The following is a 120,325-nucleotide window of genomic DNA, read 5'->3' as shown; positions in this document are numbered from 1 at the left end:
GCACCCTAAACTCAGAGAGATATTTATTCTTAAAAAATTAACCACAATGGCAAATTCTAAAAGAGTCAAAAGAATTAGAATGGCATAATGATATATTAAAATAAATGGTAATTGCCAATAAAAAATCTTTTTTTTATTTTTTGGTTGGTTAACTACTCCAGAAATCTTTTCTTTTTGTTTCCTAGTAATAAACTCTAATGAAATAAAAGATTGAATAGTACACTAGGAGTCGTTGGTTTTGTGTGTTTCTTATATATTTCCTCTTTTCTTTCAATTAAAGGTTAAGAATTTGAGAGAATATACATTTTCTGGCATAATTAAAGTAGACATCAAGATGCTACATATGAGACCAACTTAGCCATCAAAAAAATTATATTTAATGAATTTATAAACTAAAAAGTAATGTTTTTATTATATTTTATATGTGTAGATGCAATTTTTCCAAATAGATAAGACAAATGGCCCTAGAGGCATTTCATTTTGATCAAAATACTCTTACTACAGGGCATTTTGATCAATCTTCCCTCAGTAAAAATACTTTTTAAAATTAAACTTTCTCACATTTCTAGCTTATTGTCAAATCCAATCCTAGAAATTTGTAGAACTATGACAATTTGTGATCTCTCCTGCATCTTAAAGATGCTCTGAAAGCCAATTTTATATTCATCCCCAACTAAATTGCTTCCAATTCTTGACCCCTTCTCATTAATTTGTCAAACATAACATAAGGTCTGTCTAGGAAGTAAAAAAAGAACCAACTTTGTCATGACCACAATGATTCATTTGAATCGAGTTGACTAGCCAATACAGAAGATACTAAAAGGTACATAAAATAATAAGATTTTCTTATGAGTATGAAGGTGAGACTAATGTACTAAAAATTTATTGCAACAAATTCAAGTATCATAGCAACTCGATGAACAGGCAAAAGAAGAGAAAAATTACAGGAGTGAAGTACAACATACAAACTCAGAGCTTAACACATATATATCGTATATTCAAGCTAATTACATAAACCATCCATGGAACTAGCAAATACAGAGCAAATGAATCATGACAAGATCCCGCGACACCAAAACTCAAGTCAGATCATCTTCTTTGTCTTCCTTCTCCTTTAGAGAATTCTTGGCTCTTAGTAGAAGGGTGGTTTTCCAAGAATCCTGCATGCAGTAAGTAAGCACAGTATCAGACGGCAATCCAGAAAAGGATAGGAATAGAACCAACTACGGAAGAAAACAGATTATGGTTTTATAATAGGTCTAGCGTAGAACATGTGATATCCAAACATAACAGGGATCAAAGGAGTAAATGGCAAAATTTAGATGAAAAGGAAGCGGTCTAATTACAAGTTTCTTCAAAAATCCTACATGCATTTCCTTACATGCAGAGTGATAGGTATTATCAAACAACAAATGGTGAGCTGTAGCTCTACAAGAACAAACAATAGAATACTCTACAAAAAAAAATACTAGAAATTTTTTCACAGTAGGACTATTAAAAACATGATATAAGAACTGTATAAGCAATGCAAATAGACAGTCTTAATGTGACAGGAAAATGAACTACAAGTGAGGATTGAAAATTTTCAAATGCTCGTGAATGCCTCAGTTAATTTAAATTTTAAAAAAAAAAAGAATCAAGGAAACAGCATTTCAGAGAAGACAGTTGAATCATTAATTCATTATGTCCTTTACTACATGTAGAGACCTTAGAAAGTACTAGTGGGGCTGTGTCAGCATGAAATGGATTGGTGCTAGTATATAACTCAGATAAGCACAGCACCCACTAGAGGAAAGTTTCAGGAGATCAGAAGAATCCAATACTCACTGAAATGTCTCTACAACATGCCTAAATCAACAACACAAAACTGTCATGCAACAGTTACCATCGGTGTAAATAACTAAATACCACCACATAAGCACCCACATTAGGCGAGGTGAACCACCTAGGAATGCAGTGAGCGAGGCAAACCACTGAGGACTGCCACAGCGTTCCTAGGCATCCATCTTACCATCTTCTAATGTTTTCCTATAGGTATTCTTAAACTTTGAACAATTGTAGATATTCCCAAGTTGACGGATTTTAGTGTTCTTTTATGTTCCTAACAAAAATACAATGTTTCATGCATTTATTTTAAATTACAATTAGGAATGAGTATAAGACTGTGTACACCTCTCTTCCCTAGAACCCTGTAAACGTAGAAGCCTCACACACTTTGATTCTCTTTTTTATGCTTGCTAAATAATTTAAGGATGATTGTCATTCGTGAGACTTTATTAATGCCAATCATCCTAGCAAATTATTTAGCAAGCATAAAAAGGATATCCCACTGGATGAGGTTTCTGCCTACATGGGGTCTAATGAGGGAGTAATGCAGTCTAACCCTCATTTCTAAAGATGTTGATTTCAGACTTGGAAACCATGACCTCTTAAATGCAAGGGACAACCCTTACCATCACACCGAGTGATACCTTCAAAATTATCTAGCAAGCACACAGAGGCATATGGCTAGGGACATGGCATTAATAGTAAAATCTATGAAAATTGTGAAGTACTTCCTTTTCCACAAACTAATTACATATGCCATCGAGTTTGCATGAATAAGGTCATGACAATTATAAATGGTAGTTGGGGTGCATGATTAGGTACACCTACATTTTCCAGAACAAGAAAGATGGCTTCATGTAATATCAACATCTAACAAGTTGCTCAATCACACGCATTGATGATTACAAATGCAATCAAACATAGTTGGTTCATATACTTCAGTTGGAATAATTCTTCCTAGATTCATATGTATTGCAGCTTGCTATATACTTCTCTCGGTCTCATAGAATATCAAATGCAAGATTAAACAAGACTATTCATAACCAAAAATATAAATGAAAAGAGAAACTTCTTGACATCCTATTTGACTTGAGATAGATGTACCAGGCGAGTCATGTTATCATATTCCTTGATGCAATCGGTGAATTTCGCAACATCTTCCTCGTCCATAGAAGCTGCCAAGTCCTGCAATATAGATAATAATCCTACTATATCAGTGATGTTTTGTGAAAGTGTTTCTTCGCTTCTTCTCTTTCTTGTTGTGCTGACAAGGATGTTAATATAATAACCCAGCTGTGGCACAAATTCTTATGGTATGCGAGGCCCAGTTTGTAAGCAACTTTACATTAGCAAAGTTACTAGTAGATGCTGGCACTTTAATGGTTCACAGAATGTTGTCACTGACGTACAATGGATAGTAAATAGAAGAAAATAAACAATCAAACAGTAAGTTTGAATCTTACAGCTAAAAGTTTGTACTCTCTTGTGCCTGAAAAGGTTGGGTCTAGTTCCTGATTTGCAAATCATATACAATCTCAGAATGTTTTTAAAACATATGAAAATGGCATTAATTATATTGACGAGAATAACAACTAAACCTGATATCGCTCCAATGAGTTTGTAATTGCAACAACATCTCCTTTGCATAGTTGGCATATACCAGCATTGAGGAGAATCCCTTTGACACTGTACTTAAGAAGACTGTTGTTAATTGAATGCCGTGCGATTGCTTCAAATATTTCAATGGCCTTTGGGTATCTGAAAAAATTCCCAGTTGTATTAATAATCTTAACGCAGATCATAGTACATGCAATTTTAAATAAATAGCACATAAAAATTAGTTCGACATACAATTACTGGTGAAAATCATAACTGAAAAGCCAATATTGACAAATCTCTCCACTGATTCTGCTACCTAGAAGGCTAAAACAGATTGTCCATTATTGCATTCACAAAAAGAACATAAATTACTCAACAAACAGTAAAGTCCTCTAATTTCATTCTGTAGCTTCTGCATAAACTTCGGGTGCTATACATTGAAAACCTCAGAGATCCAAAGGCTATACTCTAATCATTGATAAGGGCAACCAAGAAAACAACCAGAAAAGTGCAAACAAATGCAGTTCACCGCTCTAAATTGATAGAATACCCACCAACAAAGAAGAGAACAATAAAATGGAATGTTTAACTACTGAATAGGAGCAATTGAGAAATACCTGGAAGGATACATTTTCAATCTGAAACTACTAGAGCAAGCTATCCATTTATGTGGCCATAATAGAGTGTATTGCATATATAAATTTCCAAATTCCAACTAATTTCTTGGGACACTAGTAATACTACTAGCCCAGCATGTGCAAAGCACAAGAATCTCTAGGAGGATTAATTTCATTGCTATGCAATTTGGGACTACACTTGACAAATAATATTTCAGAAACTATCCACCAGTATAAAATATCAAGACAAAACTAGGAAACATGAAATATGTTGAAGTATAGAGAACAAAATAAGTCATATATGATGAAAGAGAATGGAGAAGAGGAAGGCCGGATCAGATAAGGCCCTAACCCCCCACCCCCACCACCTCCACCAAAAACCAATTATTCTTCTTCTTCTGACTCTCCTCTCTCCCTCTCTCTCCCCTCCCTCTACTTCCCCTCATTTGATGATTTAAAGCTTGTAAGCTCTATAAATGACTTAAACAACTGGTCACTCGTGCATTTTACATTTTTACTATATATTTTTCCTATCCCAAAGTTGTGGAGCCAAATTTCTGTAACACTTGGATCCTTAATATGATCTGGCAGAGTTCTAATTGGTTCCTTTTATTGGACTATAGCAGAAAAATCAATTGAACATAAATCCTAACAATGGAACAGCAAAGAACTTAAACTTACAGGAATTTCTCTCCACAACTGCACAGTGAATAGTACAATTCAGTAAGGCAAATACAGGATATTTTAGAAATCCATAAGGAAAAGCGTTTAACATTTAAATTGAAAAACATGAAACTCAATGTAGTAGCAAACTAACAACAAAACAAGCCTGATTCATTATCACTAATAATGAAAATCAGACTTTAACATTTAAATTGAAAAACATGAAACTCAATGTAGTAGCAAACTAACTACAAAACAAGCCTGATTCACTATCACTACTAACGAAAATCAGACAAAAATTAGCAATGCCATTAAACTTCTATCTCCATCTTCAGATTCAGTTAAGTAAATCTTACTGTTCCAGCTGACCAGCAAACTGTGCAACTTTCTGCTTGCACTGGTTTGCAGAAGTTGTCACTTCTTCACTTTGGAAAAGATCAGCAGCCCGTTCAAGGTAATCTATGGCCTTCTCTAAATCTTGTTCTTGCTCGTATAACTCACCAAGTTCCTGCAAATAAAATTATCAAATCTCAGTTAGTGGAACATCTAAAAAAGCATTATGCTTTTCTCTGTCAATGTAGAACAGATGAAAGCTCGTCTACTGGGCACAACCAGTCTACTGTCCAAACACATGCCTGCAATCTCTGTTTCAAAAGCTTAATATTTGTCAACACAGCTACATTTCTTAAGGTGGTTAGTTCTTTTATATAATCCATTTGGTTGAAATTTGGCTACAGTGAGAATTACATACAGAAAATAATAATGATGATGATGATAATAATAATAATAATAATAATAATACCTTGCAATATCTTGCAGCCATGTTTAATCTCCCAATTTCCAGGAAGAGATTAACAGCCTGGTTTAAGGCTTGTGCAGCATCTGCAGAAAAGGGATATACAAATCTTTTAGTTCAAAAACTCTTCTTGCATAGAAGCATATAAGCAAATGAACACATGAAAATATTAAGAGCATTATCTAAAAGCTAGAATTTAGAACATAAAATTCCTTCCTCTTTGAATAATATATGTAAATAAATACAGCTATATAATGTGCATATGTTCCCAAACCCCTTTTTTATTCCACAAACACATCTCAAGTTTCTCGTATGCACAACAGAGATCCAACTTTGTTTAGCCCTTTTTGGTTCCTAAGAGTCTCAAATAAATTTTGTTAGAAAATGTTTAATATGGTGTCAATGCTCAATTGGACATTCAGTAGGACTAGTTTTAATTTGGTCAGTTTAGGTTAGCCATTATTTGATCACGGTTTTGCATAGAATCGGGTGTTGTCCACATCGATTAAATCATCTCAATTCATCAGCCTTTTTAGATTAAAAAAAAAAGGCTACCAAATTAAGTCATAGCCACTGTCTTGTTAAATTGGATCATCTTACCACTATGTCTATATCTTCAACTCGGTGAGATCTAACCCTAGCATCCCCATGTTCAAGCGTGTTTTCAAGATATCTACCTTGCATTTTTCATACTTAAAGACATGGATTGAAATTTACCATGAGATGTCATCTTATATATTTTCAGTCTTTATTAATCTTTTACACCTCCTTTCTTGACATTCCTACATGATTCAAGTGACACAAATTAAACTGGACAAATTTGGTTGTTTCTCTTTGCATCTCCCTAAATGAAACTCAAACACCAATTAAAATTTAGTTACACAACAATATCATTACTTTCTCTACCTAATAATCTAACAATAACAAGGCTAACATAGCCTAGTTGCTGATCTATGTCGTGTTATTTGTAGGGGTCAAGACGGGTCGAATTAACTCTAACCTGACCCACTATCTACCCGATTTGGATCGGATTCGAATCAAAAATTTCTACCTGACCCGGATACGGATTCGGGTAAAAAAACTCAGATAGAGATCGGATATAATTTTTGGATACGGATACGGATACCAGATATCCATTTAACCACATTGTTTTAATAATTTATAGTTTTTAGTTTGCTTATTTAAATGGTGAATATTGATATTGTTACAAATAATGTGTCCTATAATGTATATAGAGATTGATTTTGCTAAATTTATATGTACTTGACATGTAAAATTATTTTTTTGAAACTCTTAATATTGTGTTAATTGTCTCTAAAAGAAATGTTATAATTTATTTAAAATTCAATCTACATCTGATTAAGATCCGATTATCTATTTGAAAATTATCCGATTCATATCCAAAAATTATTTATATTCGTTTAGTTAGGATATGATTTTAAATTTTACTATCCGTTTAGTAGCCGTATCCGAATCCATATCCAAACCCATAATATGAATCCGAATATAGTTTGAGCACTATCTGATCCGTTTTCAACCCCTATCTATTTGTGTTGATTTTTCAAAATTATATCCAGCAATGCATATCAAGGATTGTCATGCAGGTTAATTGGCCACAATTGATTACTTGACAACTTCATTCATCAATTGTTTGCTAATGAGTCTTTAGATGCACATCAGGTCCCTGCTACTCATCTAAGAAACACATAAATTAGAAAGCTGAAAGGACTTTCCTGTCGAATAGCATTCACATGTCACACCTATTACATGCATTGAAAAGTTGAAGTATGGCTCTCATCTTTAAATGCATAAGAAACACTAATTGAGGCTGAAACTTGAATATGCACATATACATTTTGAAGCTAGGGGATTCAACTATCTTTAATTGCCATAACGTGTCCTTAAAAATACTTAATAGATCCATATTGCTACCATTTAGGAAACTGGCGTGGGTACCATTATTCGTCACATTTACTCTCGTAGGCACAAAACAAGAGGGCTGCAACCGTAGCCCTCTAGCTTAACGAGGGTTTTGACTAGTCTTATAGGGCTGATATTATCTTTGCTTTGCCTATATAAAGATTTGTAATTCTCTTTTATTGATTAATGAATATTTTAAGAGTTTTCATATATTAAGTGTTTATTGGTAGATTCCAACATCAGTGGATTCCGATAATCTAGTTAGTGGATTCTCTAGGTTTGGTTACTTTTCCTACTTATTTTTCTCCAATCTACAATCGAAGAGTTCGTCCAGCATCAGAAACACATTGTTTAAAACCGTTTGTCATTATCTTCCTCACGTTGTTATTTCCCATCCTCTGCCCCATTCACTTATTACAGCACATCGCTATGTAGAGGTGCGGACAGTGTCAAACTATGCTACTCAACATGTCTTATGTCTCATGCCAGAATAATACATTGACATTAGAAGGTGACATCGTCACCTCCCAAATCTACCATTTTTAGCACAGTCTATATATCGTATAGAAATATTAGAATACAAATATAGTTTTGTTAGGTTAGAACTAAGAAGTCATAACCGCATTATCCATTTAAATATACTTGCAATCAAGTTAGTGTATTTTTTCCTAGTTCTGGACCACAAATTCTAATCAAAGCCTTAATTTCAAAAGACTGATATTTAGCTTGTTGAACATATACAATGTCAAAACTCTTCTCATTCCAAGGTTGTTATTTTCCTTACACATAGCTTAAAGCAATCCTTACTAAGAATTTAACTAACTAACTCGATTAGTTTTACAATCTTTTCATACACCATTTGAGAGCATTTGTTAATTAATACTATCCATGCAGCACTCATCAATACCATCATTATAAAGATTAGTGAGTTAAATCTAATAAGAAGAAAGTGATTGAATAATCGAACCCACAATAAAAGACTAACAGAATAATAATCAGTGATGGCCATGCTAACTAGCACAAGGCGTGACAGTAGCGTACCAGTACCGGACATGAGGGGTGCTGCACGGCACCCTCCTACCGGCGATCAGCTCGTCGTCAAGCTTCCGTCACCGCCATCATCGACAAAGTTCTCCGACAGCGAACGACGAGCGACAACAAGGTCGAAGAGTGAAGCGCTACTAATCTCCCTCCTCTTTTTCTCTCTCTCTCTCTCTTTCTTACGGCACGGCCATTCATTAATAATAATAATAATAAAATCATTATAAATTGGACTTTTGTTCTTTCTTTTATTTTGACAAAAGAGCTCCAAGTTGAGGATAATTCAGACTCCAAATATGGATAGATGAACCCAAAAAGTTAATCGGATAAAACAATCGCTAAGAAATCTAGACTTTGGCAATCTCTTGTCATAACTACTATGCAGGACAAAGAATATTTATGGGCAAAGAAAGAAAACTTAATTGGCTCTATCAATGAATAAATTAGAGATATGCTTGAGTACACACTACCACATGGTATCACAAAAATTGCTTAGTTAAATAAAATACAAGAATACACAAAAAAAAACATTATCTGTCGAGACATACATACATGATACATATAATTATTATGAATTCTTAACCTATGCACCCTTGTTTTTCAAGATTTAAAAAATCAGCATACTTGTCAGTATCCTTGTCCATGCTATGTACTTTAAAATGCTAGGACAGTGTTCGATTGTATCTCAGAGCAGCACCCCATGAGTTTGGACACCATTTATGGCAGCTAAATAACATAGCGGGTTAGGGAGATTATAAAAAAATCCAGAGATCACAACAGCCACAATTGTAGCCATCATAACCTTTCTTAGAATGCCTTTATCCATAACCGTGCTCCATATGCAGCAATGCATGCCCGTACAATTGAGAGATAAATCTATCTATCCAGAGGGGAAGAAAAATACAAACTAATATGACAAAACTAGTGAAGGATCATAGATAAGCACCATAGTTATGAAAAAAAGGTGAAATAGAATTTCCCTTATAGTACAGTTCTAACTTAAAATGATGACTTGAATATTTTGATGCTTATAAGGCAAAGAACCAGTACCTTTAATTGAGATTTTCTTATAGCAATTTGCAGCATCAACATAAGCTGTGGCCGCTTCATGCTTGCTTTCCAACTGTTAAGTAGGAAATAAAAGCTGCTTTGTAGGTTTCCTTATCATGATACATGAGCAATCCAAGAAAAGGAATAGAAGAAGTGACCTTTAAATGGCAGTTAGCAAGTTTGATGTATACTGATCCAGCCCTGTCCCCTGCAACACAAACATACTAGACAGGTAAGCTAAAAAGAATGGTAGTTCAAACTTGTTGGTCAGTCAACATGATGGCTGAAACTTAACTATTGATTAACTAGAGAAACTATCAAGAGTACATAAGTGACTCAGACATATTACTATATTAGCCACTGCAGAACTACTTAGATGACTTCCAAGGAGTCGTCTGGACATAGTTATAAACTTATAGTCAGATAAGTATATAAGCAGGGGCTTTGTCCTAAATAGATTAAAGCAGAACATTAATTCAGAAAAGATATCAGCATCATACTACTAGTACAGCCAGAAAACATCAAATCAAGAAGGATCTTTAAAGTTCATCATGTCAAACTGAAAAAAAGTCAATGTCAGTTTCCAACAGACTGACTGTATGAAAAAACTATAACACAATGGCAGCACTACTTCAGAAAAAAGGTAAAATTGCCTGAGCAGCCATTCCATCATGCCAATAACATAAGCTTTTGGTCACAAAGTAAATTGTGGAAAATACTGCTTGACATGAAAAAATAGCTAAACTTTCTGCCCCTTTGTTCAACGGGGGAAAGAATAAGGGAAAAGAATGGGCTTTTTTTCGGAAGGGGGGGGGGGGCATGCGATTTAGAAGTCTATTAAGAAGTTGGCCATCTTAAATTTGAAGAGGGAATATTGACAGGGTAGAGAAAGATAAAGAGGAAAAAAAATGAGAGGGCAAACAGGGTGATGGAACTAGCATCAATAAAGGATCTTATGTTCAAAGTAGTCACCATATTATTTTCAATCTCTCCATACTCAACCATCCATAATCCACAAACCACAAACTAAGACTCATGGTTCTAATTCACTTAACATAGAAATCAAAACAAACCAAAACATGACTTGCATATCAAAATAAATCTCATCACTTGATAAAACTCAAGCTTTCATATTTGTATGATTCAAAACCATCTAGGTTCTTGGAACACTAAAACTAACTACTGAGCCAGAACTAGAACCAGTGATACACAAATGTATGACGGCATATCTTATACTCTGATTTCCTTCAAGTATCAAAGGGGAAGAGAACAAGTGAGGAATTGAGGATACTGATCTCCGAGTTATCTTGTGGTTTTGAAACAAGGGGTAGCGAAAAGATGAACATTAAGATAAGTAGCTTTATCCAGAAAGACAAGTAAAGTTTTCCATGTAGTAGTTTTGCCAGGAATTTACTTTTCAAAACATTAAAGTGGAAACCAGGTTTCTAAGTTCCAATTTTGGTTTTTAGTTGGCTTCAGTTCATACGCTAGAGAAGAAAGGAATTTTGGGCCAAAATACATCAGTTTCAACCATGGCAGAAACCACTATTTAACGGGGAAGCTTTGTCCAAAAACATTCCCTTTCCTGTAAGTATGATGTTGTTATGATTTCAAATTTTTAATTGTGCTATATTTATCTTTGCTTTATGGAATGTGAGTCAATATAGATATATGTAAGACAGAAACAAACTAAATTGTGCTGAATTTTCATTCATTTCCTGAAAACATTGATATGTGACATCAGCTATTTGAGATACTTTCTTGGTTGTTCACTTATGAGCGTAACATTAAGAAAATGAAACATATTAAACATATTATTCACACATTATATGCATGTTTTATGATTGAAATATTGATTTATTAAGCAAGTGCAACATAAGACATATTTATGTGCAGCAGCAGGACAACAATAAATGTCATTTCCCTGCCGTATCATATCCTATTTCCTTAGGGTATATTGTGTCAGATTGTAGGGGTATCTGTCTCATGCAATACTCCTGTCCCTTGCTTGTCTTCTCAAACAGGTAATAATGCTTCTAATTGACCATTGCATCAAAGAAACTTTTCAATCTAGATGCTGTAAAATTTTTCCTTGAACTCGGTGAATTCAGTGTGAATATCTCCTCCATTTAAAATATCAACTATGGGGAGGAGGGTGTGTCTCAATTAAATAAAATTTCCCTGCAAATATATTATAGTTATGTCATTATATGACAATGTCAAAGTCATAAAATGTATAAGCTGACCAACTAGAGGGTCTACAAAGAGAACAAGAACAAAGAAACTTTTAAAAACCTTTTATTGGATGCATATTAAAAAATAGACACGGAAAAGCTTAAAAAAAGAAAATTCTAAACCAGAAATCAGAAACTACCTGGCAACCTGCTAAGACAGTGGAAATAGTCTCAGCAAAAAATATTCATAAATTACTTCAAGGTATATATTAGATCACTCTACAATGTATTAAGTTGCAATGTATATGTGATGCAAAATTAACTATAATAAGTTAGAAGAATTGATAATTTGATTTCCGGATTACGAGCCCTGCTCAAACAAAACATATTAAGACACTCTTTTCAGAACTGGAGGTACTCTTTTAAACTCAAAATGAGGAAAGGAGTAATTTTAAAGAGCACGTGACAGTATAAAGCAAGTTAATCGTTAATTTGGCTCACCGGATGCCATCAATTTGCAGGATAGAAGCAGAAAGATTAAAAAAAAAAACCTACACCTTTGTGCAATCTTAATAGACCAATTAACACCATTCAAGAAAGGAACAACCATGATCTACCACTTGACAATGGAACGCATCAGGAGTCTAATCAATATACATCATGCGATCGGCGATGACTCTGATTATAGCAGCAGTCAGAATAAATGATCCCTAGTGTTATCAACGGGATCCAAACATGACGATTCTCAAGATCACAAACAAGTAAATCAAAACGCAACAAAGTTCATACCCTAAACCACCGATTGGGGATCAGAAACAGCTCGAGAATAACGCGATCAAATGGAACAAGACGAAGGGAATTAGCATGGGAAATCCATACAGTTTTTTGCGAGCTTGAAGCAATTGCCAGCCTTGTCGAAGAGATCTGCGGCGTCCTCGTACTTGGATCCGAAGATTCCCCATCCGGCGAGCTTCTTCTCCGCCTTCTTCTCGAACTCGTCGCCTCTCGCATCTTGACCCGCCATTCTCAACCCCTACGGTAGCCTTCGCCGCTCAGGTTTCTTCTCGCCTCTCGTTTCCTCCTCCTTTCTCTTCTCGTTTGATAGGAAGAGAATATTAGAAAAGGGGAAGGAAGGTATATGCGCTTCGATGATACAGCGACGGAAATTGGAACTTTCCACGAGAAGATACTTTCCAGCCGTTGGATTTGTTTTAATCATAATCAAGGCCGTCGAATTGAGACTATATGAAAGCATGAAAGGGTATATATGTCAATATCACTACAAAAAAAAGTAGTAGTAATAACAAGGGTAAATTACAAACTTTTATGCCTATAATAATAATAATAATAATAATAATAATAATAATAATAATAATAATAATAATAATAATAATAATAAATTATTAGATGAAACTTTTCTGCAGTAATAAATATTAAAATGTCATAATTTTTCTTCTCCTTCCATTAAATTTATTCACACTATTATATTCTTTAAATTTAAAATAAGATATAATTTCATCCTCTTTTATTTCTTTTTCTATTTATAAGATCAATGTACATATCTTTAAATATATGATCATGGAAGAAAATTTTTAATCATTTTAATAATATGGGTAGAAGATTCATGTGTACTCAAACAATATGATTATTAATACTACATGAGTATTATGATAATTTGTAACTTGTTTTTTGTTAGGTTGGATTAAAAAACTAATGATATAAATAAAAATAACAATGATAAATAGTAAATAAATATGATAGTGAAAATAATAGTATAGTGGTAGTAAAAAAATAAAAAAAATTACTAATTAGAAACATAAATAGATGAATATAATAAAGGTAAAAATAAAATAAATGAATATATAATGTTAGTGATGTGGTAATAATCCTTCTTACAATAGTAAGTAATTTATGTTGATTTAAGTGATATTGATACTTTCTGAGTTTCATTTTGGTCGTTTAATCATTTTTCTATCTATTATTATTATATATACATATTAGTCCAGAAGATTAAATTATATATTCTTTTCTTCTATTAAAGAATTCTCTCCCTCGGATACGACTGTCATAGATATTATTATGCCTTAAATATAAGAGATATAATTTAATAGTAGACAATTTAAATTTCATTCTTTAGTTAGATAGGAGATAGACTTCAATTTGAATTTGATTATCTGTTTCTATCGATTATTAAATTTTATTAAAAAAAACTTAAACTAATAAAAGATACATGTAAATAATTAAAAAATATTAAAGAGATAGAATTTAATTAAACATTCATCAACTTAATTTATAAAAAAATATCAATACCCTTATTCTAATATATATACATTACTCTAAGCTAATGATATATGTCTTTTAATTGCCAAAATATAACATGGGTAATATATTTTAAAAATAAATAAGTACCTATTATACAGATAATATATTTTATTTTATTTTATTGATATTTCTATTATACCTTTGAGGATCTTAATCGTTAGATCCATTAAGCCGATTGATAAATATTTACCCTACGGTATGGAAAAAGCACTCTTATCTATATAGATTTGACCTTTTAAAATAATATTTACCCTACGATGTATGATTTTCGATAATTAATTTCAATCTTTAGTGATCATCGAAGTTGATTCTTCCATCTTACTGACTCTCGAGACGAAACCTTTCAAAATGTAGTGAGTTCATAATCTCAAGAGAACATTTCAGCATCTTTCGTGGTGAGCTCTCCTAAAGCCGTGATCTTATTTCTTCAAAACTTCAAATTGAAAGCCCAAATAATACCAAATATATAACCTAGGATTTACTCTCAAGTCCTTATATGCCTCCTCTAAGAATATCATTAAAAGTTTGTAACTTAGTACATTCCATGCATTTGAATGTCACTTAGTGTGTTCGAACTCGGTTAAGTGAAAACTCCTTCCAAATCATTTGTATGTTTAAGTAGTTTGAATCATCTTCTAACACATGACAATAAAAAATATATGTCATATGAGTTCTAACTCTGTGGTAGATATGATTATTAGGCTTGACCCGCCCAAACCCGGTCCAAACCCATCCGGTTTTAATTGGCCTAAGTCAACCCGAACCTAATTTAGGTCCGGCCCAACCCGAGCCCGAGATAATAGTGAGTGGCATGGGCTAAACATTTACCCACCTGGCCAGGTCCGAGAGCTCGAATCCACTACTCTCATCTATGGCCAAACCATAATGCATGCATACACCTATAAATTTTTTAGTCCCATATTGAATATTTAGTAAACTATATATCAATATATAAGTATGTTCCCATGGAAGATATCAATAACTAAAATATCTTCCTATAAGCCTATTAAACTTAGCCTAATAAGATATTATATTTTTTTATATTTAACATACGTTAGACCCAATATACCTAATCCAAGACTAATATCTAATGGGCTAGTGAGCGGTAACGGGCTAAAATATTCTAGCCCGGCCCAAGTGACTAATGAGTTGGGCTGTGAATAAATATCTAAATCTGATTGGCCAAAAAAGCCCGGCCCAGCTTGTCTAATGATCGCGTCTACCTTGCGGATTGTAGTTCTAATCATTGCACTAAATTTTATATATGTTTTCTTCTTGCAAATCTATAAAGTTAAAATCCTTCATTTCAAAATTATTTTTTTATTTTAATATTTTTCATTAAATATCTCTTAACTTTGTTCTAAAGTTCATACATAAAATTTAGACATATTACAAAAATAAAATTATATTTATAATATAATTTACCAATTATAAGAATACAAGAAGAACCTTACCATTCTTACAGGGCATACTTAATTAGATTGCAAGACAAGCATATGTATGACACGAGAACTGTAATGCTCAATTCCTTTCTTTAGAAGATTCAAGTAAAATTAACTTTCTATGAAGGAGCTTAAATTTCTAGACAGGTAATTGAAACAAAATGAATGAGCTTTCACCAATTTATAACAACAATCTGGCAATTAGATATAAATGAAACAAAGCCCTTGAATTATTAACATATACATTTTATTTATTTTATGATTCATGAGTCCTGAGGTTTTTGTAACTCAACCCCTACTCTTTTTTTTATAATTCTTATTAAACACCCTCCGTTAATTTAAACCGTACTAGTAAAAAATATTTCGTTATAATATATAAAATAATTTATAAATATCTAAATTACTCGTGTCTTTTTCAGATGAGAGATATAGAGGAGGAAAAATAGTGGTGAGAGTATTTTAGTAATTTGGTCGATATCAGTTAGTCAGGATATTAAATGAGAATTATAGAGAAAAATGATGCATTGGGTTATAAAATTCCATGGAAAAAATTAAGAAATCTACAAAACTTTTTAGTAAGCTTTGGATAATGGGAGAAACTAAGGAGAATATTTTGGTAATTATATGATCATCAAAAGTCAGCTAGTGATCTAAGTGCCTGCACAAGTTCTTCTCCTGCCATGGATTAACTTAACTACAAGTTGACATCACAATGTTCACATAAGCAGAAACACAAAGGTTTTTGTTACTCTGTTAATGCCACAGCCAGCTTATTGGAGAGCATACAATCTATGAAATAGATTGAAGAATATCTTCTGAAACAACAGTAGTAGCTTCTACTATATGGGCTCTTCAACTACCAAAAGAGTAAAAGAAGAGCTTGAACTTAAAACGAGATGTTTCTATGCCCTCTGTGTATTATTGCCTATTAATTAACTATCCTCTTCTCCATCTCCACAGCAGCAGTCCTGTAACCTGGAGGGCTTTTGATCCTCTCCATCCTTCTCTGCAGCCTCTTAAGCTCGCCCTTCACCCCTCAGCACATTGCTTCTGAGTCTCCTAATTCAATAAGATAGAAATTGAATCTAATGAACAGGAAGAAGCAACCAACAAAGAGGAAATTCTAAGTAGTAGATAATGACTCTGTTTTCCATTTTCCATACAAGAATTGAACACCAACAAGCTTCCAAGAACTAGGACATCAAAGTCTTATTAATTCAAAAGAAAGTAAAAGTCTAAATTTTAACTAAAAAAATCTAAGAAATAAACTACAAAAAAATCTATTATTTTGAAGAAAAAAAGAAGACACTATTGATCATGTGAATTAATTCATTAATTTGTGGTTGAAAGCAACAGAATTAGAATTAGAATTAGAATTCGGGTGTTTAATAAACGTGGAAATTAACGTTAAATGATACTTGCAGCCAGAGAGCCCACGCGACTCACGATTTGCACAATAACCCACGTGGATAAAGATCACCGTCCAATCCACGTGTCAGGAGAGCAACAGAAGGCCTAAAAATTAAATCATTTAACTAAAAGTAATTACCTTTTCCCATTCAAAATTAAATTAATAAAAAAAATTAAATAAAAAAGGATCATGAGATTGGAGCAATCACAATCAGAGCTACGCGAATCTCAAAAGAATTTAGAACATTAAATTACACGCGTCGGTGGATTTATAAATTGAGCAATGATTTGATACCAACCAATTAGTTATAAAAATAATTTTTATCTATTAATAAAATAAAGGGTATATAAGACATTTCATATATGTCACTAGATTAAGTTTTTCTTATTACTTATCCTTATAATTGTTTCTTTAATAATATGAGTGCCATTTTTTTATCTTCTAATACGGATAGAATTTTTGAAAAAAATTTGGATACGGATATATTTTTCGGATTTGGATACGGATATTGGATATCTATTGTAAATGATTTATAGTTTTTAGTTTGCTTATTTAAATAGTAAATATTAATATTGTTACTAATAATACGTTATATATTATTTATAGAGATTAATTTCTCTAATTTCATATATTTGACGTACAAAAAAATTATTTGTTGTAAAACTCATAATAATTTTATATTAATTATATATAAATAAAATATTATAATTATTTTAAATTCAATTAATATCCGTTTAAGATACGACTCTTATTTAGGATATGGTTTTAAATTTTGTTATCCGTCCAATATCCGTATCCGGACTAAAAATATGGATCCAGATATGGGTTGAGCACTATCCGATCAGTTTTTACCCTTATTTTAAAAGAAAAAAAGAGTTGAGAATAAAATAATTATTTAACGTTTTTTTCAGGTTAGAGGGTCAATATCATGCGAAAATAATGATAGGGGTTTCACTAAAAAATTATCTTTGTTTTAATGTTTCTCACGTGTACAAAGATGAAAATAGTCTTTCATCACATTTACTAAATACACGTTATTATATAAAAACAAAAAGTGTGGCCCGTAAATATTTTATAGTTTACATTCTATATTTTTACTATTTATAAATTGAGTCTTATAATTTACAGAAAATTACAAAAATATATCTCTGGGTTATATACAGAAAATATCCTGCTATTATATCTGTTAGCTAAACTTAACCAAATCTCTGGGTTAAATTAACAATACTAAGAAGATTACAAAAATGCTCTCACCCAAGTTATTCTTATTCAGCCTATACTAACCCAACCTAACCCAAATAAACTAAATCCAACATATACTAAAGGCATTTTTAGTTATTTAGAAATAAAATATCTCTAATTAATAAAATATTATGATGGTGTTAATTTACATCCGACACATGTATTTTCTGCACATATTCGCTAAAATTTGCAAACACTAGAAAAGTAGAGTATAAATCCTAATTTCGTTAAGAGGCTAGGAGTGTAAACAAGATGAGCCTGAGCAAGGCGGCTCTAACTCAAGCTCGGCTCGATATTAATTTTGAGTCTTAGAATTGGGCTCAGGCTCGGCTCAGTTCAACTCGAGTCGAGCCTGAGCCGGGCCAGACCGAGCCCAAGCCAAGCTCGAGCATGAAATCAGCCTATTATCAAACCTCATTCAAGCTAAGCCAGATCGAGATGGACCGAGCCAAATCAAGCCCAAGCCGAGCTACAACTTATTTAAGCTGAAATAATTTGAAATTGAATAACAAATTTTAATTTGTAAATAAAACAAAAGCCAACCAAATTGACTGTAAAATTTAAAACTATTCAATGATTAGTAATTACACCAATTTCAAAATTTTAACTAGTAAATATAACAAAAGCCAATCAAATGAACTTAAGTTAAATTATACAAAACTTTACTAAAGCTTACACCCATCGCAGAACTTTAACATATTACCATTTTTATCGAAATGGATGAGATTAAGGTCTCTTAATAAAGTCAGATTGAATCTTAATAGCAAATCAAGCCAAGAAATAGCGTGGGCCCTCCAATCTCCTCTCTATTCCGCTCCTTATCCTCTTCACCCTCGTAACCATTCATCTCTCTCTCATGGCGTCTTCGAAGACTCTCTTCATGCCAAATAAAATTGTTCCTCAACAGGGAAAGGAGAGAAGCCGACGATCCTAATCTTAGAGAAGTTCGGCAACATAGGAATGGCTATGCTGCACGAGTTTGCGTCGATGGATGGCACCTACAGTCTCTCCCCTATCGAGCTCTACTCCAAGATCGCCCTTTGCGATGCCCTAATCGTGAGGAGCGGGACGAAGGTAACGAGGGAGGTGTTCGAGGCCGCGAAGGGGAGGCTTAAAGTGGTGGGGAGAGCAGGGGTGGGGATTGACAACATGGATCTCTAGGTGGTAACAGAGTTTGGATGCCTTATCGTGAACGCACAGCGATGGCGGAGCACGGGATCGCACTTCTTGCTGCCATGGTGAGGAATGTTGCCCAGACAGATGTGTCCATGAAGGAAAGTGAGGACACGTTCTATTTTTCCACGAAGGAAGGCGGATGCATTTACAAAGGAGGACGAGGCGGCATCGGAGGAGGAGGAAGCGGGGATGTGGGATTTGGGAATTAGGGTTTTCGCACTCCTTTTATATTGAGTCTATCGAGCTGAGCCAGCCGGCTCCAGCTTAGGCTCAACTCTCGATATTAGTTTCGAGTCAGTTTCGACGACTCGGACTCGGCTCATCTCTAATCGAGCCGAGCCGAACTCGAGCTGCAGCCGAGCCAAGCTCGAGCCGCTCATTTATTTTGGCACCCCTAGATACAATTTATATATATTGGAAATTAAAGGTGTGAATTAGAAAAAAAAAAAAGCTAAGGGTATTAAATGCAAGCAGAATTATCCGGCCGCTTGCGTATGCATCAATATTTAATTATTCACATATGAACTACCCAGTGCTACATGAATTACTTTTGGACTTGGTCATCCTAGTCAAGCTTAGAATAAATCACAAAAGTAGTCGTAATCTTAGATTATTTGTTACTCTATTTGCAACCACCCCCCTTAGCCTCCCATCAATTGAGTGATAGTTATATTAGGAATTGCCGACCAAAACTTATCTCTTATTATGAAGCCTTAATTACATTTAGGAACTATCAGTATCTTTTCACTTATTTATGTTCTATTTTTTTTTATAATAAAATTACTATTAATATTATTTGATTAATTAATGAGAGAAATATTAAGAATAAATTAGTAACTGTGTTAATCTAATTATTATTTTGATGCAAAGAGTTATTCTTCGGAATAAGACAACAAGAAATAAAATAAAAAGTATTCCGGAGAGTTTGCTAAGTCAAAAGGTCTTTCCTTTCTTCCCTCTTCTTCTTCTTCTTCCAGATACCAACTCTTTGTCGCTTCCTCTTTGGAGCTTCTTGTTTTCTTTTTTGTCTCCATTGACTTCAACTCCAATTCCGACGACTTCCACCGTGCGGTGGCCGACAACCCGCCTCCTTCGTCTCCTCCATCCCCCCCAATCTCTTTCCATTTCCACGCGTACGTAGCTAGATAACCACTTCTTATCATTTAGCCCGGCATGAGGACAACTCCCTCACGTTTCTTGGACCCTCTTCTCCCTTGTATAAAACTAGCTGCCCTTCTATCTCGCCGGGAGTCCCGAGCCTAGCTTCCACCCCCTCGTGCAATATTAAGTATCGTTTGCCTCGTCATGGAATCATCGTCGGGGATGGATCGATCCTCCTCGTCCCTCAATCTCGATCTCAAGATCGGCGTGAGCTCGCTGTTACCGGCGAAGCTTTCCGTAAGTACTCTCAGCTCACTCATATGTTTTGATTCCTAAGTACTCGATCAGTACGCAGAGTTAGCTAGTATATATATATATAGATGTATATGTATTTATATATGATTTAGGTTGGCGTTCTTGAAGCGGAGCTCAACCGAGCGAGCGAAGAGAACAGGAGACTGCATGAAATGCTCGCCACCATGATCGCGAACTACACCAACCTCCAAGGCCAGGTACATAGTTTGACGGCCGCCTTGTCGTCGGACGGCAGCTCGGTTTCACCGACGAAGAAGTGGAAGAAGATAGAGAGCCTCGCCGCCGCCGGTGAAGGTGATACTAATGGGTGCTCAAACAAGCAAGCAAGAAGGAAAGAGAAAGATTACAAACCAAAGGCTTTAAAAATCTGTGTCAAAAGTGATCCATCTGATCCAAACCTTGTGAGTTTTCTAGACTTTGCATCTTGTGATGCAACCTTTTCTTATCAAATCTTTTAACTTAGTGGAATTAATTGTGTGTGTGTTTGTGTGTTTGTGGGGTTTTAGGTGGTCAGAGATGGTTATCAATGGAGAAAATATGGTCAAAAAGTGACTAGAAATAATCCATGTCCCAGAGCTTACTTTAGATGCTCCTTTGCTCCTGCATGCCCTGTAAAGAAGAAGGTAAAAATAGAGATCTAGCACAAAATGATCTTAAAAAAGAACTCTTTATTTGTTTCTTTCTATTTCTATTACCTCTCCAAGTTTTTAAAGTTTGAGATCTAGAGAAGGAGAGAATCATTTTTTAAGAGATTTTACATAATTATAACTAGAAACTTTTCAAATTTAAAAACCAGAATTAATTTCTACTATATTTCTCAAGATGTTGTAGTTGCTACCAAAATTATTTGGTTTTTTTTTAAAAAAAATTGGGATTCAGTCAGCTAAATCTAAACTTATATTAAGAAAATAAAACCATTTTTTCTTTGTATTGTTTAACATGGCTCTAGAACTATCTAATGTTACCCAAGAGATTAATATCATAGTACAAGAAAAGAAAATATATCTTTTGCAAGAAAAGATTAATGATATATATTTTGCACAATAAACTTTAAGAAAAGAAAATCTTTTGGTTATTTACATACATTAGTTAACTATAACACCACCAATTAGAAATATTCTTTCAAATTATATAATAGTTTAAATATTTTTAATTATCTTCGATGATAATTATGTAATTTTACTTTTAAAACTATGTATGAGTAATCATTACAAACAATAATAACAACAACAACAATAACAGTCGAAACTTATTGAAAACTAAAGATGAAAATTATTGGTTAAAGTTAAGACTATTGAGATTTCTAATTTTAATATTTATTTTGAACCACAATATGATAAAGTATTTATTAACTACATCAACTTTTCCTATTTTATCTGAAGATTGGACAGTGTCATAGTGTAATCTAACTAGGTGATCATATCTTCTTCACATAGGTGCAAAGAAATGCTGAAGATAATACAATTTTAGTAGCAACATATGAAGGAGAGCACAACCATGGCCATTCTCAGCAAGAAGGAACCAATGGATCCAGCCCTAGGAGCTCAATCTCTCAAGGCTCTTTGGCTAAGAATAACAACATTACACTCGATCTCGTGCCATTAGAATCACAACAAGAAGACTTGCAAAGGAGTTTGACGGAGCAAATGGCTTTGTCATTAGCTAAAAATCCAGGGTTCAAAGCCGCCATAGCTACAGCCATCTCAGGTCAAAATCATCAGTGAAAGATGTATACAATTTTATCCTTATTTCTATATATATATATATATATATATATAATATATATATAAACTAGTTTGACCTCCGACGCATTGTGATTAAGAGTTAGCTAAAACTTTTAACATAATTGTCTGCATAAAATCAATTTTGCATAAAACAAGAATTGTTAGTTTGAATTATTCTTATACTAAAATAGAGATCTAAATCCAATAAATTTTTGGTAAGTACTGTTCTATTTCAAGCGAAACTTTAAATCAAATAATCAAGGAAGTATATGGAAGAGAAAATATAATTGCATCACACTTTTTAGGGAACAGAGGGTTTACTCATTTCCAACAAATAGAGGCATAGAGAACCAAGTAAACATCACCCAGACATTGTATACAACTGTTCAAAGGCTATAAGCCCAGCAGCACATGCTGACTGAGAGAATCTATCTTGAGGAAGATGCCATGCTAAGTTAGTAGGTTTCTGACACACCCACATCTCTCTCTCTCTCCCTCTCTCCTCTTCTTCAACTTTGCACTGTCCTTTTCCTTTGAATCCCATGATTACTACCACAGTTTCCCTTGGATCCATCCTTCTACCTTCCTATCCTTTCCCACCCTTCTTTGACAAGTCCCTCATCTTTGTTGTTGGAGTAGTACTCTTTGGAATCTTCTTGTTCCTCTTCTTCTATCACCATTTCCTCTTGCCCACTCCACTCATTCACCTTGCACTGTTGGTAGTACTTAAGTGCTACAATCAGCATGAACACTGCAAAATATGATGAGTTTTGATGAGGGAATTCTAAGTAGATTAGTGGTGATGTCATTAGAGTTACGCTGAATTACTGGCCCATATACGAGCGATGGGTGAGGAGATGTTCCAAACGAGGGTGAAGACAGCGATGGCGACCGCTTTCTTGTGGGTGCATGAGTCCCACCCATCTCTAAATCTCTCTAACCAAAACTTACCTATTATAAAATGAAGCATCATAGATGTATTAACTCACCAATTGCACTAAAAGTTTAAATTGATACATAAAAGTTTTATCTTTTGAATAACAAATAGGTCTAATAATATTCAAACTCGAGATCTTCTTCTTTGATATTAAGTTATCTCATCAATTACTCTAATAGAATAAGCTGATCGAAAATGATAGCTTTATCTTTCTTCCTTTTTTTTCACTCCTAGCTGCTTCAATTCATGGAGATTTCTAAAACCACCCAAGAACTAATTTAGAGAAAAAGCAAGAGATTTAATTTACCATATCTGGCCAGCCAAGTAGAATGGGAAGAGCAGGCTTTTGGTATGGTGAACACTCCAAAGAACACTGCAGCAGCCACAAGTACATTAGAGCAGTCACTTAAGTATGTTATCTTCCCCTTTCTTTTTAACTGTATGGTAAATTGGAAAGTAGTGACATTTTGTGCTCTATTATTCTACTACCAACCTAGTTTGGCCAGTGTCCACAGTGTGATGGAGCTACCACTCTTGGCCATGGCAAATAAAAACAATGCCAACTGCAAGACCCACATGTCCCTCTCTTAGTAAAAAAAAGTCTCCAAGTTTGGTAATTGGTAATCATAGTGGAAATAAAATTTAAGCCATGGCTAAGAATTATAATTACCTTCATGGTAGTTGCAGGGTCCCCTGAGAAGAGGGATCTGAGCTTTAATAGTATCTCATTTATGTAAGGAAAGAGAAGCCTTAGAAACCAGATAGCTAATTCCTCTCCCACTTCCCAGTCATCAAATTCTATATCTGATCCTCTGTTTAGTTGAAGTAATTTTATGAGGTAAAATAAGGAAACTTTTGATCCTTATCTACTATGATTTCATGAAGAAGTTGGAGGATTACTTGTGAAGAATGGACCGGTAAGTGAAAATTAATGCCAGATACACAAGGCCCAGATAGGATGTTGCTGAAACTAAGCTGCAGAGTGAGAATTTAAAAGAATATTAGTAATACTCTTGAGAAAAGAATTATAATATGAATTTGATTCTTGACCTGAAGTTGAGATCTTTGGCATAGGAAGAGGAGATCATTAAGAATGTGCCGGCGCCGAAGAAGAATACCGATTTCGATATGTCTCTCCACATTACCAAATCCACTGAGAAATTCAGCAGAGGACTCCCATTATCAAAGAAGTGGAAGCTAAAACTACTGAATTATCTGAACAATTGAAATTCAGTTTGAAGACAAACCAATGCTCTGCAATCTGTTGCTTTGGTTCCAAGATAAGCCACACTCTTCTTCATCCAATTCAACTGGTGATAAGATGAAACAAGGCAATACTAAATGACAATTGTGATTATTAGAAGGCTAAATTCAAAAGGAGAAAGAACTAACCTTGAGGTGGCCTTATTGGTTTTAGATTTCTTGCCTTGTGATCTAAGGCTTGCACTGGCTTCTTTTCTACTTGAAATCAAGATTTGGTGGAATTAGTATTCAAGAAATAACATAGCTAGAGGAAGAACAAAAGGGAAGCACCAGTTTTGAGCTTACCTATAGTTGGTTCTGGATTCATTGCCACTTGATTTATCTCTACTTCTGACAACATGGGTATCTCATAATCCTGCTCAATTCTCTTCTCCTCTTCTACATTCTTTTCTTCTTCTACTACTAGATCACTTTCCTCATCATCTAAACTCTTCTCTGCCTCCTCTATCTCAACCTCAACCTCTTCCTTTCCCCTATCACCATTGGCAATACTTTCTTCGACTTTTGCAAAATTCTCAACCGGCGTTCTCCGCGAGTTTGCCAATCCTTCTTTAGCCTTCTTCATCTGAATTGGGCTTTTCACGATCAAATCATTAACCGCCGCCGTCTCTGGCATTCTTCCACTCCTCCTACTCTGCCTCTTCTCACCATTAAAGGGCTTAATTCCTCCCTTTACTTCATCCATCTTTGTCTTAGTATCTCTCATTGATCTTCCCACCATCTTGTTTCTAATTGAAGTGCTCTTCCTTGTGCTGCTCTGCATCTCTCACAACTCTCTGCTCTCCAACCTCCCCTGTTTCTTTCTTTAGCTGCTGTTTGAAGGAATGCAGCAATGAGTGGAAGGAGGAGTGAGTTTGAAGTCTCCTTTTTTTTTTCTCTTTCCAATCTCTACTACTCTCTAACCATCTCTCTGCTTTTAGTTCAAAGTTGATGAGAGAAGAGGTGGTGGGGTTGGTAGATTTGAAGGACCAAGAGGGGATTATTTTTTATGGATTAAAAGTCCTTGCTTTATAATTGGTTCATGACCATCTCCAATCCGTAGTGCATGTTATTATATTGGATTCATGCAATTCCACAGTGATTGAATGATACATATTATTGGTTTTACTTAACAGCTTAATCTTTTAAGTAAAGAGTACGGATTCAAACCTATTATCTATTCTGATGTTGTTTATAGGTATCTCTTATTGAGTTGGAATTCAGTGTAGGCCGACTTCTTACTGGTCAATCAGGCACTTCTACTCTCTCTCGTTTTATTTTTGTGTGAGATAAAAACCATCAAAATTGCATGATCAATACGTTAATGTGTATATAATAACACATTTAGAATGAGTCGCACGAATCAACCTACAAAAAAACCGTGTTCTCATATTTCAAACCGCGTATTAAAAGCATGATATATATTATTATTGCTTCCCTAACAACTTTATCTAAAGCTCCAGTTATAAGAAGGAAGCAAAGGAAATCTGATAAACTGGACACAAATACATGGGAATCTAATTCATGCACACAATTAGGCTCCACGAAACTCCTACATTCAGGGCAGCAGAGGATCTTCCCAGAGCTTCTTTTAGGTAAAGAGGGAGGTCTCGTCCTTCCCTTTTTCTTTTCTTTTCACTTTATAGATTTTAGATCTTTTGCGGTGGAATTTTGATGAACCACGTGAGACTACTACGAACTGAGAGGATAGATCTCTCTGAGTTCAAGAGATTGGGCACATACACCATTGATGAAAGATTAAATTTTAAGGCTAATAATTACACTTAGTACTGCTAAATTATTATTATCTGCGTAGATCTCCTAAACTATATAAAAGAAAAATCCACATTAACCTCTAAATTCAGAGGTCAATCATCCATGCGAATAGAAAATAATGATAGTTGAAGAAGACTAAGTGTAATTTGATCCTTAAGATCAAAGTGCACTTTTTTCAAGAACACATGTAATAATATAAATATTGAGTCGTTTCTTGTTGGAGAGTAGGTAACCTGGAGGAAAGTAATGGCAAAGGCTTGGGATTTTTCTCAAGTTAGGCAGAGATTTCCCAACTGATTCTTTTGTTGGGTAGTCAAGTGTGGTGGTTTATAATAATAGATATCAGGTTAAATTTATATGAATACTTTTGGGGTTCAAAGTTATATAGTCTTCTTTTGGGCTTTTTGCATGTATATCCCTCTAAAGTTCCTTATTTGCTGAGTACCCCTTCAAATGAAGGCCTTGATTCCCATCTGAAGACTCCCTATCTCTCCTCCAGATCTCTCAAAAATTTCTCCTAACTGAAGGATTTAATTGGAGATTCACTTAATTGGGTATATGGTCTTTTATTTATTTTATTTTAATTTTCCTTGAAAAGAGAAGAGCCTAATTCCAATACCAGTATTCAGAATGATTGATAGATGAGAGTAGCTCAACCTAACCCAGGCCACTTCACTGATTTGAAAAAGAGAAAATAATTCTAAACAATTGACAAGCAGATATCACTAGAATAAAATAAGAAATTATTCTATTTGTCAAATGGGTTCACTTGTATGTCCCCAGTCCACATGAGATGATTAATTGACAATCTCTGGTATTCAGGAGTTACAAAATTCACACATCTTTTTGTGAAAAAGGAAGCAGTTTTGAGAGTTTATGATATCAAAATCTTAAATACATTTCATAAGTACATATACAATTTCTAAGTATCCATTTTAAATTAAATAATTCAAGATAGAAAAATAAGTAGCTTCTGAGAGACTTTCTCTTGCATACTATTCCATTCCATACTAGTCCTAGAAAACATTGATTAAGAGTTAATTAGCAATAAATAGCAAGTTTAGTATATAATGATAAGTGTCTATTTTATAATATTAGGACACTTGTTCACTAATAAACATTGATAAAATGGTCACTATTAGTTGTACAAAAGATTTATGTACTACATCCTGTCCATTTCTTTTAACTGATGCTTTATAGCCTACTCTTGATATTGCATAAAATAACACAACCACACATCTAGTATAAATACATTGGCATGAAAATACCTACATCCTCAAGTCGTCATGATATACATCTTTGGGTATATGAATACATCGTCGACAGCTTAATTGCTAGGAAGTAGAATGTGCAAATGCATGTGTGACAAAACAAACAAGATGAGAAATTCAACTGTGGTTGCACCAAGCTCAAGAATACTGTTAGTTCTATATAATGTCTATGATGCTTCTTTTTCACTTGTACAGAATAGAAACTTTTTTGATAATCAGTCAATGTGAGGATGCAGATACAAGTAAATGTACAGAAAGCAAGAGAAGTATACAGGACAGAGAAATAAAAGGACTGCTTTCCACAACCCCAGTAGCTTTATCTACCGAGAATAACGATACCTGAGATGAAGATTTAAAGGACACGAAATGTGGATTGAATCTGTTTAGCCCAAGGAAATAGAGACAAACAGAATAGAAGAGATGACTACCGGTAATAACGACTTCACTATAGTTAAGATTACTTATTTTACATTTTCTTTTGCAAAAGGGTAGAAATAATTACATAGAAACTAAAAAATTTAACAAATACAAATGAACTAATTAGATGAATGAATACCTCTTCTGAATGTCTACAATTTCAAGGATTCTTGGTTAGCGATCTGTACAAGTTGTCTCAAGACTTTCCTAACTGTCCAATTTTTGTTGGAAACAAAGCTGCATCAGGAAATAAACATAAAACTGAATACATTAAAATCAAGAGAGAGAGAGAGAGAAAGATCATTTCAAAAGAGTAACATGGTTACCCACCTCTCCACTCGGAGGATAGCTTCAGCAGTATTGATGATTTCCTCAGTGTTATACATCTGGGATTATTATGATCAGGCATGACATTTTCTTTCTATTTTGATTAGCTCTTTGTTAATGGGAAAAATCTCAATTTTGTATTGTTGATACCTTGCAAAGAAAGCAGCATTCGCTTCTCCTTGCTGGAGGAACCATTCATGTTGTTGGTCAGTATTTACCTGGTAAAATATTTGACTATTTGTTGGCATTCTTAACTGGTGAACATCTGATGCTCTCTGGTTCTTTCACTGAGTTGTTGAGCTTCATTTTCTCATTTTCTGCTTCCTTTTGAGCTCTCTTCTTCTCTAGTTCTAGCTGTTTGCAGTTCTCCTCGTGAGAACGTATAAACATTCTCACAAAGTTTACAAGTGTTGAGACCACTGCACAAGATAACTAACTGATCAATGGCAACTATGACAAATGGAAAAATTACAGAGAGCTGTCTAAGTATAAACAAAGTTTGAAGATGTCCATAGTGCACAAGATCACAGAAAAAAGAAGTAAGAAGCCATTCACAATGCCCACGACCTATTCACCTACAATAAGAAAGTGTCTTTCATGTAAAATATCGAGCTAGCAGAAACTCTTGGAAACTAAAATAATCAGGATAGGTAGGTTTTACATCAAGCAACTCTTAGCTCATGTACAATGTCAAAGCTAAAAGAAACAAAACGAAATAATAAAAATGATTATACACATGAAAGATAAGAAGAGAACTCATAATCCAAGCCCATTGCCTTCGCATTAAGAGAATCAACAACTAACTATATATAAAAGTGACCATGAGAACAGAATAAGGTTCTTGTCAAAGGAACGAAAACCATGATAAAGCAAAAGAATGAACCTTGATATTCCCACTCAGCGGAAGAAAGTAAATAACTTGGATAAGTAAAGAAGGCATAGTATGAAAAGATGAAAGAAGTCAAAGAACCAAAAATGTATATATTTAAAGATCATCCAAGCAGGAAAGTAGAAAAATTGCACATGAAACAAGCATCACAGTATGAGATAATCAAAGTATGGAATGTTCATGGTTGAAAAGTGGAAGAGAAAGAAGATTATGATCAATCTCCAAACAAAGTGACTATCAGTCTTTCACTTATGATTATGATCATTCACCATTTTGCATATCACTGCAGAATGTAACCTAGGGAAAATGCTGAGAAGAAACCAATCCTCTTTCAAATGAAAGAAGACAAAAGGTAAATGTAAATGTATGATGGCACTCCAAACTAGGAATCGATTCCATTGAGTTAAAAAGATCATGCTAAGTTACTCCAATGAGTTAAAAAGATCATGCTAAGTTCAGTTTGGATGAAACTCTTGTATTGGATCAACCATACCTTATTATGTTTATAACTTTGAATTGTCCTCGATTAATCAGAACACAATAAATTAACAGGTAATTGTTCAAGGCTTATATATGGATATGAAATATTCAAGTTTGAAACAATACCAGCTGAGAATTAATGAACCATAAATCGAATTAAAAAAGGTCGCCTTTAAGTTTTAACATAGCAACAAAACTTTGCAAAAAAATGTCCGAAACAAACTCAGTGCATTAATACAATTATCACCTTGTTCAAATGGACAACGTGCAGGGTCTTCTCCAAAATAAAGAGCTAATGCATCTGCATTCCTTCCCTGTTGATTAAAATGATAGTTCTATCAAGAGCTTGATCATAAAGCAGGGAAAGTTCTTTTCAGATACAAGAAGGATTCATAAGTTAGCATAATTACATACCACATTAGAATAAAGTAAAGTTAAAGCCCTAACATCAGCCTCTGCAACATTAAGGAACTCCTTCAAGGTCTGATAAAGCAGGTATCAGTAAGTACATAAATATACACTATATACAAGACAAAAAATGTACAGAAAGAACATGTAGGACCTTACTTCAAACATATCAACTTTTGCGGCCAAGTATGTGCAATAAAATAAGTACAAAATCATACTCTGTACTTTATAGAAATGTCCTCTCCTAAAGAATACTTGTTAAAACCTATTGCAATATAGTTAGTGGTTATATATGACCTCTAGTTTGACTATACGTACTTTTTTTCAGAAAAGTCTGACTATATGTACTTCTATGTCAGTGATTATTGTTTTCAAGAAAATCTGTTATCCAGCTAGACAGCGACATCTGTTCATCAAGCAGTGGAAACTAATAAATCCACAGAGCAGCTAAAAAGACTCAAAAGGCAAATGCCATTCCAGACAAACAATAACAGTATGAAGACGTATATTAAATAGGCTTGCAGCTCAATTGATATGATATTTGATCTATTTTATCTCAAGGATTTATATCCAACATCAAATAGTCTTACAAGAGAATGCATATAACATGTTCATAGTACATACCCTACTAAGATCATATATAACTAAGATTGTTGATGTACGTTCAAGATTACTTGGAAACAAATAGAAGACTACGTTAACTTTAAATTCAATTCTTCTAATAAATACAACTTCTTTTCTTTCCATTATCACTTGCCCAAAGTAACACTAGATGGCAACATCCTAAAAATCAACAAGGAACAGCACTGCTCACATGACTATAGGAGAACTTAGCTTATAAATATGATGCATGTCATGGACGAACAAATAAATTTCATATCTGGATTTGTTATTGTAACAACTTGGGTCACTATCCTATTCAAGCCATTCAACACTATGATTAATGGTAAGTTATGGTTTGAAAATTTTTACGGCTATGAAAAAGGGAATATAGAAACCCCAAAGAAACTGAAGATTAGGGATGTGAAGAAGTAAGATGTTAGTGAGCAGCTTTTCTTGACTTAAATTCATTGCTATATTACTCAATTGAGTGGTCCAACAATGAGCCAAGTGTTGGCTAAGAAAATTGAATAGACAAAACAAACTAGATTACTCTTACATGTCTCCAGCCAGTTATTACAAAAGTGAAGATAGACAATAACCAAATGAAATAAGAAAATATTGGAAGGCACAAAAGTTGGATTTGTTAAAAAGTTGGATTGAGCATTTAAGCTAGGCAAATACTACAGATTACCAACAGTCCCTTGGTAGTGGCGGTAATATAGAGATATATCCGCATGCATATATACATACACATATATGTATGGTGGTTTCAACAAGGTAAGTTCTATGAAAGCCAACTCATCCAAGCACGATAATGTTATGCTATAAAAGTAAAAAAGAAACTAACAAAATAAAAGCTATAAGGTACACGGATAAAGAAATAAGACCATGCATCATTACCTTACGGAATGGTTCTGATACAAGACCATCATTTTCAGATGCTGTTAATTCTTGTTCAACTTTCTCGAGACCTTTGTTTATTGCTTGCATTTCTTCGGCCAATGACTTCAATTGTATCTGTATGGAAATTGCTTCTTTATGAAGCATGCTTCTAGCAGAAACACCTTAAATCCCAAAGACAAGTCGAGAAAATTGTACCTTAGAAGCTAGTTCTAAGCTAACTAAATCCTTGGAGAAGTCAAGAAGTTCTGGAAGCTTATCTGACAGAACCTGCAGTAATTAAGACATTATAACAGAAGGTGAGCAAACAAGCAATGATTTACACTATTTAAAATCGACTAATGCCCGCTTCAGAGTAATTGTAGCATCTTGCATCAGAAAGTCTCAGACAAACCGTGTCTGAAGTTCTAAAAATCTTATCAATGCACAAAAAATATCTCAAAATCCCGGTTTGAGACATACTGACCAATATATAATTCTCAAGTGCTTATTTAGGGACCAAGGATCTGATTGCCACAATTAGGGACCCTAATATAGTTCTCACAGCCTATTTGCAATTTTGGAGTGCCTTATGAGGCTCTTTCCACAATAAATCTGCCCTTATAATCTTCCCTAGTCGACTGCCCACTGCATATGCCACATCTTTCTTTCCAATAGAACATTTCTGCCAACTCACCAATCTCCCTTTCTCGGGTATGACTCCCTCCCAGTCTCCCATGTTATGATATGCACTAAGACGCAGGACTTTATAGCAAACAAAAGGTAGGTGCAAAAGTTCATCAGTAGTAAATATAAGAGAGTAGCAATTCGGAGACTTCATAAATAAGATTAGAGGATGCATCATGCTTATACTAGCTGCAATTAAGGCCAGACTTATGGCTGGGCTATCTTAATAACAAACTACTATGATAAAAAGAAGATTGTTTACAATTAGAGAGCAAGGTACCTTGCATAAATAATGCATTAGAGTCATCTTATTGTTGCGTGCACGAGTATCACTGAGTTTGAGAAGGCTATCCAACCTAAATCCAACAGCAGAGCCTGCAAAGACACCAATAACAATGAAGAGAGTTAAAACACTTTTAATTAGAATTCCAGATTATAGGAATTGATTGCAATTCTTTGAGTTCAACAACATCTAAACACTCCTATATAGTGAAACAAATGGATCAAAAAATGAAGGGTCAATCTTTCAATCAATGCAGCAATGGTAGCAAAACTAAAGAACTGGGCATTATCATGCAGCAGCTCTGCACCTAAATAGCCAGCTAAGGTGACTAGTTGAGTGCTTTTTCTAGATAAACCCCCATATAAGCAGGTGCATATCCAGGGAGCTGTTAGTACAAGCAACCTTCTCAAACCTCTGTTCAGCAAGAACCACAAACAGTGTTCATTTTGCGATAGCTTTGCTAAATTTTCCTCAGAATGGACCTACAAATTGTATTATTTATTAAGTAATATACAGGCACAAGTAGTCACTAATAAGTGGAAAGTATGTTAAAGAAAGGACCGGCTTTTAAAGCATGAGGACTTATATGACAACTGAATAGACAGCATAATACAAAAATACAAAAGAACATACTACAATAGCTAAAATACAGAAAATAATGAAATAGTCATATTGGAAAAAAGTTCAATAATAAAATAAATATATTAGAAGAAAGAAAATTGATAACCTTCAGTATAAACTTACTAAAACAATAAAATAAAGTACAAAGAGGATAAACAAGCAAAAAACAAACCAAAATGCAAAACAAAGTAGAAAACTGAATCTAAGGCATAAATGAGAATCTGGCAGTGATTTCTAGTGAGATGTTAGCCTTGTTTGGTTGACAGCCGGTCATTAAAATCATAAATCATTTTGGAGCCTTTTTCACCTTTGAGTGTGGAACCAACCCAAAATGTAAGAAGAATGCTTGAAATGATTGTATTATGCCATTATCAGCTATGTTTTAAGTATTTCGCAGGCATGATGGTCTTTGAAAGGTAGAAAGTGTCATAGTGAGATCTACATACAAACAAGATCGACAATAGAATATTCCTTGCACCCTACCTCTCTCAGTCCAAATATTTTAAATAGAAAGTAGCTATAGGAGAACTGTGTGATTAAGTTCAAAATACAAATGAATGGTCAGAGATTTTATATATTCATGTTAAATAGTTACACGGTTTGGTCATATCTGAAGTTAAGCTAGGTCAAGATTAAGAATTAGCAAGCACGAAAACTGAAAGTTCGATAGTTTAGGCAAGGTCAGATTAAAAACTCAAAAAGAACAAAATGGCTTGCTTTACGGAATGGATTAGTCTTTGATCTAAACTTAAGTAATGTAACTAAAGCTGGTCTGGCCCTGTCCTAACCAAGTTGAGTCCACTTTAGGCCATGATGGAAGCAACATAAATCAAGCCCTAGGCTGCTTTTTGAAAGAAAAGTATAAGGGTAAGAGTGATTAAAAGAGAGGAAATGGGATAGATATAGTGGTCAGATTGATTGAAAATAACAATCATGGTGAAATAAGTCAAGTTAAGGAAATATTTATGCAAGTCATATATCAAACTCCCTCTTTTTACTAAGAAGTAAGAACACAAATCAAAATTATTTTTTCTCTTAACAATAAAAACGCAGCTTCTCAAAGTGAAAATTGTATAATAAATGGAAATTATCTCCTCAAGAGAGTACTTTCTTATGTTGACTAACAATCAGAATATAATTATACTTTAAGGAGATAAAGTTGTAATGTTAGCTCTCTTTAGATTGATTTTGGAAGAAGTTACATTCCTCTTATGAGGCTCAGGGTATATCATAGACATCCTCTGCTCATCATGACCTTCATTGTCTCAACAGTTCTGCAACACAAATGAGGACAACTCTTCATAATGATATGACCAAATGATACACGAGGTCTTTGACCTGAAGTTAACCTTTTGTATACTGGTTCACATCAAGGAAAGTATAGACATATCTGCTTCATCCTTATACTAACCTGAAGAGAACTTCCACTAATTCTATAGTAGGAAATTAGGCCTGGTTGACTTGAATGCAAATAAGTTTCCACCATCTCCAGAATCCAAAGGAAATTAACAATTTCCTCCACATGCAGGCTAAGGTTGAATCTTTGGGAATATTGTCATCTCTCGCCACTATAAAGTTAGGTGATTTCACTTGTATCTCAAGGAAGCAGGTGTAAGTATTATACTTATCAAGTTTCATCATTATGGTGGTTTCATCTATATCTCAAGGAAACAAGTATTATAGTGCTTTGAATCCTTTGATCATTAAAAAAAAACTAGGTTTGATACCATACTGAGATTGAAGATAAGATATGGTCACATCATTAATGAGTAATTTAAGTTCATTCCTTTTAACATTTTAGACTAGCATATATTGTCAGTTTAGTGAAATGGCTCACAATATCAATCAGAGACTACTCTATGTTGAAATATCACAATTATAACATGACTCACCCCTGGCGGTGCCCTGGTTTAATGCATTCCCCAAAGAAAGAATTGTCTGCATGATTCTTTTCAATTTGATAGAACTCCTGATCTGCTAGCATTAAAGCAAAAGGCATATGATACAAGATCTGAAAATAACACCAAGTCCAGTTCTTAGAAGCTGAAACCGACCTCTTCTGCAGCAGAATTAACAATGTTAAGGTTGCCTCTGAGGTCAGAAACCTGGAAAACATGAAAGAAAAAAATATTACTGGAACAAGAAAACAATATGTAGAACTGCACAACTATAAATCAGAAGAGAGAAAATGATGAGTAATCAAACCTGAGAGCCAAACTGAATTTTAAAGGAGAATACTCTTAGCTTGGACTCCACTCGCGGTACTTTCATGAGCTCCAAAAAGTACTAGTGATGGAGAGGAGAAAAATTAGATATCAGTGCAAATAACGTAATCTGTGTCCTCGACAGAAAGTAAGCACTCATCGGAGCAAGAGATTAAGAAGTGTTAGAATCTAAAATATTAGAAGGTAAAACCATCATTCTCTATTAACTTAAGCTTTTAGAGTAGTTGATAAATTAGTATCGCATTAGAGAAGGACATTCTAAGTTCTAATCCTACTAGACCTATTTGCACCTTCTAATCTAAGTGCCTCCAACCAAACATGAAGGGGAATCTTGAGATATAAATAATTAAAACCACCATTCTTTATTAACTTAAGTTTTTAGAGTAGTTCATGAATTAACAAGAAGACTTGACATGACTTCAGCACTAGGTCAAATATTGGAAGAGGGTATAAGGAGATAATTTAATTGAAATATGCCTTTAACAGGAAATTGGAGAAACTCATCAAATTGGACTCCAATTGTACATGATTCAAATAAATCTACTTCTAAGTAAATGCCCTTTATTAAATTACCATAATTTTGTTATCTAATTTGAATTAAACATATTCGCAATAGTTAACTTTAGGATTTGTTATACTAATATTTAGGATTAAAAGACATCCATATAGCCATTAAGAGCTGTTTTTAATTCTTAAATGGACTGAATATCCATGTTAGGGTGTGCCAGTGTAGTAGTAAAAGGCCAGGGTGTGACCACACTCAGCATGCCTCGTGGCACAAGCAAGACAATCCCTGCCTAGAGAGAAACAATCTTCCCTTCCTTGAGATCACATTAAAGGCAAAGTAAAACTGAAAATACTTACTGACCTGCTCACATTTTCCTAGGCTTTCTTTCTCTCCGTTATAGCCCTGAAACTCACAGTGAGTAATTAATGGGATGAAAAAGGTAGTATAATGATTATAGTGTACTGTAGAACAAAAGAAATTGAAAATGGTGTAGCATTTGTGCAATCTAGCATCTGAGATAATTAATTACCTTAAGTAGCTCCATTTCCTCCTTTGTTGGAGTAAACTTTATAAGATTATCAACCTGATCTGCGTCCAAAACAGAATCATCTAGGGCAAGCACTGCACTCTGTAAAATAAAACAAGAGTAACCCTTGTTTAAATGACAGAAATAGGATAACAGAAAAAAAGTAAAAGTTTTATAACCTATCAACAATATGGATTGGCTCCCAAGATACCAGACTGAAATTCATACTTTTAGGTGGTCACAAAACTGCCTAATGCTTTTATAATATATGTGTATCCCATTTGAAATCAGTTGCAACTTATAAGAACCTATTTTCCTCCATTCATCTTTATTTATTCTAGGGGTCTCTATAAAATCAAGTGCTTTTACATATACTTTACAGCTTCCGCCCATGTCAGCTTTAGTCTTCCCATCCCTCTCAAGGAGCCCTACCTCTTTGACACGTTTATATGATCTCTGTTGGATATGCCCAAACTTCCAAACAATCACTAATGTCTACTTCAGAGTGATTGATCTTGGATTGCATCAGCCTAATTATAACCAGTAAGTAGATTACTCTACCAACCAACCAGTTTTCTGGCTTTTATCTTAAGCCCCTGTATATTCTGAATTTTAGAAATTTGGCACCAATACATAAGGGCAGATGATAGGTTAACAGCCATTCCCATTTGTGTTTAGACTTTATCATATCAGTGTTGTGCTCTAGTGGACCCCATATTGTTGCAAAAAGGCTTTAATGGTCATTCATAAACAAAAGTGTACTAGATTCTTACCAAAAGATCTGGTAGTGGCATCTTAACTTTCGTGAGCATAATTGCACAATTATTAGCCCGCCTAAGATCAATCTGCAAGTAATCATGTAAAGAGATGGAGGAAATATAAAGCAAAATAAAGTAATCTCAAAACAGAAGGTATAAATACATCACTATGTCAAACAATTAAAAGAAATGCAATTCTTGTTCATGAACAAAATCAATTGCTCCCGCTAACTCACCAATTGCTCTAAAAGCGAAAATTGTTAGAAAATAGTGACTGTTATTTTATATACTAACAATCCCCTCACTTTTAGGCTTGAGATATAAAAAAGTGGATTTGACTTAAATGAGTGGAGGTTTTATATTATTAGGCAAAGATGAGTCTAGTAGGGTCCGAACTTAGGACGAGTGATAGTCATGTAGCGTGATACCAGCATGTGGCACAAGGGGTACTGCATAGCACCCCTCCTCTCACCTCTTATGGATTGTTGTGAAGCCGTTGTTGTGCCCTGGCAAGCTTTGCAATAGCCATCACCTTTGCCGATCTTTTTATTTTTGACTCGTTTGGGTTGTCCTCCTCCGTTCATCCTAGGGCACCGTCGTGAGAGTAGGGAGGAGGTAGAGCTCGATAGCAGTGACGGCGAATGCGAATCTTAATGATAGTGACACGAGGGCAACACGGTATAATCTCCCTCTCCTCTCTCTTCTTATTCAGCTCTTTTTCTCGCGACACGATCAGTAAGTGTCACTACACATGGTATGCCTTGGCCTGTAAAGCATGTGCCAAAGGCACAACTATCCTTGCTCAGAACCTATGCTCTAATACAATGTTAACTCACTGTCTCTAAAAACTTAAGTTGTTAAAAAACGGTGATCTTTCTATTTTATATTCTAACAAATTCACAAACTACTTATTCAGAGTATCACTAAGGCTTCATTAGGAATGCAAACTACCTAACCATGCCACCTTCGAATTGTTAATAGTTCATCAAAATAAGATATGGAGATTTGAGAGCAATAAATTAGAAAAGAACAAAAGTTGAAATTCTCTATTTCGAAACTTTCAGTTTTCAAAACGAAATAGCTCATTAAGTAGAACTAATATGAGGAGAAACAACTTGAGATAGTAGCTTGTTCCACAAAAGCAATGGGATATTTGTACCAGGACAGGGTTATCTTGAGATGAGAAATTTTTATGGCATTTCCACATAAAATATTAGTCTGAATTGAACACTCAAGAAGAAATCGATTGAACAAACGGCCATGGAATATCAAGAAATATATCAGATCTAATCTTCAAATAATTTTGAGATGTGTAAGGGCAATATAGCAAATTTAAGAAATTAAAAAAATGAAAAGAAAATTCTAAAAAGAAGCAAAGAGAAGGAGAGAGGCCACCCAGCTAACCAAAATCAGATACTGTCTTTACAGATGAATAAATGTGCCATTTAATAGTCACAGCTAGCTCAAATTTCCACCCAAGTAGGGCAGTTTATTAGGATATACAAAATAACTAATTCATTTATTACCTAAAGTGTCCAGCCATATATTTGGCTAAGAATTGGCAAATTTTGTCAACAAATTTCAAAAAAACACTTATGTTTCAGAATACAATGGTTTGCCATTTCCACAGATATAGATACTATTTTCCCCCTTCCTCTCTAGTATGATAACCCCCATTTGTTTTTGAATACCTCAAGGAATAGGGGCCTCCAGTCTAATTTCAGACATGGTCCACCTTCTTCTCATACAGTAACAATCCTAATCCAGTAAAAGAAATATACTCAACCATCAAAAAGATTGAATTTGAAGTTTTGGATCAATCCTATTGAGAAACAGATTGCATTATTTTAATGCTCAGCCCTGCCCCATCCTTTTGACAATTATAGAATGATTCTAAATTTCTAATAGAATAAGACCAAAGAACTTATTCTACCCAAAGTTCAGAAAATGATTTACCAGATGAATTTTATCAGATTTTGGCCCAGAAGAACGAGTGCTTGAATTTTCAGCTGCAGACCGAACATCTGAAGTAGGCACAGCCGCTGAGAAAAGACTCTCAAGTTCAGACATGTCAAATTCTGGAGCCCTAATTTAGAAAGAATTGCAACAAATATGAGCTCATATGTCCATAAATGTATAAAGCCATGAATATAGTAAGTGAATGGATATTCAAATACTTTGTTGCTTCATCAGATTTTTGTGCTTCTGCCCACAGACTTCCCTGCATTGCTCTTGTTACTTTAACCCAATGTAATGGCTTCAAATTGGTTCTTTTGGATGACGACTGGGTACTCTGCATGCTCCTAGAACCTGTATGTGATGGCATGCCCCGAACCCTCCCACTCAATGAAGGAGCATTTATCCCACTAGGAGGTGGTGGCGGTATGACCTCACGACCAGTTCCTTTACTTCCTAATGAGCTTAGGGAACCACCTGATCCCTTTGAGAAACCTGGAGCAACAGGGGGAGGAGGTATCGATGGTGCAGACAGTAGTTTGCTAGTAGGAACAATAGAGCATTTTGATGAAGGATGAGGTGGTGGGGGTGGAGGAGGAGCTGAAGGTGTAAGTGCAGATGGAGGAGGCACACGTTGTGGAGGAGGAGGTGGAGGAGGAACAGTAATTGCATTAGGTGCATTCTTCAAAGGCCGGGAAGAAGGACGAGAATTTGATGAGACAACCAAAGGGGGAGGAGGGGGAGGAGGGGGAAGAGGGGGAGTGGGAGGAGTGGGTACTGCAATGTTGGTGTTGCTTAAGGATCGCTGATGTGTAGGTGGAATACAAGTAATTGGATCTAAATTAGGAGAGATTAATGATGTGCCTAAGCATGGGGGAGGAGAGGGAGAAGGGCATGAAGATTTATTGTTAATGAGTGAAGAAGTTCTATCATGTGAAAGTGAAGGCGTGGAAGTATCTGATATCGAATCTGAAAGTTTTTGTGCAGGTAATGGTGGGCCTTTAAGCTTTGACTTTGATGAACTCATAGGTTGTTGCTGCTGTTGTTGGTATTGGGGCGGCGGCGGCGGCAGTGGTGGTGGTGGCGGCGGGGGAGGAGCTGATGGTGGTGGTGGCGGCGGGGGAGGAGCTGATGGTGGTGGTGGTGGTGGTGGTGGCGGGGGAGGAGCTGATGGTGGTGGTGGTGGGGATGGAGCTGACGGTGGCAGTGGTGGCGGTGGCGGCGGAGGTGGTGGTGGTGGTGGTGGTGGTGATTTAAAAGTATTGGCAGAAGAAATAACAGAGGCAGTAGAATTTATGTTAGTAACACACGAATGGGATTCAATAAAGCTTGTTGAAGGGGATAACTGTTGTGATGGAGACCGTGGTGACAATGATGACTTTGAAGGAATCTTGGTTGCAAAATGTTCAGAGCCCACGCTAGTTGATAGGGACGGAGCAGTAGGAGAAATTATTGTTGAACTGGATAATTCAGAGCTCCCAAATGCAGCATGATCCTGCAGCAGAGCTGTAATTCCAACAGCTGAAGGCGCACTATGATATCTTGAAACAGGCACTGGAGTGCCTAGAAGAGAATTAGAAGATAGAACTGGACTTGACCGAGATGAGGGGATACGTTGTGATATCACATTCTGCTGAGACAGATGTTGCAGTGAAGCCTGCTGGTCATGCAGCTGATTTTGAATTTTTGGGACCGAATCCGGAGAATGCTTTGGGAAGGGAGCAAACTTCTGCCTCTGGATCAAGGGTATTGAGTTCCTCATCTCTACAGCTGATCCATCTGATTGGACTTTCTCCTGGTGAACGTCAGGGCTTGATTTGCCTGGCATAACATGAACTTCTCCTTTTTGTGGAGAAACCACATCAGGCTTTTCTTGGAGAGTGTGTGATGATGTGATTTGTTGAAGAATATTGAGAGCAACATCCCCCTTTGCATCGAGCCATTCTACGCCACTGAAGATTTCTTGTACCTTAGCAAATGCATCAATTGGAAGGCCTTCTTTCTCACTGACATTTCCCAGCTCCATAGTGATAAGTGGATTTACTGCATCCATTTCTGAAAGAATAACCTTCATGCAAGAAAAGTCTACTTACAATTAAACATTTTGAGGAGTTAAAGCAAATGACAGAAGAAAAAAATACACACCTCAGCTCTAAAATCTTTTGGAAAACAATCTTTGGAATCCCACAGAATATCAATATCATCACGATTGAGCATCAAAATGTTAGATCTAATGAAAGCTGTATTGAACATGACCCTGAACATCATCTCTTCACGGTCTAAATCCTCGTCCAAGCTGATGCACTCAAGTACAATATCTCCTTGGATGTGGCAGTGAATATCAATCTTAACCAATTCACAGTCTGCCTGCTTCCAGCAAAAGAAAATAAGTAACAAGTTATGACCATATCTTGCAGAGGAGGTAGATAGAGATTTCCACAACAATATGAGAATGTTATAATTGAAAGATGTCCAACACAAGTAAGAGTTAAGATATATTAGTCATTTAACTTCACCCACTTCCATCAATGAAATACAGCAAATTTTTAAGGGAGGAATATCTGAATTGTTATCATTAATCTAGAGCCTAACTACGTATTAACAGGTTCCAGTTCTTTAACTGTCGTATTCATTTTGATCTTCAGAACTAAGCATGCAGAAGCAAAAGTTTTGTTTTAAAGACATGTAAGATATAACCAACTTATACAGCATGCAATTGAATACATACATTTAAGAAGCACATTGAAAATCACCTGTTTGTAAAGCCGAACTAATTTGCTCTTCTTTGGTGTTGAGAAGAGAACTTTAGGAGTCCGATCAGAAGCAATAAAAGGATCCTGCCCATAAATCCGAAATATCGGCCTACATCCACCTTCCCCATTAAAGTTTGGGATAATCCTAAGTATTACACAGTCCAGCGTAAGTGCCCGGTCAAGCGGAGGCCACTCCGAGCCGACATTTCTCCTAGAGATATAGTGTAAGTATCTCAGCTGAGAAGGCAAAGGATTCAGTGGGGAGAGCAACTGAAGCAGCTCCCTGGGGGCTTGCTTGTAAATCATGTCCAGAGTCTTCTGCTCACCTGTATACTGCTTTCGATAAATAAGAAGAGCTGCTAACATGAAAGCCAGAACAGGCCAGCCACCTCGCTCACAGTGCATTAACAAGAGATTCTGCTGACCCAAAGAAAGCCAACTCTCACTTGACCTCAGGAAATGGTGAATCATTTCCATCGTCAGCAATGGACACCCTTCATAATTTCGAGGGTAGTCCATCACAGTCATGTCGTACTCTGATAGAATGTTGGCTATCTGGCTTTGGTTCTCTCCCGCCCGAAAGTTGAAGACCATGAAGGAGGCATCAGGGAACTGATCTCTAAGCTGGGCCACAATACCTCCCATATAAACTTTGTATTCATTTTCTTCAAGGACATCAGTTGTGAAGCAGCAATCAAACACTGTAAGCAGTTGAAAGAATTAATGCTCGTGAACATTTTTCAATAGAAGCAACTGGTTGAGATCAAATAATTCGTGTCAAATTTATGATTAGAAGAATTCAAGGAATGGGTTTTAGAGGCAATTGTATATACTAAAGAAGACACAGATCATCTGGCTCGTGAACGACCATTACTTACCCAGATTTCCTGTAGATTTACAGTCGCAATATATTCGAGATACTGTATAGCTATCAAGAAACATCGGCAAAAGATTCAGTAGCTAACAGCATTATATCAACAATAGAACGTTCCCATCAATTCGTGAGTGAGGCAATACAACAAACAACAAAAATGCAATCTTTACCACGAAAAATTACTCCAAATACAGACAAACTACCACAGAAAGCCGTCACAATCATCTTTACCAAGAACTAGAAAAAGAAAATGGGTACATCTGACACGTACCGTAAACTCTCTCAGAAATCTCCAAAAGCCCATCCGGCGGCTTGCGGTAAAAGAACTTCCTAAACAGCGCCATCTCCTAGATCCACTCAAATCAAACCAAAACCCAATGCCAACAACTACTCAATCTAAATAGGGGAAGACCCCCCAAAAGGGCAATGACGAAGGAGAGAGCTCAAGCAAGCTCCCCTCCCCCAAAAAGCTCAGAGATAAGGGAAGATGGCAAGGGCAAAAGGGGAAAAAGACATGGAAAATTCTCAGAGCGGGGAGTGTGGATCCGGGAACGGGCATAATAGATTATGCTGCGGCTTTACGGAATCGTCGAACCCTTTTCTCTTTGTTTCCTCCACTCTTTTTGGATTAAAAATTGGATCTTTTGGTGTTATTAATTGGCGAAGAAACGATTAAAAAAAACGGATTAAAGAAATGGGAATGAGGAGGAGAGGGGAAGAGAGAGAGAGAGATAGAGAGAGGAGAGATTTGGGAATCTGCGACTCGTCTCACAATCGCTTTCGCTCCCTTTTTATTCTCTTCTTCGTGAGAAGATGACGTGTTGAGCTTTCGATGGTTTCCTTTTGTTTTCTTTCTCTTTCCCCGAGTTCGTTCCCTCGGATTCTGATATATGTACCCGGCGGTTTTCTTACCCTGTACACAGGGGCATTTTGGTCCAGAGTCAAATCAAATGGGGAAATTAGTTAAATATCTCGAAGACTAAAATAAAATTTTATTATAGTAACTTAACATTTTTGCATGTATACCCTTAAATATTTTATTATTATGTATTAACTCTCAAAATATATATTATCTGAGACTTATTAAATTTATATTTTTTTAATAATAACTAGAATAAAGATAGTTTCATCTCTTTATGTCTAGATTGTTTAAATTTCAATTCAAAAGAATATCTATACAAAATAATAAGGTTTTAAAGGATATACTTATAAAAATCTAGTGTATATATATCAAATTTAGAGGGGGATATATGTAAATATAATATTTTTGAAGGGTATTGATGAAAAAATTATTATTATAAAATAATTTTAATAATAGTCCTTGTATTCCCATGTATCTATCCTATTGCTGCAAATGTGTGATGGTCTCCTTCAATAGATTATAATTTTTATGTATTCTTTTTCATTTTATAATGAGAATACTATATGAGCTACCCTTTTTATAAGGGAAGTCATTATATTACCACAAAAAATGGGAGCAAAATATCTTTTGAAAAGCCATGCTCTTGACCTAATAAGTTAGCTAGCCAATTCGCTGATAGATTTGCTTATCTGAAAGAGTAAAAAGTAGAGATTAAATTTTTTTTTGAAGAAAGTAAGTCGAGGGTGTCCACCGTCGAGGATGAGGAGATATGTGATGTGTAATGTTGATAGGGTCTCCTTGTTGGACTCTAAAACTATCATTTCTAGATTGTGTTTCGAGACTTTGAGAAGGTATGAATACCCACAGGCTTAGTGTGCGGGAGATTATCTACATAAATATTGGTAGCCTCGACGAGTCTACCAATATGTGTTCAAACAAAGTAACTTACCCTAGCTTTGAAGTCTTGTGGAGAGAAAGATCAATCAAAATTTAATTTAGCCTCGTTTAACAAGGGTGTCTTCCATTCAGCATGCAACCTAGCTAGTTTAAGGTTCTTGCACACTGAATAATCAGTATTCGGCATAAGGTTAAGGTTGTGCAATCTAACATTAATAAAGAGTCTGATTCCGAACAATTTTCCAAAAGAACATTTTAATTTTGAGAGAAAATGACAACCTCTGAGATATAGGCCACCTTAACTAGGTAAAGCTAACGAGAGACGTAGAATTTGTAAAAAATTTAGATATATATAAGAGACAGTAAACTTACCCATAGGGCAAGGCCCCTAGAAACAACGTATCCTTAGATGAAAAATGGGAAAGAGGTAAAGAGCCAACTAGGTTACTAAGAACGTCCCGGAAACACCTAACAGTCATATACATATCCAAGCTAATCATTAATGAGGCTAGTAACATGACTGCGGGTAATTGTCCTAATGAACGCACTATATATCTTAGATTATGCGCATATAAAACTCTAATAAAAGATCAATCAAATATCAACCTTAATGTTCACTGTTTAATTGAACTCATAACTTCTATCATTCTAAGTCGACTAACCAAAAATTTCATAGAAAACAGAATTGAAGCTGCAACTTAAAATACAGCTAAAGCACATTACAACCTAACCAAGTTCATGGACCCTCCTCACCTACTTAGCTTCAGAAATAAGAAAGAACAAAACTAACAAAGATAGAAAAAAGGAAGAAGAAGTAATAATGTGATAAGTCTAATCTAAGATATTGTTGAACATCACATGAAATTGGATGAAATAAAAGTAAAGAAAACTTAGAAAAATAAAAACCCTACAAGGTTCATTTTTTAATTCTGCAAACCATATATTTTATTTTTTATACCTTGAAAATATATTGACATTAGTTTTATTTAGCGAGTCTTATGGTATAGATGCAAAATAACATTAATAATCTTGAATATAGTTTTAAGATTAGAGTAAATAAAAAAGGACCAAAAAAAATTAAGATCAAATAAAGGGTATTTTAGTTTTCTATTTTCCAAACTAGTACAATATTTTTTATTTTGTCAACTGTTGTTATATTTTGTTAATGTGTTTTTGAGGTATCAAAGTGGCTTGACAAAGTGGCATGCTTCTTAAGGAGAGAGGTTAAGCTAATTATTAGACTTTGATTACTTAATCATATCCATTAGGTACTAGTTAATTATATCTGGTTGTTAGTGCTCTTCTTAGTCATCATTCATTCTTCTCTCTGTTTGTTACATTAGACATTTAATAATAGTCTTAAAAATATGAGAGGTAGTTTGGAAGCAACTAAAGTGGGAACAACCATTCCTAATAATTAGGTTGGTCAAATAAGTTAATTCTACTGTTGAATGACTCCAATCATGATGTACTTGATGTCATTATCTTTCTAAGAATTTTTTTATTAACATTTAAGCAGAAATTAAAATCCTAACCTTCATAGTTGGTAAGATAAGACCGAAGCATTTGATGCTAGTGGTTGGACAATGATTCTTTATTAAGAGAAAATAAATTAAAAAAATCAACACGAAATAAAAAAAATTTAAACTAATTAAGAATAAGATTCAACTTTTGTTCTCCAAATATAAATAAATTAAAATGTAAATGAATCTTAATCCAATTTCTAAATACTATTTATTTGGATAACCTAAATATCTATAGAAATTAATTAAGGATTATACTTAGACGCTATAAACTATTGCTTTTTTCATATACCTTTTTTTTTATGACACATAGATTCTTTAAATTATTGAAAATATATGAAACACGATTCAATTAGATTTTTATTATTGTTTCTATCCATAAGTTGATATGTATAAATAATATTAGCACTTATATGACATATTTATTTTTAAATTTTTTTTAAAAATATAATTTAAAATATAATTTTATTAAAAAAAAAACTTAAGAGAACATATATGGAAAAAGATGATAATTCAGGGTGATTTAAATATAATTATCTCAAATATTTATATGACTCACTGGTCACCATTTATTATACTATATTTTGTATCATTGATTATATTCTGGGATTTCCAAGGGTAACGACGATAGAAATCCAAGTTTCCTAATAAAGTTTCTTTTCTTATTTTAATATTCTTAATTTTAAATTTTTATTTTAAAATAGATAATTTTTTTTATCCTGAGAACTATTTTTTTAGTACACTAGAACTCCTTAAACTATCAAGAATATTTTACTTGACCCTTTCGTTAGGATTTTATTAGCTATTTTCGTCCATAAGTTACCGTATAACAGTCATGAACACGATAACTTAAGAGAGGTTTTATAATAACAAAAATACCCTTTAATCTTCAACCCTTAGACAACTTAACAAAAAGCCAAAGCTCATTGAATGCATACTAGGACAACCCTGCCCACCAATCTTTATTTTTCTTCTCTTTTCTTAGTCTTTCAACTAGAATCCAAGTCTAAGTTTGAGCCGATAGTCTTTGAGTTCAATCAATCCGTGCACCAGCTCACGACATACAACACCCGAGATAAAGCCATTACCACGCCGACCACCTCCCAGTTGAAGACAAATATGAAGATGGCTAATAATATGGCGTGAATTATGAGCGCCACAAAGGCAATCTAAGCAATAACCATAACCTTGCTTTGTGCCTATAGAAACTTCTAAGTAGGGAATTTGATAGCTAATGCAAATATTAGAGGAATCATGCAGGTGGTGAATTTGTTACTTCGATGATGTTGGCTCCTTCTTGGCCTAAAAGCCTCAAGACAAGAGTGGCAAATACAAGAGTGGATTGAGAAGGAATCTAGTGGTCGAGCTTCCTTCAATCCACCAATCTCAAACCTTTTTTGCCGCTGTTGCACCCTATGTTAGAGCATAATGAAGTGGTTGAGTTGACGTAGGAGAATGAGCATATCTTGTTGCATGGCATGTGGGCCCATGGCAAGGGTAGCACCACCCCTGAGGGTACCTCGGAGGCAATTGTGCACCAGGGTATGTTGTCCCAACTCCACACTACCATCCCGTCCCAAGTAGATGCCTTTATTCTATCTAGGGTTGTCGAAGTGGCGATCATGGGAAGGAAGGAAAAGTGAGCATGCATAAGCCAAGGGAATGCGACGTCTGGAATGGGGTAGAGCACGATGATCACATTCGACACGTGCAGCGAGGAAGTGGGCTGCACCACCGTCAACAACAACTCGGTCTCCTCGTCTCTCGGGTATGATGTGGACGGCGACAACTTCACCTAAAATGGAGAACACGAGCCATAACCGGCAACCCCACAAGAGAGGAGGAGATGTTGGAAAGATAGAGAGGAGAGAATATGCTAGTATTTTGGGAGAAATGGGATTAGAGCAAGAGAACAAAGAAGGAATTAAAAAAATAGAAAAAGATAAAAATATTAGCTAACCCATTTAACTTTCCCGCTAATATAAGTGAAGTGGCAATTTAGTTAATTCACTAATTTCGTCAACGATGTTAAGGAGCTTAGGTATTTTTGATAGTTTAAAATGTCATAATATACCAAAAGAAATTCAGGGGGTTACCGTGAAAAAACAAGAATGAAAAGTTTATGTGCTTATTTTTATTCTCTCTTTAAAAAAAGAAAGTTAAAAAAAATCAAAATTATTTTTAGTAGATAAGAAAACCACTTTTTAATTAGATAGAAAAGTTCTTGAAAGTGAAGCAACCAAATACCATCTTAATTTAGACTTATTTTAACTTATTTTTTTTTGAGAGGATTTGCTCAAATTGTTGAACTCATGGCGGGAAGGCTAGCTTGTTTATTTTTATTGTATAATTTTTATTTAATCTTAGAGCTCGTAATCAATGAAAAAAACGAAAAAGAAAAGAAACAATTAAATTTAATTCCCACCTCGACTGTCCTCCCATCGCTTTCTCCTATGGGCCTACCCTCTCGCAAATCCCGCTCACAAGCAACGAATCCACGGCACCTTTCCGCCAAAACACCAAGCCTCAAATCAAGCAACAATGGTGGTGTCTTCGATGCGAAGGGCGGGTACTCCTGAGGAGGAGGAGGAGGAAGAGAAGAAGAAGAAGCGAGTAATGGACTACCTCCACGAGAAGGACGACGAGGAAGACGAAATGGGTACTAGCCAGAAGAAAAGCGGGCCCCTTTTTCTCTCTATGCCTATCTCGTCGTCGTCGTCGTCCTCCTCCTCCTCCTCCTCACCCGATTCCTCTTCTTGCCGTTCTCGTGGAAATCTGATGTCGAGATGGTTTTGTTCTACCCGGAAGTCGACGCGGCTTCCGACGCTTCGTGGTGAGAAGAAGGGGAAGGGGATGGAGGAGATGAAGGAAGAAGAGGCGCGTTCGCCCGTTTTGGAGATGGGAAAGAGTGGGGAGGTGGGATCGGGATATCACTTGTGTTTTTCAGGTATGTCGGGATCTTGGGATTTGATTTTTACTTGATTTCGGTTTCTGGGTCTGCTCTCACTTGTGTTCTGATACTGTAATTAATAGAAAATGCGAGTTTTTTTCCCTCAAAAAAGTGATCCTTTGGAGTATGGTGGTGGATTTTTTTCCCAAACAGTTGCAGTCTATCTGTTTGATCTCTTCAATGTTGTTAAATTTTGGTATTGGTGCTGATACTCTTGATTAGTTTACTGGATCTTTCACATTGATTTCTGCATCCATTTCTTTATGATTTCTTTTATCTACTCAGTTAATGTAGTAGCAGTTTTCTACTTAATTTGTTTAACTTGACGCTTTTCTGGCATGTCATTTGGATTATAATAGCATGTTAACTTGATATGTCTTTCTTTTCTGCTCTAAAGCATGTGGTTTTTTGTGGTCCATATGCTATGGGTAGACAGGATTCCTCTACTGCTTCATATTATATTTTGCTCACTATGTTACTATCACTGCCAAGCCTCAGTTTTTTATGCTGTTGATGGTCAATGAGATGCTGTGAGATCGTTTCTTTATGTTGTTCAGAAGATTGTTTTGTATACTTGGTTAATTTGGTAACCTTTTTATACTTATTATTTTTATTTTTTTTAATCTCGTGATATAGCAAATCGTGTAGACAAAGGAACTCTGTGATGCCAATTATTGCTGCATATTTCTTTTACTGTGAAGTATTTATATTTTGCTGTCCACATTCTATAGGGTTGAGCGGATTCCTCTACTGTTGGATATCATGTACTGTTCACAATGTTACAATAACGTTCATAATCTACTATATGTGCATGACCAATTAGATTCCACGGTATTGTTCCACATGAGCATTTGTCGAATGAAATGAAATCTTGGAGTTTCTTTTTATACATACATGTGCTATGCATCAGATAAAATGTCTCTGCTAATATATATTATGTGTTGCTCATGAAGCCTATAGAATTGCTTCTGAAGGCTTAATGTAACTATATATTCTCATTTTCCTGTCTTTGCATAATCTTACTCCTCTATTTTTGTATTTTTTTTATTGAAATTAGTATTAAGAATTTATAAGATTTGTTCTTTTACAAAATGATAAGATTTTAATAAACTGGTTGGTTGATTCTCTGGTGCATTGTGCATCTTGTGATTGCATTTTCTTGTGGGACATTTCCTTATTCTTCTCACCCTGAAACATATCATCGTCAGCAAACATATGATATTGATACTCTTCAATCCTATTCTCTTTAATTGGTGGCACAAAACTGAAGAACTCTTCATTTAGTATACAATATGAGTAATGCTTCTGGTTAATGCTACCTTCTTGTATGTTGATAACGTGAATATTTTTCAATTTTGAACTTTTTTGTGTTTTCTTATTGGCAGTCAGTTATAACCTAATCTGGTGGGGTAAGCTGAATAGAATTTTAGGTTTGCCAAAGTATAACTTATTCAGTTTGTTTCTGCATATACAGCCATTTGATATTAGACATGCATTTACTTGAAGATTCATTTAAGCGCTCAAATTTTTATAATTCTTTCAGGAAAGAAGCCTGAAACTGCATCATTCAACTTTGGTATGGGACTAGGCTTGGTTTTCGTCCTAGCTAAGACTGCTACTGAGTTCAACAAGATGACAGAGTTGCGAACTCAAATGGAAATGCTGCTTAAAGAGTTTAAGGATGAATATGGAAAGAGAGATGCATTAGACTGTTTCTCAAAGTCAAGTGTCAATTGCATCTCTGCTTCATCAGATTGCTCTTTGAATGTAAATAAAAGCAAGGCTGTTACTTTGCAAAGTCATATAGCTTCACTACACCAGGAAGGAGCAAAATGTGTTGTAGAATCTGATAACTGTGAGAGATTATCTGAATATGAGAATTGCTTGAGGATGAATGAATTGGAAGCAGAGCTTGAAGTTGAACTTGAACGTCTACAACACAACTTGGATGGAGAAGATTTATATGCACAGCTAGGGCAACAAACGATGGAGGTATTAGTCTCTCAAAGTGCCCCTTTTTATGCATCAAACTGATTGAACTAAGGAAGTTATATTACCTTTCACTTTTCTATATTATATTACTTGATAATGGTAGGACACTAGAATCTTTTTTCAAATTTTGCAACAAATCTACTCTTTATTCCCTTGATTTAAGCATCTAGTTTCCTTCTAGGTTAGAATTTATTAAGTAACGATCACATATGGTATACATGGGGATAGGAGATGATGATCCCATGGATCAGGGAGGGAAATTATAACATTGTGCAAGTGATATCTCAGTGAGGTTACTTCTAGGATTTCCTTCTTTTGCTCTTATTTATCATTGCTATTTATTTTTTGATCTTTGACATTGGTTTAGTCATTCTTCGCAAGAAAGTTCTTCAAGGATTTAGCTCATTGGATTGTTTAAATTCTTCACTTATAAGTGTGGTTCATCTTATCTGCATGACTTTTGCAGTTTTGCATTATTTTGGTATGATAATGGAACATGTTTCACAATGTATACGTGTTAGTATGGTCACTATGGTTCATATGCATTTTAATTTTGTGAATGGCTTAAAGACACTTACTTAAAAACATTTAATCAAGTACGCTAAAAGTAACTAATACAAAACAAAGAAAAGGAGTAATTTAATAAATGTTAGACGTCCATACATATCATATGTCTGTTTTGATACAGTTAGACTTGTTGACTTGAAAATGACAAAAGATATACTCCAGAGGAAGCGATCAAATACAATATTTGAAGATACGAAATGAGGAATCAGTTATTCATCAATTGAACAACAGATGTATCCTTTAGATTGTGAATCATCAAAATGAAGTAAAAAATATCTAACCCTTGTACTAGATGTACTTATTCATACATTTTCCTGGCGATGACATCACTTTGCTCTTTCAGTGACCAACTTTGTCCATCTATCCAAGTGAATGCCCATGATCAGGCAATGCTGAAATACTGTGGCATTATAAGTAAATATGAGAGATGCCTGGTACTTATGGAGGCAAACCAAAGGATCTCATACTCAAAATGTATCCACATGTGGGCACATGCAGAAATATTTCAGAGGATTAAACCGAATTAATTCTTTAGGTTCATGAGTGTAACCCAGGGAACTTAAAAAAATGTTTGGCAATGATAACAAAGACTTCATCTTCTGTTAGATAAGTTTGACAGTAAGGTGGGCTTCTTTTTTGTGGAAGCAAGCTGCAAAATCATCTTTGTCCACAGTAAAGATGGATCACTACACAAAATATAATTGTGCAAGATTTAGCCAGAGAAGTGAAGAGATTTCCATGTAAAGTCATCAAACTGTTATAGAGGTTGAAGCTGCTAGTAGATATTCTTGTTTGTATATATTTATCGACTATCTTTGTAAGTGAAAAATTGTGAAGAAAAGTAAAGATAAATAAGTTACGCTTGCAGATTCTTTGCCACATATTAAAGCTTGCATTGAACTTCTTTCTCCAATATTTTCTCAAATAGTTGAAACTTCAAGCACCCCCTTTTCTTGACTGCTTCCTTATCTCCTTGAAAATAAAGTTAGGGAGTGAATACAGTATTTTGGAAAGCTTCAGTAGGAGCTTTGGAGAAGTTGATGCTGAAAAAAAAGACAACAACCAGTCTTCTGGAGTTTCTGCACAAGAGCTCGAGAGGAGGCTGCATGAACTTTTACATAGAAGACAACAGGAGCGGATAGCAGAGTTGGAGGCTGCACTTGATTGTGCAGAAAAAAAGCTCATTGAGAAAGAAATCGAGGTATGTTGTTGGAAGGACACCGCAACACGAGGAGGAAAATTTCAGGTAAGCATATGAAAATTGATTGTTTTGTGCTCACTGTTCTATGTAAATGGATTACTGGAATGCCTTTACGTTGTTGTAACCTATAGGGCATTCTTAATTTTCAGGTAAAGTCATATCAAGAAAACATAGCATCCTAACTGAATGGCTGGTGTTAAAATAGGAAAAAAAGATGAAGCGAGATCTGAGTTTCTTTGGAGTTGCAATAATCATGATCCATGCTGTCTTGGTAGTGTCCTTAAAGATATTGTTCTTAGGTGAAGTTATGAGTAGGAGAGATAGCATTTCAGGATGCTTTGATGGTAGACTGGAAGAAGATAGATGAGAGGAAATGAGGAATCATGCCCGGATTGCATGAAAGGTGATTTAGCAGCCAACCTTTGGAATTTTGCCGCAAAGTGATACGAAGAATTTGAACATGGTTTGACTTTATACATAGTAACTGTCATAAATTCATTCAGATAATTTTCCAATCTCTGTTCAACATTTGTTTATGCCCATATGCTTATTTCTTCTATCCTGCCTTCCTTTTAGGTGAGCACTGAGCAGTGACTATTGAGCTCCATCCTTGCAAGTTTTGTAACATATGTTTGAGACAAATATTGCCTTTGATTCTCTTGATCTATCTAAAGAATTGGATTTTTACAGTATCACCTTCAATAATGCATGGCAAATAGACTTTTTTATCTTGTAATTTTTTTTTTCTGTCTTTCTTGTCAAATAAAAGTAATCTTATTTTGGTATAAGTTATACTTATTTCAATACTAATTTATTAATACTTATCTTTTCTCATTCTTTCCTATTAAATATTTTTATATTTATCTGTGACTATTTTACTCTTAAAAGTGTCATTTTAATTACTCTCTTCTTTCTCTTATCTCTCCTTATGTATAATTACTACACATTATATTAGTTTATAAAGAAACATTATAATAGTTTATATCAGTATAATATGGGTATAAATTTTGTTCACAAATAAATTCCCTCAAGCTTTTGCAATAATGGACTTTTATTTACATATTATGTGCATTCCATTTTAAAAAAAATGTACATCAATTATATAAAATATATACACATAGTTTTATATGCTAAATAAAAAAAATTAAATATAATTAAATTACAAAAGCTCGGGCATAAAATCTCATTGCGTCATTGTGCTAAGTTCAAGCTTTTGCAAAATAAGGCCACTTATCTGCAAACTGCAAAGGACAAAGCAGTCCTAGTTTGTAAAAACAAATAATATTGGTAGTAAATCGCGAAAAGTCCTCGACTCAACTAAAGGTCTGTTTAGTAATTTCCGCCACCTCAAAAACCCTAGATAGCTCGTCTAGTAGATACAAAACTCGTGCCGCCGCCGGGTTCCCTCTTCTCCTAGTCGTTTCTGCTCGATCTTCCTCCAGGATGTCGAAACGAGGTACTTCTTTGGTCTCTGTACCTCTTGATTGAATCTATTAGGGGTTTCTTCCACCTCTCGTGATTAATTTGAGATGTTTTGGTCGAAATCGTATGTTTTTCAGGTCGCGGTGGATCCGCGGGGAACAAGTTTCGGATGTCCCTTGGTCTCCCCGTGGCGGCCACGGTCAACTGCGCCGACAACACTGGGGCGAAGAATCTCTACATCATCTCGGTGAAGGGGATCAAAGGAAGGCTCAACCGGCTCCCGTCGGCTTGCGTGGGCGACATGGTGATGGCTACCGTCAAGAAAGGGAAGCCCGATCTGAGGAAGAAGGTCATGCCCGCCGTCATCGTAAGGCAGCGAAAGCCATGGAGGAGAAAGGATGGAGTCTACATGTATTTTGAAGGTAATTTTATCAAAATTTATGGTCTTGGAATTTTTTCTCTGATATTTTTGGAGAAGTGCGTCGTTTAAAATTCTGATTTTTTTGGTGTTTATGGACAGTTTTGTTTGTTTGCTTACTAAATGACGCAACTTTGGGCGGTTCTAATCTTCATTGAGTTTGTTAATTGATGTCGATGAATTTTTATGATAATTTTGAAAACCTGATTTGTCTCCTTCTAGCTCAGCTTGCTTATTTTCAATCCTATATGATCTTCATGTAGCCTAGCATTGGCTAGCCGAGCCGTTGTTGTTAATTAACACCATGAATTTTTTGCAGCTCTAGTAGTTGGTTGTTTTGGATAATGACCTAATAGTCGCATGGTATATTGACATTATATGTTTCATATATAAGACCTCTTTTGAATTTCTCTTCTTTTTGAATCTATGCTATGGATACTTCCAGAGTGCAATATGTCAAATATACAGCTTCCACAGACGGCAAGTCATTTACAGATAATTGTTTTCTACTAATGCAAATGATATGTGGTTCTTCCTCCTTGATTAATTTAGAAATCGTGTATGTGAGGAGAAAATTAATTTATGGCTTAGGAAAGAAATTAAGTTTTTTCCATGCGACAACTGAGGCTATGGATCAAAAAGAAACTTTACCAATGTTGTAGGGTATGATATATTACTGATAGACAAATGTTTTGATTGGATTATACATGGTAGGACTATCAATAATTTTGACATTGCAAATTCTGTAGAATTATAGAATTGAACTATATTGTGGCCTGTTTTATTATAATTGGTTTACAACCTTTCCAGTTAAGTTCTCTCTTTGATGTTAGATTATTATTCTATTTTGTTCCAAGTGTATTACTTTCTAGTGTGGTGATATTCACAAGCTGGATTTGGATTTTAGATTTTGTTTAATATGTGCTTAATTTGATTCTCATATTACATAAATGTTATCATAGTTTTGGAAACCTGTTGTTTTGAAGAGTTCATCTTTAGTTGCATATTTATGCAGACCGGGTAGCCTATATTGGATAGTTGCATATAAATGTTTCAAATGGTAATCTAGCCTTGTTTTGGCTTTGCAGCAGCAAAGCCTACATTACTCATTCAGTTCTAACCACTATTCTTGATAGCAGCAGTCACAACTATGATATGCATCCGGTGGATTTTGATTTTCACTTAATTAAATTCTTATTTTGCATTTATACCAATTGAATTAATGTTAATTGTATCTTCAAAATTATGTTCAGTTTCTTGTGGATCCTGTATCCATCCTTGGTACCATTTCTTTCAGAATTATTAAACATAAACATGCACTTCTCAAACTAAGTTATTTATTTGGTCAATTTACATATGAAGTAGAACAATAATTCTATGGTTACGAATCATCATTTCTGTGCATACTGGTATCTTCTATCCAGAGTTATGATCGACTAAGGGAAAGTGGATGCTGCAGAATAATTTTTTGATCAGATTTTATGTTCTCTATTGTTATATATTCTGAACCTGAAAGCTTTCTAATCATTAAATTCTCATTGCCTGTTGTGCAGATAATGCTGGAGTTATTGTGAACCCTAAGGGAGAAATGAAAGGTACAAAAAGATGAATTGTCTCAAATTCTCATGTTGCAACCTCAAAAAATATACCTGCATATTTTATTCCACAGAAATGTTCATTAATCTCTGATACATATTATTATGACCTGAGAATAAATTTCTCTCTTTCAAAATTCTCTTTTGCTTTCTCTTGTTGCAGGTTCTGCTATTACAGGACCAATTGGAAAGGAATGTGCCGATCTGTGGCCGAGGATTGCTAGCGCAGCAAACGCCATCGTGTAGCATTTAGATGCATAAAAGTTAAACTGAACACTTTGTAGTTGCATTGGTTTCTAGTCCAAGAATTGTTTAGGTTTCATTTGGTTTACTACTAGAGATGTTAAAGAACTTTCAGCCTGTCTTCCATCAAAGCTTCTGACTTCATAGTTTACTCTTAATGATTTGCTTACTGTTACTTCAAAGTTAATGTTTTAAAACTTTTGCAGCACTACATGCTTGCTGATCATGTCTTTTCACCCAAAGGTTATTTACATATCAAAGCTAGATGGAGAAATCTGGTTTCAATCATTTACATTTTTTTTGTTGATAATTCAAGAGTCAATGCCCATAATTAAGTTGATAGGAATGGGCTATAATGATCTAACTTGCACAATGGTTCTTATTTTTAAGGGCTAATTATACTTAGTCCTTGTGAACTATCATCATTATTTGTATATATTCTTTGAATATTTTTTTTAATCACATAGGCCCCTTCAAAGAGGTTTATGTGGATATTAAAAATAGGGATAGTTTATGGGAGCTAGGTGTAGTTATATTAATTTTTAATTCAGAGATCTATTGCAATGATAGTTTTATTTTCATTTAGTAATTTTATATGACCTACTGTTAAAAATCATTATTATTATTTTAATATTTCTACGGAGTAAACATAATTAGATTAATTAATCCACTAACTCAATATTTTTAAACTGCGATTTATGTATGGTACGGAGTTGGAAAGCAAACCCGACCCGTTTACGAACTCTCCAGTCTCCACTGCTATAAAACCATGGCGATCCTTCATTGCTTCCTCTCAAATCTCATTAGTTTAAGTATGAGGCTTTTCGGCGAAGTGAGCAAAAAAGCTCGCACTGCGGAGGAATGGGTGTTCTTTGAAAGGGTTTGCCTCCTCTGCTCTTCTTCTCTCTCGACCATAAAGCCGATGATTACTTTTTACCAAGTTCGGAAACCCTAAACCCTTTCTCTTCTTCTTCTTCTTCTTCTTCTCTTCTTTCCTCTCTCTCTCTCTCTCTCTCTCTCTCTCTCTCTCTCTCTCTCTCTCTCTATATATATATATGTATGGTGGCGATGATGATGATGTGGTGATTTCTTGGGTCGGAATGTTTCTCTTCTCTCTTCTAGTCTTCTTCGGATCTCTTAGGGTTTTGATGGCATGGCGGCTTGGATGGCCTCATGGCAACCGCCGCAGTCTTTTGACCTTAGGACGGATATGATGTGGATGAGAAGAGTTGGGAGAATCTCTTTAATATGATCGATCAAAGGCGAATCTGAGCCCCCCTATCTTCCGATGATTTCTTTCGATTTGTTTTTGATGTGTTTAATTCGTGAAAAAAAAAATCTCTTTTGAAGAGATTCGAAGTTTCTTCTTCTCTATCGCTTTTTGAAGGTTCCCTATGTTCTGGCATTTGATTGCCTGCAGTTTGGATGGTCTTTGAGGCAACCACTGCAGCGATATCTAGGGAGGGTTGGCCCTTTGTCCGGGCCATATGTAGCCTTTGGGTTCATGAATGATGAAAAAAAGAAGTTGCATTATATTTGCCTTCGAGAAGCTTTTGTTTTGCTTCATTGATGGCTTCTGTCTTCCTGTTCGAGGATTGCACGTTATTATGGAAATTTAGCCTTTCTACGATGTTCGAAGAATGTTTGCTAAGCGTTTGTAAGGCAATTTCGATCAACCTACCTATCTATTTATCTATCTATCTATCTATGTATCTATCTAAGGCAATGATGATGGATAAAGCCGTCACCTTGCCGTTGAGCTATTGGGCAAGAAATTTATCTTTTCGTATTCTGCTGAAATCCCATATTATAGGTTTTGATGGACTGGCAATTTGGATGGCTTAACGTTTCTGATATGGGCCGGATAGTGGCAAAACAATATTGGTACCCAAACTAGCCCTCTCAAATATATTTACACCTCTAATAAACTTTAAAGACTTGGCGAGTTTTACCCCAGCAAGAAAATCTTAGCCGGATAATGAAAATTTTAGTCTATCTGGTTCAATGGATTTGCTAACTTGGTAAAACTCACCATGGGAGACTTAATAGTCAAAACCTCTTGTTTTCACCCCTACTTTGAGGCATCCATTACAGCCATCTTACCTTTGGAGGGAGGCTTATTTGAATGATATAGGAGAGAGAAATATCTTTTTATGACGGTTGATGGCCAATATCCGAGCCTCTTTGATCTCTGTGCTCTTATTTTTTCTTAAACATGTTTCTTTAGGAGCTTCCTTTAGACTGTCTTGTATTTTCTTGAGATTCTTATGTAATTATGATTGGGTCTGGATTTGTTACTAAGATTTTAGTAGTTGGATTTCTTCCTTTGATCTTTAGTGATAACTAATAGGAAAATGTTGTCAGATGATTTGAGCAGAATCTAATTACATAATATGGTTGCAAATCATTGTGCTTCATAGTATTGAAACTACTATTTAGACATAGTACATTGATTCAATTTGATTGTTTGCAGCTTAGTCTGAATTTAAGAGTGATTAAATTATTTAGTATTGTTGCCTATATCCTTCAAAGTTAAAATACACTCGCAGTTGTTGATTATGCTATTATAACTTGATCCATTCAAGGTATGTGGGCATATTGAAATTATTTATGTGAATTATGAGTATAGAGATGGCTGATGCATGGTTAAATTCTCTTTCTTCTACTGCTAATAACTATTATGAACTAATGAAGATTTCTATTTACTTTTTCATTGGCTTGGCTGAGCCCATTAGTTTGAGCATTTGAGGTCTGGGTATACTTTTGGTGCTGTGTCTATTCAAATAATTCCTCGTTACTGATTATATCCGATGTTATAGTAAGAATAAATGGTTGTTTACCATATCATTTACTTTGTTTAGTTGTGTCTGGGGGACAAATTGTTTTGCCATGCTTATTATTGTTCTTTTTTCTGGAATGGTTCTTCTGCTAGAGCTCAGATTTAAAGTTGGACAGATCAGTGTCGTCAAGAATTCGTGTCCTGATGTGAACGACCATCAATTACTGCAATGATAATATTTGCTGAGGGGTAGCAAGATGATTTATAAAGTTAGCTGTGTTCATAGTTTTTATTGTTTCATGTTTAAAAGGATCTCATTCATGGAAGTAACACATCAGAGACATGGCCAATGATGTAGTGAAGATAATCCGGTGATTTCATTGGTCGGAATGCTTCTCTTCTCTCTTCTAGTCCTCTTTGGATCTCTTGTGGTTTTGATGGTATGGCAGCTCAGATAGCCTCAAGGCAACCGCCAGCCATCTGACCTTAGGACTGATCCGATTTGGATGAGAAGAGTTGGGAGAATATCTCTAATATGATAGATCAGAGGCAAATCTGAGCCCTGTTTTCCAAAAGTTTCTTCTATTTTTTTGTTGATGTATTTAAATTTTTAAATTAAATTCTTTTTGGAAGAGATTCAAAGTTTTTTTGTTGGACTATTTATGAGCTTAAAGTTTAGATACGGGCTGGACAAAGGCAACTTTTTTTAAATGTAGAGTCACTTACGCTTGGTTATGAAAAATGTACCTATTAATTTTATTGGAGTTGGATCGAATATTCGAAGTTTCATTTTCTCCATGGCTTTTGAAGTTTTCTTATGTTTTGGCATTTGATTGCCATCAAGGTTTGAATGGCATACTCTTCGAAGCATAGCCTTTTGGTTGTAGCAAATCCCTCGTGCAGTTTGGATGGTCTTGAGGCAAGCCCACAGAGGGTTGGCCCTTTATAGCATTTGGGCTCTTGAATGTTAAAAAAATAGGATATGATATAGATTTGTTATATATATCTTTAATGTGCCTTTGAGATACTTATATCTTCCTGTCTGAGGATTTTATGTTATTAAGCAAATTTAGCCTTTTCTATCATATTTATAGAATGTTTGCAAGAAAACTTCCATTTATCTAATGCAATGATGATGGATGAGGCCATTGAGCTATCAAACAAAGAAATTTCTCTTTTATTATTCTTCTCAGATCTCATATTATAAGTTATGATGGAAAGACAATTTGGATGGCCTGAACGGTTCTGATATGAAACTTCTTTGGACGGCTTACTGATGTGGTAAATCGTACAAGCTTTAATATTCTAGTTTTAAAGTGTAGCAAACGGAAAGAAAAGGTTTGGGGAGAGCTAGTTTGGTCAAAAACTCTTGCTTTTACTGCTGAGGCAACCATTGCAGCCATCTTACCTTGGAATTAAAGCTGGTTCGAATGAGATAAGAGGAGAATAGGGAGAAATACGGCTGAAGGCCAATATCTGAGCTTCCTTGCCCTCGCTGCCCTTTTATTTATCTTTATATGTTTCTTGAGGAGCTTCCTTTATAGCTTTTGTGTCTTGTAACTTTAGTTATTCTTTTTATGTGATGTTTGTTTCTGGGATGTTAATTTTTGGATTTATTCCTTAGATGATTATTCTTATTTTATAAAAGAAATTGTTGCCAGTTGGTTTGAGCAGAATCTAAATTACATGATTAGACACAGTGGAATGGTTGTATGCCGCTTCGTCTGAACTCTGAATTGAAGAGAGAAATTAATTAGCATCGTTTTTCTAATAATTACAGATTGTAAGGGTCTTGTGTTTCATTTTATCTTAGAACACACTGGCAGAGTAAGAGGGATGGCTGATGCGCGGTTAAATTCTCTTTCATCTACTGCTACTAACGAAGATTTCTGTTTCCTTATTCATTGGCTTGGTTGCTGTATCTTACTCTAAGTCATTCCTTTCTGCTGATTATATCTGACGTTATAGTAAGAATAAATGAATGTCTACTTGCATTTCATTGCTGTTGCTTAGTTGTGTCCGGGGAACAAATTGTTTTGCCACACTTATTATTGTTATTTTTCACAAGTCAGACATGGTAGATACTGTGGTGATGATTTCATATTGGTAGCCGCGTGGTTTGATTTGGGACTCGACAAATTAAAGAGGTGTGTCAGGGCAAGGGAGTGGCAGCAGTAGAATTCTATCACATCAATCCCCTCTCAATTGTCTCTTTTCTTGAGGAGGTTCTGACAAAGTAGTCCTTTTCTAATTTTTGTTTTGCTAAATTAAATTATTTCTTAAATTTATTATCACGGGTACTGTATTTTTAAAATGTAGATTAATTTAGCGTTTTTTATTAGAATTTTTGGTAAAAAAAATAAATAAAACGGGGTTTAGTATGGCCAAAAACTTTCTGTTGGTGGCTTCTTCTGGCGTTCCCGTTCGTATATTTAATGCTTGGATCCCTGTGGATTGTCTGAGGAATATTTATTAAAAGCAACTGCGTCGATGATGGAAGTGAGGAACAAGCATTTCCGGCCGCCACCTCCTACTCGTCTGACCTCCTCCGTCGGCCTCTTCTCCTCCTTCGGCAAGCCGCCGCCGCCGCCTCCGGTCAGGCTCGGGCTTGGGCTGATTCGGCTCGATTTGAGCTGAGCCGAGCCGAGCCTAAATATCAAACTAGGCTCGAAATTAATGTCGAGCCGAGCCTGAGCTAGAACCGGCTCGCTCAGGCTCGGCTCCATTACACCCGAAGGCTGTGAAGTGGGGAAGTAAGGAAAAGCTACAATTGTTTTACTACGGTTATTCTTATCTTTCCTCGCTCTATATATGTATGAATGGTGGCGATGATGATCACGATGATGATGATGATGATGATGATCTGGTGATTTCTTGGGTCGAAATATTTCTCCATTCTCATCTCTTTTAGTCTTCCTCGGATCTCTTTCCTGGGATTTTGATGGCTTGGCGGCTTGGATGGCCTCAAGGCAACGGTCGCAGCCATTTAATCTTAGGACGGATACGATGTGGATGAGAAGAGTTGGGAGAATCTCTATAATATGATTGATCAAATTCTTCCATTTTGTCTTTCATGTGATTAATTCGTGAAGAAAAAAAAATTTCTTTTTTTGAAGAGATTCGAAATTTCTTTTCTCTCTCTTTCTCTTTTTGATGCTCCCAATGTTTTGGCACTTCCATTATATTTATTATTTCTAAGTATTTTTTTATGATCTCCTGCAAGTTTTGAACGGCCATTAGCTCTCTGCTCTTCAAAGTATATCTTTTGGTTGTAGCAAACACCCCTCCTGCAGTTTGGATGGTCTTAAGGCAACCATTGCAGTGATACATTATATATATATATAATGTGCCATAGAGAAGCTTTTGTTTTGCTTCATTAATGGCTTCTGTCTTCCTGTTTGAGGATTGTATGTTATTAGGGAATTTCCATCCAAGGCAATGATGATGGATAAGGCCGTCACTCACCTTGCCATTGAGCTATCTGGCAAGAAATTTATCTTGTTTTCCTGTTCTTCTGAGATGCCATATCATAGGTTATGATGGAGAGGCAATTTGGATGGCCTTAACGTTTCTGATATGGATCCAATAGTGGCAAAATGATTTTGGTGTCCACGGATACAGATGAATATTGGCATCCAAACTAGCCCTCTCAAATTTATTTGTATACGTCTAATAAACTTTAAATACTAGGCTAGTTTTACCCCATCAAGAAAATCTTAACCTGATACTGAAAAATTAAGTTTATCTGGTTCAATGGTTTTTGACAATATATTTCAAGTCTCCCACCATTAGTGAATTTTACCTTTGGAGGGAAGCTTATTTGAATGATATAGGGAGAGAGAGAAATCCCTACTGCAGTTTGGATGGTCTTGAGGCAACCACTGTAGTGATACCTAGAGAGGGTTGACCTTTGTCCTCCCATATCTAGCCTTTGGGCTCTTAAATGATAAAAAGTATAGGTACACTATATTTACCTTTAATGTGCTTTTGAGAAGCTTTTGTTTTGATTCATTGATGGCTTTTGTCTTCCTGTTGAGGATTTTATGTTATTAAGCAAATATAGCCGCTTCTACCATATTTGTAGATGTTTGTAAGAAAACTTCCATTTATCTACCAACATACCTATTTATCTAAGGCAATGATGATGGATGAGGCCATTGAGATATCAAAAAAGAAAATTTTCTTTTTCTATTCTTCTCAGATCACATATTATAGGTTATGATGGAAAGGCAATTTGGATGGCCCTAATGGTTCCGATATGGATCTAGTAGTGGCAATATCATATTTGTATCTGCTTTTCTTTCTTGGATATGAATACAGATATGGATAGTAGATTGATGGACTAAATTTTCTTTTTCATATGCCCTACAGTGGTTTGACATTTGGAAAATAGATCGATAAATTTTTTTATGTTATCTAAGTTTATAGCATGATATTTGAATATAGAATTGAGTCGGATATTATTGGATAGTTTTTGTCTAATAATTTTTACGTGTAATTCACTTTGAAACATAAATATGGAATACATATATTTTGCTATCAGTAAAATTGTTGATCAGTATAAATTAGTGACATATATATGGTGATTTGAAAACAGTTTATAAACTATCAAATCTTACGGATAAATTTTTAGCTTTCCGATTCAATGATTTTAGGAAGACTTATATTTAGAAGTTGCCATTTCGGTTAGCGGTTTTACTGATTCGGTAAAACACAAGCTTTATATTTAAGTTTTAAAGTGTAGCAGACTTGGGAAAAAAAGTCTGGGGAGGGCTAGTTTGGTCAAAAACTCTCGTTTTCAAACTCCTGAGGCAACAACCATTGCAGCCATCTTACCTTGGGTGTGAAGCTGATTTGAATGAGATAAGAGGAGAATAGGGAGAAATACGGCTGAAGGCCAATATCTGAGCTTCCTTGCTCTCTCTGTCCTTTTATTTTTCTTTAATATATTTCTTGAGGAGCTTCCTTTATAGCTTCGTGGCTTGTACTTTTAGTTATTCTTTCATATGTAATTTTGTTTCTAGGATGTTAGTTTTTGGATTTCTTCCTTTGATCTTTAATCTTAACTAGTAATAAAATGTTGTCAGTTGATTTGAGCAGTATCTAAATTACATGATTTGGTAGCCAATTGTGGTCTTCTATTGTATTGAGATTACTAGTTAGACATAGTGGAATGGTTGTATGCAGCTCAGTCTGAATTGAACAGAAGTTAGATTTAGTTTTGTTCTCTAATCATTACAGTTTGTAAGGGTATTTTGTTTCTTTTTATCTTAGAACACAATAGCAGATTTATGCCAATATAATTTGAAGTTCCATTCAAGGTATGTTGTATTGAAATTATCTGTGGGAACTATGAGAAAGATATGCTGATGTTATTTCTCTTTCTTTTACTGAGAAAATTTCTATTTCCTTCATTGGCTTGGTGATGTTTCTTATTCAAATCGTTCCTTTTTGCTGATTATATCTGACGTTATAGTAAGAATAAATGAATGGTTACTGCATATCATTTCCAACGCTTAGTTGTGTCTGGGGAACAAATTGTTTTGCCATGCTTATTATTATTCTCTTCTCTTTTCTAGTCCTCTTTGGATATCTTGCATATGGTTTTGATGGCATGGCGACTTAGATGGCCTCCAGGCAACAGCTGCAGCCATTTGACCTTAGGTTGGATCTGATTTGGATGAGAAAGTGTTGGGAGAATCTCTCTAATATGATCGATTAAAGGTAAATCTGAGCGCCCTTCTGATTATTTCTTCTGTTTTTTCTTTGATGTGTTTAGTTCGTGAAAAAAAATTCACTTTTGAAGAGATTCAAAGTATCTTCTTCTCTGTCACTTTTGAAGCTTCCATATGTTTTGGCATTTGATCGCCTGCAAGTTTTAATGACCCTTAGTTCTATACTTGTCATAGTATATTTCTTTTTGTTGTAGCAAATCCTTACTGCAGTTTGGATGGTCTTGAGGCAACCACTGCAATGATACATTATATATTTATCTTTGATGTGCCTTTTGAGAAGCTTTTGTTTTGCTTCAGTCTTCTGTCTTCCTGTTTGAGGATTTTATGTTATTAAGCAAATTTAGCCTTTTCTACCATATTTGTAAGAAAATTTCCATCTACTATCTATCTAAGGCAATGATGATGGATAAGGCCATTGAGCTAGCAAGCAAGAAATTTCTCCTTTTCTATTATTCCCAGTTCACATGTTATAGGTTATGATGGAAAAGGCAATTTGGATGGCCTCAACAGTTCTGGTATGGAAATATTGGCAAAATCATATCTGTAGCCACTTCTTTCTCTGATGTGAGTACAGATATGGATGGTAGAGGGATGGTTGGATTTTTCTATTTCTTTTTTATATAGCTTACAATGGTGACTTGTTGGATATATCCACATTTGACTTGTAAGCTTCAAATATAATGTCTTCTAAGAATATAGAGTGATATTTGAATACAAAATTAGGTTGGATATTATTAGATAGTTCTTGACTATCTTAATCTGCTGCTAATATTTTTTACTTGTCTAATTCATTTTGAAATTTAAATATGAAACTAAGTTTGTTTTGTCATATCAGTAAAATCATTGATCGATGATAATTTTCAAATATAACATAGGTACTTCGACTTTTAAGAAAATAATTTATGTTTAGAAATTATCATCTCAGTTAGCGGTTTTTATTAGTGTAGCAAAATATATTTAGTCTCATATTTAAGCTTTAAAGTGTAACAGACTCATGAAAACAAGTTTGAGGAGGGCTAGTTTGGTCAAAAACTCCTATTTTCATCTACTTTGAGGCAACTATTGCAGCCATCTTACCATTGGAGGGGAGCTGATTTGAATGAAATAAGAGGAGAATTAGAGAGAAATTTCTTTCTACTACGATAGAAGGCCAATATCTGAGCCTCCTTGCTCCTTCTATTCTTTTATTTTTCTTTAATATGTTTATTGAGGAGCTTCCTTTATGGCTTTGTGTCTTGTAGTTTTAGGAATTCTTTATGTTTGGGTCTGGATTTGTTTCTAGGATGTTAGTTTTTGGATTTCTTCGCTTGGTCTCTAATCTTAATTAATAAGAAATTGTTGTCATTTGATTTGAGCAGTATCTAAATATCATGATTTGGTAGCCAATTGTAGTCTTCCATTGTATTGAGATTACTATCAGACAGCGGAATGGCTGTATGCAGCTTAGTCTGAATTGAGGAGAGAAATTATTATTTAGTTTTGTTCTCTAATCATTAAAATTGTAAAGGTGTTTGATGTTTCATTTTATCTTGGAACACACTAGCAGATGTTGAATATGCTATTATAACTTGAAGATCCATTCAAGGTATGTTGTATTTAATATTTTTATGTGAACTATTGAGTAAGAGGGATGGTTAAATAAATTCTCTTTCTTCTACTGCTACTAATGAAGATTTCTATTTCCTCCTTCATTGGCTTGGTGCTGTATCTCACTCAAATCATTCTTTTCTGCTGATTATATCTGTCGATGTAGTAAGAATAAATGAATGTTTATTGTTTTCCCATGCTTTCAGATTTGCTCCAACAGAGAAGAAACTGAGTCTATTCAAGGTTGAACGGATCGGTGTCGTCAAGAATTTGAGGAATCATCCTGATGCGAACTACGGCCGTTAACTACTGCAATGCAAATATTTACTGATGGTTAGCGAGATGATTTTATAAAGTCAGCTGTGTTCATAATTTTCATATTTCTTATGTTCAAAAGGATTTCATTCATGGAAGTAACACACCAGATATGTGGTCAATTCTTATTTATCTTTGTAAAATTAAGCTGTGGGGAGGGGAAGAACCAGCCAAAGTTTCTGGTGAGGCTGATGAATTATTGTACTTTTCATTTATGTGCATCTTTAATTTGTCAGAAATTTACATAAATTTTTACATACTATATATTCAACTCTGTCTATGCTTGCCCTTTTAATTTCTTCTTTGGTTTCAGAATGCTTTCACTATTTGTCAAAAAATTAATGTTTGAGATGAGTATGAGCATGAAACTTGTAGAACTAATTCTACTTGGAAGCTCACATTGACTAAGAATGATAAGCTCACACATTCTAAGATGGAGGAGAACCCCCTATTTTAGAAAGAAACCACCTGGGCAAGTTAAAGGTGTTAGTGTTTGAACTACTGCCCCTTCTCATATTCTCTTTAATTTATCAGTTACACGTTGACTCAATTGATTATGTCAAACTACTTTTGGTAAAATTTTAAAAGATATTTTTGTGATTAATTTTAGAGAGAGAAAAATAAAGATTAATTAACTATAGAGTTTAGAATTCTAGGTGTAATTAACCCCAAGTTAAATTAGAAAGTCATCGTTCAAATTCTTTTGAGACTCATTCATGAATGTCTGTAAGCTAAAAAGACAGGCACTTTTTTCTCCTCAAAATTGTGGTAATTATCTTTTAATCAACGTTTACTGCACTGTGATCATTGTTAATGCATGGTCTGCATCAAAGTACAAAAAGAGGTTCATGAACAAGATAAGTTGGCACTAATTATCCCACACACATTCAGATATTAGTTTCTCTTCACCAAATTATGAAATTAACACATGAACTAAATAATTCTAAACAAGAAAGTATGCACACTCCAGAATAAGCAAAAGTTATATAATCATAACTTGAGGAACTAAATGACCACAGCTAATGGATGCATTCATACTGTTATTTGTCCACCAAGAACGGTTATATAAAAACATAGCAACATTCAGTAAAGACAACAGCTTGTATTGTACAAAACTCCAAACTGGCAGATCACTCAACTTCTTCCTACTCACCATCTCCTCTACTGCACTCAGCTGACCAATTTACTAGAAGATAAGATAATAACAAAGGGATCTTCGACATCGAAACGACGTAAGAATACAAACTTGAGTTCAGAATCATGGGGGGGAATCTTGGAGAGATTCAAGAATTACGAACCACTGAATGAGGACCTCCTCACATACAAGTACTTAGTGAGTAGAGGTCACATCCCAGGTCCCCATCCATGTAAGCAGTAGCATCTTCGCGGTCCTGCAATGCCGAAGATAATGCAGTTAGGTTAATAAAAGGTAACCTTTATGTAGTTATTCATTCGAAGACTTCAAATGACCCGTAGATAATAATTCAAGATAGCACTTCTCGTGCTTATAGGTATTTAGCAAATATCTTACAATTGAATGTCAGAATGTCTGGTTGGTTTCAAGTCTCTTAGTAAACATATTTGCTTCCAAATTTGATAGATTAAAACTATTATGTAATGGGAACATAGTTATAAATTGTAGCATCCTTTTGGATCAAAGTATTCAATCAACTGCATCCCAATGTGATATGGAAATCAACAAGAAAACACATGGTGATTAAATTGCACAAGTCAAGCATCAATATAAATGCTCAGAAGGAATGAAATCATCAGTTAATCAGTGCATCTAAGTAACAAAAACGAGGAGTATTAATATTAATCAATAGAAACTCAAGATTCCAACCACAAAATTAGCAAGTAGTAGACTGTGGTGAGTAACTGAGATGCTATGTCAGGCATTCTTCTTCAACCTAATTAACAAAAGGACTTCATGCAAAACAGAAATTCCAGAGAACAAATCTGCCAAAAAATTTCACAGGCAACACCATATAATAAGGACACCACCTGCTTTTAGCTAAACTCTATATACTACTTGCAAACTGCTATGATCTGCTTCATTCTAGCAAATGAGCCGAGTTCAACTCAACTAATCAGTCTACATCTCACAAATGATTATTTGGTGATTATGAAGTTCATTGAGGTGGATTACTTAAGAGTTTACAAATTACAAGTATATTTATCATTAAATGAGACACCACTAGGAAATCCACTACACTTGCTTCACAACCAAAGAAAAATGTGAAGGTACTACTTGGTGCACTCAACAAAGATTAACATCAATTGAAAGAAATAAAGAGGACAAGGCTTACTGCTCAAGACGAAACAAAGATGACAACAACAAAGTCTTCCCAGCTATTTCAGGTCGACAATATGAATCATTCTTCTCCATTAATCTCTATTTACAGCATCAATTTGGGTCAAATCAAGTGCTAAGGAATGCTGGACCACTTCTAACAGTGTTGGAATGCTTTTCTTAGAACTATTGATGCAAACACCAAATTTTAAAATCTATTAGTGTTTTAAACTTTTGCAGTTTTCCTCAACCTGATCTATTATAAGATCTAGAACCAAACAGTTTCAGAAAAATGCCAGCACACAATTTGGATTGTGGATGAGATAACATCTAGGTTCCAGTCGATATTGATAAATGCTCATGACCCAGCAATCATTCTTGCAATATACATAAATTATGGGGATCCAGCACTAGAGTGCCATAAGATAATTCATGTCTTCTGATTGTTTGGCAGTAGCCATTTCAAATATATTGATCTCTTAAATGTTAACACGTGTTACCAAGATATTTCTATATTTGAGTCTGAATATAAATAGAAAGTTGGCCTTTAATCCTATAATATATTTTGATGAGAAAACAATCCTGATTTTCTTGGGGCCCCTAGAAACATAGAACAGTATAAATTTGTGCCTAAATGAGGCTCAGTGAAACACTTTTTCATTCATTTCAAATGTTTAACAAGTTAACTTTCTATATACTTCTTCAGGATGGAGACAAGCTTTCAGATATTATCAATCTCCAAAAACTGAAGGTTCCACTATGGGGAAGCTTAATTGTCTATCTAAGTGTGAAATTTATAATTAAGTACATCAAAGAGACCACCTATAACAGTGCTACCAGACAGCAAGCATGACAACAATACTCACATCAGTAACTACTGATTGATAAGAAAAAAGAGATGGAAAGACTAAGGGCCATACCGACTTAAGCATAGCATTCACAAGATCATCCAAGCTGCAACCAAGGCCATTCTGTGACCTTGTTGTTTCCAATGCAGAGTCATCCTTGTAACTAAGCAGATCTTCATTTGTTGACCTGTTAACTCTGCAATCTTGTGCAAGGACTGGAGTGCTACAAAAGCCACTATTCAAGGGGTGCCCCTGAGCAATAGGATCATTTAGATGAAGATTTGGCAATGAAGAATTCAAAGAAGAACTAAACATAAGATCAGTGTTATGGGTATGATCCTGTCTTTGCTCCTCCAAATTCTGATTTGAATTTGCTGAGTTTCTGAAATTAAAGGATGTTGAATTTTCATCAAAGCTCGGGATAGGAATCGTGCTTCCACTAAGAGAAGCTACTTGGTTTTGTATATCCTGTCCTATCATAGCATCATGCAAACGAGATGCTACTAAACCATGGGGAGTTTCGCCAAGAAGGTCACCGTCCATTTGTGAAGCTGTTGGAGTAATATTTCCTCCAAGATTACAAGGAGTTATACCAGGATGACTTACAGAGTCATTTATACGCAAAGTGCTGGCCGGATACTTTGAAGAAACAGAAGCTTGCCAAGTGTCATTACATCTTCCAATATTGGTAAGTTGGGTAGACTCACCAAGGCTAGTCTTGAAAGGATCTGAGTCTGAGAAAGGAATTCTAACAGAAGAAGAATAATTGCCTAATCCCCCAGACAGCATCTGCATCCTATCTGCCTGTGGTAACAGAGAGTTGTTTGCTGTATTGGCAAAAGAGTTAGCCAGTCCACTGGCAGGGAAACCAGAAGGGAAGTGTTTGCTTGCTTCCTGCATTACCCTGGGCTGCTGCATTGACATAGGAACCCCTTGAAGCAGACTCCCTTGATGCATTCCGGATAGACTAGTGGTTGGAAGTTTCTCTAACTCATTTGAACTGTTGTGGGTTCGGCCTACTTGAATTGTCTGAGAAGGAAGCAAGCCATGCACTCCAAACACTGCTGGAGTATTCATTCTACCAAGAAGTCCGTTTGGTTGGACAGATGCAACAGCCGGCAGCTGTCTAGATCTTCCCAGTGCATGATAGTTTCTGAAACTTTCGAATGAACCCATATTGATATATGAGGAGCTTCTTCCTCCTAAAGCTGCAGCTAGGTTGGCTTGTTGACTTGTTACAGCACTGAGCCGTTTCAGGTAAAGCCTATACTTCTGGAACCACAAGATGAAAGAGGGAAGCAATCAGCTCCATAGAAAAGTAACAAACATTGAATATCAAATAGGTTAGTCAGTAAATAAACATGTAACAGGTAATAGATAGTGTAGTAGGACCACTTTCATTAACAAGCAAATGGCCTTAAACATATTACATAATGACTAAGTAGGACAGTGCTTGATGGATTGCAGGGCTTCAGAACAACGAGTTTCTTGCAGAAACTGTCTCAGAGCTAATGTAGCAAGTGAGATCTATTAAAAGTTAAATATCCAATGAATTACTCTGATCGTTGACCTGAATACGTATTCCAGCCTAAAATATATGGTAGAGACGGTCTAGGGATGAAAATTTAAAATCATGCCTGTAGATGGCTTGCGACATTTTCTCTTGTTAGCTTTTCCACATTCATAAGGTCCAGTATCCTTTTGGGAACAGCCTCTGCATGGATAAGGGTAAAAAAAAGAGAGAAATTATGGATAAAACTTGAGCTACTATCAAGCAAAACTATCAAAAGGCAGCAGCATGATCGCAGCAATATAAGTTATGAAATGGAAGTTCTTACTGTCAATGCCTAATTGATTAACAGCAGCAACAAACTTGCGGTGCAGCTCAACAGTCCACACAACCCTTGGCTTCTTTTGGTTTGATGGATCTTCATTCTCCGCACTATCGTCAGAATCATCATCCTTTTCTTCATTCTGTTCCTTCCTCTTCTTGTTAAGCTTTCCACTGCGATCAGCCACACCCTGCTCACCTTCAGAATCCATAAGCTGGGTGTTTTGAGCATCCTCCCCACTATCAAAGTTATTGTGCTGTCCAGAATCAAACCTCCTCCTCCTGATGACATGTTGCCATATGTTCCTAAGCTCCTCAATCCGCACGGGCTTTAACAAATAGTCACATGCTCCATGAGTTATTCCCTTCATAACAGCTTGGGTTTCACCATTTGCCGACAACACTGCATGAATGAATAACTTTGGTAAGTTCCAAAACTATCACATTCATAGATTCATAACTTTTCTAGATGTCATGCAATAATGGATATTGTTCTTTTGCTAAGATATCAATTTGCAAACGTAAAGTACAGAACATAAAATTCCAGATCCTGTCAAACGAAAATCATGTCCCTACTGTCAGTTGAACTGTTTAATGCTCAACAACCACAGAAAATGTAAAGAAGGAAAAGTGAAACAAATTCTCATATTCACTAAAAAAAAATCTTACTAATAACAGGAAGATCCATCTCAAGGCCAACATGCTCCAGAAGCTTGAATCCATCCATGTCTGGCATGTGGACATCACTGATAACCAGATCAAATCTGTCCCTGTTCTCCCTCAACATTCTCAAGGCCGTGATTGCCTGGCCAGTTGTTGTAACTGAAAGAACACATAAAACTAATTAGTCCTCAGCTCCCAATCCTTATCTTGAAACCAAAAAATAGGAAGGACAAAAGAAAAAGATTCAACTTTTCTTCCAATTCCACTTAAAAGTACAACAAAAATAGGAGCAAATTTAGAGGGAAAAAGTCTTTTCAGGGGGGAAAATTGGTGATTAGCGACAAAAGATAGACGCAAAGACCCATTCATTTGACTTGAAAAAAAAAATAAGAAAAAATAATAAAAAGAAGAAGAAGAAAAAGGAACAACCATGATATTGGCATCGAATCAGGAGAGTCTCCAACAACTTGAGGCAAGTGGGATCATCATCCACGGCCAGGACACGCATGCCCACAGGAAACTGATCTCTGTATCCACTCTCCCTCCCCATGCTCCCGTTCCTCTCCTCAATAGTCATCCCCTCAATAGCAATTCCTCTCACCAGGAGGGAAACCAAAGAGACAAAGAGCAGACCCAAATCGCCAAATCTCCTGACAACCCTTCCTGCGCTATCTTACACCTCAAACGACCCCCCCAAAAAAGCTCTCTTCTTGACCTCCTCACCTCCCTTGATAAAACCCAGAAACAACTCCAAAAACCAAAAAAAAAAATGGTCAAAGAGCTCACAGGAGAGAGAAAGGCAGGAGCTTTGGATGGAATCAGAGAAGAGGAGTAGGCTATAAACTCAAGAGAGAGAGAGACAGAGAGAGAGGAAGAATGTTTGAAGAAGAGATGGGTGTTAGGGGAGAGTGGAGGAGAGGGGAAGGGGGAAATGGGGAAAGCAAAGCAAAGCAAAGCAACAAAGTATTGGGATTGGGATGAATTGGAGAAGAGCCACAATTCTTCAAGCACCCAACACAAAGATAGAAACTTTTGCTCCCTCTTTTTTCCTTTTTAGATGTTAACGCTAAAATTTCTTCTTTGCCATCAACGAGACCCAAACAATAATTTCTTGGAATTCATAGTAAGGCTGGGATCTAGGAAGCTACATGTATGTATGTGTGTGAAGAGAGAGAGAGAGACGATGAGAAAAACTAGACAAAAGTAGTCTCTGTCTCTTTCCTTTTCCTTTTTCTTTCCTTTTTATGTTCTTTTTAGACCTCTATTTTCATTCTACACAAACTAATTATCATAATATATGGCTAAGAAAAAAAGAAGAAAAGAAATTAGTAAGATTTAGTCAAAAGCAATATAGATTTATCTCAGGGCCAAGTTGCTTATTTCTTTTCTTTGCCTACTTTTTTTTAAAGGTTGCTTAGATTGCACAGTGAAAATCTTGTAAATGACCAAGATTCATCTGAGATGAAGACATGAGGCATGCTAGTTATCAAATCATACTAACCCAATGTCAACCAAAAGGCCCTCATCACTAGTGACATACAAACCCCCAGGTTTTATTCCCAGACTCCTACTCACCGGGCATCCATGGCCTACCATTATAATAGTTTAAAGAAAACAAACACAGAGAAAGAAGCAAGCAAAGTGACAAACTTCCTATCTTATGTTTCTAATTTTACTCTCCTTGTATGATTGTGTTCTAAATGCACCCCAACAAAATATCTCATCTAATTATGCATCAATTTAGGTAGGTTTATGTCATATGTAACTGACTGGCCACACACTTAGCTCTTTCGGTGCAATATGGGGCCTAAGTCACTCAAAAAGATTTGGAACCTTTGCTTCTCTCTACATCTACAAGTTGATATTTTTGATATGATTGGAGGAACCAAAATGACGTTTCTAAAGTTAGCTTCCACGAGCTAAGGGTATCAAAGGATAAAATGATTCACGAGAATAAATTAGGGCATCCCGGTTTACTCATCCGCTTCTGCCGACTGAAAGAGCGGGAGAGGGGCAGAGGAGGCGTACGCAGTCTTATTACTTTTCGGGCGTAGTTGCACCGATCTTAATTGTTAAAAGTGAAAAAACTAAATTAGGTTTATTTTTTTTTAAAAAAAATAGCAATACAGTGTATCTATTAACAGATATGCACCATTAAATTACGGGGATTTGGTTAATTTAATTATAATCTTCCTATTTTGGTCCTTGTGCCTGCCAAAGTAAATGGCGTAATGGCGGAGTTCGTAATTATACCGAAGTTACCGTTGCCCTCTGCAATGCCCGGCGTCGTTTTGGTAATGCGAGCATAGATATTTCTATGCGGTACGGCCGAGCTGCCCGCATAGAAGGTTTATATACGCACACAAGGGAAAGGGGGCCGTTGGCGATAGGACGATGGGGAGCTCCCGTGACGGCACGTGGCGCGCGCGCTTTGGGCCTCACGCTCCCGGCTTGACGTGGGGCCCGCGTTGAGGGTCACGGTGCTGGTCATGTGGCCGAGTCGGGGTGGGGGGGGGGGATTTTTGGAAGAAGAAAAAGAGAGGAAAAAAGGGGAAAAAAGGGCGGGAAGGAATCCTCCTCCTGACGCTGCTGAAGATTCCATTCAGACGCATGTACTCGGGGCCGGAGGAAAAAAAAAAAGAGTGGGACCCGCTTTCGGAACTTTAGGGGTTAATAGTAGCGGGGCCCACAGGGCGGCACCCACTCTGGTTGGACACAGAAGGTTATTTTTTTTTGGGGTGGGGGGGACTTTGGAGGAGTTACTTTTGGTGGTCATACTTGTGGGTGTAGTATCGGATTTCCTCCCTTTGGAGAGTAATGGCTCGCGTGCAAAAGTTTAGTTTATATATATATATAATTTTTGTTCTCTTTTTGCTACTTTTTCTCTTTTAGCCCCCCCCCCCAACCTTTTCAAATGAACGAGAAAAATTACCCCCTTTTTATGTCATTTTTCTTTAAAAGAAAATAAAAAAAGAGCAGTTAGGTTTATTGCATTTTAAACCTTTTGAACTAATAAAACTCAATTCAGATTAGCTGAATAAGATTGGACTTATAATTGTTAATTCATATTAAATAATAAATAATTTTTGATTTGGTTATATTAAGTGTAGATAATTTAATATTCAATTTATGTTAGATTCAATGGACTCTAATCAGGCTGGATTTGATATTGATTTCAAAATAGGATCTAGTTCGGCTCAAGTTCTAGCATAGGGTCGAGTTGAATTTAATCAATTCAAGCTTGATATTATAGGTTAGTCTTGAAACTAATTTCAATCCAAGTTGGATAGGAGCTCGGCCTAGTTACAACCCTATCTCTATCTGGATAGGCGACTATGAGCTCACTACTGAGTATGATCGGGACAGTCAGATGCGTGCGACAAATATATAGATTGTATTAGATTGCGCATTAGGTGGTGGCTAAAATCAAAGGACCTCATACAAAGCCTAGATACTAAAAGAAATCTCTGCAAAACAGCTTTAGCAGCACCTTAGGACGGCATAGCCAAGAAACCTAAAAAACAGAAGAAAGGGGGAGAAAGTGAGGAAGAAAGCGATGTAGAAACAACTTCCGAAGCTCATGAGCTTGGTCTTACTTCACTTCACCGTATGAGAACTTTGTGATGATCGCCGGAGCTATGCCATCTTTGCTCAAGACATTAGATAAGCTGGATTAGAAGGATCGATCATCTGAAAATATGTAATGATCAAAACCGTTAAGAGTGTTATACGATCTCACCTTGATGAGCTTTTTGAGATGGTAGGAAACAAAAGAGCTCATAAAATCCTAATTAAAATCCCTAAGATACTAGTCTCTAGAATCTTCGACAAATAAAATAAGTCTGATATAGTAAATAAAAAAAGAAAGAAAGAGAGTTATATTTTATAGTAATAGATAGGGATTGGATTCCATAAACTTATTTGGCTACAATTCCAACTCAAATTAAGATCTGAGGGTTACCCTAACTAATAAAAAAAATTATAGCACCTAAAAGCAGTGCCTTAGATTCAAAGACGGCCAAATTTTTTACAAGCCAATGGTTAGGTTTATCCATGATCTACTTTGACTCAAAAATCTAGTCTCATTCGCGTCACCCATCACCTAGTTCAACAAATTTAAAGTAATTTAGATATAAAAAAACAAAAGAAGGGTTTCATTTGGGTCTACAATGATTAGTAGCATAATATAAAAATTTAAACCCACTAATCCCCACTTTAATTTAGACGTATATTTAACGACAAATGGATGTAGAATATTCTTCCCTAAAGTTAGGGTGAGTGGATAACCACGCTTGCATCGACTTATTTATTAAATATATAGATAGAATCAATTTGGTATACATGCATTCATAGAATCATATTGTCCATATTGCTTCATTGCCCACGCAACCATTTATTATTACTTCAATCCTTTTCATGGGTATAGGTGAATTTATTTAAGAAAAATTATCAAAAAAATACTCTGTTTCTTTTTCATTTATTAGTGTTTACACACTACTAGTATCATATGATAATTACATTATATTTTACTCAAAAACACCCTATAATATAGTTTCCCAGTAGTTAATGGAATAGAAAAATCAACCTAACTCTACTAAAATTGGTAGGTACCTTGCTCATGACGAAGGTGGTTATGAATTCAGCTCCAACCCCAAACAATATTGTAGAGAAATTATTTAGTGGTCGGTGGTTTGGTGGCTTGGCTCGATTCGGTTGATGGCTCGGTAGTGCTATTAGCTTGGAAGAACAGCTTGGCAATGCAACGGTTTGGAACAGTTATGAACGATAAAAAAAAAGAGTTAATGGAATAAAAAATATTTCAAATTTAACGGTATTTAAATAAATTTCCAAAATTTATTTGATCTCTGCTATTTTTTTCTTTTTTTTTAATTAACTTCACAAATGAAATTAAATAGAAAGTACTCCTGAGACATTTTTTTAACTTAATATACAAATAATCAAATTTACTAAAATACCCTGAAAGGAAAAATATTTTTGAAGAAGTTTGAATTTTTTTAATGGTACTTGAGGCAAGAGTATTTTGAAAGTTAAATAGAATGGAGAAAGGAAAGACAGAGGCAATTTTGGTATTTTAGAAAGTAATTCATTAGTGTCCCTAATTAAATATTCATATTTAGATACTGTTTTGTTAGTTATTAGTTGGTTTATGGTGATCAAATGAAAATTGTAGGCACAAATGAGGGGGTTGAATAACAAAATCACTAAAAATATGGGGTGTAATTTCATAATTTTCTTTAAAAATTATAGTTGATTGTATAAACTTTCTTAGCCTAATCAAATTTTAAATTAAAGATTTGACAAATATATATTTTTCTATTATATCTTTATCATCTGAAATTAAATTAAATCGGTATTAATTTTGATGTGTTAGAAAGCTTATCTAATTCTCTATAATTTTATCTCTAATGAGTATCTTCGAATTCGACCGGTGGTTTGATCCATAAGATGAAGAATAACAAAAATAAAAATATAGGAGAGCAAAGTAAATTTAGGTCTAACTACGGTATAATTTCCGCCGTATTGATCTATTTATCCAACGGCCACGATTACATCCGAAGGTCTACCAAGCATCAAGATCCGTGCCCATAGATTAGTGTACACAAAAGACGTAGTTCATTGCATCTAATACACCAAAGATTACTTGCTTAATAAAAGAAAGTTGCACACCTTTGCATGCATGATCACCTTCCCTTAGATTTTTAATAGGGGCAGAGGCGTGTACGTTACTTTGTTACTTTTATAATCTCTTTGTAGACTAAAGTTGTTACTAACTACGATATACTTTGTTAGCAATATAATATATATATATTGACAGTTTATATCTTTGATCAGTGCCATTCTCAGACTTTTCTTTTTTCCTCTTTCCCTTTCTTAAAAGCCCAAATCTAGGGTTGATTCCATTAGAATCAATTGATTCCTGTGTGTAAAGAAATAGTTTTTAATTGGAAGATCAAGTTCCAACTAGCAGACATTCCTAGTCATCGTGTGGCAATTGAATGAACAAAGGCATCACAAATTCTTGGCCTAAACTAGTTTAGCTATGCTTACTTTTTAAATTTGTAGTGTTTGGTTGTAAACTAATATAGCGAAGTAATAATTATATTTAATGTAATATAAATAACGTTAACAAACTTAGGATATATATCGTCGATCGATGGATGAAGAGAAGAGAGAAGAGTGACTAAAATAAGTTGTTGGTTGATTACTATACTAGAATAAGCTTATGTTTATTATTCCGCAACCGATCGGAGTTAATCCGACCAGTATGGGAGGAGGAAACAAGAAACTCTAACAAGAGAAACAAAAGTTGAAAAATAAGACAATTTATTTTGTCCTCATAGCCATGATAATAAGATTTATTTGCTCCTAGTTTTGCATCTTTTTAGTACAAGATATTGTCTTCATTGCAGCAAGTGCAATACCAACTTGTTTCCTCCAATACTGGTTCTCTTCATTGCAGCAAGTGGAAGAACAAAGGGAACAGGCATTGAATCTTGTAGTGATTTCTAGAAGATTAAAACTTATTTCAATCATCAAGGATAAGAGGGAGAAGAGAAACACTGCATTGTAATGTACAGGATGTGTCTTAGAAACTCACAAATGATAGCTGGAATACTTGGAGAACATTTGCTCTGAATAGCATAGTTACAAAAAAAAAATTTGGCACAAGATGGAAATGTAATCAAAGATAAGTATTCAGATGACAAGAGGACAACAAACTTACATGCAGGAAGGAAAGAAAAACAAAATGCTTTCCAGGATCTCTAAAACCTCATATTGCCTTTCGATTCACCTTGAGGTATGGTAGAGCACCAATCACATTGTCGTAGTCGCTTCGGTTAACTGGGTGCTGTTGACAAAATATCAAAGTGCATCAGAAAGCATGTCCCAATATTTGCGAAAAGGTTTTACATAACATGCCACTGAAGTCGCAGGATTACTCTTTTTAATACGAGAAATCAGGGTGAGAATAGATAAGGAGCAAGAGAGAAATATCTTGAACTTAAAAAAACTTGATATGCTCCTCTACTGGTAATCATATATTTTCAAAAGGAATATCTAAGTAATGAAGAACTTGTGCTGTATTGCAGACATCCCTGAATAGTAACAATGGTAACTTGAATGATAAGGAATACAAAGCTTAATTGATCAAATGTTATTTTTATATCAGCAAAATTAAAGATTTGAAACCTACTGATATTCTAATGAAGGGTACCAAGAATTTCTTCACACATATTAGAGGTTAACATGCCTATTGTAAACTAAGATCTAAATCCTAAGTTCCTAACAACCCTTTGTAAGACAAGTAGGCAACTGAAGCAAAGCCTCCTTTCTGTTGGAAAACTTGAATCAAGCTGCTCTTTTATGATAGCAATACACCAGCATCCAAAGATAGTAATAATGAAGCTAAATTACAAGTACGAGAAGTTTCCTAAAGAACAAGCCAATATTTGCTAAATCCCTGCTGCTTTATTTGAAGAGTAATAATAAGTCTAAATTGAAACTTCCTGCAGATGAAAATGCATTTAGATTTTTTTTTTATCTCAGTAACACTGATAAAGATATCTCATTGTCTACTGAACCTTTTCTTCTAAACCTTTTTCTCACGATTTGTAGGCAATAAAAAATGTATCTTAACATCCCGAATTCAAACTCAAACAAGGTTCAGGCTTCATAATAACGTCAATAAAGAATACAAGGTAAATTTCCAAAGGATTTTTACATTTAACTGTTTAAGCTATTTCTGTTTCCAATATTTGCACTACACAAAAAATTGGACACACAATGTTATAAGGGTATAAATATGGCTATCGATTATCATATTGTGCAACAACCATACTTACAAAGTTAGGGGAGATGGATTTCGGTTACAAATTTTTCAATAAAATGATTTTTTTTTAAACTTCTTCAAAAGTTATTTGGAGGTCTTAATGAAAGAATAGGAACAGCGGGAAGATCGGCAGACAAATCTGACACAATGATGTTAAGATCTTTGAACCCTTATCATTTATTTTACTCCTCATAGTAATTTCATATATACTTTACCAGTAACATTTCCACTTTGCAGGTTCCACAAAACCAAAACGAGAAGAGAAGAATTGGTGTACAGGATTAACATTGAGGAGCATATCCACAGAGTATACTACAGATACAGCACTAATAGGATACTTGGCCCCTGCCTGTTCATTGATGAAATGACTGGTTTTAGGAAAATCTATTTAGACTTGCCATCATGAAGAGAAAACTCAACTACATGGAAGCAATGGGATGGTCATATATATAAGCTCCAGTGCTTATTATTACTCCATCCAAATATTTACTGCCTCCTAATTTTTTTCAGCTGCTTCTTGCCACACACAAGAACCTCCTTCAATACCTTACATTAAAGGAAACTTTGACCAGGAAAGATACTTGTGAAGATGGAACCAAATATCCTTGACTCCACTGGCTGTACGGACAACATCTAGAACAAGGGTGAACGGATTTTGGAGATAGCTTTCCACTAAAATGCACTAGATGCAAAGAATGAGAAAAGAGAAAAAAAAAAAAACTGCAAGCAGTTTTTAAAGGGTCTACTAAAGATAAATAAATATCATATTCACATATTCATAGGGATCAATTTTGGCTTAAAAGTGAAAACCACAATCAGGGACGAAAACTGAAACAATGAAGAGGAAAAATGATAACATTAAAGGAAAGAAAGCTACAGATTTAGTATCAACATGCTTAAACTTTGCTAAATATTGAAAAGCCTTCAAACTTTAGAATAATATTGTAGCAAAAAGTGATATGAAACTAACTGCTGCTCATATCATGCCTCATGTGGAAACATATTATAACTCAGCTCTGCATCTACAGCTAATTTGGATCTTTAAAATAATCTTCAAGTTTTAAGTCTAATTCTAGCAACAAAATAAAATAAAATTATTGATAATAAAATAAACAGCGCAGCAGACAACGAAACCTTCCTGTTTGTTCATGCGATCCTCAAAATGTTAGTGAAACCTGATTCAACTATGCATCCAAAGCTAATTTGGATCTTTAAATGACTTCCAAATTATATGTTTAATTCATTATCAAATAAACAAGACTTAAAGTATTATGAATGATTGAATGATCAGGAAATGAGGTTATATTTGTTGCATTCATTATTGGAGCATGCTATTACTTAACCAACATTCTGAACTTTAAAGCATAGACATTCCTACAGACTCATCAATTAGTCTCACATTCTTGTCTGAAATAGTTCCATGAGAACAGTCGTATAAAGTGTTAAACTAGAAATACAACAAATTCACCTTCTTAGGGGAAAAAAAATTAAAACATCAAAAGCAATAACTCTCTTACAATTTAGACTTGTAATTAAAAGATTCAATTAATAAATGAAACTAACATGATGTCACATTGAAAAAAAGAGAAAAAATTAAGGGATCGGTGAGTATTATGCACTCTTGGAAAATGGGAATTTTATGCACCAAAATTTTGGTTCCCTCCATCTCTTACAAGGATCCGTACCCTCATCAGATTATCCATGTTATACTTTGTGTACTGGCTAAAAATAACGGTTTGCTTTTGCTTGGTCAGGTTTGCAGGTGAAGAAGGTAGGATGTCAGACTTATTCCATGGACAGAGGACTGAGGATTTTATTTGTTTGGATGAAGATGGCAAAGATTAGAAACTATAGGAAGAAAGGAATATAGTACTGTTTTTTCTTTTCTTTTCTGTAGCAATTTTTGAGTTCTCCAAGAGAATGGAATCAGGATGGTGTTCCAAATTTTCCAGAGAAAAGGGAAGAAACTTCAATACCTATCGAGAAACTTACGACTCTTGTGAAATTTCATCTTACTGTCTCTCTGAAATCCCATAACTAAAGTGTCGAACAAATTTCTAAGCTGCTTCTTGGGCCTCCCATTTACATAAAATGTACCATTCCTTTTTGCTTCATAAAAGAGACAACGGAATGGAAATATTGAGAGGGACCAACAAGACACACCAAGAGAGGATGAGGGTGGGATAACTGGAAAGAACTGAAGTAATTAGAATCTTCAGCTTCCAGTTTTCGATCTCATTTCATTACTAGTAGCAAACCTTAGATGCATACAGATGTTAATGCCCAAGAGCATTTTACAGAATTAAGAAATCATACAAGGGTTTAGCGAGTTATTCTTCTTCAAACAAACCAGTGCCAGAGAAATCAAGTTAGAAACATTAGCTTCATCCTCCTAAAGAAGAATCTTCATTAAGAAGGTAAGTACTTTTTAGTCCAATAGTCAACTAATCTGCATTTAGTCTCAGTGAGTTTGAGGAAGCTGCAGGATTTTACCACAATTTAAAGCTAAAAGTTTTCTAATCCAAATAATTCTACAGAAGATAAATTGGAAAAGAAGTGCTCACCATCTTGGAGAGACGCAGCTTCCTCTTGGTGTTCTTCTTCCCCAACAAGTGCTGCTTCCCAGCTCGCCTCCTCACTATCTTCCCTCTCCCCGTCACGCGAAACCGCTTCGCCGAAGCCTGAATCCAAGAATCCGAGACATGGGTATTCCTCGCAATGGATCAAAACACAAACATAACCATAAAAAATCGAACCTTGTGGGTCTTCCTCTTGTACCCCTTCTCGGCGAAGACGGTGAGAGTGGAAGGCTTCTGAGGGGAAGAAGGGAGCGGAGAGAGGTTGGTGGGGAGAACTAGAGGAGACCCAGACAGGGATTTGGAGGAGCTGAGCTTGTTCTTGAAGGAGACCGCCATTGGAGAAGGGGAGAGGCGAACGCCATGGGAGCCAAGAATTGGAGGTTGGAAGGAAGGAGATAACCTTGTGAAGCAGAGAGAAAAGGCCATTCTTTTTTTCTTCTCCTCTGTTTCGTCTCTCTTCTTTGGTTTCCTTATCACTGCCGCTTTTGCCTTCTTCCACCGAAGCCTCAAATTTTCTGTGGATAAAGAGAAATGGAAAAGGGAAATTTACAAATTACACCTCTATTTTTTATTTATTATCAATTACATCCTCACTAATTAAGTTTTTTCTTTATCCACTTTTATTTACTTCTATTGCTTAAAATACACTTTAGTTAAATTTTAACCTGATATTAACTAATTTAACAGTACAAAATGGGAATATATATATATATATATATATATATATATATATATATATATATATATACACTATATTTTACTCCTTTGTATTTTGATTCATTATTATTTTGCTCCTACATAAAAATATAGGATAAATTGCCCCTAAACTTAGGGCTTGGGTTGGCTTAAATTTTAAAAAAATTAGAAGTAAATTTTTATATTGAATTGTAACTTATTAGTATTTCACAAAAGGTTTTGAAGGTGATTAGAGGGGGTTTCATATAAAAATATTTAAATAAATTACTGATAAACATTTTACCAATAGCTAAAGTGAAATATACCTCTTTTCAATATTAAGCCTGAGGTACAATCTACTTTTAAAAAGTTTAAGATAGGGCTAATTTGGTCAAAATCTTCACAAATATGCTATAGAAGACATTCTATGCATCAGTAACATTTATGAGGACAATATAGGATTCAAAAATATTTATTTATTTATTTAGAGTTAGGGAAGTATCATTCTCTCTTCTGATAAGAGTATTAAATGAGCCCAAAATAATATTTATAAGCAGTGGTTTTGACAAGAGATGGATATATGTAGTTTCAACAATTTGTCACCTACTCCTTTATGTGACAAAAGTGAAAAGTAACCTATAATAGTCACCTTTTTATTATTATTAGGGTTTGGTCACCATCCCTCCTTGAAGAGATGGCTTTCCTCGTCGTTGGCGACATTCCCCTCCCTCTCTTAGCTCGAGTGCTAGAGGAAGGAAGAGCCCTTAGTTTTTTCTTTTCTTCTTCCTTATCTCTCCTTTTTCATCTACCTTGTCTTTCGCTAATTCTTTGCCTTTTCTTTCTTTTTTCAACGGTAGACAATTTGAGATCGTTGGGTTCTCTTGCTGGGTCTTGTGCGAGGGGTGGTGGGGCTTGATCCAAGATGGTCTAGCCCATATTACCATCTTGGACCCCAATCTCCGCTCTCCTCCTCCTCCTTCTGCCTCTCGTCTACCTTTCCTCCCTCGGTAGTGCCACCATTGTCTCAGCCATCCTCCTTCCCTATTGCCACAACTGATTATGCTTTGCCTCGTTCCCTTCACCAATTTCCTATTTTTTGCCCAACTTCTTTTGTGTTATAGTCGTCTCTCAACCATTGAGGCTAGCTTAACTAGTCTATACATACCTCAAGCTCGCGACCTCCGTTGGCCTTATTTTACCTAACTGCTCTATTACCTTGATTTGCTCATCGCCTTGTTGATATTTCCCTTGCACATTTGCCACTACTAGCATGCCATAGTTGTCATGGCCATAGGATATCGGTTTGTTACTATTAGACTAGTTGGTTGATTGTGTTGATTAGTCACTGTGTTGAGTTTAGTGTGGACAAAAAGAGCCATAAGATGCCAACTAGCAATGCATCGTGCTTTGAGTTTAAGTCTTGTAACTGTGCTTATTTGTTGTACTATCTTTATAGGCTAAGAAAAATATAAAAAATAATAAAAATACAATGTATTATCTTTTAAAAAGGAAGTATTAAAGTATCCATATAACTATTCTATTTCTTTTTTTAACAAATAAACAACCATCTTTAAGAAAAGTAACCCAACTGGATAAGGCACGATTAAGCTTCACTCATATTTGAAACAAATAAATCTTGATCAATTAGTACAAGTTCGAATTTAATTTAATTTAATCCTGGGTCGAGTTTGATTCAGACTTGATTTAAAATAGGCGTGGATCGACCTTTTAAACGTCTCGAAATAGGCCCAAGGTTGAAACAAGCTCAAAATTAAAAGTAATCAATTCAAACTTAACGCTTTGACTCCTAATCGAGCCAGACGTAGCTCGGCCATTCAAACCAATTGAACCTTGTAATCAATCACTATTAAATCCAAAACTTAATTGAGTCCCCAAAATTGGACGAAATCTTACAAATATTTATTGGATTCCATTCATGGGAAATCTTTATAACGCTCTCTTGTTGTTTCTCCTCCAGATGCCCTCCAAGATCCGATTAATTTTGACAGATGGCATGTTAATCCACATGGATTAAACTTTCCCTGGCAAATTACTGACCCAATATCTATAAGTTTGATAGCAAATCGATTTTTAAGTTTGCCCAAAATTAGCATGGCCTTAATTACCAAGTAAACCCAGATATTTGCTTTCATTCATCACTCTCCTCTTATCTCCCTCCTCCTCTTCCTCTTCTTCTTCTTCTTCCAGTAGACATGATCTCCAACAATCCCATTTCAGTTCCTCATCATAGAAGTTTGGTGCTTTTATTTGCAGGCAAGTCATTAGGTTTTAAAGTTGACATCCCAATAGACATGATGATCATATTTTCTCTTCTCATTTCCAGTACAATGATTGAATAGATGTTGTAATTTTACAATATTTTATTGTGCAGAGGGGACAAGAGGGAGAGGGCCCATAAGTGGATGCCAATGGAGAGGTAAATGATTAAATATTTCTACTTTGATCTTTAATCATATAGTACTAAAGAAAGAAGAAATTATTTCTGCATAATTTCACAGGTAGGACGAGGAGGGTACAAGCTCTAGAAGCCCGTGAAGAAAGGCAAGGAAATCTTCTAAGAGATATATTTTTTTCTTTGTGATTAAGAAATCATCTAAGATTTGAATTGTTTTACACTTTTCTGACTGTTTGATGTGGGTCATGTCAGGTTGAGTGTGACTTGGTTCACTGTTCACCCATAGAGTAACCTACTTTAGTAGTAATTTGAAATGTTTCTGTTTAATATTTTAGGTTTTTTTGGGTTGATTTTGCTAGATTCTAGAAAAAAAATGCACACACACACAAATGATATACCATTCATCATAGAAGTTTAATGGCCCTCTAATTGGTTTCATGTGATTAGTTCTCAATCCATGGCCTGGAAAAATAACAATGAGGTTTGCATATACTTTATGAAGACTTCAACTTTGATGTCTAACTAAATAATGAGCTATTTTACATAGGAAGAATGATCTGCTCTTTCTGAAATATTGCTGATAGTTTTTCAACTTTTTTTAGTTCAATTGACAGAGCATAGCTTTAACTTTCAAAAGTGCTATCAGTTGTATGATTGAATAAAAAGCCTATAAATATAATGAAGATGGATAGAGTATATATATTAGTTGTTACATGAGCCTAAACTATTATCACTGACTACCTAAATTTAGTTTCACCATGTCTACCTCCAACTAAGCTTATGTTATGACCGCAATGCCGATTTCTTATGCTTACAACTGTTAACCATGTTTCTTCTTTTCTTATATGCATGCCTAAGTGCGATAGAATAATTTTAAGTAGTATATTATGTCGATTTTAGATGATGGAATTGTCTTGTATAGCAGATGATTTATATGTATTTTACCTTTCAGCTGTTATTCTCTTAAGCTCTCTGCTAGTGCTTGTGATCTGAGATACACAAAGAAGCCATTTGTCTATCTCCGACTGCAGAATATTAGATGCGGTACTGCTGCTCCAGATCATGCTTATGTACATGAACCCAAATTCAATTGCTTGGAGAATTTCTGGGAAGTTATATCTGGTCAGTTGGATGCTTTCTATCGGTTTTCTCGGCCCCATACAATATTTGGCACAGTGAGTTATAGCTATTATTTGTTCCTTATTTCACTATGATGCAAAAGTAATTCTATTGACATTTTTCCTGTGAGTCATCAGATTATAGGTGTAACATGTGTCTCTCTTCTTCCATTAGAGAGCACAGCTGATATTTCTCCACTATTTTTCATGGGTCTGCTTAAGGTATTGTGAGCAGTGTGATAAAGTTAAATTACAAACCTTTGTATTCTCGAAGTATGATAACATGTCTGTGTATTCTTGATTCAGGCTCTGGTCCCTGCTATTTTCATGAACATCTATGTTGTAGGACTGAATCAGATATTTGACATAGAAATTGATAAGGTCTAATCTCAGATCAGCGGAATATTTTCGAAGAACAATAGCATTCTCTTTCAGTTCATCTCGTTCAAAACAAATTTGGTGTTATAAAAAAAGGTGATGACTAATCTTAATCTTTGCAGGTAAATAAACCTAGTCTTCCACTTGCTTCTGGGGAATTTTCTGTGACAACTGGAATACTGTTAGTAGCTGCTTTCTCAATCATGGTATATTTTGTTAACATTAATCGGATGATTCTGTTCTCATTTTCTCCGTTAAGTCAATTAATACAGTGTTGGATTAAGCAAGAGAAAACTACTACCTGAGTACATTCTGTTGCACTCTAGCTGTATGTAAATATTATTGAATCATTTTATTTCTTTTACTTCTCAGAGCTTTATTATGGGAGCGAAGTCTCAATCTCCTCCTCTACTTTGTGCCTTGCTGATCAGCTTCTTTCTTGGAAGTGCATACTCTGTTGATGTAAGTGATTTCCCTACTTATTTCTGATTGCCTACTTAAGATTGCAAGGCTAAAGAAATATCGTCATAGGAGAGATGAAACATGAAAGTTAGTCTTGATAGTATTACTCCCACAAAGTTTCATCGTCGTCATAATATGAAAATGAAAGGTGAGAGAGATCCTTCTGTTTCAGATAGAGTATTTCCGGTTGTTCCTTCTTCGATGTGGTCACCATGGTGGCTCTAGCAATGGGTAAAACGACTTCCTCTCTTACACGACATGTGGTGCCACCACAACCACTTGCATTGAGTTATTTCATAAACCTCCATATTGGTGTTAAAGAATGTTGAATTTGATGATGGAGAAAGGCGGGTGGAGATCTTGACGGCTTCGCTGCTGTTTTATGATAAGAAATGTCTTCTACACTGGTGAAGATGGCAGGCATAGTGGATGATAGGGTCACAAGCTATTTCACTGTCTGACTGTTAGATAGGAAAAAGAATAGCAAGAATAAGAATAGTGTGATTTCAAAAGGCCAAAAAATTGTCATTAAATATAACTATCGTTTGATAGATCTCTGTTGTATTGAAGATTTAGAAAAGATTAGAAAGATATTATAGCTTTTACCTCTTCTCTTAGTTTTCTGTTTGTCTTATAGGCAACAACGATTCAAGAATCACATACATTACGAAAATCTCATTAACTTGTCACTCAAGTATGAACTTGTACTCGTATCTGTATGATTCATGAACTCTGACGGCGAGCTTAAGGTGACAGGGAACCAAAGAAGAAAAAGGACTACTTCGTTCCATGTTATAGTTAACAAGATCATTGTAACTTATTCTATAAGGACTAAGTATGCTAAATAGATTTATTTCAATCTTTAAATATTTCTTTCTTCAATATTCTGATTCTGTTGTCTTTCAGCTTCCACTTCTGAGATGGAAACGGCATGCATTTCTTGCTGCATCTTGTATCCTTTGTGTGAGGGCCATCTTGGTTCAGCTAGCCTTCTTTGCACACATGCAGGTAATCTGAAATAACTTTTGGCTCTTCCATAAATTCTAATTGTAATGGCCACGAGAATGTTCTTTTATGTATGTCAATATCATCTTTGGCGTATTCATCACACATTTTAATTACTGAATGATGATATTTTCAACAGAAATATGTATTAGGAAAGCCTTTAGCGTTAACAAAATCAGTGGTCTTCGCCACAGTGTTCATGTGTTGCTTCTCAGCTGTTATAGCTTTGTTCAAGGTCAGTTATTCAATTATTGTATCACAAGAAATCATATATTTTCTCATTAAATATTTAAATTCAATCTTTGATGGTATAATAGTTAATCTGAAAGCAGTTGTTTCTTTTATTAGCTAGCATAGATAGCTCCCATATATTTAATTCATGATCCAAGTAGGTATCCATCTTTGTAGTTTTACTTTTTGCTAACCTGGCTATTAGTAGGATATTCCCGATGTCGAAGGCGACAGGGATTTTGGCATTCAATCCTTCAGTGTCCGCTTGGGTCAAGAAAGAGTAAGCAAAATTAACAACTCCCTAATTGAATTACCCTCGATTCGATCTTTTAACAAAGATTAAATTTCGATGTAGGTGTTCTGGCTTTGCATCAAGCTACTGTTAACAGCATATGGCATTGCGATAATGGTTGGAGCTTCATCTTCAGAACTATATCAGAGATTGATCCTTGTGAGTTATTTGTTCATTTGAAAACATACTTCTTGAAATAATTTTGTCCTAACTAAGAATGTCTATTATCACATCCTTTTATTGTTTTCTTGGCTTTAGATCATAGGCCATGGTGTACTTGCTTCTCTTCTTTGGTCCCGAGCGCGGTGCCTTGATGTTCAGAATAAATCATCAGTATTCTCATTCTACATGTTCATTTGGAAGGCAAGTAAACTTCAAAGGTTTCAATGTATAATAATTTTTCTTTTCATCATCACTGTGAACTTTTAGATAAAATCAAAATGGTAGAAATGATTATTGTCGCCATTACTAAGGATCGATATGGTCTATAGAAACATAATTTTTGATAGGCAATTTATGTTTATTTGCATTGAGATGTGCTTCTAAGCATCAAAATCAGATAAGCAAGTTTGTCTAATGGCATCTGGGGCATTACATTTGCAGCTATTTTATGCCGAATACTTTCTAATTCCCTTCGTGCATTGAAAACTGCGGCGAAGACTGGAAGCATTACATAGAAGATCTCAGAGTTGGACAACCTACATCATCCAGTTCTTCTAGGTAAGAGCAGACTTACTTCTTCACTGTTAGTCATGAAGACTTGATCTCTTCTCTTTTATGTTTAACTTATTTACCATTTCATCACAAGAGAAAACTCGAAGAAAGATTATGCCATAAGAACTTTAATGTTTGCAGGTAATCATTTGACGGTCGAAATTTGCGGCTGACGATAACATGTTGAGTGAATAAATCTCTTGTTTTCCAAGATAGCCTTCAGAAACTTTGGTTATTGCAATTGAAAGGATATATTTTTTCTCTTTTTTGTGTGCTCATTTGACATGTTGAAGAACTAGTCTTCTGCTTTCCTAAACAAACATCTCATTCAGAAATTCTGATTGTTTCTAATTCACGCAGTTTGAATAGAAGCTGATAAATTCTGATGTTATCAGACCTTTTCTGGTTCCAAATTCATATGAACTAGTCAATTATTCATTAACATGTTTCCGTAAGAGTTCTTATAAGTAGTATGTGAGAGACTAGTGATAGCTGGGAAGGTAAAATTTATCTGATAGTTAATTATTGGCCATCTTGTTTAAGTGTTTGAAGCTCATATTGTCTTAGTGTTTACGAATTTTAATTTCAGTAATACCGATTTAACCGAGATACTATTAAATTCTATCTTTCTTTCGAAGATAGAATTTAATATTACTTTTGTATCTAACATTTGCAATTTGGTCTTAGACCAGGTGAGGATTAATTGTAAAATTTAAATACAAGAATGTAAGTCAAGATTAGCTTAAACCCCACCAGGATTAACTGTAATTTGCCCCCCAAAAAATGAAAAAACATTACATTCTTATTTAACATCTATTTATTAAATGGATCATATCGCAAGCGGCATCTCAAAAACCCGATAACAAACGGATATCTAGTGGAGCTCCAATATATGCCTGGTGTTAACATGCATAAATATGTACAAATAATAAAGAAAATGATTCGAGTCTTAGTGTTGTTAGCAGTATTCTTTCTGGCCCAAATTAAATACCTAAACATTTTGATTGGAGTCCAAATCCGTTTAATTTTATCGGGCCTAGACCCGGATTGGATTTCCGGATCCGAAATTCGCATTTTTAAACGGGTTCTCGCCGTTCACATCCAATGATCTAAATCCCCGCTCGCTCACGTGAACAGCACCTGCCTATACCACAATAAATAGCTTGTTAGCCCTAGTTCCCCTTCTCGTTCCTCTTGTTAGGGTTTTAGTCGCCGCAGCCGTCGAGCTCCGAGGAAGAGCCGCGAAAATGGTACCTCTCTTTCTCTCTCTAGGATGATTTCTCATTCTTATTCTAGGGTCGATTGGATATCTCTCTCTAGATCCTGAGATTGTCTGTTTTGTTATCGGATTGTTCTCGCAGCCGTCGCACAAGACCTTCATGATTAAGAAGAAGCTCGCGAAGAAGATGCGGCAGAACCGCCCCATCCCCCATTGGATCCGCATGAGGACCGACAACACCATCAGGTCTCTACATCTCTATCTGTCCTCATCTTATTTCCTCCAACTTTGGTTATTTTGATGGTTTTATTTGATCGATTCTTCGTTTTCTGTGGTCCGACCACTGATCTATGTTGTTATTTGGTTTCTTTTTCAGGTACAATGCTAAGCGCAGACACTGGCGCCGCACCAAATTAGGGTTTTGAGAATGTCTCAGTAGTTTGCTTTCCTTGACCCTCAAGTAGGGCTTCTTTGTTGGTTAATCTAATTTTGCTACTTCTTTGAAGACATTTGAATGAGAAAGGAGAGACTTCTCAATGGTTAATGATTGAATTTTGCTGTAGTTTGATTTATGTACTATTTCTTTCGCAGTTGGATTATATGGATAAAAGTTGCGTCTTTTATGCTGGTGCATTACTCTTGAGCATAGCATCCTAATGCGACAAAGATTCTGTCTTTATGTGTACTTTGTCATTTTATATTCTTCATAATACATCTACTGGATGCCATAATTTTGGTTTGCATACTGCAGCAAAGCTTCTCCTAGACAGATTATAGTTTTCTCTTCTAGTCTCCACATTTTATAGCTCTTTAAATGCTGTTAGATTTTGTGATGCGACAAGAGTTAAATCCACCTCTTGGTTGTTCTGTTCTTCTGTGTTCATCACAAAAGAAACAGCTCGATAACATAGCACCTGAATAATGTGTCATGCTATATGTTCCTTATTAGTTATGATTTAGCCTAGTGTTATAAACCTCCTTGATGGTAGAAAAATATTTTAGTCCTTATTCTAAAAGGCTAAACCAGTCTTTACTTTACTTTGTGAATCCAAATAATATTAAACCAGTTGTACGAGGATGATGATCTTGTGATTGGAATTGACTTTAGCCTTATCTCCTTTCTTGACTCTAGTCATTGGTGTCGTCTCTCACATCTTTTTTTTCACCGTCCAAGTATTTGGTCGGTAGCATCCATCTAGCCATTGGAGAGCTATTAAGTTATGATCTAAGTTCAGAATCGTTACGGATCGGATTAGGTCGATTTGTAATAATGTGCTGGTCTGATTGCATATATAAGATAGGGATTCTTTAGAACTCCATTCTCTGCTATTATTATAATGATAGTGTGTCAACTTTAGGGCCTCATTTGGTTCATTTTTCAAGGATAATTTTATCTCATCTCTTGAATGAAAATTAGGTACATCTATAACATGTATTTTGCTGTTTGTTTGTAAAGCATAATGATTATCTTGAATAAGTTTATATAAGATTTTGTATTTGATTATTAATTATGAATAAGTGTATTAATTGTGGTTATTAACTAGTCTATATTGGCTTAATTTTTCTGATTGTGGATGTCTTTAATTCTAGGTGATGGAATGTACTTATGCCTAAATTTAATTTACCTTTTGCACTAAAAAAAATCTTATAACTAATACCTATACTTATAAGCAAAGTGATATCGTTTAACTTTTTCATCCAACTTAATTGAAAAAATATTAATAACTAAAATATCTCTACCTCACATGGAAAACCACATGATTTAGATATTTTGGTTCATAAAATATAAGAAATTGAGAAAAACACTAATTTTAAAATTTAATGATATTATTTTAGTCATAAATATAAGAATTGGTTTGAGATAAATTTTAGTTATAGATAAAGTGATAATTTTAGGCATAGCTGGTAAAATATATTTAACTCTTTTAAACAATCAAATGGCCATTTGTTTCTGCTGATATTTTTAACTTGATGAATGACCGTGTTACGAATCGGTTTAATTCGATCTACAACGGTTCTGAAACTTAGATCTTAACTTGATAGCCCTTTAATGGCTAGATTGATACTAGGATTAGTTCTTGGTGTAAAGAGGGGAGAAATTGTTGTAAAAGAGGGAGGATAGAGGTTGGAAGAAAGCCCATCTTCATCTTAGAGACTCATCAACTAAATTAAACAACTCTAACAAATCCTAACAAATCAACAATTAAATTAAAACCCTAATAAACCAACTAAATCAATCTTTTTTATCTTCTCAGATTAATCCTTTGAATTTAGCTAATTAAATAAAATCTTAATCTACTAAGACTCTGACTAAACCAAATAACTAAACAAGATAATTAGACTTAATTCATTGAGTCTAATCTCTTTTTTATGTGATCCGATCTGAAATTTTCATTAATGGCCGGGTGGTGATATATTATCTGATTAACTCGTGTAGCTAATGTTTGGAAGTGGTATTATTCTCTGGTATAGTTTTATGTGCACGATTGTTTTACATTCTACTCCACTTTTCTTTTAATCCTTAAGCTATGTGATGATGCTCACCAAACTAATAGTTTCTCCCATATTTATTATTTGATCTAGGGCAGTGAAGGTGGTGGTGAACTTTGCTAGAATTGCAAAATTTGGATCAGATAATTGCAAACTCGAGCTTTCTTGATCTGAAATAAAAAAAAAAAGGAAAGAAAGAAAAAATTAATATAGAATGAGATTTTTTTTTTATTGATTAGATAATATATAAATAGATTGCAAACTAGAACAATTCGTTTAAGGTTTAATTGATTCTCCGCAGGAAACATTTAGGTTGCTTACCTTGAAATTTCACATCCTCCAGTTGAGCCACTTTGGAAACTATTGTTTATTTTTCATTTTTATTTGTACACTGATCCTCTTAATAATGAAAAGACTGTTGCCCGTTTCATTAGTTATCTTTGTTTGTTATTAAGGAAAGAATAATTATAATATTTTACTGGGAAATTTTAACCAAACGGAAGGGATCTTAAGCATGGTTATCAAAAAAATCTTATACTGGTAAATTCATCTGAAAATTTAACATTATTTTATAATTTTATTGCATAAATCTAGGTGGTAATATATATTGTTACTCTTAATCACGTAGTAGCATTATTACCAAAGGTATTCATTATCATTAGTTTTTATGTAATTAGCCATTTAATATGGCAGTAATGCGAGTAAATATCAAAACTAATTTGATATATTTTCTCAACTTTAAATACATAATTATATATATACACTAGTAACCACAAAATTAAATAACAATATAGATAAATTTAATATTAATAAATATAAGATAATCACTTAATTATATGCATTGATCATTGATTATTGTTAGCTGTTATTTTAATTTTAATGCATATATAAATTTGTCTTATCTAAATTTCCATTCATTTATGTGGATCCCATTTGAAAATTTGAGAAATTGAGGGGTACTTTTACATTATTTTAGAGAAAACAAAATAGCAAAATTGGTAAAATCTGTTAATACCATTAGTGTTATGAGAGATTTTCGTTTAAATGTTTTAGTGTTTGAAAAGGTTAAAAAGAGAAAGATAACAAAAATTGAATATCTTAACTATTTGTTAGGGGACATCTTGAAAATAGTCTTAGGGCCATCAACCCTTTGACAACAACCCTCCTCTAAAAAGGGAAGTTAATTAGGATGCAAAGTTTCGAAGATAGTGTGAGGTGGAGTCGACGACGGTGAGGTAGTTATAATAAAGTTGATATGACAAGTTGTCGCTAAGCAGAGGAGGTGACAAAGAGAGGTAGGGGTAGAGGAGGTGACAAGAGGGGTAGGTGCAAAGCCAATGTTTTTGAGGCAGGGAAACAACAAAAAGAGAAGAATAAAAAGAGAAAGAGGGAAGACCCTCAAAAAGGAAATAAATAAAGAGAAGACCTTCTTTTTCCCTAATCTGATCAAAATCGTCAGCGAAGAAACTCCTATTATTAAGGGGAGACCGAAGGGGGAGGAGTCAAACGCTAGACATATAGGTGCACTCCTACTAGTTTTCTTAATGCCCAAATCCCGCGCTTCCATTTCTCATTAGACCGGGCTTTATGCACTTAATCCCTTCTCGCACTTCTCTCAACCCTAGATTACTATCATGAACTACTATCATGAACTACAACTAGTTTTGTTAGCTTCTCTTTATTTGTTTCAATGGCAAGGGCTATCTCACTGGAGGAGATAGACCGTCGACCTCGTTAGTCTTCTCCATTTTTTTTGGTGTCTTTTTATCATCTTTATTCAAATTTTGGAGGAGATCAAGAACGTGAGCGGGGCTCAAAGATAAGGACCCCGATTATGACCCATCTCACTATCTCTAAATCATTACCGCCTTCAACAAGAGAGTCAAGAGCCCTTAGCTCATCAGTGTACGTCAGAACCTGTGTTGCTAGGTACCGCTAGAGATATATCTCTACCTCATGATCATATTCTTACTATTATCATAATCTAGTTCTAACTATGCAGTATAATTACTTGAATGCCACACGGGCTCTCGACCTTAGGTATAGGCCGCTAATAATACATTCATATATGATTACATTCTACCCTTAACTCCGATAGTAGGAGCACTACCTAGTCAGAATCTAGGTTGGGGTGTTGGGTTGAGCTCAAGCCTAACCCAATAGGCAAGGGAGGACTTGGAGGACTTGGTGGGCTGCAGTCTCACTGCAGCCCATAAGGTTAGCTGTGGTGGGCTAGGGGTCCAACTATAGCCCACCAAAGATTTGATTGGTGGGCTACAGTCAGTAGCCCACCCAAATCTTTGGTTTAGTGGGCTGCGGTCAGGGCTTGGGTTGGTGGGCTATGGCCTGTAGCCCACCAAAATTTGGGTTGGGCTTTGACGGCAGCCCACCAAAACAAACCCCCACCCTCCCTCACCATCTCCTTCGAGGGAAGGAGACAGAGGGGGAGAGAGAAAGGGCTCGGCGCTACCGGTGGCCCACGCTGTCGGCAGCCCGCCCTCGAGGTCGGCGGCCCACGACCCACGACTCACACTGGGGGAGGATGGCTAGTTGAAGGGAAGGGGAGGGGAAAGAGAAGGAAGAGGGCTTGGCTCGACAGCGGCGGAACATCACCCGAGCCGCGGTGGAGTTGTCGCCCATCCTCCCCTCCTACGGGGGAGCGGGAGTAGCTCACCTTGCGGTTGTGGTGGCCAATGGGGCGATGAGGCATGCTCTATGGACGACGGACATGGAGGTCCCTCCTCCCATCACTAAGGGCCTGAAGCCTGACTAGAGAGCCCCCCGCTTCCACCGGGGCTCTCAGACCGGTGGCTAGACGCGAAGTCGTCGGCAGCCGGGGACTCCGACGACGACGAGGGAGAGGGGTTAATCTACTAAATTTATAAGGGGTTAGGGAGCTTATCGAGGGTTCGTGCGATTGGCTTCGTTGGCTCCGGCGTCGGCAACCCGAAAGAGAAGAGGGAGAGAGATAGCAAGGTGGAGGAAGCCTCTAGAGACCGGCAAGAGTTGGGTCAGGGCCCATCAAAAGGTGATGGAGTTAGGAATCCACCCAACGTCGAACCATTAGCAACCGGAAGGAGGAGGCTTGCTAATATAGAGAATAAGACCCTCAAAAGGAGATAGCCTTCCCCTTTCTAGTTGGAAAAGTAACTCTTATTAGGGTTGGGGAGATGGAAGGGGGCCAAACCCTAGTGAAGCATTGGAATTGTGCTTAGATGTAATATGCCATTAAAAAAAATAATAAGGCATGCATGTGAAATCCTAATTGTTTTTTTATATTAAAATATAAACTAATTACCTAATTATATTCATCAATCATCGATTATTGGTAGTTGTTATATATATATATATATTTGTCTTAATAAATTTATTAATGTATAAGTAATTAAGCATACTTTTTTTCGTAAAAAGTAATTTTATATAAAAATTTCACTAGATTGATTTTACATAACTATATTACAATTTACTTTTTCACTTCAAGTGTATACTATGAACTTATTAAGAAGCAGGAGAAGAGCAAAAAAATAAAAAAAAAAAATGATGGACTTTTAATTCTAGAACTCTACAGTCAAGAGAAAAAGAGGGTAAAAATTTTCTGTTAAGTAAAGTTTAGGGTGTATAAGGTTTTGGGTTTAGGGTTTAGGTCAAGGGGTTGAGGAGGAGTTAGGTTAAGGGGTTGAGGGGGGAGTTATGGGGAGGAATGATGTGGGAGTTGAAGGTAAAATTTTCTATTGTATTTCATATTTTAGTGGTCACTAGTTTTAGTGTTTTATATTTATGAAAAAGTTAAAAAGAAGATAACAAAAATTAGACATTTTAACTATTTCTTTGGGTATGTCAAAAATCAAATATTATGAGAGCAGACTGTTTTGGGATTGGCATCAAAGAAAAATCACAAGGCATAGGTTTTTCTATCTTTTTATGCTGAGCCAAACTAAAATCTCCCCATATCAATGGTTTTTGATCTTCTTTGATTAAATGCAACATAAATTGAAGACGATTTTTCGAAGACAGTAATCTGAAAAATTGCATATGTAATTAAAAATCAGACGATTTTCCGACGAGTGAGCATCGTCTTATTTACGAGCAAATCAAATGATCTTTCGACATCGCCTAGTCCAATTCTGACCTAGTTCCGTCCATGCCCATACTAGTGGTAGGCTTATTATAAGCGAATAGACGGGCTGGGCTCAATGGACAACTGATCTTCAATTAATTTAAAATATTATTTAAAATAAAATAATATCTAATTAGTTCTCATTTTGTCAAAAAAAATGAAAATGATAATCGACACGAACAAATGATAAGGAATTTAAAAAAGTGAAACAGGAATTTAAAGAATTTAAATCTAAAAGATACGAGCAAGGTGGATTGACAAGCTATGCTTTTAAGACATCGTTTACTTTACAAATAAGGTTAATTTTATAAAATATATTTCTTTCTGTTATTATCAAAATAAGGTCTTTATTTTAAGAATAACTATTCTTAAGATTCACTTCTATTCTAAAATAAATATATAATAATTAATTTTGATGTAATATAAAATGAAAGAAAAGATTAGAAAAATGTCTTCTATTTTTTTTCATAAAATTATCATAAATACCATTTGATTTGATATAAAGTAGATTAATGAAAGAAATATTAAGAGTAAATTAGTAATTATGTTACTGTATGTCTAATAGTATTCGTTCCTAAAATATGGTTACTATGTATTCTAGAATATAATTATTATAATATTTATTTATTATTTTAAAAAAAAGAGTTGTATTTTAGAATAAAAAATATTAATTCTAAAAGTGAACGACATTAAAAAAAAGGAGTTATATTTCAGAATAAGAAAAAAAAATTAATTCTAAAAGTGATCGAAGGTTAATAGATGGTTAAGCCTTAATAGACGCGTCATTGGCCCGACAAGCGAGATGGGCTACGGGCCCATGGGCTTTGTGAAGACCCTTACCTGAATTTGAATATTATGATAGCCTTTAATTCTATCTTATCTCTAATCTCTAATCTCGCACGATCTTAACGCCAAAATCGCGCTCTTCCGTTTCTCATTAGACCGGGTTTTATGCTCTTAATCCCTTCTCGCACTTCTCTCAACCCTAGATTACTATCATGAACTACAACTAGATTTGTTACCGTCTCTTCTCTTTATTTGTTTCAATGGCAGGGGCTATCTCGCTAGAGGAGATCAAGAACGAGACCATCGACCTCGTTAGTCTTCTTCAATTTTTTTTGGTTTCTTTTTATCATCTTTATTCAAATTTTCTTTTCTTTTCGTAGGAGCGAATTCCGATCGAGGAGGTGTTCGAGCAGCTGAAATGTTCCCGGCAAGGGCTCAGCGCAGCGGAGGGGGAGCATCGGCTCCAGATCTTTGGCCCCAACAAGCTCGAGGAGAAGAAGGTATATTATATATCAATGCGTTTCCTTTTTCTTTTCTTTTCTTTTTTTCATTTTATGTTTGAAGAATGAATGGAATAATAAAAAGAGTGGAAAATTTTGGGTATGATATCGAGCAGGAGAGCAAGGTGCTAAAGTTCTTGGGTTTCATGTGGAATCCTTTGTCATGGGTCATGGAGTGCGCCGCCATCATGGCGATCGCCCTTGCCAATGGAGGGGTACGATGAGTTGTTGTTCAATCTAACGTAGATGAGATCACAATAAGAATGTGAAATCGCGTGACGTTGATGCGTGCGTGCAGGGAAAACCTCCTGATTGGCAAGACTTTCTTGGCATCGTCGTCCTCCTCTTCATCAACTCCACCATCTCCTTCATCGAGGAGAACAATGCCGGCAATGCCGCCGCCGCCCTCATGGCCGGCCTCGCCCCCAAGACCAAGGTATGAGTATAAGTCTTTTGCTTTAAGCTTTTAGAGAAGAGAAGATGGTGAGTTTGTAATTATTGTATCTTGTTTCCTTGGTGGAAGGTGTTGAGAGACGCGAGGTGGTCGGAGCAAGAGGCGGCAATCCTCGTCCCGGGCGACATCATCAGCATCAAGCTCGGTGACATCATCCCGGCCGACGCCAGGCTACTCGAAGGCGACCCGCTGAAGATTGACCAATCGGCTCTCACCGGAGAATCCCTCCCTGTCACGAAGAACCCGGGCGACGAGGTCTTCTCGGGTTCTACATGCAAGCAGGGCGAGATCGAGGCGGTCGTCATCGCCACCGGAGTCCACACCTTCTTCGGCAAGGCGGCTCACCTTGTTGATAGCACCAACAACGTCGGCCACTTCCAAAAGGTCTAACGATTCTCACTCTGTCTTTTTTCCCCCTAATTGCACCACTTCTTCACAATATTTCACGTAGAAATATATGCATTTCTAGGTGCTTACGGCGATCGGAAACTTCTGCATTTGCACGATCGCCGTCGGTATGATAATAGAAGTCCTCGTGATGTACTCGATCCAGCACCGGCAGTACCGGGAGGGCATTGACAACCTCCTGGTGCTGCTCATCGGAGGGATACCGATCGCCATGCCGACGGTTTTGTCGGTCACGATGGCGATCGGATCCCACCGGCTATCACAACAAGGGGCAATCACGAAGCGGATGACGGCGATCGAGGAGATGGCCGGAATGGACGTGTTGTGCAGTGATAAAACTGGGACTCTCACTCTCAACAAGCTCACTGTAGACAAGACCATGATTGAGGTACTTAGTGTTACATGAATAACATTGCTTGGATTGTATAGGTGTTTGTTGTAATGCCCACATAATTGTTTGCACTGTGATGTAGGTGTTTGTGAAGGACATAGACAAGGATGGAGTGATTTTATATGCAGCAAGGGCTTCAAGGGTTGAGAACCAGGATGCTATCGATGCCTCTATTGTTGGTATGCTAGCTGACCCCAAGGAGGTAAACTAAAACTCTGAACCATAGTTTAAAATTTTTGTCTCTTTATTTTTGAATTCAAATTTGAACCCCCTTGCAGGCTCGAGCTGGTATCCAAGAGGTTCACTTCCTACCCTTCAACCCAGTCGACAAACGCACTGCCATCACCTACGTCGACTCCGCCGGAAAATGGCATCGTGTCAGCAAAGGTGCCCCTGAACAGGTCGACGTCCGGCCTCAAACCCTAATAACAAATAGTCTTTCTCTTCACGTAACTCTTTTTTTTTTCCCTCTCTCTCTCTCTCCCTATATATGTTTTTTAGATCATTAATCTTTGCAACCTTAGAGAAGACACAAAGAAGAGAGTCCACGCGATCATTGAAAAGTTCGCCGAGCGCGGGCTCCGCTCGCTGGCCGTCGCCCGGCAGGAGGTTCCCGAGGCGACCAGGGAGGCCGCCGGCCGGCCGTGGCAGTTCGTCGCCGTTCTGCCGCTGTTCGACCCCCCGAGACACGACAGCGCGGAGACCATCCGGCGCGCGCTCAACCTCGGGGTGAACGTCAAGATGATCACCGGCGACCAGCTCGCGATCGCGAAGGAGACCGGGCGGCGGCTCGGAATGGGGACTAACATGTACCCTTCCTCTACTCTGCTCAGCGAGAAGAATGACCTCGCCGGTCGGGGGCTCCCCATCGACGAGCTGATCGAGAAAGCCGACGGGTTTGCGGGAGTCTTTCCAGGTGATCTTACATATTCACCCTCATTTTTGTGTTCATTGTTATGGATAATCACACTTTGACCCCTCAAATTTACTCTAACCCTCGTTATTACAAACAAGAGGCTTTATTTATAAATTTATTTGTAATATAGATAAAATATAGGGTGATATTTGTTACTTTTGTGTGCGGTGGTCAGAGCACAAGTTCGAGATCGTGAAACGGCTGCAAGACCGGAAGCACATCTGCGGCATGACGGGGGACGGCGTGAACGACGCCCCAGCTTTAAAGAAGGCCGACATCGGGATCGCGGTGGCGGACGCGACCGACGCCGCCCGCGGCGCGTCGGACATCGTGCTGACGGAGCCGGGGTTGAGCGTGATCGTGAGCGCGGTGCTGACGAGCCGCGCCATCTTCCAGCGCATGAAGAACTACACGATCTACGCGGTCTCCATCACCATCCGCATCGTGGTGGGCTTCCTCCTCCTCGCCCTCATCTGGCGTTTCAACTTCAACCCCTTCATGGTGCTCATCATCGCCGTCCTCAACGACGGCACCATCATGACCATCTCCAAGGACCGCGTCAAGCCCTCGCCCATGCCGGACTCGTGGAAGCTCAAGGAGATCTTCGCCACCGGGGTCGTTCTCGGCACCTACCTCGCTCTCCTGACCGTCTTCTTCTTCTGGATCGCACATCAAACCGACTTCTTCTCAGTAATACGACAATATTATCAACAACACCATACACTTTTGACTATATATATATATATTATAACTTATAACGTTTTTTTTTTCTATTTGCAGATTGTGTTCAGAGTTAGATCCATCAGGGGGAGCACTGATGAGCTGATGGCAGCTATATACCTCCAAGTGAGCATCATAAGCCAAGCTCTCATCTTTGTTACCAGATCAAGGAGCTGGTCTTTCTTCGAACGCCCCGGTCTTTTACTCGTAGCTGCGTTTATAGCTGCACAACTGGTCATCTCTCTCCTCCCCCCCCCTCTCGCTCTCTCTCTCTCTCTCTTATAATATTATTTAGAACTAGTAGAACTCGAGAATCAAAAGCTTTTCTTATGATCTCTTCTCTTTGTTAGGTGGCTACGGTCATCGCGGTGTACGCGAACTGGGAATTTGCGCGAATTCAGGGCATTGGGTGGGGATGGGCAGCCGTCATTTGGCTCTTCAGCTTCATCACCTTCTTCCCTCTTGACATCCTCAAGTTCTTCATCCGCTACTCTCTCAGTGGCAAGGCCTGGGACAATGTTTTCCAAAACAAGGCAAATCTTTCTTCTTCTTCCTTCTTTTTTAATATTTTTCTGGGCTTTTTTTTACATAATTACTAGCTACTATTTTTTTTGGTCAAAATATTATACCATACTCGCTGCTATATTCTTTAAAAGATGATAATTGCCACTGAAATATTTATAAGAGCATGTTTATATAAAAGAGTAAAATACTCTTATTTTACAAAGTTTTAAACGATTTATACAAGGGTAAAATAATTTTTGTCTGAATCAAAGTTCAATTCTACTTGTGATAAGTTAAAATTTTGTAATGATTTCAGTGGCGGCTTTGATATTTTGAAGAGAATACAGTAATAATTATGATATTTTAAAAGTTTTTGTTGGCAATTATGTAAAAATATTTTTTTTAACCTCCTCTAATGAATACTTAATCTCTTATATGGACATTAATGTTCAGATTATGACAAATAATTTCATAATGCAGACTGCATTCATTAATAAGTTGGATTATGGAAAGGGGGAGAGGGAAGCCCAGTGGGCTATTGCTCAGAGAACACTGCATGGTCTCAGGCCACCAGAGTCTTCAGGCTTGTTTAGTGACAAGAGCAACTACAGAGAGTTGTCTGAGATTGCTGAGCAGGCAAAGAGGCGAGCAGAGGTTGCAAGGTAATTAATTAGTTTTGAATTTAATTCCATCATTTCTACTTGGTTTACTCTAAATAATTCAAAAAACTGACCCTTTTAGTGTTTCTATATTGAGCAATTATTTTCCTAAAATTGTGTAGATAGCGCGCACCGATTAATTTAGGTTGAAATGCTTTAACCTTAGCACTTAGTTAGCCTAATCTTTATTTACATAAACTTTTGAACTGATCACTTAGTTAACCTAACCCTATCATTAGTTTTTCTACAGTATCTATATTTATATGTGAATTGTTACTCATTTGTGTCTTTTGTTAATCTTTTAAAATGCCTCAAAATCTTTGTTGATTTTAATACTAGTTTTTTCAAATTTAAGGCCTACCTTTGTTCTAGTTTGGCTAATAGTGTGCTCATGAAATGAAATGGCTCTTCTGCAATGGATGGCAGAAGAGCCATAGTACCCGAAGCACTGGAGTGATCTAGATGTGGCTACTACTACATATTCCTTATGCCATTTTGAGATGAGTTACGGCAAATATATTACCTAATGGCTTGTTCTCTTGCAGGCTTAGGGAGCTTCACACTCTCAAGGGACATGTGGAGTCAGTAGTGAAGCTGAAGGGATTGGACATAGAGACTATCCAACAGCACTACACGGTTTAAGAGAGCATTGGATAGAGATACTCAAAAGAAGTATAATTTTAATTAGTTTGTCTTCTTTTCCAATCTTTTCTGATCCTAGGGAGGAACTTTGAGATAAATGTTTAGTAGTAAGCAGCAATTCTTTGAGGGCAATAGGTCCCAAGGATTGTGATTTAGTTGCGTAGTTCAGAGGCTAGTCTAGCTTGAGTTGAGTGGGAGTCAATTAGTATCAATAAATTGTCCATATCTTTCTCTTCCTGTGTTTATAATTTACCTAGTTACTTCCAGAAGTCACGGCATAGCAGACATCTCAGTAAATATTTTGATCACTAATGGAAATTAATCAAATAAAATGCTTCAGAAAAGAAGAGATTCGTTGTAAGAAACAAATTTGAGATCATTATAGCTTTTGTCTTAGCAAAAAAGGCTGAGAAATATTTCTAGACATAACCTCTTTAATCTTTGCAGGGTGATCATTAGACTCCAGTATTCCACTAGAAATGCTTGATACCCCATCCTCATGGGCTATTAGGATAACAAATCCTTCAGTAAGAAGCATAATAGCAACACAAACATATGTAAGCACTAATGCACAATCACAAGCATTGTCGATAATTGTCAAAACGAGATAACTTTAAAACTACAAGAAAATTCTTTCAATCAACAACAGTATCTGTCGAAGGTAAACTAGTAATCATGTTGGAATTTGCTTCTTAAGAAAACAAGCAGCTGATACCCAGGGAGGGCATTAATTTTGCTCAGTTTTTGAGCCCTAGAATGAATTCAGTCCATCCTTCCCTTTAGTATTCTCTCTTGCACTTCAGTTGGTGTGCTGCAATAAAGCCAAAAGAAAAGTATCATCAACAAGAATCAACGAGATAGAAAAATAAGAGGGTCTTAACTGGGATGTCACATATGCAAGCTTGTATTTTGGAATAAAGATGTGCGATAATCACTACCAATCTATGGTAAAAGTATCAGTTAATAAGTATACTGCAACAATGGATCGAGAAAGATAAGATTAAGGGCATAGTTTAGAAAATAAAATAGCTGCCTAGGATGGGTACTGAGGAACTCTTACTACCTACTGCATGAGAAATGGATACTTGGAATCTTGATGGAAAGGTGAGTTGAGAATCACCGGATGAAAAGATAGTATTTTCTATACCAAAGACTGCAAGGTACTTCTGTCCAGCTAAAGAAGGGAAAGGAAGTCCCTTCAGCTTGAAATGCTGCCGCAAAATGTGTTGTGGCAGTGCCGTGGTTTCTGGCACAACCAGCTCTGACCAAGATCCAAGTGATATGTATATGTTTTGAGCACCCGCTTATATATATTGTTCATTATAAGTAGGAGTCCTATCTGTGGTTGTGTAATGCACAGGTAAATTTACTCAAATGTTTCAATTTTTTGATGGAGCTACTTTAGACATTTATATCATGAGAAACAGGTTCATCATATATCTGTATCACAATTCCTCATGCCATGACAAAATCTGAGCTGTTCTCACAAACTAAATATGCAAAAAAGAAAAGAAAAAGAATTGTTGCAAGAGTACCTTAGATGTAGCTCTAGCTTTTCATATTAGTGATAGAAAGGTAAATTGTTACAAATACTGAAACATTTTAAAATAGGTTATGTGATGAACTTACACAAGAAGAACATAGCCTCCCCAACCACTTAAGCAATCACGATCAACAGATGCTAGAAGTGCTTGAGATACAGTCTCAAATAACTCGTCAGGCTCCTATATCATGTGGAAGAAAAAAGAACTTGTCATGCAAATTTTCTCATCATACTCGGGCAATCAATGAAAGCACAACTCTTTAAGTCAAGCAGAGTTCGTGAATGAGCCAGCAAATCAAACATTATCTTGGGAAAAAAAGATACAAAAGAAAGACAATCTATCTCCTACCTTGCACACATTTAACTGCAAACTTTGACAGAAATGAAACAGATATCAAAAGCTTCAACAGAGTTAGACATTGCAGTACTCACATATTATATACTTATATACTGTTCACTAATCTGGTTAAATTTATTAACTACATACTAACATGAATCAATATTCAAACTTTCTGATGTTTTAGGAATAACTCAAACGACACTTACATTTCCCCCAGTATTCTACAATATTGACACCTGTTAACGGATAAAATATTCATGTGATGTGACATCACGGCACTATTAATTCAACAAGCAAAATTAATCATTGACACAAATTAGTGACTTACAGATGTAAGATAGCTCATACCACCGAGTAATATTTTGCTTGCAAAAATGAGATTGAGAAAGTTCTACTCCAATAAATCAAGACAGAAACCATAAGAATGATATTCATATGTATAACTTCAAGATAGCAGCAACTAACCATGTTAGGCTTGTACATGGATTCACAAACACCATATAAAGACTCTGAGGCTGTACCAGAAACAACAAAGTCTTTTGCAAGCTCCCTGTTTAGAAAAGTTACCGATAAGCTTCCCACCAAAGAGATCAAAGATTTTAGAAAGAAATCATAGTAAGTACAGTGAACAGTGTACAAGACAATAAATAAACTAGAAGAACTCAGTTAAACTGTAGCTTGTTCCAGCAAGCATAATCAGATGGTCTGAGACAAATTCTATACTACATCCTGTCATGCTAACACTAAAAAGAAGCTGATAATAGGCCACATGCCAGTAAGTGTAAGAGTTCAAAACAACATTAGTCAATAATTTCTCGCCTTCATCGCTTCACCTACAAAATGAGCAAAAATATGCCGACATTTAGAAAGCTTTTTTGGAATATCTTTTATAAGACACATGCTAATAAGTGTTGCAACCCATTCTAAGCCTTAACATCGAATAATTTGAAGTATCAACGTGATGTCCTCTTCTATATAAAGTTCAGGATCAGCATATTTATTCATAAATAAAACATTTAAGTTCCACCACATGGAAATCCAAATGCAAGATATCCAACATCTTCTGTTTGGGCAAATTTATCCCAGGACTGATGATTCCAGTCCCAGGAAGCATCTTTCACAAATAAATTGATCGTCTGAAAAGCGCCTAAAAAATAAAAACTGCACATCTGTTACGAACAGACAATAAACAACAAATATCAAAGAAACTCCCATGGGATTGCAAGGTTATTAAGCAATATGTCAGAAGAAATTTATTGTTACATATAAGTAGAAAGTAAGACATACTTGGCACCGATGCAATCCATAGTACAAATGAATGGAACGTCATCATCTCCTAATCCAGCAATTACTGGTTGGCAGAAATATGGGCCAAATCTGCAAGATCAAAATAGCATCTTAGCTGAAACCTCCAACACTAAAATGTATGTCAATGACTCAGTATAAACCACTGTTGCAAATTGAATAAATAAAAATCACGTAAAAAGAAAATATGGTCAAACAAATATGTTAACCAGATTTTGCAACAATGATGACAACAAACCAACCCATCTATGTAGTCAATATATGGATCCTTCTCTGTTCCTCTCTCTATTTGTGCTTATATAAAAAACATTTTTCCAATGAACAAAAAGATATAATTATATCAACTTAAAAACATTAGAAATTTCATTGCTTAATATGCATTTTTAGATAGTTGCACTTTACATCAATGGTGTTATTTGCTTATAATTTTTACTCAATAGGAAATCAAACATAAGAAACACAGATATAACCATTTATACGATACAAGTCCCCTACAGAAATTCCAGAATGGTGCTTTGAGTCAGGAAACTTTCTATTCTGATAACACATGGCCTTGGATCAAACTATAGTAAATCCTCTACTTCCTACATCAACAATCTACAATTTTCATTGATATTTGCAATCAAACTACATGTCTGTTGAAAACAACCATCCTAATGCAGCTTCAAATCTTCCCCCCTTCCATATGCTGCTTATGTTGGCTTTAAGTTTAAACATTTCTAGAAGTACATGGAGATTTAGAAGAGGTTAAAGAGGAAGAATTGATATATAGTATTTTTGTGACTATTTTAATGGTCTCTCTATCGGAGGAAGATAATTGAGATATTCATGCTTTTTCCCTTAACAAAAACGTGACTCTCAGAATGGTTGAAGATGAAGGATAAGGTAGTGGGGAAATAAGAAACCAAAGAAAAGATAATTCAATCTAAGAGACTGCTTAAGTAGATCAGAGAAAAAGTGAAAAACATGTAAAGTCAGCATCAAGAAAAGGATACACTTAAAATACTGAGTGATAATCAAATGTCTTGACTTCAGTTGCAAGTAGAAAATAGAGAAAGAATACATGTACAATTGAGATCGAAATGAGGAAAGAACAAAACAACAAGCTCAAGGCTCCAAGCATATGAACAACTTAGGAAGAACTTAGTATTAAAACACTATTCATAAGTGGAATATAAGCAAGAAATCCTACATTAATATTCTAGATAGATACATCAGATTTCTAGAGTTAAATAGATACCAAACAAGTAAATGAATTTTCTCACAATCTCTTGTAAAAGACAAACCATCCTGTTGCTAAACCATAAGTAGCTTTTACCTCTTTTTGTGTCACACCTACTCTCCCTGCTTTCACTATTCCCTCTTATCACCGTCAGCCTTAAGATCCACTTCCTTACATGATTAATTTTCTCCAAGATTTTAATACAACTCAATGTAACTTAGAACTCATTTTTGTGCATTTTATCATCCATCCACCTTTTTAATTCCATCTTACCAGTTCATTTATCTCAATATTCCAATAGAGACCTCTTCTCCAACCAAAAATGCAATTGAAAAAGAGAACCCTTCATCATCGATAATTACTAAACAAACTAATTTAAAGCTCGAACCTTTTCTCATATAGCAGTGCGGAAACAAGACTCGCAAAGGTTTCCGGCTTCATATCTCTCTCTTCTCGAAGCTGATACAACTTATGCCGAAACACAAGCCGCTGATACCTAAACAAACAAATCCCAAATAAACATCCAATGCCAGAATCCCAAAACTATCATATATAATCGATAAAGCCAAGGGTAAATCCCAAAATATAAGTAATGGACGACGAATTTCCTCACAAGGTCTGGGCATCGGTGGCGAGGCCGGAGAGTCCGACGTAGAGCTTGTCGTGGATCTTGCAAACCCTATTGAAATCGGTGGCGATGGTCTGGAGCTGTACCCCGAGACGCCGATCGCTCGCGATGGCGAAGCAGTTCTTCCCCACCATGGCAACCAGGGCGCTTCCATTGTACTCGAAGATCTAAATCACGAAAGAGGCTTCCGAGGTTAGCGACAACGGAACTAGGTTTCGGGTTAGAATTTCGCAGAGGAGGAAGGCAGAGGGGTTAGGGTTTGGGGTGGGAGTACTTACCGACATGGGCGCGCGCGCGAGAGAGAGGGAGACGTCGAGGGTTGGGGATCGATCGAAAAATGAAGAAGAGAGAAGTGGGAGGAAGTTTGTAGTACTCGATGCAGTGCGATCGTATTAACGGGTCGAATAAGGATCCGATTAGTTCGCATTCCATTTTCAAAGGATTTCCTGCACTATGAATTGCATGAATTGGGAGATTTCCTGATGTTATTGTAATATACTGATCTGACTAATTAATAGGAACTGCCATATGTGCTGCCGTAGGAAGTTCCTGCAACCACGTCTGCAGAAAATATGCACCCTTTGTCGTTGAGAAAGAGGTTTGGCTACAGTAGCTGCCCTTTGTGACGTTGGAGGACAACAAACTTGTTTCCCAAGTCTTTAGGCAGGATAAATTTAAGAGATAATTTAACAGGATCTCTGAACCCATTACAACTCGTTAAATTTTTGGTACATAAAATTCTCCTAAGCTATTAAAAATATTTAAAATTCTCCATCTGCTTAATTTTAATGTGACTCACACGTGAGTAGATTTGTGACATTTATGCCCTTATTTTGAAGGGAAGAAAGACGGAGAAATATTAATATAGTTGCACATTTCTATCTTTTCATCTTTTCTGGTAATCAAACCACAGGGACATTAAAAAACAACACCAAAAGCTTCATCTCGCAAAGGAGAAGGTTTCAGAACAAATGAGGCCACTTGGTGTAGCCTTTCCCAAGAGCAAGGAGAAGTTACAAAGGGCAACAACCGAAAGAATTCGCAAGATGAAGCTCCTTAGATAGGCATGGTGTTTAGGAGTGTAAATAACCTGAACTTGAGCGAGCCAGCTTTGGCTCAGGCTCGTCTCAAAATTAATTTCAAGTCTTAGAATTGGGCTTAGGCTTGGCTCTACTCAACTCGAACCTGAAATAAGTCTATCATCAAGCTTCATTTAAGCCGAGTTGGATTGACTTGTACCAAGCCAAATTGAGCCCAAGCCGAGACAAAGAAGAAGGAGGAGGCGGCACAACGACGGCAGCTTGGCGAGGGAGGATGAGGCGGCACTGGCGCACTACAACAAAGGCGGAGGCGGGGATGTGGAAATGGGATTTGAGGATTGCTGGATTGGAATTTATCTCACCCCTTTTATACCGAGCTCATCAAGTCAAGTTTGAGCGAGTCGACTCTAGCTCAGACTTTTGATATTAATTTCAAGCCAATTTTAGCGGCTCGGGCTCGGCTCAGCTTTACAACCAAGATGAGATGCTTGCAGCTGCATGGGAGCTAATTCCATGTGAGTCCGCTATTCCTGTTGAGGGTTGGACTTTTTGAGTGAGTTTGAAACTGGCCAAATATCACTGCAAGATAGATGAGGAATTAAACTTGCTCGAGATGGTAAAGTTGGTAAAGAATGAAGGATGATGTCTATAGATGCTTAGATCTTTTAAAAGAAAGTAATCGGGCATCAGATTGAGCAACCAAATGGGATAAGACAGAGTCTAGATATGTGTTTGTGGGTCCTTGTGATCTAGTTCCCCCAAAACTATGTAAAATCCTTTATTTTGACGCCTCTCCAACTCTGGTCTAAAGAAGAACTATCTAAAAAGCATACCCTTTTATATTAAGTTTGGCTCATGAACTATTTAGGTAAATAGGTTTCTTAGGAGACCTAGTTTGGTTAAAGATCTCCCCTATTGTGCCACGCGTGCAAATGCCATCATTTCCACCTGTACCAAAATTCTTCCCGCCATTCCTCTTTCCTACCGTTCCCGCCGCCTCTTTCTCCTTGCCCCTTTTCCACCACTCTAAGCCCTCTCCATCTTCCATCGCTCGCCTCCTTCTCCCTACCTACTTTACCACTCTCAATACCTTCAGTACCATCTCTCTCTCCCCATTAATGGCTTCCTCCGAAAGCCTAACCCCCTACGAGCGCCGCCGCCTCGAGAACATCCGCCGCAACGAGGAGATGATGTCCTCCCTCATGCTCCGCCGCAAAGCCTCCGACCTCTCCTCCTCTCTCAAACGCCCTTCTTCTCCTTCCTCCTCCTCCTCTCCTGATTCCAAGAAACCCAAAAATCCCAAGAGAGCGCAAACCCCCGTCGTCGTTGTCACCCGTCGATCTCTTCGCACCCGCGGCCTCCCACCCGACCAATCCCAGCACTCTGAGCATCCCCAACCCCCTTCTCCACCGCCCAATTCGCCTCCTGCCCCCCCTCGGAAATCGGGCCCCTTCCCCATCTCCGATGCCTTCGTCGGAGAGGCCGGCTCGTCCTGCAGACGCCTAATTGACGTCATTTTGGGCTCTTCCGGTGAGCCAAGACCGGATTTTGGGGAGGTGGGATTTGATCCAAGGTCGGAGATGGTTCTGAGGCCGGAGAATGTCGCCAAGGTTTTGCCGCAGAGGATATTGACGGTGAAATTCTTGCCTTCTGTTGATCGGACGGTGATTGTGTCGGGGGATAAGCTCGGGAATCTTGGGTTTTGGGATGTGGATGGTAGAAGAGAGGGTGGGGATGGTCATGATGAGGTGTTTGTTTTTTCTCCTCATAGGGGTCCGGTTTCTGGGATTGCAATCCACCCGGCTTCGTCAACAAAGGTATATGATTTGTTTCATTTTCTGTGTTAAGGTGTCGTCTTAAGTATCTTGGCTCAATGTCTCAATTTAGAGAAAATTCTAGGGCACGATAATGTGTGTATATATATATACACACACACATATAAATATGTTAACTATTATTATATAGCAGAAGATACCTTTTCTTTTGTTGATTAGCACAGGTTTAAACTTGAGCAGATTTGCACGAAAGAAGTTACTTGTAACTTTTTGGAGGGAATGGAATATGTGTTTAAATAATGACTGGATCCACCGTTAAGCTATATAGACATCCATGCATATGATGTTGCATCACCAGCTAATTTGGTCAATTAGTCTGTAGCATGGAGGGGGAGGAAGAATCCTCCAGTGCACATTTAAAAATGAGTTGCCTGTTTGGTAGAATTGGTAGAAATTACTCTGCAAGAAGGAAGCAAGTAGTTGGAGATTGTACTTTCTAATCTTATTTATGTACCTATAGGTAGAGTGAGAGCATTTTACTAAGGTAATTTTTGGTTCTTGCGGTGTGCTGCCATGATCAATTTGGTTGTGGATCTTTCTCTATTTGATTATTCTTGCATGCTTGATTTTGACCATCCAGATTATCAGTAGCTGCTACGATGGTTTTGTGTGTTTGATGGATACTGAGAAGGAGACCTTCAATATGATCTATTGCAGTGACAATTCTATATTTTCTATTTGCCAATGTCCTCATGATAATAACACATTATATCTTGGAGAGGGATTAGGAGAGCTGAAATCTTTGGATATGAGAGCGGGCAAAGTCACCAGTACCTGGGACTTGCATGAACAAAGAATAAATACAGTAGATTTCAATCCAGAAAACACCAACTTGCTTGCTACAAGTTCAACAGATGGAATGGCTTGCATATGGGACTTGAGAAGTATAAAAAGAAACAGGGTTGAATGCCTGAAGACTGTTCAGCATTTTAGAGCTATTCATTCTGCATATTTTTCACCCAGCGGTAGCTGTCTGGCAACCACAAGGTCTGTGATGTTCTCCGTTTGAAAGAATTTGCATATTATTTTCTGTATATCTATTTACATATTTTAGTGATAAAACATAAATCACATAATTTAATCCAATCTGGAGGTTTTTATTGTATAACTTGAATTCCTGTCCTTTTAACTCCCGCTCCTTGATCATTGCATGATGCTGCCTATTTTGGAGGATAGCAACTGTGAAATTTTTTATATCAATTGAAGCAAAAGAATATATAGGAAAAGTGGATCCAGCAATATATATTTTCAATATCTATTATGCTGCAAAAGCTGGTTAACTTATATAAAAAGTCTAACCTCATTTTTTGGTCTTAACTGCTGAAAATGAAAATCAATATATTTTCTCATACACCTTTCTGAGGAAATATTAGCCTAGTGTGGTTGTCCATTAATCTGGATGAAAAATTAGTTCTGCATCTACCTTCTTTCCTCTTGCTGTGCCACCTTGGGTGTATGCATCGTCTGTCAAGTTTCTATACTTCAGAATTTTGTTACCGTACTTGTTCACTGCTTATGCGAGAGATCTTTTTTTTTATACTCGAAGAACTACACTTCAACAAAGGACAACTCCTGCAAAATACATGCCTGCTGATAATAGAAGGAATTTCAGAGAAGCAAAAGAAATTTGTTCCAAGTGCAGCATATATCCTTCTCAATTTCTTTTAACTTTTCTAAGTTTCTTGCAGTTATGATAATAGAGTTGGGATTCTGACTGGGACCAACTTTGACGATCAAAGGATGATTAAGCATAATAATAAGACTGGTAAATGGTTATCATCATTCAGGTACGCCTTTCTGTTGTTGTCAGCATTTAATCTAATCACTTCGAAGTCTTTTGAACTATACTTGTTGGAGAGAATCATCTTTACTGAATTGCTCATGGACTGGCTACTATAAGAATAGGATTATAGCTATCAGAAAAAGCAAGTTTCATGGCGTAATTGGGCTTATTCTTTTCTAATCTGATGGATGCTTTCATTGAAATATCTCCCTTGTAAGGAGTTTTTCTATACAGATCACATCTTATAGTCCCATTGTAGTAATGAGCTGTATGTTTGAATGAATCTATCCCCATAAAAGTTGTTTCATATTGCATCTTATGTTCGAATGGTTCATGTGATGAAACTGAAATGAAGAACTGGAAATATCTATTCTTGTTTTAATCTAATCAAGGCCACAAATAGTGCATGTTAGAGAAAATGAGTGTTTTAATCTTCTAGATGGTCATAATATTTATGATCTCATCTTTTCTATATTGAGCAGCAACTAGAAACTAGATTCCAGAGTATGAAATCGTTTAAAAGAGGCTCTTAATTAAGAAAGGATTAGAACCTCAACATGTCTTTTGTGTCATGATTTTCTTACAGGCTAGTTCACTCTGCTAGTCTAGTGTCAAAATTTGTATGGTATGTGACAAACAGTTCAAGATTGAGAGCTTGTAAAAACATTTAAATTTTGTACCTCTTTCACTCTGCATACTTGGCTCATTATTCAGTTTGATATGCCCAGGTTCATTCATTTTGAATTTCTGCTGAAAAAATAGGATTGATGTGCTTTGATATCTATTACATTATTAGCTTGCAAAAAATAAATAATTAAATAATGATCTCCGTTGGCAGGGCGATCTGGGGTTGGGATGACTCCTATCTTTATCTGGGCAATATGAAAAGGGCAGTTGATATTATCTCTATCAACAAATTAGCTATAACTTCTTTAGAAAGCGAGCATATGACGTCGATCCCATGCCGGTTTGCTGCCCATCCATACAAACAGGGTTCTCTTGCTTCTGCCACTGCTGGTGGAAAGGTTTATCTCTGGAGAAAACTATGATGATCATAAGAACGTTAACCAAGCTAACAGTTGATGAAATGTGAGCCCCAGTACTACTTTTGTAATCTGAGCAGTAACATGCAATGTATTCATTTTGTGTCATGGTGATGAATAGAGGTTGAGAGTTGGACAGACTAATTCTTACAAGAGTTGAAAGAGGTCGAGATTTTGGAATTGGGAAGATACTGTGCATCCAGTGGCTTTTCTTCTTTCTTCCCTTGCATATTGACCTTCTGATCTGATGGCCATCAGTAGCATGATGGTTGTTTGCTCTGCCGTAAAGCATTTGACATTCTGCCTCACATTAATTAATGACCTGTGGAAGTTCGCCTCAGGATAGACATAACATGATTCAAGGCATATAATTCATCTAAACCTACTTTTATTTTATAACCAGCCAAGGCATATAATTCATCTAGACCTACTTTTATTTTATAACCAGCCATGGCCTGAGGTAAGAATTGCTCTAAACTAATATACCGTGAGATTTCTGGGACGGTAATATCTAATGAAAGAGTAGTAACATAGGTCCTTAACAAGGCCTTTTTAATATTGTTGTTGATGACTACTGTGCGAGAGAGAGCAGGAAAAGAAAAGGAAAGCTAAATTTATTATCAACTGAAATTGAATGAAAGCTAGATGAACTCATTTGAGAATTTTAAGAGTATCACAAATAACAACCTATATTTGGATTATCTTATCATACTCGAACCAACGGATACGGTTTTTCCACGCGGAATCTTTGTGTCCTTGTCTCCGGAAGCAGAAATTTTGAAATATAGGAGTAGAAAGAATTTTGAAATAGGAGTATAAAGGTAGTTAGAGGGATGAGGTACGATGAAGAGAAGAAGCATGTCCATCACCTTTCTTATGCGAGAGATTGTTTGTCAAACATCCTATCGCCATCAATGCGAGGCATCACGTAAGGGGATGCGTGGCGATATGGGTTCTCTAGGAGTTCCGTGCAACCGCTTCTATTATAGATTTGCTTGGAATAGATCCTCTCCTTCAAAACTATCTTCGGAGGTCTTGTCGATCCCTTGGGTGATGTCACCATTGCTGATCATTGGATTTAGTGGGTCTCACCCAAAGGGTGAACCTCCGGCCAGCTCTATCTAAAGTTTGTCCTCCTCGTGGCGCTGGAGATCTGGTTGGGGGTGGAGGGAGATTTGAAGACTTAGGGTTGCTCCCAAGGTTAGAAGGCATCTCGACGAGGCTGCTCCTTAGGTAGACTAAGGCTGGGGGCGGAGAGTAATTGTTGTCTCTGTGGGCTCTTCAAGGAATCTGTGGAGCATCTACCGTATACTTGTTGGTACAACCTAGAGGTCTGTCTGTGGTGTGTTGATGAAGCGATGGATGGTGTTATGCAGATCGCTCCCCAAATATGCTTTGATTGGCTGTGCATGCAATGGGCTTCGAATGCGCATAAGGAGACTTACGTGAAGGCTGTCATTGCATCCACCCTGTGGATCATATGGAAACAACGCAATGCAATGGCCTTCGGGGGAGAAGTTGTTTAGCCTAAGGTGGGGGAGGGGGACGCATAGGACCATCAAGCTGCCGGAGGACTACTGGCAAGAGGGTGTCAAACCTCCTAAGCAGCATACCCGGGTGTAGATTAGTTGGAAATGCTCTGACCTGGGGTAGTGCAAGCTAAATATGGATGACGCTACTCCAGTGGGCGGTCTACCAGGTGGTGCAGGTGCGGTTCTGAGATCGGAGGATGGTGGGCTTGCATTGGAGGTAGAGTCCTGGGCGCTTTGGCAGGGTCTTCGGGTTGCAAAGGCCCATGCCTTGACTAAGGGAAGGGTGAGGCCCTGCTGGATTTGGGCAGTAATGGCGGAGGAATTGATTTTTTTTTAATATACCCCTCAAAATATATGTTATTTGGATAGATACCCTTCCAATTACTTATCCAAATAAGTCTCAATAATGTAATAAAAAGACAAAGTACCTTTTAACTAAGAGAAATATAAAAACTAGAATGAAGATACTTTTTTCTTTTTCTTTTTATATTATTAAATTTTAATGATTAATTAAATCTAAGTGATCTATGCAAAAAAAATAGGAGTTTTAAATAGTAAACATATAAAAACTGTGTTTTGAGGGATGTCTATGCGCTGATATCAACTTTACCCAATTTTCTATCTTATTTTCTTTCCCAATTTAAAAAGAAATTAAGCTGATTTCATATCCTATTTAATGCCAAAGGATTTCTCGTATTATGATCGTGCAAACTTTTATCCAAAAAAAAAAAATCGTAGAAATTCTGCCTTATCTTTCATCAAAGTTGGAGAGCTAATTAATCCCATAACATTAGAGCATTTAATTATAAAATAATAAAAATATAGGATGCTATTTAGAAATTTCCCTTTTTCTATATATATAAGGAATTCATTGAGTGTTCACAAGGTTTTGTTCTTATATCCCTTAAAACACTTAGCTTTTATGAAGATACTCTTAAAACCTTTTTTTTTTTTAAATGAACACCCATCAAATGTTTCATTAAAATTTCATCAAGCTAATGGTCGTAATGTTTTTATGTAATTAATAATATGTTTCAAAATGAGTTTTCTTAAAGGTGTAAATAAGGAATTTGTTGGGTGTTCATAAGGTGTTGTTCTTATACAGATTCAATATTTTTTTGAGTAAAATGAGCTATATTCAGCTAATATTCGGGCCCCTCAAGGCTAGCCCTAAGAGTCCCGGGAGAGGAGATTACAAAATTCTGGGGCAAAAGAACCAGAAGGCCCGAGAATACAAATTGCACTAGAGTCACGGCCTTGGCTAGCTGCCCAGTCAGCTAGTCTATTGGCCTCTCTACTTACATGCACGTATTTGACTTCACTAAGCTCTAACGTCATTTACATGCAGTTCGCCACTATTTGCGTAAGTCTCCACGGACATTGGATTCTTTCCTTAGAATTTTCACTGCCTGCAGACAGTCTGATTCAACCATGACTCTACTCCATCTCTCCACCTGACTCAGCCCTATCCTTATAGCCTAGAGTTCTGCATGGAGTGGGGACTCATGTGGCGCTAGCTCCAACGCAGCCAACACAACGGCACCAGATGCCTGCCTAACTACTATACCCGCACTGTTTTGACTCGCTGCCTATACGTAGAACCCGTATGCATTCAACTTCACCCAACCCGCCTCCGATGGTTGCCATCTGGTCGGCTGTTTGGTGGCGGGGTATGGCGGTTTGTTTGGTTCCAGCCAATAGTTTGAAGTTAGCGCCGTTCCAAGTCGGGCCGCCGCCCGAGTTGGGACAGTAGTGCCACCAAAGGCAGTGACGTTCTAGAGCGTAATCTCGATGAGGCCTTTGGTTCGGAGGCTATTGTTGACAACATTGTCCATTAGCCAATCTTGCTTTACTTGAACACAACCAAGCCTAGATTCCTTCTTTGTCTGCATCCGAACCCCCTTCGCGTAACCACACTCATAGAAAAGGTGTGATGACTTTTCCTCATGGTGGTCGTAGAGGATGCAGCTCGTGTTTGGCCTTATCCGAAGCTTGTAAAGGAGATCATTCGTAGGTAGTCTATTCCAACATAATAGCCCAATTCTAGGTGCAACAGGTAGCAACCATAGTTTGCGCTACCCGTCCTAATACTCTTGCCTGGGCGACTTAAGGCATGTATAAATGGATTTAGTAGTAGGCTCGCCCGACGTGTGTGGCTCCCAAATCCACCTGTCCTTTGTGTTGGGGTCACCCAGTTGGGTAGTCTCAATACTAAAGCTCAGCTCCCACCCACCATGGCTCAGGATTCTAGCCTTGCTCCATCTCTGACCATTCTTGACCTCTGCCACTATTAGATTAGTGTCCAGCAGCTTAGGGTGCATGACTCTTAGTTGACTACTCCATGGGATGGCTGATAGCCAAGGCTCCGAAGCTGCTTTGGTGGTGTGACCGTTACCTACTAGTTTGTGACATCCTTCCTTAATTATATTAGCAGCACGCTTGATGGCACGCCAGAGCTAGGATGCCGTAGCCGGAGTTGAGCTGTCCCACAAGTCAAGTTGTTTGTATTTTGCTAGTAGGATCTTGACCTAAGACACGCCGGCTTGGTTGAGCACCTTGAACAGGAGCTTGCCATGGTGTGCCGTCCTGGTTTCCTTCAGGCTTCTAACTGCCAACACAACTTCCTTTCGGGGTCTCGTCACCATATCCCAACTGATCAGATGGATGCCTCGCTCCCCCTCAAGCAGCGAGTCCAGGATCCATGTGCTGCCTAACCAATATGAGGGAATTGCCATCAAGGTTGAGTTGACCAATGTTGATCGCCCCGCGGAGGACAGCAGGCTACGCTTCCATCTTGCCAGTTTACGATCGACCTGGTCCAGTAGGTATTGGTGCTGGCGTACATTGACTCTCTTGCCAGAAATCAAGACTCCGAGGTACATGAACGACATGGATGCAATTCTCAGCTTGTGCACTTTACTGATTTGTACCCCTACATTAGCTTCAAGGTTTTAGGGGGGATAGAGATAAGACTTTTCATAATTAATCTTTTGGTTGGTGATAGTCGAGTATTGGCTGAGGCACTACTTGATGCTTTCCGCACTTGAGGGTGTGCTTCCACTGTGAGTAGTAGTAGGCTATCAACATAGAGTAAGTGTGTTAAGTGGGCTTCACCAGATTGGAAAACCCTCAACTTGCAGGAGAGCGTTTTCTCTTCTAGCAGCCCAGTGAGGACATGAGATACAAGAATAAAGAGGTAGGGTAATAGTGGGTCGCCCTGTCGCAGGCCTCGATGCAGATGGATCCATTGTGACGATGCTTCGTTTAGCAGGATGGAAAATCTAGGGGAGGAGATAAATGCACGGATCCATTTTCGTCAGAGTTGCAGGAATCCCATACTGAGCAAGGTTCCCTCTACTGCCTCCTAACACACTCGATCATACCCTTTTTCATGTCCAACTTCACCATTATCACTGGTGAGGCATATTTGGCGGACATGATCGAGTGTGCTATTTCTTGTGTTGCCTACGTGTTATCCGAAATGTGTCGGCCTTGGACAAACGCTGCACACTCGATCGTATGCCTTTTCTATGTCCAACTTCACCATCATCATTGGTGAGGCGCATTTGGCGGACATCATCAAGTGTGCTATTTCTTGCACCACCAACGTGTTACCCGAAATGTGGCGGTCTTGGACAAATGCCGCTTGCTCAGGCCCAACGAGCTTGGGAAGGAGGTTCTTGAGCGGTCTAGCTAGAATCCGGGAGATGACTTTGTATGCCACATTGCATAGAGCAATAGGCTTGCAGTCCTTCACTCGGGTCGAATGTTCTCTCTTTGGCACCAGCGTAATGAATGTTTGCCCCATTTGGAGGGTAGCAAAGTCGAAGTGAAGAATTGTTTCACTGCTCGACATAAGCTCTCCCCTATGTAGGGCCAGAATCGCACGTAAACCTCTGCTTGGAGCCCATCCGAAAAGGCGCTTTTCCACTGGGAGACTCCATAACGCCTCCTTGATCTCCTCA

At 36.3% G+C, this 120,325-nt stretch overlaps 13 protein-coding genes and 2 long non-coding RNA genes across 24 annotated transcripts; 8 read left to right on the top strand and 7 right to left on the bottom strand.

Moving 5' to 3' along the window:
* Nucleotides 1–861: 861 nt before the first annotated feature.
* LOC140767630 (alpha-soluble NSF attachment protein-like) lies at nucleotides 862–12,799 on the bottom strand. Its single transcript, XM_073107624.1, has 9 exons — nucleotides 12,567–12,799; nucleotides 9,672–9,721; nucleotides 9,514–9,586; nucleotides 5,509–5,588; nucleotides 5,063–5,214; nucleotides 3,426–3,585; nucleotides 3,291–3,338; nucleotides 2,932–3,012; nucleotides 862–1,160 (listed from the first exon to the last, which is right to left on the bottom strand). Exons 1-9 carry the CDS (start codon nucleotides 12,709–12,711, stop codon nucleotides 1,080–1,082), a joined length of 870 nt encoding a protein of 289 aa, XP_072963725.1. The 5' UTR covers nucleotides 12,712–12,799; the 3' UTR covers nucleotides 862–1,079.
* A 7,514-nt stretch (nucleotides 12,800–20,313) lies between these two features.
* On the top strand, nucleotides 20,314–22,538 carry LOC140767859 (WRKY transcription factor WRKY28-like). 2 transcript variants are annotated; one of them, XM_073107932.1, is made up of 4 exons: nucleotides 20,314–20,678; nucleotides 20,789–21,097; nucleotides 21,203–21,319; nucleotides 22,133–22,538. In XM_073107932.1, the coding sequence occupies exons 1-4, from the start codon at nucleotides 20,586–20,588 to the stop codon at nucleotides 22,418–22,420; spliced, it is 807 nt and encodes a 268-aa protein (XP_072964033.1). In that variant the 5' UTR covers nucleotides 20,314–20,585; the 3' UTR covers nucleotides 22,421–22,538. The 2 variants fall into 2 exon arrangements, with proteins under 2 accessions (XP_072964033.1, XP_072964034.1); XM_073107933.1 differs by having other exon boundaries at nucleotides 20,318–20,678; nucleotides 20,805–21,097.
* Nucleotides 22,539–22,696: 158 nt separating this feature from the next.
* On the bottom strand, nucleotides 22,697–25,600 carry LOC140767858 (uncharacterized). The gene is made up of 10 exons (XM_073107931.1): nucleotides 24,906–25,600; nucleotides 24,750–24,815; nucleotides 24,605–24,667; nucleotides 24,408–24,510; nucleotides 24,258–24,332; nucleotides 24,028–24,169; nucleotides 23,851–23,920; nucleotides 23,665–23,730; nucleotides 23,249–23,371; nucleotides 22,697–23,171 (listed from the first exon to the last, which is right to left on the bottom strand). The coding sequence occupies exons 1-10, from the start codon at nucleotides 25,381–25,383 to the stop codon at nucleotides 22,999–23,001; spliced, it is 1,359 nt and encodes a 452-aa protein (XP_072964032.1). The 5' UTR covers nucleotides 25,384–25,600; the 3' UTR covers nucleotides 22,697–22,998.
* Nucleotides 25,601–27,372: 1,772 nt separating this feature from the next.
* Nucleotides 27,373–43,675, bottom strand: LOC140767414 (formin-like protein 18). Of its 6 annotated transcripts, none has more exons than XM_073107313.1 (19): nucleotides 43,112–43,675; nucleotides 41,967–42,667; nucleotides 41,359–41,580; nucleotides 39,435–41,281; nucleotides 39,214–39,343; nucleotides 37,273–37,344; nucleotides 36,503–36,601; nucleotides 36,334–36,375; nucleotides 35,446–35,526; nucleotides 35,295–35,345; nucleotides 35,133–35,214; nucleotides 32,617–32,711; nucleotides 31,869–31,940; nucleotides 31,671–31,787; nucleotides 30,174–30,242; nucleotides 30,007–30,073; nucleotides 28,394–28,809; nucleotides 28,203–28,300; nucleotides 27,373–27,391 (listed from the first exon to the last, which is right to left on the bottom strand). In XM_073107313.1, the coding sequence occupies exons 1-17, from the start codon at nucleotides 43,182–43,184 to the stop codon at nucleotides 28,625–28,627; spliced, it is 4,005 nt and encodes a 1,334-aa protein (XP_072963414.1). In that variant the 5' UTR covers nucleotides 43,185–43,675; the 3' UTR covers nucleotides 27,373–27,391; nucleotides 28,203–28,300; nucleotides 28,394–28,624. The 6 variants fall into 6 exon arrangements, with proteins under 6 accessions (XP_072963414.1, XP_072963413.1, XP_072963415.1 ...); XM_073107312.1 differs by lacking the exon at nucleotides 27,373–27,391 and adding an exon at nucleotides 27,622–27,985; XM_073107314.1 differs by lacking the exon at nucleotides 27,373–27,391 and having other exon boundaries at nucleotides 28,072–28,300; nucleotides 28,394–28,449; nucleotides 28,541–28,809.
* Nucleotides 43,676–48,592: 4,917 nt separating this feature from the next.
* Nucleotides 48,593–53,548, top strand: LOC140767000 (protein POLAR LOCALIZATION DURING ASYMMETRIC DIVISION AND REDISTRIBUTION-like). 3 transcript variants are annotated; one of them, XR_012105534.1, is made up of 5 exons: nucleotides 48,593–49,069; nucleotides 50,616–51,064; nucleotides 52,617–52,877; nucleotides 52,982–53,295; nucleotides 53,409–53,539. XR_012105534.1 is itself a non-coding variant. In XM_073106735.1 (4 exons), the coding sequence occupies exons 1-4, from the start codon at nucleotides 48,664–48,666 to the stop codon at nucleotides 53,012–53,014; spliced, it is 1,149 nt and encodes a 382-aa protein (XP_072962836.1). In that variant the 5' UTR covers nucleotides 48,593–48,663; the 3' UTR covers nucleotides 53,015–53,547. The 3 variants fall into 3 exon arrangements, 1 of the variants encoding a protein (XP_072962836.1); XR_012105535.1 differs by having other exon boundaries at nucleotides 52,621–52,877; nucleotides 52,982–53,548; XM_073106735.1 differs by having other exon boundaries at nucleotides 52,982–53,547.
* A 593-nt stretch (nucleotides 53,549–54,141) lies between these two features.
* LOC140767001 (large ribosomal subunit protein uL14) lies at nucleotides 54,142–56,721 on the top strand. Its single transcript, XM_073106736.1, has 4 exons — nucleotides 54,142–54,288; nucleotides 54,392–54,676; nucleotides 56,226–56,267; nucleotides 56,431–56,721. The coding sequence occupies exons 1-4, from the start codon at nucleotides 54,276–54,278 to the stop codon at nucleotides 56,511–56,513; spliced, it is 423 nt and encodes a 140-aa protein (XP_072962837.1). The 5' UTR covers nucleotides 54,142–54,275; the 3' UTR covers nucleotides 56,514–56,721.
* A 555-nt stretch (nucleotides 56,722–57,276) lies between these two features.
* Nucleotides 57,277–67,197, top strand: LOC140767002 (uncharacterized). Its single transcript, XR_012105536.1, has 2 exons — nucleotides 57,277–65,013; nucleotides 66,818–67,197. It is a non-coding gene; the product is annotated as an uncharacterized lncRNA (long non-coding RNA).
* Nucleotides 67,198–67,923: 726 nt separating this feature from the next.
* LOC140766961 (two-component response regulator ORR24-like) lies at nucleotides 67,924–73,748 on the bottom strand. The gene is made up of 6 exons (XM_073106681.1): nucleotides 72,991–73,748; nucleotides 72,568–72,720; nucleotides 71,906–72,301; nucleotides 71,705–71,781; nucleotides 70,140–71,339; nucleotides 67,924–68,317 (listed from the first exon to the last, which is right to left on the bottom strand). The coding sequence occupies exons 1-6, from the start codon at nucleotides 73,136–73,138 to the stop codon at nucleotides 68,243–68,245; spliced, it is 2,049 nt and encodes a 682-aa protein (XP_072962782.1). The 5' UTR covers nucleotides 73,139–73,748; the 3' UTR covers nucleotides 67,924–68,242.
* A 2,217-nt stretch (nucleotides 73,749–75,965) lies between these two features.
* Nucleotides 75,966–77,248, bottom strand: LOC140767831 (uncharacterized). The gene is made up of 3 exons (XR_012105625.1): nucleotides 77,173–77,248; nucleotides 76,158–76,251; nucleotides 75,966–76,075 (listed from the first exon to the last, which is right to left on the bottom strand). It is a non-coding gene; the product is annotated as an uncharacterized lncRNA (long non-coding RNA).
* A 1,876-nt stretch (nucleotides 77,249–79,124) lies between these two features.
* Nucleotides 79,125–83,484, bottom strand: LOC140766505 (large ribosomal subunit protein bL35c). Its single transcript, XM_073105885.1, has 3 exons — nucleotides 83,170–83,484; nucleotides 82,978–83,094; nucleotides 79,125–79,432 (listed from the first exon to the last, which is right to left on the bottom strand). The coding sequence occupies exons 1-3, from the start codon at nucleotides 83,416–83,418 to the stop codon at nucleotides 79,355–79,357; spliced, it is 444 nt and encodes a 147-aa protein (XP_072961986.1). The 5' UTR covers nucleotides 83,419–83,484; the 3' UTR covers nucleotides 79,125–79,354.
* A 2,396-nt stretch (nucleotides 83,485–85,880) lies between these two features.
* LOC140767658 (homogentisate geranylgeranyltransferase, chloroplastic-like) lies at nucleotides 85,881–90,795 on the top strand. Its single transcript, XM_073107653.1, has 15 exons — nucleotides 85,881–85,941; nucleotides 86,060–86,104; nucleotides 86,187–86,229; nucleotides 87,036–87,258; nucleotides 87,340–87,423; nucleotides 87,508–87,582; nucleotides 87,702–87,785; nucleotides 87,952–88,041; nucleotides 88,948–89,049; nucleotides 89,186–89,281; nucleotides 89,486–89,557; nucleotides 89,633–89,728; nucleotides 89,828–89,932; nucleotides 90,173–90,289; nucleotides 90,425–90,795. The coding sequence occupies exons 1-14, from the start codon at nucleotides 85,881–85,883 to the stop codon at nucleotides 90,212–90,214; spliced, it is 1,218 nt and encodes a 405-aa protein (XP_072963754.1). The 3' UTR covers nucleotides 90,215–90,289; nucleotides 90,425–90,795.
* A 582-nt stretch (nucleotides 90,796–91,377) lies between these two features.
* Nucleotides 91,378–92,123, top strand: LOC140767337 (large ribosomal subunit protein eL39x). Its single transcript, XM_073107203.1, has 3 exons — nucleotides 91,378–91,533; nucleotides 91,645–91,748; nucleotides 91,879–92,123. Exons 1-3 carry the CDS (start codon nucleotides 91,531–91,533, stop codon nucleotides 91,925–91,927), a joined length of 156 nt encoding a protein of 51 aa, XP_072963304.1. The 5' UTR covers nucleotides 91,378–91,530; the 3' UTR covers nucleotides 91,928–92,123.
* A 6,947-nt stretch (nucleotides 92,124–99,070) lies between these two features.
* On the top strand, nucleotides 99,071–104,326 carry LOC140767472 (plasma membrane ATPase 4-like). Of its 2 annotated transcripts, XM_073107399.1 has the most exons (14): nucleotides 99,071–99,206; nucleotides 99,276–99,395; nucleotides 99,512–99,610; nucleotides 99,694–99,831; nucleotides 99,919–100,233; nucleotides 100,319–100,645; nucleotides 100,731–100,850; nucleotides 100,927–101,049; nucleotides 101,150–101,564; nucleotides 101,740–102,254; nucleotides 102,345–102,518; nucleotides 102,635–102,817; nucleotides 103,269–103,450; nucleotides 103,993–104,326. In XM_073107399.1, the coding sequence occupies exons 1-14, from the start codon at nucleotides 99,156–99,158 to the stop codon at nucleotides 104,087–104,089; spliced, it is 2,859 nt and encodes a 952-aa protein (XP_072963500.1). In that variant the 5' UTR covers nucleotides 99,071–99,155; the 3' UTR covers nucleotides 104,090–104,326. The 2 variants fall into 2 exon arrangements, with proteins under 2 accessions (XP_072963500.1, XP_072963499.1); XM_073107398.1 differs by having other exon boundaries at nucleotides 101,740–102,518.
* A 317-nt stretch (nucleotides 104,327–104,643) lies between these two features.
* Nucleotides 104,644–109,488, bottom strand: LOC140767473 (proteasome subunit beta type-3-like). Its single transcript, XM_073107400.1, has 7 exons — nucleotides 109,406–109,488; nucleotides 109,113–109,294; nucleotides 108,888–108,995; nucleotides 107,260–107,349; nucleotides 106,438–106,522; nucleotides 105,719–105,813; nucleotides 104,644–104,900 (listed from the first exon to the last, which is right to left on the bottom strand). The coding sequence occupies exons 1-7, from the start codon at nucleotides 109,409–109,411 to the stop codon at nucleotides 104,852–104,854; spliced, it is 615 nt and encodes a 204-aa protein (XP_072963501.1). The 5' UTR covers nucleotides 109,412–109,488; the 3' UTR covers nucleotides 104,644–104,851.
* A 1,681-nt stretch (nucleotides 109,489–111,169) lies between these two features.
* LOC140767371 (DNA damage-binding protein cmr1) lies at nucleotides 111,170–115,201 on the top strand. The gene is made up of 4 exons (XM_073107247.1): nucleotides 111,170–111,984; nucleotides 112,583–112,989; nucleotides 113,691–113,789; nucleotides 114,624–115,201. The coding sequence occupies exons 1-4, from the start codon at nucleotides 111,286–111,288 to the stop codon at nucleotides 114,832–114,834; spliced, it is 1,416 nt and encodes a 471-aa protein (XP_072963348.1). The 5' UTR covers nucleotides 111,170–111,285; the 3' UTR covers nucleotides 114,835–115,201.
* The last annotated feature ends 5,124 nt before the right edge of the window (nucleotides 115,202–120,325 follow it).

This window comes from Typha angustifolia, chromosome 9, assembly GCF_048772165.1.
Source record: "Typha angustifolia cultivar Huaian chromosome 9, ASM4877216v1, whole genome shotgun sequence".
Lineage (NCBI taxonomy): Eukaryota > Viridiplantae > Streptophyta > Magnoliopsida > Poales > Typhaceae > Typha > Typha angustifolia.
The sequence above is the reverse complement of the archived record's forward strand: the minus strand, read 5'-3'. Positions and strand labels throughout refer to the sequence as shown.

Coding starts and splice junctions, on each gene's coding strand:
- LOC140767473 (XM_073107400.1), bottom strand. Junction 106,523..107,259: donor ATGGATTGCATCGGTGCCAA/GTATGTCTTACT, acceptor TTTTCTAAACAG/GGAGCTTGCAAAAGACTTTG. Junction 105,814..106,437: donor CCATGTACAAGCCTAACATG/GTTAGTTGCTGC, acceptor CACATGATATAG/GAGCCTGACGAGTTATTTGA.
- LOC140767630 (XM_073107624.1), bottom strand. CDS start 12,711: ATGGCGGGTCAAGATGCGAGAGGCGACGAGTTCGAGAAGAAGGCGGAG. Junction 5,589..9,513: donor TAAGAAAATCTCAATTAAAG/GTACTGGTTCTT, acceptor CCTTTTCTGCAG/ATGCTGCACAAGCCTTAAAC. Junction 3,586..5,062: donor TTTGCTGGTCAGCTGGAACA/GTAAGATTTACT, acceptor GAATTTTTTCAG/ATACCCAAAGGCCATTGAAA.
- LOC140767371 (XM_073107247.1), top strand. CDS start 111,286: ATGGCTTCCTCCGAAAGCCTAACCCCCTACGAGCGCCGCCGCCTCGAG. Junction 111,985..112,582: donor ACCCGGCTTCGTCAACAAAG/GTATATGATTTG, acceptor TTGACCATCCAG/ATTATCAGTAGCTGCTACGA. Junction 113,790..114,623: donor AAATGGTTATCATCATTCAG/GTACGCCTTTCT, acceptor CTCCGTTGGCAG/GGCGATCTGGGGTTGGGATG.
- LOC140766505 (XM_073105885.1), bottom strand. CDS start 83,418: ATGGCCTTTTCTCTCTGCTTCACAAGGTTATCTCCTTCCTTCCAACCT. Junction 83,095..83,169: donor ACAAGAGGAAGACCCACAAG/GTTCGATTTTTT, acceptor TCTTGGATTCAG/GCTTCGGCGAAGCGGTTTCG. Junction 79,433..82,977: donor AGCTGCGTCTCTCCAAGATG/GTGAGCACTTCT, acceptor TTTTGTCAACAG/CACCCAGTTAACCGAAGCGA.
- LOC140767658 (XM_073107653.1), top strand. CDS start 85,881: ATGATCTCCAACAATCCCATTTCAGTTCCTCATCATAGAAGTTTGGTG. Junction 86,230..87,035: donor CTAGAAGCCCGTGAAGAAAG/GCAAGGAAATCT, acceptor TTTACCTTTCAG/CTGTTATTCTCTTAAGCTCT. Junction 88,042..88,947: donor GAAGTGCATACTCTGTTGAT/GTAAGTGATTTC, acceptor GTTGTCTTTCAG/CTTCCACTTCTGAGATGGAA.
- LOC140767414 (XM_073107313.1), bottom strand. CDS start 43,184: ATGGCGCTGTTTAGGAAGTTCTTTTACCGCAAGCCGCCGGATGGGCTT. Junction 39,344..39,434: donor AAATCTGATGAAGCAACAAA/GTATTTGAATAT, acceptor TTTCTAAATTAG/GGCTCCAGAATTTGACATGT. Junction 32,712..35,132: donor AAACCAGGGCACCGCCAGGG/GTGAGTCATGTT, acceptor GTGTCTTTGCAG/GCTCTGCTGTTGGATTTAGG.
- LOC140767858 (XM_073107931.1), bottom strand. CDS start 25,383: ATGCAGAGCAGCACAAGGAAGAGCACTTCAATTAGAAACAAGATGGTG. Junction 24,668..24,749: donor ACCAATAAGGCCACCTCAAG/GTTAGTTCTTTC, acceptor TCTTATCACCAG/TTGAATTGGATGAAGAAGAG. Junction 23,921..24,027: donor ACCCTGCAACTACCATGAAG/GTAATTATAATT, acceptor TGGGTCTTGCAG/TTGGCATTGTTTTTATTTGC.
- LOC140767000 (XM_073106735.1), top strand. CDS start 48,664: ATGGTGGTGTCTTCGATGCGAAGGGCGGGTACTCCTGAGGAGGAGGAG. Junction 49,070..50,615: donor ATATCACTTGTGTTTTTCAG/GTATGTCGGGAT, acceptor TAATTCTTTCAG/GAAAGAAGCCTGAAACTGCA. Junction 51,065..52,616: donor TAGGGCAACAAACGATGGAG/GTATTAGTCTCT, acceptor TTGAAAATAAAG/TTAGGGAGTGAATACAGTAT.
- LOC140767337 (XM_073107203.1), top strand. Junction 91,749..91,878: donor AGGACCGACAACACCATCAG/GTCTCTACATCT, acceptor TTTCTTTTTCAG/GTACAATGCTAAGCGCAGAC.
- LOC140767001 (XM_073106736.1), top strand. Junction 54,677..56,225: donor AGTCTACATGTATTTTGAAG/GTAATTTTATCA, acceptor CCTGTTGTGCAG/ATAATGCTGGAGTTATTGTG. Junction 56,268..56,430: donor CCCTAAGGGAGAAATGAAAG/GTACAAAAAGAT, acceptor CTCTTGTTGCAG/GTTCTGCTATTACAGGACCA.
- LOC140767859 (XM_073107932.1), top strand. CDS start 20,586: ATGGAATCATCGTCGGGGATGGATCGATCCTCCTCGTCCCTCAATCTC. Junction 21,098..21,202: donor ATCCATCTGATCCAAACCTT/GTGAGTTTTCTA, acceptor GTGGGGTTTTAG/GTGGTCAGAGATGGTTATCA. Junction 21,320..22,132: donor CATGCCCTGTAAAGAAGAAG/GTAAAAATAGAG, acceptor TTCTTCACATAG/GTGCAAAGAAATGCTGAAGA.
- LOC140767472 (XM_073107398.1), top strand. CDS start 99,156: ATGGCAGGGGCTATCTCGCTAGAGGAGATCAAGAACGAGACCATCGAC. Junction 99,611..99,693: donor TCGCCCTTGCCAATGGAGGG/GTACGATGAGTT, acceptor GCGTGCGTGCAG/GGAAAACCTCCTGATTGGCA. Junction 99,832..99,918: donor GCCTCGCCCCCAAGACCAAG/GTATGAGTATAA, acceptor CCTTGGTGGAAG/GTGTTGAGAGACGCGAGGTG.
- LOC140766961 (XM_073106681.1), bottom strand. CDS start 73,138: ATGACTATTGAGGAGAGGAACGGGAGCATGGGGAGGGAGAGTGGATAC. Junction 72,302..72,567: donor GATGGATCTTCCTGTTATTA/GTAAGATTTTTT, acceptor TCATTCATGCAG/TGTTGTCGGCAAATGGTGAA. Junction 71,782..71,905: donor TAATCAATTAGGCATTGACA/GTAAGAACTTCC, acceptor TTATCCATGCAG/AGGCTGTTCCCAAAAGGATA.